At 45.9% G+C, this 143,657-nt stretch overlaps 3 protein-coding genes across 5 annotated transcripts in view; 1 reads left to right on the forward strand and 2 right to left on the reverse strand.

Annotated features, from left to right (window-relative positions):
* Positions 1-16,233: 16,233 nt before the first annotated feature.
* Positions 16,234-41,202, forward strand: MOB1A (MOB kinase activator 1A). 3 transcript variants are annotated; one of them, XM_074195156.1, is made up of 6 exons: positions 16,234-16,344; positions 19,268-19,434; positions 31,241-31,334; positions 32,876-33,009; positions 35,030-35,193; positions 36,518-41,202. In XM_074195156.1, exons 1-6 carry the CDS (start codon positions 16,331-16,333, stop codon positions 36,593-36,595), a joined length of 651 nt encoding a protein of 216 aa, XP_074051257.1. In that variant the 5' UTR covers positions 16,234-16,330; the 3' UTR covers positions 36,596-41,202. The 3 variants fall into 3 exon arrangements, with proteins under 3 accessions (XP_074051257.1, XP_074051259.1, XP_074051255.1); XM_074195158.1 differs by lacking the exon at positions 16,234-16,344 and adding an exon at positions 17,220-17,497; XM_074195154.1 differs by lacking the exon at positions 16,234-16,344 and adding an exon at positions 17,531-17,627.
* Positions 41,203-52,478: 11,276 nt separating this feature from the next.
* On the reverse strand, positions 52,479-60,963 carry BOLA3 (bolA family member 3). The gene is made up of 4 exons (XM_074195161.1): positions 60,882-60,963; positions 57,501-57,624; positions 53,947-54,035; positions 52,479-52,743 (listed from the first exon to the last, which is right to left on the reverse strand). The coding sequence occupies exons 1-4, from the start codon at positions 60,939-60,941 to the stop codon at positions 52,678-52,680; spliced, it is 339 nt and encodes a 112-aa protein (XP_074051262.1). The 5' UTR covers positions 60,942-60,963; the 3' UTR covers positions 52,479-52,677.
* Positions 60,964-104,781: 43,818 nt separating this feature from the next.
* The window catches only part of TET3 (tet methylcytosine dioxygenase 3), a 119,938-nt gene continuing 81,062 nt past the window's right edge, over positions 104,782-143,657 (reverse strand). Inside the window, exons 3-10 of the mRNA XM_074195165.1 lie at positions 132,601-132,691; positions 119,878-119,971; positions 115,679-115,887; positions 114,839-114,989; positions 113,037-113,126; positions 111,190-111,327; positions 108,822-109,161; positions 104,782-108,219 (exon numbers count right to left, since the gene is read on the reverse strand). Coding sequence (XP_074051266.1) covers positions 106,403-108,219; positions 108,822-109,161; positions 111,190-111,327; positions 113,037-113,126; positions 114,839-114,989; positions 115,679-115,887; positions 119,878-119,971; positions 132,601-132,691 — 2,930 coding nt within the window. The 3' untranslated portion in view covers positions 104,782-106,402. The remainder of the gene's footprint in view (positions 108,220-108,821; positions 109,162-111,189; positions 111,328-113,036; positions 113,127-114,838; positions 114,990-115,678; positions 115,888-119,877; positions 119,972-132,600; positions 132,692-143,657) is intronic.

Below are 143,657 nucleotides of genomic sequence, written 5' to 3' on the forward strand. Positions count from 1 at the left end.
GCAGTGGATAGATCATCAGCCCTAAAGACAGGAGTACCTGGGTTCAAATCCAGCCTCAGACACTTAATAATTGCCTAGCTGTGTGGCCTACGGCAAGTCACTTAACCCTGTTTGCCTTGCAAAAACCTAAAAAGAAGAAGAAGAAGAGGCCTGTCTCTTTACTTTGTGGCTGCCTCCCAAGAATCAGGGGGTCTTCACACAAACTAACTTGCAGTTGAAACCTCTCTGTGCATTGTCAACCCTATTAGACTGGGAGCTTCTTGGGGGGCTCCTCTATTAGATAGGGAGCTTCTTGGGAAGACTGCCTGTGGAACTTTTCTCTGAGTTTCCTAAGCACAGTCCAGAGTTCTGCACCCAGGAATAAAGGCTTTATTCACCCATTCCTTCCTTCACCAACTCTCTACTTCTTTCATTGTCTTTGATCTTCTCAAACCAGGCAGAAAGATGACAAGGCAAGTTCATAATCAACAAGTGGCAGAGCGAGTCACACAAAATAAAACGGACAACTTTGATTATAACAAAATTATAAAGCTTTTTTGAAAATAGTATTTTTTCTCCAATTACATATAAAGATGATTTCTGAGATTTATTTTTATAAGATTTTGAGTTCTCTTCCTTTTTTCTCCCTACCCCCCGTTTCTCCCTTCTCCCCAAGAGAGAAAGCAATCTGATGTATGTGTAATCATGGAAATATATTTCCACATTAGTCATGTTGAAAAAGAAGAAACAAAACAAAAGGAAAAAAGCCACAAAACAAAACAAAAGTGAAAATAGGCTTTGATCTGCATTCAAACTCCATAGATCTTTCTCTGGATGTGGATGGCATCACGAGTCTTTCAGATTGTCTTTGATCATTGTACTGTTGAGAAGAGCTAAGTCTATCATAGTTGATCATCGGACAATGTTGCTGTTAATGTGGACAATGTTCAGATTCAGCTCATTTCACTTGGCATCAGTTCAAAGAAGTCTTTTCCGGAATTCAGGAGCAGGAAACTCACCTTCTCATATTTCTTATAGAAAATTACTCCATTACATTTATATACCACAATTTGTTCAGCCATCACCCAATATGTGGATATCTCCTTGTTTTCCAATTCTTTGCCACCATACAAAGAGCTGTTAAAGATATTTTTGTACATGGAGATCCCTTTTCCTTTTTATTTTTTTTATCTCTTTAGGATACAGACCTAGTAATGGTATAAAATTATGAAGTTTTACCCAAAGAAATCTAATGTATTTAAAGTTGGGGATGTGAGGGAAATCTTTACAAGTTTTTCTGAAAAAGCTCTCATATTGAAGATAGTTAAGGAACAGATGCAAACTTACAAAGAAATCATTAGTAAAAGGGAATAAACATGTTTGACTAAAGAGGAAAATAGATTAATTCTCTGGAACTATGCCCAAAGAGCAATAAAATTGATCATACCCTTTGATGCAAAAATACCAATATCCAAAAGAAATCATAAAAAATGGGAGAAGTCCCACAAGTTCAAAAATATTTATAGTGGCTCTTTTTGTGGTGGCAAAGAAGTGGAAAGTGAAAGTATGCCCATCAACTGGGGCAAGACTGAACAAGTTATGGAATATAAATGTTATAGACTACTATTGTTCTAAAGGAAACCATAAATGGTCAGACTTTAGAGAATAATGGAATGAATTACACAAACTGATGCTGAATGAAGACAGCAGAACCAAGAGAACATTGTACACATTAACAACATCATCGTGAGATGATCAATTATGATGGATGCAGCTCCTCTCTGCAGTCTGGAGATCAAGGACCACCAGGAGACATGTTTTGGAAATGCCATCCAAATCCGGGGGGGGGGGGGACAAAACAAACAAAAAACTCCACAGAATCTGATTGGATACTATGTTCACTTTTTAAAACTTCTATTATGCTTTTCCTTCCTATCCCATGATTTTCTTTCTTTTTCCTCAGTCCTAATTCCTCATATACAAAATGACTAAAATGTAAAATCTCAAAAATACATATACAATTTACCAGTTTACCACCGAGAGGAAGGGGGTGGGAATGGAGGATAGTAGAAAAATGTGTAACTATAAATATGCAAGTTAATGAATGTTGGAAAACTTCCTTAACATGTATTTGGAAAGATATGCAAAGGCAATTTACAGATGAGGAGGTCAAAGCAATCCATAGCCATATGAAAAATTGCTCTAAATCATTAATTATTAGAGAAATGCAAATCAAAGCTTCTCTGAGGTACCACCTCACACCTCTCAGACTGGCCAATATGACCAGAAAGGAGAATGATCAGTGTTGGAAGGGTTGTGGGAAATCTGGGACACTATTACACTGTTAGTGGAGCTGTGAACTCATCCAACCTTTCTGGAGAGAAATTTGGAACTATGCCCAAAGGGCAACAAAAATGTGCAGACCCTTTGATTCAGCAATACCACTACTGGGTCTGTACCCTGAAGAGATGATGAAAAAAGGGTAAAAACATCACTGGTACAAAAATATTCATAGAAGCCTTGTTTGTGGTGGCAAAGAATTGGAAATCAAGTAAATGTCCTTCAATTGGGGAATGGCTTAGCAAACTGTGGTATATGTATGTCATGGAATGCTATTGTTCTATTAGAAACCAGGAGGGATGGGAATTCAGGGAAGCCTGGAGGGATTTGCATGAACTGATGCTGAGTGGGATAAGCAGAACCAGAAAAACACTGTACACCCTAACAACAACATGGGGGTGATGTTCAACCTTGATGGACTCACTCATTCTATCAGTGCAACAGTCAGGGACAATTTTGGGCTCTCTGCAATGGAGAATGCCATCTGTGTCCAGATAAAGTGCCGGTGGAGTTTGAACAAATGTCAAGGACTATTCCTTTTAATTTAGGAAAAAAAAAACCCAGATATCTTATTGCCAGATCTTGTTATCTCTTATACTTTTTGTTTCTTCCTTAAAGATATGATTTCTCTGTCATCACACTCAATTTGGATCAATGTACAACATGGAAACAAAGTAAAGACTGACAGACTGCCTACTGGGGAGGGGGTGAAGGGAGGGAAGCAAGATTGGGGGGGGGGGGGGAATTGTAAAACTCAAATAAAATATTTAAAATAAATAAATAAAATAAAAAACATGTAATTGGAAAAATAAAATATCAATTAAAAATTTAAATTAAATAAAAATTTTTAAAAAACAATTCATCAGCAATGTAAAGTCCCAGAATCATAAATGTCTGAGGAAACATCCTCAGAGGTTATCTATGGTTGAATCCCTTGTTTTAATAACTAAGAAAGGGAATTTTATTGAAATCAAGTGACTTGTCCAAGGAAGGATACATGGGTAGGAAGGGGCAAAGATGGACCTCGATTCCTACAGGCTAAATTTAAGTTTCTTCCCACCCTACCATTTTACAAAATAGGCTGCATAGATCTGGAAAAGAATATGAAAAAGATATGGAGGTCATAGTAGACTATAAGCTCAAATTGAGGAAAAAGTACTACAAGGCACCCCAAAAAGCATACTGGATTTGGGGGTCCATGAAATAAATGTTAGTATCCATAAGATGGGAAGTCACAGACTTGTTGTTTTCTGCCCAAAAGAAAAGTATGGTCAGGTCTGGGGGATGGGAGGGAGGCATATTTATGAAGGTGACAAGGTAGAGTGAAGGCTGCTTACAAAATGGAGTTGGTTTGGTGAGGGAACTGAGAGAACTCGTCAGATTCTATTTCATAAACACCAATTCTATCTTGTGTTGCCACATTTTTTTCTCCTCCATCTTGTTTTCCTACAAATCATTTATGGGAAACCAGATGGCATATAAGCCTTCTATTGTTTCATAAATGCAAGTGGATGCATTTTTAACTGACATCTCTCAAATTTGGGAAAAGAAAACCTACTCTCTCCCCTCCCACCTGGTCTAAAATTCATTGTTTTGCCCTCCCAACTTGAAAAACTACTCATCTTTACTCTAATTAGAAATCAGATTAACTAATTTTGTTTCCTAGTTTGCATCCTGTTAACTATTTTCTTTTAATTAATTGGTCTTATATATTTTTTTAGGTTTATATATTTTTTTAGGTTTTTGCAAGGCAGTGGGGTTAAGTGGCTTGCCCAAGGCCACACAGTTAGGTCATTATTAAGTATCTGAGGCCGGATTTGAACTCAGGCATTCCTGACTCCAGGGCCAGTGCTCTATCCACTGCGCCAACCAGCCGCCCCATTTTATTTTTTTAATACATAACAAACTCTGTCCCACTCTTCATTGATGGTCTTTAGATTGACTGGGAAGTCCATTGATTCATTAATCATACCTGTTTTGCTAAGAAATTACATATCTTGGATTTTGTTTCGCAATTATTAATTATCCGCCATAAAAGTCAGCAATAACACATCCAACACCAAGAGAAGGAAGCCAGAATCAAGAAGGGATGGGAGATAATGCCATAGAAGAATTGGCTGAGTGAAGGGTTCCAACTCTAGGTCTTTATCCAGATGCAGTGTGAGAGGAGGCCCCCACTGAGATAGTCCCAGGTTTGTGCTGCCATGGAAGCCACTGGAAATGGCAGCAACCACTGAGAGATGGGAGTGCCCAGATTGGAGCACCCCAGGTCCAGGGTTCCAAGGTCCCTACATGCCCCAGATTGTTCCAGATTGTTCATCTAGATGCCTAGATGTCTTAGATTAAAGGGTCCTGATGATCCAGGAGGTAGAGGTTAGTACAGGGAACCAGGTGTTCCAGGTTGAAGGTCATCTCACCCAAAAATACAGAAAATGTAGAGCCTTACACTGGCACAAAACTCCAATTCAGGACCCAAAGAGAAAAGTACACCAGAAGATACAGATTCAAAGAATTACAATAGCTCCACAGACACCCCAAAATCCACTCTAACAGGAGAGAACAGCTTCATAATAAATTACAAGCAAAGATAGAAGGGGAAAAAGTGAATTTTTCACAAGGACAACATGAATACTCAGAAGAAAGGAAGAGATAAAAATGAAATAAAAGCTCTGGATGAAATACTTGAAAGAATAACTTAGAATAGAAAATGGCAAACCTCACCCAAGTACCAACTCACTGAAAATTAGAGTTGACTAAGTACACATCAATGATTCCAGTAGCATAGGGTCTGGCACATAACAAGAACTTAATGTATACTGCTTACCAACCTGCCATGTGACCCCCCCAAAAAAAATTAGAACAAAATTAAAAGATTAAGAAAAAACAGAAGAAAATATAAGGTATCTGATAAACATACACACACACACACACACACACACACACAGAGCCTGGGAAAAAAAAAGATCAAGAAGAAATAATTTAAAAATATTCTGAATCCCTGAAAGTCATTAAAGAAAAAAAGCCTGGGGGCAACCATGTCGGGTGGAAGATAGAGCATGGGCCCTGGGGTCAGGAGGACCCAAGTTCAAATCCAGCCTCAGATACTTAATAATAACCGAGCTGTGTGACCTTGGGCAAGTAACTTAACCCCATTGCCTTAAATAAGTAAAATTTAAAAAAACATGGACATTCTAGTTTAGGAAATCAGAAATAAATACTGCACAAATCAATTAGAATCAGGGGCAAAGGAAATATAGAAAGAATCTACCAATCACTTCTAGGGACAAAAAAAGAGCCCCAAAGTCCCAGAAAGATCATAGTCATTATTCAGAGCTTTCACATCAAAGGGGAAAATACCATTAATAGCCAGAAAGAAAAAGTTCCAGAAACCAAGAGCCATATTTAGGATCACTTGTAAAGGTTCAGGTCATGGGATATCATCTTTCAAAAGGCAAAAGACCTAGAATCATCACCAAGAATAACTTCCCAAAGTGAAGTATAATCCTATAGAGGGAAATGAATTTTTAATAGAAGAAATTCCAATTATGCTAGATAAAAGTACATGGGCTGAGTAGGAACTTTGAGATGTAAATAGAAGACTCAAGGGAAATCTAGAAAGCAAAATCTATTTAGCAGTTGGAAAGGGCTATTCCTGAAGGACTAACATGACAAAGTGAGTATGACTAGGCTTCCAAAGAAGCCTTGGGGCATTTGGAGGCTGCATGTGGAGAGAGAGAGTGACTTGAGATGTGTGAAAACAGAATTGGTGTACAAGTTTCTCCCCTTTGTAGGGCCAGACACTCTTCAACAGACTTGTGGAGAGCCTCTGGAAGAAGCAGATGTGTAAAGGAAGCTAACTCCTCCCTTCCATGTGGAAGATGGGGAGTCTCCCATAGTTGAGCTGAGATTTGTTAGTTTTCATCTAAAAGATTCTTTCATTCCCATGCTTCTCACTCCCCTTGTCATTCTTTGCATCTATTCAAAAACTCCAGTGGCTTGTTGACATATATAGCAATCACTTAGATGTTTCAGTCAAACTGAACCTCCAGGATCAAAAACCAAATCTTCTGGTTCTGAGAGCCCTTCATAACCCAACCTCTTCCTACCTTTCCAGACTCCTTATATCACATACTCTGTGAAGGGTCCTAAGTTAAACAACCCTTCAGATCCAGAAGAAAAGGTTAAAAGGGAAAAAAAGAAAAGAACTGGGGAAAGAGGGGTGGAAGGGGTGGTGCCTATCCATTGGGGAACAACTGAACACACTGAAATATAGGAAAGTAATAAAGTGCAAAAAGGCCAAAAGAGATGATTTCAGAGAGTTCTGGGGAGTAGGAGTAAGGCAAGGAAATTGAGAAGAATTATTTATACAAGAACAAAAACATTTTAAAGTAAAGCAATTTTGAAAGACACAAGAATGCTGACCAAGATAATAACCATGTCTCCAGAGAGCTGCTAATGAAGCAATAGACCATTTCCTGAGCAGAGGTGAGGAGTATAAGGTGATACAAGTAATATGAAAAAGATTTAGGGTTATATATACAGTTCTCTTCTGTGGTCTCCTTTGTACATGGAACCCGTTGGGGGAGGTGTTGATAAATTCAGAATTTTTAAAAATATTGAATGCCAATATGGAACTATGCCCCAAAAGCAATAAAATCAATTATACCCTTTGACCCAGCAATACCAATACCAGGCCTATATTCAGAAGAAATCAAAAAGAATGGGAAAAGCCCCACATGTTCCAAAATATTCATAGCAACTCCTTTTGTTGTGGCAAAGAATTGGAAATTGTGGGGATGCCCATCCATTGGGGAATGACTGATCAAGTTATGTATGATATATGAATGTTATGAACTACTATTGTTCTATAAGAAACCATAGAAGCATGGAAAGAATTACAGGAATTGATACTGAATAATGGGAACAGAACCCAGAGAACATTGTCCACATTAACAACAACATTGTGAGATGATCAGTCATGATGGACGCAGCTCCTCTCAGCAGGTCAGAGAACCAGGACAACCCTAGATCTGTTATGGATCATGTCATTCCTATCCAGACGAAGAAAAACAAAACAAAACAAAAAATCCTACAGAATCTGAAGGAACATTACATTGACTTTTTAAAATTTCTCTTATGCTTTCCTTTCCTCTCTCATGGTTTTCCTTCTTTTCCCTCAGATCTAATTCCTCATACAGAAAATGAGGAATCTGTATACATGTTAATCACAAATGCATATGTACAATGGTCATCAGACTGTTCACCAATGAATACTAGAGTCTCTAGCAATGGCACACAAGATTTTAAGTTTGGAAGGAGCCAGGAGAACATAGATTGCCTGCTCTGGGTGGCAACTTAGAAACACAGAGTGTCAACTCTGGGTAGACATTTAGAAATTAGAACAAAAGACTTGGAGGGCTGGAAGGCTTTAAAACTTAAAACTTGGGTGTCAAATGGGGGAGGGGTCTGAGAACTTAGAACTTGGGGTGTCAGAGCTGGGGGAGGGGCCTGAGAACGTAGACTCTGCGATGTCAGAGCTTAAAATGGTATTAAGACAAATCCTGTCCAATCTGGAGGGGACTCGAGAGCTGGGCCAGTCCAACCTCCTCAGTTCAACTCTGTATAAAATTATTGTGGAAAAGAGTAATGACAGACAGCCAAAGTCAAGTAAACTGACTTATTTCCTCCTGTCCTTCACAGGCTTCCTTCAGACCAGAGCATCATATTCTGGCTTGCCCCCATGGGCCTAGGCAAGGAGAGCACTAGAAGGATTTAAAACAAGCTGCCAATCTCCAGGAAAGACCTCCCTTTACTGCCAATCTCCCAGGAGTCATTCGAGGCCTTACACAATCTGGTCCCAATCGCCTCAGGACCTACTAAGATGGCATCTCTGCCCTTCTGAACTTTGCCTCAAGCCCCTTGTTGCCCTCATTTCTCCAGGGCCCTAAACCGGGGTAACCCACCATGACGTGGCCTAACCCTAAATGCAGAAGAGCAAAGAACAATAGGGTTAGAGTCAAGATTCTTGGATTCGAATTCAGAGCCTGTCTCTTACAACTTTGAGACCCTAGGGAAGTCACTGAGCCTCAGTGCAGGACCCAGGTTGACCCATGCTTAAGCACTTGGATGTTTGTTAAATGACTGAATGACACCTTAAGTGGTAATTTTCAGGAAGGTGCTTTGCAAAATTTAAACAATTACAGACAAGGAAACCACTGAACAGAGTCCATGCTGGTCCTGGAAACTTTCTCTTCCCACCTCTCCTGCCCCCCATTATGGTCAAATGTGCTTGTCCTATGAGGCTATGGCTGCTGACTCACCTCATTTTGGAGGGTTTGGACAGACTTGAGATTTCCTATGTGTAAAGGACTCCCTTTACCAATATAGGTCAACACCTTCTCAGCAACTTTTCAACTTAGAGTTGGGGGTGGGAGTGGGGTGCAGGATGGGCAGAGGAATCAAGGGATTTGCTCAGGGACCCCTGTCTGAGGCAGGATCCAGCTCATTCAGCCTCCAAGACCAACTCTCCACCTTCTAGGCCACAATGCCTCTAGGAAATACAGGGGATCCTCAAAATCTTAGTAGAGTTTTAAACTATAGGTCAAGTCCTTGGGATACCCCAAATAGCAGAGCAACCCAGAGGATGAATGTGCTATTCTTTTTTTCTTTTTCTTTTTTAGGTTTTTGCAAGGCAAATGGGGTTAAGTGGCTTGCCCAAGACCACACTGCTAGGTCATTATTAAGTGTCTGAGATCAGATTTGAACCCAGGTACTCCTGACTCCAAGGCCAGTGCTTTATCCACTATACCACCTAGCCGCCCCTTGAATGTGCTATTCTTGAAAGGTACCATTAACATTTGTCTTCAGAAGATAGACTAGCCTCACCCAAGCAATGACTCTAGATTCTGGGTGAGGAGGGACATTGCTTTGAAGCAGTCAATTCTTTCTAGTGTGCCTCAAATCAAACCACTTCCTCTTCACTTTGCCAACTCATAGGGCAGTTGCTTACTCCTCAGGGGTCCCTGGTTTTTACAGAGTTGCTTAATTTCAAAAAAAGAGAACTATCCCCAACGATACTTCATCAACATTGTGAAGGCCAAGAGCTCTTTTTCTGTGGAATGGTCTGAAATGAGAGGTCTGAGGTGAAGACAGCCTGGGGAGGAGAGAGGGTTGGAGTGCTCCCATCCCATTCCTCAAAGGTAGCCTGTCCAATCCAAACATTTATGAGGAGTTGTCCCTGTGGCAGACATTGTAGTAGGTACAAAGAATAAAATGAAAACAGACTCTGTCCCCAATGAGCTTACGTTCCACTGCACAAGTCAGAGACAGAAGCCCCAAATGCTTCAATTCAAGAGTATTGCAGACCTCAATGCTGAACCAGAGATCAGAAGATCCAAGATGTCGGGAAGAAGGAGAATTTTGAGGTCCTCCAGTTCCATGCTCATTTATACTCAATGAGATTGACTGACTCAGTCAGGATAGAAACTCCTTAAGTGTATGGATTATTTCCTTCATTATCTTTGTACCTCCCAATTCCTAGTATATGGTGAGCATTTAATAAAATCTCAGATGAGTTAAATTTGAACCCAGGGCTTCAGATTCCAAGTCTCTAGCTCTTTCCGCTGATCAACCATCAACTTCAAGTGAACGGTACCCCAAACTGATGGAACCTAAAGGACAAGTTATTGGTAGGCTACCAGTAGCATTTCCATCAAACTGCCGGTGGCTCTGGTTCATAGGGGTTACAGAGGGGCCACTAGCAACTACAGTTTCTAAACCAGAAAAAAATGACCAAATTAAGAGCAGATCACTGAGCAGAAAGAACCCTGCCCTAGGACCTGGGGAATCAACCAAGGAGTGGAAGAGTTCTGTAATGACTGTAGGAGTCCAGCAGAGGGCAGCCAGTTCTTGGCCAACCAGCTTCGCCATGAGCCAGTCTAGTGTAGACCGCAAGTTTGGGGCCAAAGCCAAGGGCAGTTCAGTTTACTGGTGACTGCAGGAAATATGAGGAGTGATGTCAGCTGTCTGATGCAAGTCTGAGATGATTCACAAAGTCATTGTCGCAAATGGAATAAAAATAAGGCTGCTAATTCATCAATCTAAACCACTAGAAGATTTTTACAGTGGATCCAACCACCCTTGGAGGACGTGAGAGAGACATTATGGTGCCCACTTCACAGAGGAAGAAATTGAGGCCACAGCCAGGAGCATCGCAGCTCAGATTCAATTCTAAAGAGTCATCATACACTTATTAACCATTTATTATGTCTGAGAGTGTACAGGAGATATAAAAAGAGGCAAAAGACTGTCCCTGCCCTCAAAAATCTCCCCATCTGACTTCAATTCTACTGAACCAAAGTCAGGAATCTGGCCCAAGGCATCATCCTGCCTTCCTTAGAGTGATGGAGGAAGAGAAAGGGGTCTGAGATGAAGAGGGAAAGATGAAAAACTTGGAGCCAGGGGCAGCTAGGTGGCACAGTAGATAGAGCACCAGCTCTGGAGTCAGGAGGAACTGAGTTCAAATCCAGCCTCAGACTTGTAATGATTGCCTGTGTGACCTTGGGCAAGTCACTTAACCCCATTGCCTGAAATAAAATTTAAAAAAAACAAATTAAAAAAAAAACATGGAGCTAATGGTAAACTGGCCAGAATCTTGGTAAGAGGGTTGTTAGTTTTGTTTGGATCCTGGTCCCTTTTGTAAGACAGTCTAGTGGACCCCCCTCTCAGAGGGACAATTGGAAATGCATCAAATAAAATATATAGGATTATGAAGGAAACTAATGATCTTGAAATAATTTCCAATAATTCCTCATGGATCCTTAAAATACAGTGGGTCTGATGCCAGACTTGGAGTCAGGAATACTTGGGTTCGAATCCTCCTTCTGAAATTTACTATCTGTCCAATATAGTGGGCAGGAGATACAAAAAGAGGCAAAAGACTGTCTCTGCCCTCAAAAATTTCACCATCTAACCTCAGTTCTACTGAAGCAAAGTGATGAATCTCACCCCCTCCTCCAAACCTCAGTCTCCTCCCATGTAAAAAAGAAGTTGGCCAGAACCACGGATGTTTCTTGGGTGTTTTCTCCGTGATCTCTGATTCTCACAACAGCATGACAAGGCCAGCATCAGAGAAGGGATTGGAAACTTGGGGGGCCATCAACCCCTTGGGCCCCTTGTGAAGACTGGAGTTGGATGGACCCCTTAAATACATGGAATACACAGGATTACGAAGGAAAGTGATTATATAGAAATGCAGTGACCAAACTATGATGGACATCCATCATAATTTAGACATTCTAAAAGACTTGTGATGGAAAATACCATCCACATGCAGAGAAGGAATTCTAGAGTTTAAATGAAAAGGAAAGCTTCTTCTCTTCAATTTTTAAAAGTTGTCCTATATTATGTCATTTTTTTCTCTCTCTAATGTTTTTTCTTCCATTTGGATTTGATTCTTCTTTCATAGCATGAAAGGTCCCTTCCACCCCTAGAGTCGCTCAGGTATCTAGGAAGGCAAAGCTGATGGAGTCTTTTTCTGAACCTGGTGGGGAGAAAGGGCCAGGTAAATCTGTCTTGGGGGTCTAGCGCTGGGGGTTGTTTGGGGTCCCTTGTCAACTGATGCCCTCAGCTGTTGTTGAAGGACAGGGCTCAGCCCTTCTTTAGCAGCTGCTAGCTGGGGCAACCTAATTAAAGAAATGGCTTGTGAACAAAAGAAAATGGAGCCCTTCTTTCTGACCCCCAGTACCTCTTTATTTTGAATAAATGGGGTTTTTTTTGCAAGGTAATGGGTTTAAGTGATTTGCCCAAGGTCACACAGCTAGGTAATTATTAAATGTCAGAGGTCAAATTTGAACTCCGGTGCTCCTGACTCCAGGGATGGTGCTCTACACACTGTAATACTTAGCTACCCCTGGGTTTCTTATTCTTGCAACACCCTTTCCAGTCCCCTTCCTCCTAATGCCCATGTGGCCTTAAGGTTAAAATCAAGTGCCACTAAAACTAGGCATAGATTCACATCTTACACCCTATACCAAAATAAGGTCAAAATGGGTACAGGAGTTAGACATAAAGAGTGATACCACAGATAAATTAATAGACCAAAAAAAAAACCCCTCTATCTATCTGATCTATGGAAAAGGGATAAATTTAAGACCAAACAAGAATTAGAGCACACTCTAAACTGCAAAATGAATTATTTTGACAACATCAAATTTAAAAGTTTTTGCAAAAATAGGATAGCAGAAAGCTGGGAAACAATCTTCACAACTAGGAGTTCTGATAAAGATCTCATTTTTAAAATATATAGAGAATTGCATCAAATTTTTAAGGGCACAAGTCATTCCCCAGTTGATAAATGGTCAAAGGATATGACCAGACAGTTTTCAAATGAAGAAATTAAACCTATATATATAATCATATGAAAAAATGTTTCAAATCATTATTGATTAGAGAAATGCAAATTAAAATAACAGTGAGGTATCATCTCACACCTCCCAGATTGGCCAAGATGAAAAAAAAGGAAGATGATCAATGCTGGAGAGATTGTGGGAGGATTGGGACAGTGATGCATTGCTGGTGGAGTTGTAAATGGATCCAACCATTCTGGAGAGCCACATGGAACTATGCCCAAAGAATGATAAAACTGTTCATTCCCTTTGACTCAGCAATTCCAATTCTAGGATTATATCCAGAAGAAAATGTAAAAAGTGAGAAAAGTCTGACATGTTCCAAAATATTCATAGCTGCTCTTTTTGAAGTGGCAAAGAACTGGAAATTGAGGGGACACCCATCAATTGGGGAATAGTTAAACAAGGTATGGTACATGAGTACTATGGAATACCATTGTTCTATAAGAAACCATAAATGGTCGGACTCTAGAGAAGCATGGGATGACTTATGGGATCTGATGCCGAGCAAAGGGAGTGGAACCAAGAGAACAATGGACACATCAACAACACTGTGAGATGATCAACCTTGATGGAAGCAGCTCCTCTCAGCAGTCCAGAGAGCTAGAACGACTGTATTTGACAGATTTGGGGCAATGTTATCCCCAACCAGAGGAAGAAAAACCAAACCAAACCAAAGACACAGAAAAAAAAAAAAACAGCCATACCGAATCTGATGAACACTTTATAAAAATTATCTCTTATTTATCTCTTTCCCTTAATCCTAATTCCTCATGCCAAAAATGACTAATTTGTAAATATGTTTAATAAAACATGTGTGTAAAATGCTAATCTGACTATTCCCTGCTGAGGGGAGGGGGTGAGATGGGATAATGGAAGGAAATTTTGTAACTTGGAAATATGCAGGTACAAATGGCTGAAAATAAATAAATGAACAAATTTTTTTTAAAAAGAAAAAAAATCAAGTGCCACTGGCTTCAAGAAGTCTTCCTGTGCCTTTCTGCTCCCTGAACCTCATTTAATATTTGGTTTATGCATCTAAGAAACTACTTTCAATACATTATAGTTTTGCAATCTGAAATCAGAAACTGCTACTCTTAATAATAAACAGTCATTTAAATCTTGCCTGAGACATTTATTATTAGCTGTGTGACCCTGGGCAAGTCACTTAACCTTTATCTACCTCAGTTTCCTTTCCTGTAAAACAGTGATAATATTAGTACTTGTATCCGAGTGGTTGAGGATCAAATTGAATATTTATAAGCCTTAAAATGCTCTATATAAATATGATGATGATTAAACATTACTATTGTTGTTATTCTTAGTTCTGAACCTCTTGAGCTTTATCTGCACCTGTAAATATCTCAGGGTTCTTGGTGAGGATCAGGTGAGGCAATATTTGTAAAGTCCTTTTTCAACCTGAAAGTGCTATAAAATGTCGATCATTGTTGATGGGGATGATGATGATGAAGATGATGATGATGCGTCCTAATGCTCTAGGATCAGAGACCCAGAGATGTAAAAGGAGTTAGAGGACCTAAGACAACATCTAGTCCAAAACTCTCATTTCACAGGTGGGGAAATTGAGGTCCAAAGGGGAAGTGACTTTCTCAAAGTCTCACAGTCTAAGAGGCAAAATTGGAATTTGAACCCCGTCTTCTGACCACAAATGCGGGGCTGTTTCACTGCTTTTCATAGTGTGGAAGCTCCATGAGGGCAGACACCCAGGAGCAGGGCTAGAAGCTTTGATGGACATTTCCATACCTGCCTCAGGGCTTTCCACATTGCTCCACTTAAAAAAAATAAAATTGTCCCTATCAGCCAAGCAAGAAAGGGGCTTGGAAAGCTCTCCGGCAGATCAGAATGTGAATACTATGAATACATGAATACTATGGAATACTAGTGTTCTATATGAGACCACAAATGGTTGGACTCTAGAGATGTATGGAAAGATTGATGGGATCTGATGCTGAGTAGAGGGAGTAGAGCCAAGGGACCAATGTACACATCAACAACACTATGAGATGAACAACCTTGATGGAAAATCCCCTAGCCCTGGGGTTTTAAACCAAAGCAACACCTGGAAGTAAAAGAAGAAAGTTTTTTTAAGTTAGCAGCCAGGAAATGACAAAGAAACCACAGTCTGACTAAGGGTGGGGGTGGGAAGGGGGAGGGACTTCCTGTCTTAGATTTTTTTTTTTAGGTTTTTGCAAGGCAGTGGGGTGAAGTGGCTTGCCCAAGGCCACACAGCTAGGTCGTTATTCAGTGTCTGAGACTGGATTTGAACCCAGGTCCTCCTGACTCCAAGGCCGGTGCTTTATGTACTACGCCACCTAGCCGCCCCTTCCTCTAGATTATTGATCATAAAAATGGGTGAATCCCCAAAAGGGCAAGCCCCTGCGCAGTGGAATTTAAAGCAGGGTCCGTGATTCCTGCGGCAAGGTCCAACCCAAAAAGCATGCATGTATTACTAGGTGAAATGGGGTTTAGATGAACATCATGGAAGGCCCGAAGAGCACGAGAGGTGTGTCTTTTACTTCTCTGCAAGGCAGTGGGGGTGAAGTGACTTGCCCAGGTCACACAGCTGGGTCGTGATCACGCGTCTGAGGCCGGATTGGAACCCAGGTCCTCCGGGCTCCGGGGCTGGTGCCGCGCGCAGCGCGCCCGGCCCGCCCTGGGACACCAGCGTGGCCCTCCGAGGGCTCCGCAAAGGCCGCCTGCTGGCGGGGCCAGGACGGGAGTCACCTCGTGCACGCTCCAAAGGGATAAAAGCAAACAAAAGTAACAAATTCATTCTAAACATTTTAAAAATAAATCCAAAATCTTCCGAGAAGCGACGGCAGAACCTGCCGCTGTGTCCACGCGGAAACAAACGGAACACGGCCAGAACGGAAAAAGCGGCGCCCGCAGCCCCTGCCCCGGCCCAGAGGGGCGGCAGCGCCGGGTGGCGCCCCGGCCACGGCCGCGGCCACCGCCACGGCCACCGCCACGGCCACGGCTACGGCCCACGGCCACGGCTACGGCCGGCTCTTCTACAATCGCTTTCCTCACTCGCGGCGATGGGCCCGCGCGAGCTGCCCCCCCCCCCCGGCGCGGCTGGCTGACCCGGGCCCCCCCGGCACGCGGCACGGCGCCTCCAAAAGCCTTGGGGGGCTGCCGGGGGCGGGGCCGCGGCTGGGACCGGCCCAGGCCCCGCCCATCCGCGGCCCCCCCCGGGGGCCCCCCCCCCCCCGGCCCCGGGGCCTTTGGGCCTTAAGGAAAGAGTGGGGGGGGGCGGGTCCGGGACCCCCCGAGAGCCCCTCCCCGGCCGGAGGGCTGTGCCCGGAAGCGACCCCAGCAGGGCGGAGGGCGGAGGCCGGGCCCTCCCCTCCCCTCCCCCTCCCCGGGCCCTGGCGGGGGGCGGCCGCGGGCGCTGATTGGCCTCTCCGGGGCGGGGGCGGGGCTTCCGGGCCGGCCTCCTTCCGGCCGGGGTGGGGGCGGCGCCTCCTCTCGCGAGAGCCGCGCAGTTCCGCATCGGGCGCGGGGCTGCGGCGGCTCCGGCTCGCGGCCTCCCTCGTCCCCTGCCCCCCCCCCCCGCCGCGGGGCCCCCCCCGGCCCGGGCCGAGATGAGCTTCCTCTTGTGAGTGCGGGGCTGCGGGGGGCCGGGGGGTCAGGGGGTGGGGGGCTCCGGGGGGCCGGGCAGCCGGGGGTGGGGGGCTGCGGGGGGCCGGGGGGTCAGGGGGTGGGGGGCTCCGGGGGGCCGCGGGGGCCGGGGGTGGGGGGCTGGGGGGGGCGGGAGCCCGGGCCGAGAGGAGCTTCCTCTTGTGAGTGCGGGGCTGCGGGGGGCTGCGGGTCAGGGGGTGGGGGGCTCCGGGGGGCCTGCGGGGGCCGAACCCCGAGAGAAGGGGGCTGCGGGGAGCTAGGGGCCAGGCCGGGCCCCCGCGCCCCGGGCTGCCGGCGCCTCACGGCCCGCGGCCCGCCGTGCTTGACCCCGGGGGGCGGAGGCAGCGGCCCCCCGGGGCCCCCCGGGAGTTTCCTTCCGGTCCCCCCCCGGCCCCGGGCCCTCCGAACCCGTGCACGAGCCCCGCGCATGCCCGGCCCCCCTCGGCCGCGGGGTGCTGACCTTCGGCCTGTGGGCTCGGGGCCGGGCCGCCCCCCTCGCCTCGCCTGGCACGGCCTGGCACAGCAGGGCGCCCCGGCCCCGGGCTTCCTCGTGTGACGGGAGGGGCCCCGAGGTTTTCCGCCCGGAGCCGGGGCCCTTGCGGCTGCGGAGACCGAGGCCCGGGCCGCACAGCCCCGCGTCCACGCCCCGCGGCCGGCCGGCCATTCCGAGGCCCGGGGGAGGGCCGGGTCGTCCCTGGCCACAGCTGCTTGTTCGGGGCTCCCCACCGGGCCGGGCCTGCCTGCCCGCCCCGCGCCCGGCCCTCCCTGCCCGCCCCGCGCCCCGCTCCGGCCCGGCCCTCCTCGGGTCGGGCTCCAGGCGGCCCGCCCTCCCCCCTCACTTATCCGAGTCTCTCCAGCCCCTGCCCCCCAACACAAAAGCCGACCCTTGATGCCCCTCCTGGTTCTCTCTGCCGCCTTTCTTCCTGGTGCTTGTGCGGACCCCCCAACCGGGGCTCTAAGGGGAGAAGTCAGGAGGATGGGGCCTCCCGCTTAGCCCCAAGCTAAATGACGATTTCATCTCGATGAGGAAGTTGGGCCCCACCGCCCAGCCCTTGAAAGTTTGCGGCTCTTCACGGACATCTCCTTTTGCCTTGTAACGACCCTGGGAGGGAGACACTCATGAGGAACAGGTGAAGGATTGTGATCAGGGTCACCCAGGTAGTTTGTGTCTGAGGCAGGAGTGGAACTCGGCTCCAGCACTATGCACGGCACCACTGAGCTGTCAGTGGAGTTGGAGAAGACCGTAGTCGGACTCAGCAGGTATCGATTAAGCTCCTGCTGTATAGGAGACACCGAGGATGCAGGATCCAAATGATGCCATCCCTGCCCTCGGGAAGCTTGTACTTTCCATCCTAGTGACTGCACAGGAAATACAAGGTCCTAGATGGCCCGTGGTTGGCTCCTTTCTCCTTGGGGGAGCACTCCCTCACATCTGATGTTCAGGGAGGTTGTAGAATGGAAGCTCCTTGAGGGCAGAGGCCATCTTCATTTTTCCTCTGTATCCTCTAGTGTCTGGCATGCAGCCAACACTGGGTTTGTGGGCTGAATTAGGACAACGTCCCTCCTCCTCTCCCCAAGTCCCTCCCCCCCATGCTTTCCATGCAGAAGAGGCTCTCCTCTTTTCTGAATTCTCCAGAAGTTACTGCTTCCTTTCATCAATCAAAAGTCATTTATTGTTTAATTTCTAACTTATTTAATTTACTTTTGAAATTGCAAACTAGAAAATCACCAACAAATACTGAAGTTGTCTTACAAAAAGATCAGAAAATGGAGGTGGGCTGGGATACTGCCATCCTGCTATATGTAGCTTGTTCATTTTAATATTCATTACATCAAAAGTGCTAGGAACAGCATTACTTATGTCTCTGTCTAAATCTAACCCTGTGGCCTTCTCTGTAGTTTTTAAATGTTTCACTTCCTCTCTTGATTTTTTTTTAAATAGCACAGTTACTGCTCATTCTCCTCCCCCCCACCCCATAAAAGTCCCTTTCCTTGAACAAGATCTAGCCAAGCAAACTGCATTTACATATGGGATTACCAGAAAAGTGCAAAAAACCACAGGTAGGGAAGGAAGAAAGCATAAGAGAGAACCATCATCTCAGAGGATCTGCATTTAAATCCTACTTCCACACTTTGGGTTAGTCACAACCTTTTGGTGCCTCAGCTTCCTTCTTTGTAAAAAGAGGATTGGACTAAATGGACACAGATGTCCCTTTGAGCTCTAAATCTGTAATCCTGGGGTGTTTGGAATTCTTTTTCATTATCATTGTAACAACAATAATGATAACTAGCACTTATTTTGCAGTTTAAGCTTTGCAGAGGATTTTACCAATATTATCCCCCTGTGTGACCTTGGGCATGTCACTTAATCCCATTGTCTTAAATAAATAAAAAACTATCATTCCCCTTTGAGCTTCACCCCAACCCTGAGATGTAGGAAGGAAGAGACAAATATTTTGTTTTTTGAAGCAAATGAGGTTAAATGACCTGTCCAGGGTCACCCAGCTAGTAAAGTATCTGAGGTTGGATTTGAAGTCAGCCTCCTGATTCCAGGGCTGGTATTCTATCTACTGTGCCACCTAGACAAGTATTTATTGAATGTTTATTTTGTGCTAAGCAATGAGTATAACATCAATGCTATTATTATTCCTATTTTACAGATGAAGAAACTGAGGTAGGTGAGGTAAAATGACTATACCAGGGTTACCAGCTACTTAGCATCTGAAGCTGAATTTGAACTTGGGTCTTCCTGACTCCAGGACAAGAGTTCTTTATGTCCTGGTAGAGGTTAGGCTAGGTGGGTCTTGGCTTCCCATCCAGCTCCATGAGTATGGGTAAAGTACTATCTGGATGCCAGCCTACAAAGGCATTTACCATATATCCCCTTTCTCCTCCTACAGTAGTAGCCGGTCCTCCAAGACCTTCAAGCCCAAGAAGAACATCCCAGAAGGCTCCCATCAGTATGAGCTCCTTAAGCATGCAGAAGCCACTCTGGGAAGTGGGAATCTACGGCAGGCTGTCATGCTGCCCGAAGGCGAGGACCTCAATGAGTGGATCGCCGTTAACAGTAAGTCCTTGCTCTCTGTGGGGACCTTAGGGAAAGGGCCTTTGGTGTTGGGGGTTGCCCTTTGTTTTTAAAGTACAAAGCCCAGTGAGCCTAGACCCATGGGTAGAGATGAAGTTGGCCAGAGGTGGGGCAGAGGTGAAAGGACCATGGATGTCACCAGAGGTGAAAGGGTCTATGGATGCTGCCAGAGATGGAATGACCATGGATGCCCCCAGAGGTGAAAGGACCGTGGTTGCCGCCAGAGGTGGAATGGACCGTGGATGCTGCTAAAGGTGGACTAGATCAGAGATGGGTCAGAGGGGAATAAACAAACCTTGGAACCACATTGGATGGGGGCGGGGGGGGTAGAGAGAGGGAGGAACCTAGGATGACTCTGAGATTGGGAACCTCAGGAAATGGAAGGAACTTCCACAGTAATAGGAAAGACTGGGGCCAGGGAAGGGTTTAGAAGGAAAGATAAGGACTTCTGTTTTTGGACTCGAGTTCCTGATATTTATTGGAAATTAGAGCTGTTTGAAAGGCAGCTAGAGATGAGCCTCTGGAAATTAGCACAGAGTTTGGGCAGGACTGATAGATTTGACAGTTTTCAGCTTAGAGATGATCATTTAATCCAGCGCTGTTCAATCTTACTTTTTAAAGTTTTTACTGAAACAATAGACAACATATTTTGAGTTGCCATTTTAGTGAGAGCTCAGCGGTAGCTCGGCTTCTTTTGCTAAAGCATCTAATAAACTCACAAGGGGCTGGCCCTATTTTGGACAGCCCTCATGTGGTTGAATGAGATCACCAAGAAGTATATTGGGAAGAGAAGTGGGTTCAAGACAGAACCCTAAAGGACACCTAAGATTTGAAGTCATGATCTAGAGGAAGGTCCAACAAAGGAGACAGAGAACAGTGGTCAGAGAGGGAGGAGGAGAAGGGGGAGGGAGAGAAAAGAAGGTAGCAAGGAGGAGTAAGGCTGCAGAGAGATCATAAAGAAATAAGTGAAAAGGCTTAATGTTTGCCAAGAACTGTGCTCAGAGTTTAGGATAGAAAAGGTGAGACAGTATGTGTGCTCATAAGCTCCCACTCTCATTAAACGAGATGGCATGTAAAAGAGAGTACATCTTCAGGCTCATGGAAGGACCTGGAAAACCTAAGGGGGCAGTCATGGAGTAGGCATGGCAAGGCCCAGGATCATGAGCAGATCAGATGACAATGTCTGGGGCCAAGAGTCTAGAGGAGCAGGGTTGAGAGTCAAGCCCGGTAAACCTCAACACACAAAGTGGGATCATATCAGTGACTTGCTGCCATGGTATTCACCTCAAAAAACCTGGATGGGTTCTGGATATCCAGGAGCAAGGGCACAAAGGAACACTCCTTAGTGGTGGTCTGCCCCCTCCCAGATCTGTGTGCGGAATGAGAGAAGACCATTGGTTCGGCAGTCAACAAGAATCCATTTTCAGTTGAATGATGAGAGTGCAGAAGCTTGAGGAGCAGAGGTAGCAAATCTAGGCCGGCCTCTCCACAGGAGGACTATGTAAAAAGGAAGACTTACTAACAGACCAAAGCTAGCAGGGATGGTTGGATCAAGTGAAAACCTTGGACAGATCGGGGCTGAAGAATGAATTCATTGGCAACTGGGAAGGAGTCAGCAGGCAAGAGATGAAGATGAATGCCCTCTTGGGGATGATAGGAAGGCAGCCTGCTGGGGAAGATGGGAGATGGGAGGGAGGAGGTCCGGAGGGCATGTGGGGTTAGTCTTGACAAGGAGGAGTCTTTGGGAAGACTCCTGATTGATGGGAGGGGAAGGGAGAGCTGGCCTTTGGAGCAGTGACCTTCACTTTGGGGCCAAGATTGGGGACAGGTATTCATCTGAGTCTCTGGCAGTAGAGGAGCATGAGAGAACCTAGCAGTATCAAGGGCCTGTCAGAGATGAGATGACAGGAACTTGCTGTAGACTCACCAGTGTGGTTCCCCCAGTTCTGTTCAGCAACATGAATCCTTACATCATGCTCAGCTCTGGCTCCTTGAGGTATTTAGAATGAAAGAGAAGATTTTGCAGGAATTTCCAGGTCTGTCGATGGAAGAACCGGGCAGCAGCTGGGCCCTGTCTTCTGACCTGTCCGTACCTAGATGGGGGAGAGGACAGCAGAAGCTCAGGCTCAGTCAGCCTCCAGACAGAATCCAGAATCCAGAACTCCATAAATGTTGTCATCATTTTCTCTAGGGGAAAAATGATCCATTTTTGAACCATCACCCTTCACAGGTGCTTTTTAATTAATTCAATTCAATAAGAATTTAATTTTCTGCTCATCACAAGAGATGAAAATGAAGCAAGGCCTGCCCTCAAGGAGTTTTTCTCCAGCCTCATCCTTCTTCAGACCCTCTGCAGTCTTCAACACCAACCATCCCCGCTTTCATAGCACGGCTTCTCCCAACTCTCCAGACCTCATGATGCTCCTCTTCCCCTCTATGGTCCAACCGTACTGACCTACTGTCTTTGCTGCCATCTCCTATTGCCAGGCCTTAGCAGGCCATGCCCTTTGGGCCAAGATTCATTCTGCCCCTTAGGATGCCCCGGGTCAAGCACCCCTTCTGTTAGATGCCTGGCCCAGGCCCCTGAGATGTTGATGCATTACTTGAAAGGCTGTCTGAGCTTGTAGGGGTGTGTGTGTGTGTGTGTGTGTGTGTGTGTGTGTGTATACATACATGTATGTGTATTACACCCATGTGTGTGTTGTGAGCTCCTATAGGTGGGCTTGTATGTGTGCCCCGGTGTGCATACAGAAGTCCAACAGACAGCAAACATGGGCTCTCCTCGCGGTGTGTGGGCCTGGCCTGTCGACAGCCCTGGCTATCACAAAGCTGTTGGTCACTCACTTGCCCGCAGGAGGAGTTCCTTTGAGCTCTTGCCTCTGCTTCTCTGGTCCCCTCCAAGTCTGTTGTTTCTAGGTGAAGTTCCTACACACACACACACACACACACACACACACACACACACATTTCTACAGACATTCCCATATGTTGTCCGCTGAAGCCCTTTGCTGTCCTGGTTGTGATCCTTGGGATACTCTCCAGGGGTATCATGCTGCTAGGAAAAAAGCTCTGGATGCTTTCTACCCCACGTCTCCTACCGGCCTTGGGCAGATTCCCATCTCCCTCCTGGGCTTCAGTTTCCTTTGCTGTAGAATGAGGAGGGGGACCATTGGAGTTGCTGTCCTCTTCCAGTTCCAGGGAACAATGGCATGTCCCCTTAGGGTGAGCTGAGATTACGAGAAAGTTCTGGAAAGTCTTTCTTGGGCTTGTGTGAGTTACCGGGAAGCGGGTATCCCATGATGTCTGACTCACCCTGGCCAGAGATGTCTGTGATGAGCCGATTATTTTTTCCGTTGTGAGTGGGGCCGTGGCCTGGGCACCAGGAAGAACTGGGTTTGTATCACAAACTTGGTGACCCCCTCCCCATCCAACTGTCGTCGCCCCTGTCCAGGTTACTTTCTTCCTTCCACATCTTGACCCCTTGGAACCAGTTCAACTCTGTACGATCCTCCTTGTGAACCCCACTTGTCCCTTTCTCCTTTTGCAATTGAGCTTTGCCAGCTCCCCACCTTCAACCTGGACTGCTCCTAGTCTTTGCCACCTCTAAAAACTGAGAATATACCAAAACTGTGGCCTGGCTCCCCTCCCCTTCCTGGTTCTTTGGCCCAAGCGAGCCCTCCCATGGCAGGGCACATTTTTCTGCATCTCCTTCATTGACTCAGCATCCCCTCTCCACAGGGGCTCCCAACACCCCTTCTCATCCCTCCTCAGTTTCCCTTCCCCCTCTTGCTCACATGAAGTGACCCTTCCCCTGCCAAAGTTGGGCCCGGTCACCTCCACCAGCCTGGGCCCTCCCTCCTCCCGAACTCTCCCTGCTTCTCACACCATCCTGAAGCACCATCACTTGTCCTTTATGTCATCTCATGGGGCCTCTGCATCCTTGCCTCTCGCTCCCGTCTTTACCGTCCAGTCTGGCTTCGGACTTCATTCATCCAGAACTGCTCTCTCCAGATCTCTTCAGTTCCCAAGCTAGAGGCCTCGTCTCTGTGGCCCAGAGACTACCAGTCACTCTCTCCTCCTCTAGGTTTTCAGGACACTGGCTCTCTCTGATTTCCTTCTGCCTCCCTTACTGAATCCTCCTCAGGATCACACCTTCTAACCCCAGAAGACCCTCAGGGCTCCAGCCAGGCCCTCTCTGCTCCTAGTCTTCTCTTGGGGATCTCATCTGCTCCCATGGATTAAATGACCCTCTTCTATGCTGGTGATTCTCACATATGCCATCCTTGCCCCAAATTCTCTGCTGAGATGGTCCAGTCTCCCATCTCCACTTGTCTTTCAGTCGTCTCCAACTGGAGGGTCAGTAGATATTTGAAATTCAACATGTCCAAAGGATTCATTATCCTTTTCTCTAAACCCTTCCTTCGTGAAGAAGAACCAGAGGTCAGGGAGGTGATGTCATGACAAGCACATGAATTGGATTGGAGTGGGGCTAGGGCGGGGGGACTGTGCTAAATCCCCAGCTTCACTTTCTCCTCCGGAGCCATCTAGGTCCAGTGGCCAGAGATGGATCAGGAAGACTAAAGGTGGCCCTGGATGCAAGGCAGTCAGGGTGAAGTGGCTCGCCCAAGTAAGAGTCACATGTCTGAGGTCAGATTTGAACTCGGGTCTTCCTGACTCCAGGCAGGTGCTCCCTAGCTTCCCCTTCCCTGTTCCTGTCAAGGGAAACACCTCTCTCCCTTCCCCCAATCTCAGAGTCTCCCTGGGAGCTCCCCTCACACCTGGACAAGAATCTCTAGAAACTAAATTATTGTTATTAAATCATTACACATGTCATATCAGTATAAAAACTAACTCTTGACACTCCCATCCCTTCTCACCTAGACCACTGCAGTAGCTGCTGGGGCGTCTGCCTGCCTGGGGTCTCCTCCCACTCCTCATCCTCCACTCAGCCACCAAAAGGCTTTTCCTGAGGCTCAGCTCTGACCACGTGCCCCTCCTATTCAGTAGACGCCAGTAATTGCCTGTTCTCCTGAGGATCTTTAGTTTGGCCTTCTAGACCCTTCCTTGTCTGCCCCCTCCCTCCTTGACCCATACCCGCCTCAGCTCTGGGTGTCAGGCACTTGCCCTACTGGTGTCTCTGGCACTTTCCAAGGCCAGCTTGAGCCGTGTCCTGCCACAGCTTCTTCTGTGGTGTCCCCGGCCCCTCCCGTGTGCATCCTGTACCATAGTTGTTGGCCTGTTTTCTCCCCCACTGGGTCCTGCCTTTCACCTTAGTCTCAGTCCTTATTCTTAGCACAGTCTGGTGCACAGCAGGCAGTTAGTGCTTATTGACCAGTTGTAGGACAAGTCCAGGTTTTGTTGGTGCCCAGATTGAACCCGAAGGCTTTGTTTGGATGGCACCCCGCTCTCCAGTATAGTGACATGCTCCCTCTTTAGCGTATGGTCTCTGGGGAAAGAGGCTGTGACTGGGAGGCTTCCCCCAATTTGTGGGAAGAGATGGAATCTGTGGAGGAGAGGAGGAGAATGGGAGGGAGAGATTCCTTAAGGAACTGAGGAGGGGGGTTGGGACTCAAGGGGTTGACTCAGCCTTGGCGAGGAGAGAAGACCTAGTTCCGCTGAGATGAACCGAGGAATTGAGTGGATCCCTCACAGCTCAAAGCCCTTGGGGATGGTGGCCTGTAAGGGCCGAGCTGACCTGACCCAAAGGAATAGCTACCTTCATCTCTAGAGCATCTGTCTCCTAGTTGGCCCATGGCGGGCTGGCTCCTGGTTTTTGCTGGAAGAAGCCGTGTGGTTTGGAGGAATGGAATGCTGGGCTGCACCATTAGGGTGTGAGCTTTGCCTCTCTGGTTCATGAAAGGTTGTTTGAAGGATTTGTGGCCTGGAGTGAGCTCCTTCCCCTCCCCTGGCCACAAGAGCCAAGGGGCTTGGGAGGACCCCCACCTGGACCAGACTCTGCTCTGACTTTGTGAACCCAGAAATGGTTTTCTTCCCAACCTCACTGTGGGGCCTGTGGGTCTGGGCTTCCATTGGTGGGACCGCCCCCCCCCCCCCCCGGTGACACAGGGGCCTCAGCCCTAAGCAGGCAGGACCCAGATTGAGTAACTCTTCTTTATGACTCGTTTTTGACCAGAGGTCTTTGTTTAATCTTTTTTTTTTTACTCATTTCCTTGAACCAGCTCTCAGCTCATCAGTCCAAGCATCTATTGGGCGGTCACCAGGCAGGCACTGGGCTGCTTGTGGGGGGAGACAAAGAAAGGGAGATGACATTCTTCCCTTTTTGAGGTGCTTACGTTCTGATGGGGTGACACCATGTCCATGGCTGGATCCATCCAGGACATCCTGAGTACATGGGAGGCCCCAGAGCAGGGGAAAAGCAAGGTCCCCCAGCAGAAGACATGGAGAACCTGACTGGGACATAGATGACCTCATCATTTTCCCCAGCTCTACAAGATATTGAGCATTTTCTTTAATTGTGTAAAAACCTGAAATCTCTGGGGTCCATGAGCCCCCCCCCCCCCAGGCTGCCCAGGGGTGAAGGAGTGACTGATGGTAATGAGCTGGTTCTTGATGTTTGGCCTCTGTTGGCCTCCCTGCCACTCCTACCCCTCCATGTGGGGCTAGACTAAAGTTACCTCCTTCCCTCCCACATGCAGGCTCCTGGCCAGAAAGGCCATCAAAGGACTTCCAGTAAGATCCCCTCCTTTTACAGTTAAGGAAACTGAGGCCCTGGAGGGGCAGCGGGAATGGAACAAGCCGCAGGGCTGCCTTTCTTTTAGGCCTCAACATGGTTTCTGACCCATGTGCTTAAACACAAGCTTGTGATTGTTTAGGACCAGTGGCGGCTCCTCCTCAGCAGCCCATGGTGCAGGGAGAGAAGCCAGTCACCGTGGTCAGCCTTTGGCTGTGCACCCCTAGGCTCACCTTGCTTTGAGGAGGAATTCATACCCCAGCCCCCAGATAGGTGCCAATGTATGATGTGAATTTTTAATTAAATTTTAATTTGTTTTCCAATTATAAACAATAGTAGATTATACCTATCATTTTTTGTAAGGTTTTGAATTTTACACATTTTCCCCCTCCCCCGCCCCCACAGAAGGCAGTTTGTCAATATTGTTTCATGCTGCACATGGCTCAAAATTGAAGGTGGTGAGAGAAATCATCTCCTTGAAGAGAAAATAAGATATTCGAGCAAAATTATGTCGTGTATAAGACACTTTTTCCTAATTTGAAGGTAATAGTCTTTGATCTTTGTTCAAACTCCACAGTTTTTCTCTGGATACAGATGGTATTCTGCATCACAGACAGCCCCAAATTGTCCCTGGTTGTTGCACTGATGGAATGAGCAAGTCCATCAAGGTTGATCATCACCCCCATGTTGCTGTTAGGGTGTACAGTGTTTTTCTGGTTCTGCTCTTCTTGATCAACATTAGTTCATGCAAATCCCTCCAGGCTTCCCTGAATTCCCATCCCTCCTTGTTTCTAATAGAACAATAGTGTTCCATGACACACATGTATAATGTGGATGATTTTTGTGGTTTGAAGGACATTTGGAGCAGGGGTCTAAAGGCCCAGGTCAGAGACACAGAGCTGGCAGGGCCCTTGGAAAGCATGTATTCCAGCTGCCCCCTTCTCCAGAGGACGAGGTCCAGAGAGGTCAGGCGAGTTTCTAAAGTCCCCCTAGTAAAGAACAGTCAGGACTTGAAGCCAGGGCCTAAGACCCCAAGCGAACACTTGCAGAGTCCGACCCTGGCATCAGGCCCAGGCTCCTTCCTGGTTTTCTCCACTTTTCCTGGTTTAAAAGTCTCTTAAAGGTTGTGAACTTGGCAGCTCAGAGGTGCCTTGGGTGGAGCACTGGAACCAGTGGTGCTAGCCCTGGAGTCAGCAGGACCTGAGCTTAAATGCAGCCTCAAACACTTCCTAGCTGTGTGACCTTAGGCCAGTCACTTCACCCTGGCTGCACTGTACCTAGAAACACCTCCAGTCATCTCGATCCACATCTGGCCACTGGACCTAGGTGGCTCAGAGAGACAGAGAGGCTGGTGACTTAGTACCCCCCAATCTAATTCATGTGTTTGTCATGACATCACCTCCCTGATGTTGGGGTCTTCTAGAGCAAAGGGGGGGGGGAAGAAACCAAAACGGACCTGAAACCAGGAAGACCCAAGTTCAGATCCAGCCTCAAGGACCCTGAGCAAGTCCGGGATTTCTCTGGTCTGCCTCAGTTTCCTCATGAGTAAAATGGCATACTTACTAATAACCCCTAAGTCTCAGGGTTGTTGCTTGCTAACATTTGCAAAATGCTTTGCACATTGGAAACTCTCCATCGATGCCAGCAGCTCTTCTAATTAATATCCTCCCTTTATTACTGCATTCCCCTCTGACCTCAGAGCTGGTACCATTAGACAGATCCTTCACATCCTTGAGCCCCCACTGTGATGGGCAGTGTCCTGATCTCTGGATCAGCCCCACCAACCTCCAGAGCCACCCTGGCTGGAGCTGCCTCAGAGCCTCCACGGCCCTTACCCTCATGGTGACCTGGTCAGCTCTCTGAACACACAAGCTGCAGAGGAGGTGCAATCTGCCTCAGAGGGGAGCATTCCCTCATCCAGGAGTTGTGCTGCCAGGGGTGCTCACTAGGCTTCGCTGGTCACTGGTGTCAGGGGCTTTAGGCAGATTCAGTTTCTTCCCCTTGAAATAGTTTATTTGCATCTGCAGAATTTCCTTCCAGAAAGATCCTGTTCCTCCTGGGCTGTCTTGGCTTCTCATCCCAGGGCCATGAGCCCCCACTTCTCCTTTCTCTGAACTCTGAAATCTTGGGGTGCATTCTCCTAAGCCCAGCCTTCCTCAGTGGGGGGCGCCCATTCTGATTCTTTCTGGTTCCTCCTCCGGGGGAGTGGGGGGCAGGGCAGCCCTCTCTCCATATCATCTGCCTTTTGAAGAAGGCCAAGGTCATTAAAGTTAGCCAGGAACTCGCCTTGCTTTTCTAGTTAATCTGGCCTTGGACCCCGAGCTGCCCTCTTCTGTCCATGTGATTTGTGATAGATGATGGGGTCAGTGGGGGGGGTGTCTTTTTTTTCTTAATAAATTTTCTTGATATCTTTAATTTTTACATTTAAGTACCCTCCCCTCTCCCTTCTAGAATTCTACTGCTCGTAACAAATAATATATATTTTTAGAGAAAAAGCGGAAGAGGAAAAAACCAACAAAACCACAGGACACATCAAACAAGTATGACATGAGGCCCTCCCATCCAAGGGTGGGGGAGGGGTCACACGTGGGTTTTACCACTTTTGATGTGGGGGTGGGGGGTGAGAGTCTGATCTTCACAGTACAGTGGTCTTTTTTTTTTTTTTTTTCTTCTGTCAGTATTCCCCTCCATGCTTTGGGTCTGGCCTTTCCCCATGTACCGGGTCACCCTGCCTCTTCATCTCCTCCTCCCCAGATGCATCTCTTTGGCTCATCCTGTGTTGCAAACCTGAGCCCTGAGCCCTCCTGTCTGGAGGGTACCCCGGAACCAGGCAGTAGCTGTAAATGAAGACCTTGGACGGTCCTTGAAACCCAGATTGGGGTGGGGAGAGGAAGGGATGGAGACCCTGATCACGGCCACTTCCTGTCCTGCCTCTCTTGACTCCTGGGACCACAGCCCCCTCTTCACATGTCATCATTTCTCAGCTGGGGGGGCCTTTGACTGGGGAGGCGGGGATCTCTCTGGACCATATTTCCCTGTGACACTTAGACCCTTCCTTGGGTACAGCTGAGTCTGGCCCTCTCAACAGGGTGTCTTTGGGCCCAGATGCTTCCTTTCTAAACTTTCCCATCTTTGGAGGGTCACTCAGGGCCACCCAGGCCCAGGGGTTCTTGCCCAGAACTTCTAATCCCAGATGCTGTTTTCTAGGTTCCTTCTAAGGGTCATGTTGGTTCTCATTCCCTTGGGTGGGGGGAGAGCCTGCAAACAACTGGATTGAAGCAAAATAAGAGACTGTAAAGGGAAAGACATGCCAGAGGGAAGGGGCTTGCACGAGGGGAGAGGGAAGGCTTCCTGCAGAAGGGAGGGTTTGAGCTGAATCTTGTAGGAAGCCAAGAGGGGGATCCTTCCAGGCCTGGAAGACAGGGCAAAGGCCTGGATGTGGGAGATGGGACTGATTGAGAAACAGCATGCCCGGGTCCTGGGGTCCCAGTGTAGTGCGGAGAGCAGTAGAGCCTAGGAGGCCAGGAAGGCGCTTGATGGCTTGCTTCTCTATTAGAAGCTACAGGGGGACGGGAGGCCTCTGACCATCCAGTAGACAGCAGCTGCCTGGCTGTTGCTAAGCAGGGGCTCACCAAGCCCTGCCATTTGCCTCCTTGATCCTCCCTGGAGAGCCCCTCCGGAGGCCCAACAGCTGCCTCCTTTCAGGGCAGAGCCTCATGCCTCACTCGTCCTTGGCGCTTCCTCCCCCTCCCGATTGCCCCCTCCTTCTTTGTGGGAGACACGTAAGCAATCAAAAGCATAACCTTCCTGGGTCCTGGCCCACTTGACCCCTTCTTTCCCTGAGAGGAGGGAGTTTATAGGAACGTGGGTCACCTGTAGTGATTGAAGGTACCTCAAAGGAATCCCTGGGTTACAGATGCAGAAACAGAGGTACAGAGGAGAATCTGATGCCATGTTTGCCACCTGGCTGCTAAGGGAATCACACTTTAGGGATGATAAGAGAGGGCATGCTTGGCATGGAGCACAGCCTGGGCAAAGACCTAGGCCAGAGATGGAACCATCAATTTGGCCAAAATATTGAGTGTGTGAGGAATGTAGGATGAAACAGCTCTGGGGAAGGCTTTGAAGCAAAGTCTGGGCTTTGTATTTTATCCCAGAGGCACAGAAAGTTCTGGAGCCCAATCAAGGAAGGCACTGCTAGCTACTGGTGTGTGACCCTGGGCAAGCCCCTTCCCCTCAGCCTCCTTCTGAGAGAATAGCCTTTGATTTTGCTCTTACATTTCTCTCCCTCAATGTTATTTCCATTTAAAATGTTCATTTTAATTGTGACATGTAGAAGTGCCATGGCCTATTGGAGAGACCGACTGGGGGCCAGGCCTCCTGGGCCTCTGTGTTCCCTCTGCCTGTCATTGAGGGCTGGGGTTTTGTTTGTTTTGGTGGTAATCACATCCTGTGGGCTCAGACCTCCTGGGGAGAGGAGCCTTCCCTTTTCTTCCCTTAAGTACCTCCTCCTTCCTCAGGGCTATGCTTTGTGCTTGGATCCTGAGGGACCAGGAGCCCCCCTGAGTCATTACCCCTACCCCCCAAGGATTTGTAAATGTACAGAAGACCATGAATGTCTAGTTGGATTGGGCCTGGAGCCTCTCTGAGACCAACAGATAAGGAAGCTGTGGCATGGAGTGCTTGGGAGACACCCTTACAGAATGTGAACTCTCAGATCAGCAAAGTCCTGGCACACATTAGGTGCTTTATGAACTCCTGTTGATGAAAGCCTGAGAGGTGACCCGGGTCTTACAGGAACAACGATCCATCCTGCTTCCTGCCATTATGGAGAAGCTTCTAGTTTGGTCCTTAGCATGGCCTTTGGATGGACAGTCTGTCTCAGACACATATCACCTGGAGGCCCCCTCAGGAGACACAGGCCTTCCTCGTCCACTCTGCCAAGTGACCTGCCCCTGGCAGTATTGCTCCTCTTGGACAGATGAGGAAACTGAGGCCTCCAAATGATTAAATGAGTTGTCCCAGGTCACACAGAGTAATGGTTAATCATGGAAGCATAGCCACTGTTTCATGCAGGACTTTATTCTTTCTTCACAGCTGTGGATTTCTTTAACCAGATCAATATGCTCTATGGGACCATCACCGAATTTTGCACAGAGGCCAGCTGCCCAGTGATGTCTGCAGGCCCTAGGTAAGAGGCGCTCATAGGCCCTGTCTTATAGTCTTCACAGCGGTGTTGGATTGAATTTGGACCAGACCTAGGAAGTCTAATGGGGAGGAGGGAGCAGGGACTGAATTCTAGACACAGAACCACCTGGGCAAAGACATGGTGTTGGCAGTTGGAGTGTCTTGTGGGAGCAACAGCAAGAAGGCCGGGAAGCCGGACCTTCCTAGAGGATTAAAGCAAAAGGCTATAGGGTGAGACTGGAGAGCAGAAGGGGCTGGGACTCGGAGTGCCAGATGTAGAAGCCTGAAGTGGATCCTGGAATTCTCAGAGACACGGGCAGAACTCCACGGGGGGAGACCCCCAACCCCCCAAGTGAAGTGGTCCGGGAGTGGGGAGGGAGAGCTGAGCAGCGACGGGTAGAGACGGGCAGGGGGGAACTGACTGGAGATGGGCAGGGGGGAAATTGGCGGGGGGGGGGGCTTGGATGGGGGTAGCGAGAAAGATGGAGAGCACAGGACGACTTCAAGGTCACACCCCTGGGCCCCTTAGAGGGTGGCAATGCCCTTGGGACAATAGGAAAGGGAGGAGGAGGGGGATGATGAGTCAGCTTCGGGCTCCCTGCAGGCCGGGCAGGCTGGGATTCTGCTCCAACAGCCCTGGAGGCTGTTTGTCCATGGGACATGTCTTCCTCTTTCACATCTCTTTGGTGCTGGTTTCCTGCGTGTTTTCCTCAGAGAGGCAGCTTGGGGAGAAAACAGGAGTAACTTGTTAATAAATTGCCTCATTGAGTCAGCTAGCAACACTTTATTCCCTGTATTTTATTTATCCTTCATATGCAAGAGGTGATATACCTGTGGGAGTTTTGCCATGGATGTGTGATCCAAGATGAATAACCTGCACATGGCCACATTTTTTAAAAAGCTTCTGTATGTAAAAGTGTTGTCTAAAGAGTAGTCCCCACAGAGCACTATCCTGGGAGTTCGGAGAACCTGAGCTCCACACACTTTGCCGTTGGATGATCCAGCATCTGGAAAAGAAGAGTGTCTTCTTCACAGGGTGGTTGTGACAATGAATGAGGGCACTGCGTGTAAAGCCAAGTCTTCATTCTATATCTCCCCATGTGCACATAGGTTGCCTTCCCCCGCTAGATGGGGAGCCCCTCAAGAGCCGTCTCGGCACCTAGCGCATAGTAGGGGCTTCATAAACGTTTGCTGACTGAATGCTGGACATGAGGTTCTGTGACTTTTAAGGACTCTGTGTCTGCAGAGGGATTGTACATTGTTTCTTAGACTACTCTAATGTCTGGGTCCCAAAGTCCTCTGCAGATGGCTCTAGAGTAAGGAGACTTGTTGGAGGAAGGGAACTGGAACAGTTCCAGGGGCTCTTCCCACCCCAATCTGACCTGGAACCCAGCTGGGCCCTGCATACTTCTGCTTCTAAACACAGCTCCAACAGCAGCTGGCCTGTAGTCTAGTGGATAATTCTTAAATGTTGGATCAGGTTCAATCGAGTTCACTGGGGAGGGAGCCTCTTACTGCCTTCTCATCAAGGCGTCTCTCCTGCAGATATGAATACCACTGGGCTGACGGCACCAACATCAAGAAGCCAGTGAAATGTTCTGCTCCTAAGTACATTGACTACTTGATGACCTGGGTGCAGGACCAGCTGGATGATGAGACGCTCTTCCCATCTAAGATTGGTGAGTGAGAGGCCCCTGCCGAGTCAGTGTTGGGGGAGGACCACTGAGAAATGGCTCCACCTGGTAAATGAAGGTGACACTGGGACATTGGCCTCTCCACAGATGGATCCTGAAAGCCACAGGAATTTTTTTCCCTTTAACATGATTTTTCATTTCCCATTGTCATTTGCCATGGATGCTCAACCAATATGTTTATAGCTCTGGCTCTGTGGGGGAAATACAGAGGAGAGGATGGTCCCTCCCTGAAGAGGCAGCATAGGGTCTTGGGAGGGGAAGGAGCCCTGACCTTGATTCATGGCTCCAAGATCTTAGACAAGGCAGGCCTCAGTTTCCTCATCTGTAAAATAAAAGGGGTTCAGATCCTAGAGGTCCTTCTGTGGGCCCAGTGGAATTCCCCTCCCTCTTCATCTTGACCCATGCCCCTTAGGAAGCTCCTCCTATACTTGCTCCTATTTCATTGACCTCAGTCACCTTCTCTAACTTGGCTCATTAATAAATGCTTGTTGAGTGACTTATTGATCAAAGACCACACGGGGACTTTCCCATAGGAGACCCTTAAGATGGGCTTGCTGAGGGGCCAGCTAGGAGACGCATTGGATAGAGCACCAACCCTGAAATCAGGAAGACTTGAATTCAAATCTGGCCTCAGACACTTAATAATTACCTAGCTGTGTGACCTTGGGCAAGCCACTTAACCCCATTGCCTTGCAAAAAAACAAACAAATAAAATAGCAAAAACAAAAAAAAAGAAGGGCTTGCTGCCTTCATTATTGGTCTGGAGTCACTGTATAGAACCTAGGAGTTCTCAGCAAGTAATAAATGAGTGAATGAACAAATTGGTGAAACAGTGACAGACAGACAGACAGACATTCCGTTCCCTCTGTTGGTTCAGCTCAGCCTATGGAAGTCACTGTGAAAGCTGCCAGCTTTATTCTGTCCTGAAAGTTCACCTGGTAGGAACTCCCAGGGACCCCCAGCTACACACCACGAATCTGAGACCTGTAAAGTAACTCCCTGTCTCCAAAACACTGCCATCTCTTGTTTTCAACGGATCACGTTCTTTAAAAAAAAAAAATAAGTTTTGTTGCTGGGTTTTCTTTTTAAAAATATAAGTTTTTCTTTCACTTTCATTCACTTTTCATTCTTTTGCTCCTCTTCTCCTGAAAAGCAAACCTTTCCTTGTAACAAAGAATAAAAAGAAAAAGAAAAAAAGTCAGTTCAGATATGGGTGGTCTGAAAGCATATGCAGACCCTTACTCTGACTCTTGCCAGGAGTGGAGAATAAGCTACATACCCTTGTCTCTTCTTGAAGGCCACACCCGATCATTAGGATGGCCTGGAGCACTGGGGACAGGCTGTCCACATCGCTGCCCCACCCCCAGCACCCCTCCCCAGCAGAATCACCCATCCTTGTGTGGACAGTTAATAGAATTGATCTGGGGGTACCTCTGGCTTAGTGATGAAAAGGAAACACTTGATAAGTGTTTGTTGTCTGGACCTGAAATAGACAAATTTTAGAGGGGTCCCCTCGGGCCCCCTCACCTGCCCCTCTGCTTCCCCATCAGCCTCTCTTGGTATCCCCCAAGCCCTTAGGGAAAACAAGCTCAGCATCTGTGGGCAGGCAGCAGGGCTCCTACTGCAAAAGGCTCCTTTACACAGAAAGAACTGCCATGACCTTGTCCACTGTCACTTAGACGGAGGCTTGACTGGCTGACCAACTAACATATTAGTTGACTGACTTACTGACTGATTTGTTGACTTACTGGCCAGATAGACTGGCTGCTACCTTACCGGTTGATCGGCTGACCCGCTAACAGACTGAACAGTAGAATAGCCATAAGCTGACTGGCTGACCGACTGACCCGCTGGCTGGCTGACCAATAGAACAGCCATAAGCTGACTGGCAGACTGATGGACGACTGATAGCTGACTGGCTGACCTGCTGGTTGACTGACTGATAGCCCGACTGCTAGCTGACGAACTGACTGCCTGGCTAAGGTGTGTTTCTGGCCCCCCCCAGGGGTCCCGTTCCCCAAGAACTTCATGTCGGTGGCCAAGACCATTCTGAAGCGGCTGTTCCGGGTCTACGCGCATATCTACTACCAGCACTTTGACGCGGTGATGCAGCTCCAGGAGGAGGCGCACCTCAACACCTCCTTCAAGCACTTCATCTTTTTTGTGCAGGTGAGTCAGCCCCCCATGCGATTGGGCAGGGACTGCAGACTTCCTCTTCACTCTCTAGGCCTCACTTTCTCCTTCTAGCCTCATAGCAAGGATCCCAGGAGTATTGCTTGTCCTGTAAAGATGAAACTCCCTGGGTTTATAATGTTTGAAGTGAACACCCATTTGGAAAAGGGATTTGAACCCAAGCCTTTCTCTCTACTTCCAAGTCAGGACTTTACCTCCCCCCAACTGCTTCCACCAGGCTTTGGATTTGGAAAGTCCATTTGACCAAGGCACTAATGGACCCTTTTTACACCCAGACAAGGGATAGGACTCAGACTGTGGTTGTATTTATGTAAGAACTCACAAATGAGGAAACATCCTCCATCAGTGTAGGCATCCACCTTCTCTGAAATCTTTTCTGTCTAGAGGTTTAATGATCCTTTCACCCAAGGTGTAGTAATATGTATCAGAGGCAAGAATTGATCCTGTCTTCCTGGCTCCAAGGGACATACTACCTGGGCCTTAAGCTGGGGTCTATGAACTTGAAAAAAATATATTTTGAATGCACCATTCAGGACCCTTGATTCCTTGACCTGAAAGGGGTTGGCCCATGGTGGGGGGGGGGGGTCCCCTGGGCTCCATCCCTACTGCCCCCAGAGGGTCTCAGTGAGCAGGCCTTGTCCAGGCATCATTGGTGTGTGAGAATGTTAGAACCAAGTTCATGGTCATGAGGCCTCTGCTCCTTGGGGCCTTTGGTCCTCCAGGCTCCCTGGAACCCTTGAGAAGGGTCTGTTGCTGTTATTAGTCCCGACTCTGAGGAGAGAATGGCTAGAGAAGCCCCAAGCTCCATCCCACTTCTGACCCCATCTGGTCCAGGGCCAGCCATGGACCTCTTGGGATTCTCAGCCTTGACTTAGATGATCTTGGAGCCTAGAGCTCTGGGAGACAGGTGCTGTGGTTAGCCCTTACTCAGAAGGGTCAGAGGCAGCATTCAAATTCAGGTCTTCCTGACTCTAGGCCCCATGCTGTTTGTATTGTGGCTCTTCTGAGTGCATTGGTGGAGGGAAGTTCCCTCTGCCAGAGACCTCCCCCATCCAGGGCTAACATGTTTGTTCACAAATGCTCTTAAGATGAAAACAAAGAGATTGATGCTTGACTGATTTAGTGTCTCTCCCTCCCTCCCCCCCTTCCCTTCTCATCCTCTCTCCCTCTTTCCCCTCCTCTCTTCTCCCCTTTCTTCCTTTCCCCCTCTTTCCTTTCTCTTCCTCTCTCCCCTCTTGTTTCTCTCTTCCGCTCCTCTTCCCCTCTGACCTCTCTCCTCCCTATCTTTTCTACCCTCCAGGAATTCAATCTGATTGACCGACGTGAACTGGCTCCTCTTCAGGAGCTGATTGAAAAGCTTGGCTCCAAGGACAGATAGATGGCCTCAGAAGGATGATTCCCCCCCCACCTGACGCAGCCCCCGATCACACCCCTGATCTAAGGGGTCACTTCCTCTTGTTCAGCTAAGGTGCCTCAGTGGGATCAGCACCTCTTTGTCTTTCTTGGAGCCAGACTGGCCAAAGCCTTTGCACCCTCTACTTTGGGGCACCCCTAGACCCTTCCCGCTCCTTTCAGGGGTGGGGGGGCATCCTGGCCATTCGTCTTCATTATTTCTTCTAAGTCACCTGCAGTCTACTAATTGGTTGGGTTGTTCCTTGTTCCCTGGTGGGAGGGAGGAGGAGGGCAATGACTGCAGTGTCCTTCACAGATTTTTCTTAAGCAGAAATTCCAGTTCCTTGTTTGCCATCCCCCTCCTATTGCTTTTGTATTTGAAATGCTGAGTGGGGATGCCCTCCCATCCTCAGGAGACTCGTAGCTCGAGCCACTCGAACGGCCCAGCGACTTGTAGTCTCTCTTATAAGTTTTAGAAAGGAAGATGGTTTGATGGTTCTACTAGATCTTTTCTCCAAGTGTGGTGCCAACCTGGTTGGGGAGGGGGGTGGGTTCGGAGATAAGAAAAAAAGATGGATGTCTCTATTTTTGGAGCAGTTAAGGTGATGACTCCTCTAGCAGTCCAGCCTCGATCCTAGGGCCCAGCCCCTGTCAGCAGCCAAAGGCATAACATAAGGGCACCTAGATTTGGGGCATTGATTCCCTCAAGGGAGGGAGCATGGTGCTTTTCTTTCCTTTAAATGACTCCTTATAGGATTTCTAAATAGAGACTTTAGAGTGTGAAAGGGCTAGCTTCCAGTTGGCTGATGCTTTGGGGGCTTTTGTGTTCTAGAAAGATGAGGGGGGGTGCAAGGGAAGAGGTTCATTTGGTTTTTGTAGAGCAGCAGGGTCTGTGAGCTCCAAGCCACCCTCGTATTTTTGTTTTTTAATGTTCCACAACATTTGAAATGCTGGATGGGGAGAGAAGTCCTCACGCTGAGTTCTGTTTGGTTCAGGTCAACTTGATTCTGTTGTGTGTTGTTTTCTTCCATGCACTTTGAATGAACCTTAACTGCCTTAAGGCCATTAGCAAAGGTGGAAAGGTCCTGTAGGCGACGGAGAAAGCCATGTGAGGCTGGTGGGAGGAGGACAAGGCCCCTGGACAAAGGCATTGGACCCTATGGGAAAAGCCCTTTCCTTTTGTGCTGAGTGTAGTTTTCTATCAGGATAGTCTGGGCAAAATGTCTTTTCTCTTTGGAGAGAACCAACTCTGGTTGGTTCCCAGGTAGTCTTGGGCAAGTGGTCTTCATATTTTTAGGCCTGTTGCTTTCTCCTTAAAATGAGATTTCATACTGGCAGGGAAGGGATTGAGGACTGGATTTTATGAAGATACCACCTGAGACAGTGACTGACTGTGTGACCTTGGGCACATCATCTAGCATCACTTGGTCTCAGCTATCTTCATCTGTAATTTGTGGGGATGGGGTATCCCTTCCAGCTCATGCTGTATGATTGCTGATCCTGGCCTTCCTTGGAACCTTTTTATCCCTAAGCACATTGAAACGCTGAAAGGGCATCCCCCCAGCAGGCAGGCCCAGGGTTTGAAGAGCCATCATGATGACGTCCACCAAAAAAGAAGAGAAGTAGCAGCTAATCATAAGTTTATTTGGGTTCCCCCCCATTTGTATCACTTAGTGGAACCAATCCTGGACCTGAGTACAGTTAAAGAAAATGTTAAGACTTAACAGTAAAGCCATCTATCCTTGACCAGACCCCAGTGGGAAGGTCCACAATCCAGCAGGGAGGTCCAGGCCCTCCACATCAATCCCCAATGTGTCTTGCCAAAGAGGATCCACCCAATGGTGCAGACGCCTCCCCCTGGTTTTTTTTCACATTTCCCATGTCACCAGTACACCTGTGTCCCACCTGTGAGCTTTCACGATGGCTCCCCTCCATGGTCAGGCCTTCCTCACATCCATCTCGCCATTGCTCACTCCCCTCTTGGATTCTCCTTCGACCCTGGGACTGTGTTAACCAGATGAGAAAAGCCTAAATGTGAACTTTAAGAACACATTTTATCCCCTCAGGACAGAGACACCAGGGGATCTAGTTCAGCTTATTTTTCTTCTTATAATCCTCCTGCCCTTCCCGTGGCCATCATTGCAGGTGACTGGAGGGAGCAGATTTCATTTCTTTTGCAATAATCAGACCAGACCAGCAGAGTCATCTCCCTTGGAGCTTCACAGTGGGGGATCAGAGTTGTCCAGTCGGGTTCCATTTTTAACCCTGTGCTGCTTAGCTTAAAGACTGTTTCTTCAGCTTTGTGAGGGAGGAGTATATGTCCCTGCTGCTGGCTTGGCTTCTAAGCTTTTCTAGTTTTATATAGAAAATATATAGGAAGCCCCAACTCCCAGTAATGCTCAGCCTTGAGTCATTAGCACACAGTGGAAGCAGTCCTCTGGATCAGAGGTCCAGAAGGAACCCTTGACCTGATCTATCCCTGCTCAGTCCAGTGATACTCTCTCCTTTGCAGAGAAGAAAAGACAGGCACAGAGAGGAGCAGGGATTTGCCTGAGGCCACACAACCCAAGGGTCTGATCACTAGGTCCCATTCTCTACCAGGCGCTTATCCTCAGTCCTGAGATTTCAAGCTGGAAAGGGCAGTATCGGGGTGGTTCACCCGGCTGGGGTTGGTGAACTTGGTGTTTTTATTGGTTTTAGTCGCTTTTTTTTTCAGTAAAATTGGTTGCCTTTGTAATCCTATTATTTTATTTTATACATTTAGATTTGTGTTTTAGAGAAGGGGTCCTCAGGTTTCAGACAAAAACCATAGGGATTTTGACAGAAGAGAACATTAAAAACCCCATTATTTGAAAGTTGGGGTCAATCCCAGACCAACCTGTAAGGGTATGGGTAAGGCAGTGTAGGTGTGCTAATACTGGGCAGTGAAGGAAAAGGGAGCCTGGTGCCTCTGGCCATGGAGGTCAGTGTGAAAGAGGTGCCCTCTTTACCACCCTTCTCCATCTCAGTGGCACTCTCTCCCAGACTAGAGTCCTCCTGAGTTTCTTTTCTCCTCTTTCTCTCTCCCAAACACACACACCCCCCCTTCTATGTCATAGTGAGATCCCTTCCCCATCCACCTCCCTGTCAAAACTCCCTTTAGGACTATTGACCTTGGGGCTAGGAGGCTGGTTTAATCATAGTTCTTGCGTATGGGAAAAGTGCAGCAAGGAAAGTGGAGGCAAGTAGGGGCAGTAGGGGCAGTTCTGGGAATGCTTAGAGACAGATGAACTTGTCTGTCTAGGAGTTGTTGAAACTGCTCCTTCCTTTTCAGATATCAGACTCCAGGAGCTAACAATAGCTTTCTCAGAGGAAGAGTGGTCATCTGGCCAGCCCTTCTTGTGTGGATCATTTCTAATGTTGCATTTATTAGTTAGGACTTGCCAACATCTCACAAACTCTGTGGATTTGAAAAATCTCTCTGAAAAGCCCCTGGGAGCTTGTAAAATTATGCCATTAAAATATATGTCATGTCCCTTGTGATTGGAACCCTAAAACAGCATTGTAACTCAAACTAGTGACCTTACAGACATTCTCTTGACTGGTAGGAGACCACCTATGGAAGGTGCTTGGAGACAGTGAACAAGGTCCCCTTGGTGGAGAGACTGTAGGAACCAATAAAACCAGATGACCTCCAATGTCCCTTACTCCTAGAATATTTTGGGTACCTATTTTAACTCCCTTTTTCCTTCCTTCCTTGATGCAGGCTTATTCTAGGTACTGGACAGGTCCTAGATTTCCAAAGATAAAAGGAGCAGAGCACTTCCAGACCACTAATAAAAGAGTTGGAAGGGCCTGATCCTTCCTCCAACTTTCTCTGCAATAGGAATGGCTTGAATCAAATGGCCTCAAGCTCTGTCCTTGACCATCAAGCTCATTTTACATGAGCAGGAGCCAAGGTCACAATGACCATGTGAGCTCCCTAGCCATCTTCTCTGCTGCCCTGTCCAATGGATGGGTTTGCTTTTAGCATTCTAACAGGCAAAGTAGGTCATATTTTGCCTGTCTTCCTTTGTCTTTATCAGGGCAACTTCTGGGGAGAAGGATATGAATTAGAAGAAGAGAAGCTGCCGTAGAATGAGATCTGCCTCAACCTTATTTTGATTTTCAGTTTCTTTTCCAGAAAATTCTGTATTCACTAAGTGGTGTGTTTTAGAGTTAATTAGACTGAAGACTTCGTACTTGAAACCCAATGGGGTCTTTTCTATTAATACCAAATTCTATTCCTAGAGAGAGTACTCTGTGAAGGAAAACTGTTTGTGACCAGTAGGATATGAGGGTGAGACCAGTGCGCCAAGTTGCCAGGCTGTCTCTTCAACCAGGGCTGGTCAAATCCTCAGCCCATTCTATCAGTCTTAGACAAACTGCTGCCTTCGAAAGTAGTCTCAGTTAACCTTGGTTAGGACCCAGAAAGTTTTTATAATGTTTTTTACATCAATTCCCAAAGCTTTAGTGACTTTTTTCCCTCAGTAAGTTTCCTCAACTTTTTAAAAGAGTGTTTTGTATCAACTTTTGTAACTTTATTTTCACTAGAATAAAGCATGTGGAAAACAACCAATGACTCAATCTGATTTCTGGGTGTGTTGGAAAACGGTAGATTTCTGAACGCTACAAATGACAATATTGAGGGTAAGCTTGATTTCTCTTTGGTTGGACACCATCTTGCCCTGGGGCCACAAGAGCTGTAGCGGCCAACAGACCTCCCAGCTAGAACACCTTCAAGTGTGGGTTCAACAACCCCTGCCACTGGCTGCAGAGGATCGGCTAGAACACCAGTTATTCAGCCCTATGAAGCTGTATTCTCATTGCATCGCTAGAGGGAGCGGAGCCCACACACGGAACTGTGGCCTCAGCATGGCTAACAAATAACCAGCAGAGATGTCTGCCCAGTTGATGAAATGGCTGAGTTGATGCATCCTGAATGAACAAACTGTATTTGAGTGACTTGTTACTACAGGAGAACAACATGCGAGGCCTCGCCTATCCTCTTAAGATCAAAGCCACTCGACCCGTGGGAAGTTTCCTCTTACCACAACCAGCCCTATCATTCCTTGGCAGTGTTTGACATCCTTTGAGGGCTTTCCTCCTCTCACAACCTAATTGGTTTATGTTGGGAATGAGGTCACTGAGGAGTCTGACTACTGCAGGAAGAGAAAGGTGTTAGCTGGGATCCCAGGCAGAGAGATTTATTTTGTGATCAGTCAGGATGTGAGAGAGAAGGTCCAAAGCTTCTGGTGAAAGGGGTGAAGAATACTGGGGGGGGGGGGGGGATGAGTAGAAAGAAATGGGAGCCAGAACTTGTTCCCTTTGGTACTCAGGACTGGTTGACGGATAAAGAGACACAAGAAAAGCTTAAAATGAGTTTTGAGTCACAAATGTGGAAGCAATAGCAGAGCGCATGATTGAGAGGGTACAGATTCAAATCCTATTTCTGCCACTTAGTAAAAGTGGGATTTGGGGAAGTCACTTTATCCTCCTAAGGCTCAATTTCTTCATCTGTAAAGTAAAAGGGGTTGGACTAGTTGACCTCTGAAATTCTCTTCTTGATCTGAATGCTCACTCCTGTGGTCATGTAAGTAAAAAGCCCTAGGGGCGGCTAGGTGGCGCAGTGGATAAAGCACCGGCCCTGGAGTCAGGAGGACCTGCGTTCAAATCCGCTCTCAGACCCTTAATAATGACCTAGCTCTGTGGCCTTGGGCAAGCCACTTAACCCCATTTACCTTGCAAAAAAAAAACCTGAAAAAAAAAGTACCTGAGTTCAAATCCGCTCTCAGACACTTAATAATGACCTAGCTGTGTGGCCTCGGGCAAGTCACTTCACCCCATTGCCTTACAAAAAAAAAAAACCTTAAAAAAAAGCCCTAACAATTCAGCCTCATGTAGCAAGTGGCACTCAGGCTAAGATTAAAATGGGTCTGGGGATCCCAAGAGATGGAAATGTGTTCTGCAAGAGAACATTTGAAGCACACTGTACAGGTGAGGGGGGAGGGGAGAAAACGATTCCTGACAAAAAAAAGTTTTCAGAAAAATGGTCATGGAGTGCCTCGAGCTTCTGTTGGAGACCCTGGGGCTGGGATTGATAAAGAGTCTGGTTGACTGCTTTTTGGATCAGGAGTGCATTGGATTCAGTGGTTTCTGAGGATTCTTCCCATCCTGGGATTTCTCTGATGAGGTGCAATGACATAATGAATGGGACACTGGTCTTAAAGTCTGGAAGACTTGAGTCCATATTCCACTTCAGATACTTACTAGCTGGGCAAGTCACTGCCTCTGTCTGTCTTAATTTCTCCATCTGCAAAATGAGGATTCCGGCCATGACGTTTGGCTTTAAAATCTATGATCCAATGACCCTAGGGATGGATATCAAGATACGTTCTTTCCATAGTTCTTTCTATCTTGTCTCACCATTTGAACATGAGCTCCGGAAGAGGCAGAATGTGTTTTTTGCCCTCAGTGCTCGGCCTGGTGCTTTGCATGGAGTAAGCCCTTAATAATTGCTTCTAGACAGATTGAGATAAAGAGGATAGGATAGAAGTGAATTGGTTCACCAAGAGGTTAAAATGGGGAAGGAAGACGCTAGCCATTGAAGGGGTGATGACTTGGAGAATCTCAGCAAGGAGAGAGAACAGGATCAGGGGTTGAGGTAGAAAAAAGTGTGATGATAAAAGACTGTGATCAGACAAAAACGTTGTAGTCCATGAACACAAAGTGAAACGCTTGTGGGCAGTAACAAGTTAGGGGATATGACCCCCGCTGGGTGTGCTGGGATGGGCTGGAGAAATAGGCAATGGAAATGAGTGAGTAGAGGACATGGGAATCTTGGGAGTTTGAGGGAATGGTGGCATGTGTTGACATCCTTTAGTATAAGATCAAGGGTTGGAGGGGAAAGATTTTGAGTTAGATACTGGAGTCATTGATGAAGGAAGGAAGGTAGCTTGGATACTGAAGCTGCTCTCTCCTGGTTCGTCTACCTTTCAGGCCACTTCACTTCCTTTTCTGGATTTTCAGCTAGAGCCTGCCTGAAAACTATGGCTCTATCCTGGTATCTCTTCTCCCTCCATATTATCTCATTTGATGATCTCATCAGTTCCCATGGGTTTAATTATCTCTATATTGATGCATCTCAAATCAATTTATCAAACCCAAACCTCTCTTCTGATCTCCAGTCACATCACCAACTATCTTTTGGACACCTTGAACTAAATGTCCCATAGACATCTTAAAATCACCATGTCTAACATAGAACTCTTCCCCCAAATCTATTCCTCTTCCCAATTTCCCTATTACTGTCCCAGGCACTACCATCTTCCCATTCATCTGGGTTCACAATCCCAGTGTCATCTTTGACTCTGGGAGTCTCTATACCCTTATCTAATCCCAATTCACACCATCTTTTACAAAGGTCCCCTGCTGTCCCCTCACACAGTGGCCACCCTGGTACAAGCCCTCATCCCCTATCACTTGGGCTATTGCCATAGTTGATCTCTCTACATAGTCCCCCTACTCTAATCCATCCTCCACTTGGTAGTCAGATTTATCTTTCTAAAGTTCAATAAGTCTGACCATGTTCCCTCATTGAGCTTTAGTGACTCCTGCTAAATATTGTCCAGTCATGAAAACTTGGGGAAAATTGTGGCCAAATTTGATTGTCCATAGAAATTCATCTGTATTGTATGCCAGCTTCATGACATCATGTTTACATGAGTTCTGGATAATGAATGATATTCTTGCACTTTCTCAATCACAATGGAATGCTTTTTAGCATGAAATTTTCAGCCATGGTATCAGAGGACAAAAAAATGACATCAAGATCAGCTTCTGAACTGATGGCAAATGATTTAACTTGAAAAAACTATAATCCAAGACTACAGTGGAGGGAGAGTTGGTGTATGGCTTTTTATTCACAGATGAGTGTGCATTCAGTGCATTCTCTGAGGCCGAAATACAAAAATATGAATTGATTCTCTGCTGTTTGTGCTGATTTTGACCTGATAACACCAAGAAAATAGGGTTCTCTACCAGCCAGCACCACATCATCCATATGTGGAACCATGGATTACAGAAAATCAAAAAATGTTGAATGCTATGGATATGTTCACTTAACTTGGCAGTATACTTTCCAGAGATAGACACCTAAATGATGAGATTGATATATCCATTGCCAGAATTGGCTCAGTGTTTAGGAGACTTTAAAAGAAAATATTTAAGAGAAGTATTAGACTGTCTATCAAACTGAAGGTCTACAGAGCCATTGTTTTAATCTCATTACTATGTGCCTGTGAAACCCGAACAGTTTACCAGTGCCATGCCAGTTGCATTTGAATTGTTTTAGGAGGATTCTGTAGATCACCTGGCAAGATAAGGTACCAGACACTGAGGTCATTTCTTGAGTTGAACTCTGTGGCAGAAAGTACAACTGGAATGGGTTGTCCATGTTGTTGGAATACCAAAGGTATGTTTGCCTGAAAGACTATTTTACAGAGAATTCACACAGGCACTTACAGAGATCAAAGAAGTGATTCAAGGACACTCTCAAGGTCTCTCTGAAGGACTCGAAATGATTGTAAGATATAGGAAATGCTGAAAAGGATCACCCAGGATGGTATGTTTTTATCAAAGAAGACCTTATGCTCTGTGAGTGAAATAAAATTTTGGTAGCTCAAAAGAAATGTGAGATGTGCAAATGTAGAGAATCCACCCCAAGGCAGGGCCTTCCAAGCACATAGCGGTCTGATCATCACAGTCAGACACACCAAACCTGGACACCAACATGGTGATGTCCTTTTTGATCCTCTTCAACAACAAACCAACTAACCAATAACCATCCAGTCATTGAAGCCAGGATCAGATGGAAAGTCCTCTGACTTTTAAAGTCCTCCAGGTGGGCTCCTTCCCATCTTACAGTCCTTCTTATATCATATTCTCTTCAGGCTGTTCGATGATCAGTGATGCTGGTCTTAGTCTGTTTGGAAGATGGAGGGTTCCATTCTCCATTCTATAAGGACCCCCAGGCCAGCCACCTCATCCTTTCCCACCAGGCCACCTTCATCTGGACTTGTCCATCCATCACTCCTTCCTTTCAGTTTCATTTTAAGTATCTTCCCTATTAGAATATAAGATTCTTGAGGGACAGCTGGTGCAGTGGATAGGGCATTGATCTTGCAATCAGGAAGACAGGAGTTTGAATTCAGTCTCTGACACTAACTGTGTGACCTTGGGCAAGTCACTTAATCCTGACTGCCTCACATTCAGGGCATCTCCAGTCATCTTGATTCATGTCTGGTCACTGGACCCAGATTCTGGAGGCGAAAGTGAGGCTGGTGACTTAGCACCCCTCACTCAAATCCAATTCATGTGCTTGTCATGGCATCACCTCCCTGATGTCATGGTCATTTTTGAAAAGGAAGGTCAAACATCATTCGTAAGATTCTTGAAGACTGGGACGTTTTTTAATAGTATTTTTTTTTCCAATTACAAGTAGTTTTAAAAATTCATTCTTTACAAGATTTTGAGTTCCAGATTTTCTCTGTCTCTCTCCCCTCCCCAAGACAACAAGCACTCTGATACAGGTCAAACCTGTGAAATGATGTTGAAATTATTTCCATATTAGACACAGGGAAGAAGAAACAACAAAAAGGAAAAACCACAAGGAAAGAAAACAAGAAAAGTGAAAATAATATGCTTCGATCTGCATTCAGACTGCATAGTTCTTTCCTGGATGTGGATTGCAGTTTCCATCAGGAGCCCTTGGAATTGTCCTGGATCATTATAGTGCTGAGAAAAGCTAAATCCTTCACAGTTGATCATCACACAATGTTGCTGTTATTGTCTTCTCCTGGTTCTGCTCACTTAGCACCATGAGACTTTCCAGACTCTTCTGAAATCTAAAGCTGGGACTTCTGGCTTGTATTGTGTTTCCAGTTTTAGCATGACACCTAGTACATAAGTAAGTGCTTAATAAATGCCTATTGAGTGGCTGAGGTATAGCCCAACTGTCTCTTCGCTAACTGTACCCTGTCTTGGAACCCCCCCACCCCTAAACTCCACCTCCTGCTTCTAGACTTCTTTCAAGTCCAAGCTAAATCTGCTTCTCTCTTGGCTCCCTCATTGCTGGTGCCTTCTCTCTGAGATAACCTCCCGTTAACACTTGCCTATATCAGCTATGTATGTTGTCTCTCCAATGAGAATGGGAGCTCCTTGGGATCAAGGACCACACTTTTGCCTTCCACTTAGGGTCATACCTAGAACACAGTAAGCACTTAGTAAATTCTGGATGAGTGACCAACAGAATCTCAGATTTGGCAGAGACCCCCAAGGTCAACTAGTCCAAGCCATACTCCAAATGATTCTGTTTACATCTCCCCTGATAAATGATAATGGAGCTCTTTGCAGAGGTACAGGGAAGGGAAACCCATCACCTTCCAAGGCATTCCATCCTCCTTGGGACCACCTCCAAACGCAAGTTTGTCCTACTGAAATCTGATTCTCAGCCACCCCCATCCAAAACTCCCCCCTCAGAGCCAGGCAGTCCAAGGCTTTAACTTCCCCACAAAAATAGCCTTTCAAAGGCCACTACAGTAAACAAACAAACCAAAAAAGTCTGAGCTAGATGGAATCATCCTAAAACATTATCTCCTCCTGTATAATTGTGCCCATTTCTCTGAAGTCCTCCTCCCCTGGCATGACTTCCAGAGTCTGCTGCTTTGTGTTACCTCCCTTAAGAAAAGTTAAAAAACATGTGATCATGGTCATGAGATTTTTACCAGGTTGTAGATGAATGTGACAGGTTATATATGTGACACTCAAATCAAATCAACAATCATTTAGAAATTAAATGTATTTATTAAGTTCAGAAGTCAAGTGTGTGAAGAGAATAATAAACAATAAACCTTGAAAGAGAGGTTGGAATCAAACTGAGAATTTAGGAAGAGAGAAGAGTTTGAAGGGATGGTGAGTTCTTTTTTTTTAATTATATAAATATTTTGTTTTCCAATTATATACAACAGTAGGTTTTTGCAAGGCAAATGGGGTTAAGTGGCTTGCCCAAGGCCACACAGCTAGGTCATTATTAAGTGTCTGAGACTGGATTTGAACCCATATACAACAGTAGTTTATACCAATCTTTTTTTTTGGAAGACTTTGAATTTTGCAATCCCCCCCACTTCCCTCCCCCCTCCCCTCAACAGAAGGCATATCATTATATGATATGCATAGATCCAAATGTTGTAATGCATAAAACAACTTTTTAAAAATTGAAGACAATAATCTTTGGTCTTTGTTTAAATTCCATAGTTACTGCTCTGGATACAGATGGTTTTCTCCATCACAGATCCCCTAATATTGTTCCTGATCATTGCACTAGTGGAGTGAACATGGCCATCAAGGTTGATCATCACCCCATGTTGCTATTAAGGTGTCCAGTGTTCTTCTGGTTCTGCTCATCTCGCTCAGCATCAATTCATGCAAGTCTTTCCAGGCTTCTCTGAAATCCCATCGCTCCTGATTCCTAATTGAACATTTGTGTTCCATCACATACATATACCACAATTTGTTTAGCCATTCCTCTACTGATGGAAGGATGGTGAGTTCTGATTTGGACATGTGGATCTTGAGATGAATATGGTACAACTCACTGGAGCTGTTCAACAGTCTCTTGTTAGTGATACTGCATGGGAAGGGCAAGGGGAGGAGTCGGTGAGGGAAATGTAGACCAAAATGAGAGGGTGGAGGGTCGACTGTGGCCACTGTGTAACTGTTCTCCTGGTTATGTGGTAGAGCATTCCAAGCTAGCAGCAGTCTGATCAACCACAGTTGGACATATTTTGAGTGTGGGGGACAACAACCAACCCTCCATCGGGTCATTCAAATAATTGTCATTTCTCATGTTACAAGAATATTGCATCACGTCCCTACGATCATTTCTTTAGCCGGTTTGCACTGGCTGGAATCTTCACTCATCTCCCCCAGCTGCCTGTTCCCAGACTACCTTGTATTTGACCACTTTGTTCTTGTCATCTGTATTCTGAATGCTCTTTTGATCTCCCCCACCAGAATCTGAGCTCTTGGGTAGCAATTGTCACAGTGGACAGAGCACTGGCCCTGGAGTCAGGAGGACCCGAGTTTACACGCAGCCTCAGACACAGAATGTAAGTACTGCTACTGCTGTGTCAAAGGTTAAGTCTAGTTTTGTGGCTTACATTGTCTTGTTCCAAACTGTTTTTCAGAATAGTGAAACATTCATAATTCTACTCATTGAACATAAGTGTGCCCATCTTTTCATCCCCCCTCCATCAATGTCCATTCTTGTCTTCTTTCATCTTTGCCAAATTGATAGATTGGGGCAGTTAAATAGAGCAGTGGGACTGGATTCAGGAAGACGAGTTGGAAGTTGGTTTCAGATACTTACTAGATTTGTGATCTTGGGCAAGTCCCTTAATGTGTTTGCCTCAGTTTCTTCAACTGTAAAATGTGGGTTAAATACCATCTACCCTGAGGAGTTGTTGCGAGGATCAAATGAGATATTTGTTAGCATGGTTGGCACACAGTAGGCACTTAATAAATGCTCATTCTCTCCCCCTCCTTTTAAGGACTGATGCAGAGTAAAGAGCAGAACCAGAGCACCATAGAGCCTGAGCTCTTGTTGAGTTCTTTCAGTCATATCTGCCTCTTCATGACTTCATTTAGGGCTTTCTCAGCAAAGATACTGGATTATTCTTACCATTCCTTCTTTAGTATATTAAACATTAAAAAAAAAGAATGTTAATCAGACAATATGGAAAATTCTAAGAAGCAAATAGAGGACATCAGAAGTCATCAATTGCTCAGCACATACAATTTTGTTCAGTCATTTGAATAGTGTCTGACCCATCATGACTCCATTTGAGGTTTCCTTGGCAGAGCATGGGAGTGGTTTGGCATCACTTTCTCCAGCTCATTTGAGAGATAAAGGAACTGAGGCAAGCAGGGTTAAGGGATTTGCCCAGGGTCACATAGTTAGTAAGTATCTGAGGCTGGATTTGAACTCAGGGAGATGAGTCTTCCTTATTCAGGCTGGGGGGCTCTCCACTACAATGCCCCTTAGCTGTTCCAAGCTTGTCCATAAGAATTACTCAGAATTTGTTTTCTTCTCGGTTTCCTCTTAATTTACATTATTGTAGCCGTTGTGTTTTATTACCTCTCAGGCTCTTCTCACCTTCTTCCTCAGTTTACACACAAGCATTTCCATATAATATAAATGGAAATGACACTAAAAGACATCTGAGTTCCTATGGAAGACATTGATCTGTCTTTTTACTAGAAAACTAATGAAGCATATCTTTCTGTGGCTGGTACAGAAGTCTTGGAAGTCAGGTGCCAAATGTGGCATACATCTTCAGTCATGGGGCTGTTTGTTGGGCTCAAAAGATTTTCTTTGTCATGTGAGAAGATTTTATGAAAGGAATGCTAGAGAAAGTTGAGCTAAGAAATAACCCGAAAAACCTTCAACAAAAAGTAGTCATGTCCTTATTAGCGAAAGGTCATCTACACTCAATGAAGCATGTGCTTGAGGCAAGACAAGGACATGAGAAAGGATTTCTTTCCAGACGTTTTCTGATTCCTCTAGCTTGTTAGCACCTCTCCCTTATCCCCCTAAATCTCTTTTATACACGTGTACAAATTATATAACATGTATATGTGTAGACATACATAACACACATGTGTCATACATTTGTCTGGGTTTACATTGTACTCTCCCAGTCAAATATAAACTTGTCTCCAGCACCTATTTTATATAGTGCTTGCATTGGAAAAAATAGCATTTATTTAACCCTCTTCCATGGCAGACACTATGAGAAGTCCTGGAGACACAAAGAGGTAAAAAGCAGCCCCCACCCTCAAGGAGGTCAATCTACTGAGAGAGACAATGTATAGATTATTAGATACCAAGATATAGACAGAGGAGCGGGGAGGGAATCCCAGAGGAAACACATTGTGGGGGCTCCATAAATGTCTGTGGGTTAGGGTTGATTAATTTTACCTACTAAAAGAGATAGTGTTACCAGAACCAGTGGTGGCTCCTTGAAGAGACGGAATACTCATTAATGAGACCCAGGCCACTGGGACCATTTGAGCTGGATGGGGCCAGAAAACTTTAAGAGGAAGATGTGGGTTTTGAGTTGGTTTTCTGATGCCAAGCCCAGATGTATCCCACCATCCCTTCCTGCCCTTGCAACTTCCAGAAACCATCAGGACCCATGAGCCATTTGGACCTCTCAGGTGCCAGGCTTGAATGGATGTGGCCATTATCTTGACTGAACCCATGTGCAGTCTTGGAAACACGGTGGATCTCAAGATTTCTTTGTAACATCTGCCCCCTCCCCTGGGTTCTAAGTTAGCCTTCAACAAAGATCTCTGAAGATCTGCTCACTACTAGTGCTGCCCTCAATCTCTAGAATCCTCTTTCTACACAGCGCTGCTCCATGGTTGCCTCCTACATTTGTTCTTTCCTCATCTCTGTAATGACCAGTGCTCCCACCTCCTCTTAGCCTCTATTTTCTGAACTCTTACTGAGCAGTAGACACCAGAAGAACCTAAGTTCTTGGGGATGTTGCCATCTTTTCCTTTGGCAGCACCATTCCTTGTACCTTAAAGGCATGCAATAAATACATGGTAAAATGATTACAGAGGCAGCTGGAAGGGACCCCGAAACCTAGTCCTCCTGCCTGCCTCATTTTAGAGATTCAGAAACCAACACCTGATGGTCACTTTTTCAGTTCAGACCAACTGACCTCTGACATCCCCAACAGCATAATATATAGCTAGTCCCCACTGCCAACACTCCCTGACTGTGTGATTGGGCCAATGATTTGCTCTCTAAGCTTCAGTTTGCTCATCTGTAATATGGAAGTAGCGGCATCTGCGTTGGGTACAGAACAATGACTATAAGACCTGATATTTCTACAGCATTTTTAAGGTCTTAAAGTATTTTATACATATTTTCTCATTTGATAATCATCAACAAGTATTTATTAAGCACCTACTGTATGTAGGTGCTGAAAATACAAAGATAGCTGGGGAGAAAGAAAAAAGAATATCCTTGGTGGGGGAGGAAGGCAATAGCAGCTGGAGGAAAAAGCAAGGGATACTAAAAGACGAGTGAGGGAAGAAGGCACCCCTGCATGAGGGACAGTCAGGGCAAAGCCACTTAGGTGGGAGATGGAATACTGTGCATGAAGACTATGAAGAAGGCTCATCTGGCAGCACTGCAGTATGTGCTTGAGAAGCCTGGAAAGGACATGAAATGACAAATAGAAATTTCAATTGGGTCCAAGAGGGTCCCAGAGGTAATAATCACAACCACCTCGAAAGTGGGTGTCATCAGCATCATTCTCTCCATTTTACAATGAAATGGGCTTCAGAGAAGTTAAGGGACCTGCCCACAGACACACCACTAAGTATCACAGGCAGAATTCTTGATGTCAAGACCAGGCTAGCCCCACAATAGCCCCATCACCTCCTTCAGAGGATTGCAGGTCAGAGCAAATGAACAAGATGCCCAAGGGCAAGCATCAGGTGACTCTTGATTGCCATTCAAGTCAATGTTTTATTAAATAAGCTTAAATTAGTTCCCCCCCCCCCCAGGCAATTAGGTGGCCACCTAAAAGTAGCTAGGATGCAGCCTTCCCTTGGGTATTAACATGATGATGCCAAGAGTCCGACAAACAAATTGGTTCTGATCTGTGGTACCAGTGTGTGTGACCCTGGAAGGGATGGAAACCTCCAAGCCAGCAGAAGGTGGAAAACTGCCTGGCTTCCAGAGAGAGCCAATGACTTTGGGCAGAAAAAGAAGGTTTCCAAGGTTATGGAGTCTTTTGCCTTTAATGAATATCTTAACAGCCCAAAGGCTTCTTGACCATGAGAACTCAGAGAGATGGCTGGGAAACCACAAGAGACATTCGAGGGAAAATACTCTGGGGAGAACAGCCTCCGTGGCCTCCTAGGATACAGATCCAGCAGTGTCAGCAGCAGGGCCCCACTCCAGGCTCAGCTTCAGTGCTTTGGAACCGAAGTGAATATTCTCAGTCCGTGCATCTCTTTAATCTCTTCTTTTAGTGCCTAAACCAACAAAAGAGCAGTCTCAGTTTTTTGGTAGCAACAGTTAACAAAGGAGCCTCAAAGACAGGACAGGATTTCCTCGGAAACAATCTGTCCATGCAGGATGAAGGACGACCTTCATTGTACGTGTGACCCTGGGAACTGGGATGGCACATCTTGGGTGATTTTGTGATGATGATGATGATGATGATGATGATGATGGTATTTGTCCTTATTCTACAAGACCATAGCATCAGGAAGGTGATGCCATGACAAGCAAGTAAATTGGATTGGAGTGCGGGGTGGGGGCTGTGCTAAGTCCACAGCCACACTTTTTCCTCCAGAGTCATCTAGATCAAGTGATCAGATATGATTCAGGATGACTGGAGATGGCCCTGGATGTAAGGCAATCTGGGTAAAGTGACTTGCCCAAGGTCACACAGCTTCAACTTTTTGAAGTTTCAAATATTTGAAGCCAAATTTAACTCAGGTCCTCCTGACTCCAGGGGTGGTGTTCTATCAGAAGCATCACCTAACTCATGTGATTTTGGAGGTTAGGGATTAGGGCCTGGGGCCAACACACAAGGCCCTGATCAGGACCAGTCAGAACAGACTGTCAGAGCTAGATGATTGTCAGGTCCAACTCATACCTGAAAAAGAATCCCACAGGAGGAAGCTGGGATACAGAGGAAAAGAGCAGGAAGCAGAGGACTTGGGAAAATTGCTTCACCTCCCTGAGGGTGCATGGTGGGAGCCATTGGAAGGAGATGATGAGAAGACGGTGAAGAAGCAGAAAGACACACAGCCAAGCTCTCTCCTCCACCTCCATAAAGCCTGGTCAGACCTCAAATGTCTGACACAGTGCTCAAATGGAGCACTGTGTTCAATTCTGAGGACCCCAAAAGTAAGATGGAGAAAGTGCAGAGCAGCATATGAGGTCAGGGAAGGCCGTGAGTCTCTGCTAGAGGATGAGTGATGGAAGGAAATGGAGGAGAGAAGGCTTGGGGGTGGGAAAGACGGGACATGATGCTGTCTTCAAGTATTACTAGGGCCTTAGTTTGATGATAGAAGGAAGATCACGTAAGCTCTTAGACCTCAGTTTGCTCATGTGTAAAATGGGGATGAGAATCCTCGAATACCAACTTCACTGTTTGGTTATGGGGTATGAGTTTCGAGAGGTCTCATGTGGGGCAGAGATGTGACCTGGTTGTTATTTCCACTAACCTTGTTAACCATCTGATGTTGTTGTACAGTTCGCTTGTCTTTGAATTCTTCTGACTCTATATGGATTTCATACATGGCCCCACAGCCACCTAAAAACAAAACATTTGATGATATAAATTAAAAGATCACCAAAGCGAGCTGAACTTTGAGGAACCAATAAAGGAAATGAAAACAGATAAAGAAATGTGTTTTCTTCCCCATTGAAAAAAGGTGTGGGGGTGGGGTGGGGCTAGGTGGTGCAGTGGACAGAGCATCGGAGTCAGGAGGACATGAGTTCAAATGCAGCCTCAGATACTTAATTATCTAGTTGTGTGACCTTGGGCAAGTCACTTAACCCCACTGCCTTGCAAAAAAACAAAACAAAAATGGCTATTGGCTCAGAGCTCTGCCTCAGTTTATTTCTTAAAAAAAAAAGGTGGGAGCCTACTGGTACAGAATGTTGTGTACCCTCCCTGATGTGGTCACAGTATCAGACATTTTGCTTGTTTTTCTTTGCCATAAGGAGAAGACAGTTTCTCCTCTCCCCCAGAAACATCTATGATCTAAAGACAAAAAGTATCAATAAAATGTATATTAAAAGATGTCAAAGATCAGTTTTTCAGGCCAGAGGAACTGGAATTTCTTATCCACCTACCACAGTTTAGGGGCAGGTCCCATATGGCAGCAGTGGATTACCTTCAATGGCCAGGAGATGGTTTCTGAACTAATTTCTTTTTATAGGCACAAACCCATTGGCAAGAAGCAATGTCATCTGTGGTCAGGACAGATGAGAGTAAATTCTGGAAGCCGGAGAGACACTAAGTGGGATGCTTTTGTGGCCATGGGTGAGGGGTGAGGGCTTCAGAAGAAGAGTCAGGTTCGAATTCTAATTATCCACTTAGATGATAAAGGATAGGGTTTTTTGGGGGGGTTTTTTTGGCAAAGCAATGGGGTTAAATGATTTGCCCAAAGTCACACAGCTAGGCAATTATTAAGTGTCTGAGGCTGGATTTGAACTCAGGTCCTCCTGACTCCAGGGTCAGTGTGCCACCTAGGTGCCCCAAGATGGAATTTTTTTTTAAATGACAGCTTCAGATTTCTGGAACATAGCTTAAAAAACAGAAATGACAGGCTCCCGGCCAGGGATGGAGGACAGCTGTCAGGGATCAGTCAGAAAGTCGCTCTCTCCAGAACTGAAAAGGAAGGGTGAGAGGAGAAACTGCATCAACAAGCATTAGAAGGGCTAACAGATGTGTGCCAGGTGGAGGTCTTAGACATGGGGGTTACAAGACCACGAAATGGGAATGGAGGGGCCACTCTACAGAAACTGAGGCCGGCCTGTGCCAGGTCACATGGCTCGTAAGGGTCTGAAGTGGGATTGATCCTGAGGTTCATCCATTAAGCCAAAGATTGTAGAGAGGAGCTATTGACACAGAAAGAACAAGCTAGGCCAGTGGGGAGGAGGCCCTCTCTGTGGGGTCATGGACCTGTAGCCTGAGGGCCTCGGCTGGGATCCTCCCTCCCTACTGGGGACATGTTCCTCTGGGACATGGAGCAAGTCACTCAATGTCTCTCTGTGCCTCGATTTCCCCATCTGTGAAATGAGGGAGGTGACCTCAATGACCTCTCCAAGGTCATTTTGTTGCCCCGATTCATCCCTGCTTATCTAGCTGGTAAGAGGCAGCATTTGAACCCAGGTCTTCCTGGCTCGAAGTCCAGAATTCTCAATTTTATCACAGTGCCTCTCGTTTTTGTTTATTTAATGTACTTTAAATTTTCTCACTCTTGATGGTTCCTAAAGTGAAATGTGTTTTGCAAGTCTTGCCGGACTGGTAAATAGCTTTGCAACTGCTCTTGGCCGGACTGCAAGGGTGGAGCAGAGCAGAGACTTGTGGGGGTATGGGAAGGGGGGTCCGGACGCTATCTGACAGGCACTGAGGCCAGGCTCCTGGGCGCGGCTGCTGGAGACAGCCGATAGCCACACACACACACACACACACAGACACACACGACACAGATACACACACACGACACACACACACGACACAGACACACACACGACAGACACACACAACACAACACACACAACACAGACACACACAAACACACACACGACACAGACACAGACACACACACACACACACACACACACACACACACACACAGTGCTCATAGTCTAAATTTTCATGTAGGAACTCAAAGAGTCTCAAGATACAAAGGATCCTGAATTCTTAAATTCCACCGTGCCATTTGGGGGAACCAGCAGCGACCTCCCTGGGCTAGCCCAATGGAAGAAGGCCTTAGCTAGGGCCTTCCCAGTTGTTGGGGCTCTGCACCCCTCGTCTCCCACCCTACAAAATCATGTGGTATTTCCTTTTTGGTGGAATGTGGTGTCCCTGAGGGCAAGTTTGGGGCTCAGCACAGCAAAAATCACAGACCTAAAGCTGGAATGGACCTTGAAAGTTTCTGGCCCCAAACTCTCATTTTGAAGAAAAGGAAACTGAGGCCAAGGGAAGGGATGCAGCCCGCTCAGGTGTTCTCCCAGCCTCCCCCAGCCTACCTCCTGGGTCTGCTGCGGACTCCCCGTAAGAAGACCCTGGCAGGTGACTCTGGGCCGCCACCCTGCTCTGGCCACTAGCCTCAGGTTCTCTACATTAGTAAATAGAGGGATGGGGGGGGTGAGGGGCAGGAAACAGGACATGTGACTTCACCGGCGGCACGAACTCCCTGTGGACAAACTCCCTCTACTAACTCAGAGCGCCACCTGTTCGGCAAGTTAAAGTCTGACCACTTCCTGGGGAGGAGGCCAGCCCTGGACAGTCCAGGAGGACCTGAGTTCAAGTCTAGTCTCAGACACTTACTGACTTGGTGACCCTAGGCAAGTCACTTCACCCTGTTTGCCTCAGTTTCCTCATCTGTAAAATGAACTGGGCAAAGAAATGATAAAGTACTCCAGTATCTCTGCCAAAGAAAACCCCCAATGGTCCCAGACGCTGCTTGGGTGATGACTGAACAATAACATCGCCTGTGGTCCCAAGAGGTTAAGTGGTCTGCCCAGAGACATGCGGCCAGTATGTGTCAGTGGGACTTGAACCCAGGTCTCTGTGGCTCCGTGCCTTGACTCCCGGAGGCAGAGGGGATCCTCCAGCCCGCTGCTAGAGCAGCCAGTGAAGGAGGAATCGGGCTGGAATAAGAACTCTTCCAAGTCCTTCTCCAAAACCACCCCATTTAAAAGCTGGGGATTCTAAAACTTCACGAGCTAAAATGAGTATTGCTGAGGAGGGACTTGAACCCAGGTCTCTGCTGACCCTAAGTCCTCCACGCACTGGAGCCAGTCTCTTGTCCAACCACTGGGGCTGCAAGAACGGATCAGTGGCTCCTCTGTAAAATGGGCTCCTTGGGATTCCCCAGGATTGTCTTAAGGAAGCCAAGGAATGGGAATGTGTGCTGTTATTCCTGCCTTCGAGCAACTGGTGGCTCAGGCCAAAGCTCCCGGGGGGTTGTGAAATAGAAAAAGCAGAGCTGTCGGACCCCCTGGTCCGGCTGGCTCCCCTGGCCGCGTGAGAGTGGGGTACCTGAAATGTCTGTCACCTTGATGGTCGAGGCCCGAGGAAACTTCTCCTTTAGGACGTTCCTCACTTTGAGCTCCCCTGACGTCTGGGAGGCCAATGTCCTCTGGGCGCATCGGAGAAGAGGGACCTGTCCATTGAGAAAGAGTGAGATGAGATCTCGGGGTGGTGACGCGGGTAGTGATGAGGCCTCTGACCCCTGTCCCTGGGCTCAAAGAGTTACAGCTTCAGAGCTGGCAGGGAGCTTTTCAATCAGATCATGTTTATTGAGCACCTACTGTATACCAGGAGACCAAGCCCCCGTTTTGTAGGGCAGGAGACTAGATCAGACCGTAACCATCACAGGCAAGATCCACGTCTAGCTCCACGACTCCAAAGGAGGGTCCTTTCCACCATACCCCCCCCACCCCGCAAGAACAGGTGGCCACCCAAGTCGTCTAGAATCAAGTGTGAACACCCTGTCCCAGATGGCAGGGGCTGGCCTTGGAGTGAGGAAGACTGGGTTCACATCCTGCCTCTGGGCAAGCCCCAGGAGCCCCCGAGGTTTTGCCCATTGAGCTGCATCAGCAACTGAGCTTCTAGACTAACCCCATCCCAGGATCCAACAACCTCAACTGCAGAGGACGGGGTCCCCTGGGGACCTGGGGGTTTGTACTGGAAATAACCCCCAACTCCAGAAGCTCAGAGGGGAATTAGTGAGCGTGTCCTGAAGGTTCCAGGGAGATGGGCATCTCCCTACCCACATATCCATCCGTTAAATGGCATCAATCGGGATAGAGAAGGGACGGTTGGATGCTGCAAGGGGCCTGGCAAGCATCTGATCTAACCTTAACATTTTATACTAAAGGAGGCTATGCCAAAGAGAGAGAGAGAGACAGAGACAGAGAAAGACAGAGAAAGAGAGAGATCCTGGGCACTTGTACCCCCCTCTGCCTCAGTTTCTTTAAATGTAAAATGAAAATAAGGTCAAGAGTTATGCTTTCCTGTCACTTAATATGATATGTGTAATGAATTTAATAATAAACATTCTGTTTCTAGAGCTCCCTTTCACAGGTAGACTGGGAAATGGTGAAAACAAAGCAGTCATTTGGATTCATCCTGATGAACCCTGTCCTGAGCTGTGCCTGCCTCAGTTAAGTGAAGTGAAATGGGCTAAACTGTGCTGCATCCCCAAAACTACCCAAATCACTCCAGCCGTCCCCACAGGCCCCCTCTTAGGTGCTCACCAGTGGTGTCACCGCTGTGTTGTCTAACATGGTGGGCTTGCCCTGGGACGGTCTGCATGCCCTCTGACCCACCTGCCCACTTAGGCTCACGGATAGGACCCCTGGCTGCCCAATGGCTGGGCAGAGGGAGCTCCCATTGAGAGAAGTCCCAGCACCAGCAAATCGGATTCTTGCAGCCATTGATAAAGCTCCAGTCGATTAACCAACCTGCATTGCTCCGGGCTGCTCTGTCCTGGCTCAGGAAAAACTCAGGGAGCATTGTGGGAAGGATGAAATGAGATCATATTTGCACATCCAAACTGCTCCCTCAGAAGTTTAAAATTAAATTTTATTTTGTTTTCAGATTCTGGCACCTTCAGCACCTTCAGCACCTTCTGGTAGGTCCTCACTAAAAGTTCACTGAAGCGGTTTTTAACCTCAAAGTTCTATAGGGATGTGCATCGTTACTGTTGGCTATTATTGTTATGGTTACTGTTATTACTGTTGTTACACAAGAAAACAAGGGCAGTAAAGCCGAGTCCTCTAAACCCAAGTGAAATGCTGTGTCCCCTGCAGTCTGCTCTTCAAAAGGTCTGCTTGGGGGCAGCGAGGCGGTGCCCCTGGAATCAGGAGGACCAGAGTTCAAGTCTGGCCTCAGACGCTGAATAATCACCCAGCTGTGTGGCCTTGGGCGAGCCACTCAACCCCACTGCCTTGTAAAAACCTAAAAAATCTATTGGGAGGGAAGAAATGCACAGGCAGGTGCACGCACACACACAGCTACGGTCACAGGCACACACATCCCATGATGAAGAAGCAGAATTTGGCCCTCTGAGATTTGGAAAATGGTTTCTGTATACGAACAACCCTGTGGCCTAAGGGCTGTTACGATGATGATTCCCATTTTACAGATGAGAAAACTGAGGCCGAGAGAAGTTCACGTCCGTGGCAGGATTTGAACTCCAGCCCTCCTGACTAAGGACTGTGCTAAGTCCCCAGCCCCACTTTCTCCTCCAAAACTACCTGCACCCAGTGGCCAGAGAGGAACCAGAATGACTGCAGGTGACCCTGGATGCCAGGGGGCAGGGCTGGGACGCGTCCAAGGTCCCGCGGCTAGTCCGTGGCCAGTGCGTCAGGGGCCAGCGCCTCGGGGGCCAGCGCCTCAGTGGACAGCGCCTCAGTGGTCAGCGCCTCAGGGGCCAGCGCCTCGGTGGTCAGCGCCTCAGTGGTCAGCGCCTCGGGGGCCAGCGCCTCGGGGGCCAGCGCCTCGGGGGCCAGCGCCTCAGGGGCCAGCGCCTCGGGGGCCAGCGCCTCAGTGGTCAGCGCCTCGGGGGCCAGCGCCTCAGTGATCAGCGCCTCAGTGATCAGCGCCTCAGGGGCCAGCGCCTCAGGGGCCAGCGCCTCAGGGGCCTGCGCCTCAATGGTCAGCGCCTCAATGGTCAGCGCCTCCAGGCACTCGCACCGCCCTCCTGAGTCCAAGGCGGCCTCGGTCCACTGCCCCGCCAGAAGCAAGGTGTGGGGAGGGGGAGAAAGGCCGCGTGGAGGAGCCGGCCTGTGCGGACACAGCCGTGGGTGCGGGTGGCCGGGGCGCCCGGGTGGGGAGCCTCCCCGGGGGGCCGCCGGACAGCCCGGGCCCCTCCCCCATCCTCGGGGCAGAGCCCCCCGCCCCCCAGGACGCAGCGCCCCCGGCCCCCCCGCCCCCCAGGACGCAGCGCCCCCGGCCCCTGCCCCCCCCCCCGCCCCGGCCAGGTGGCCGCCGGACAGGCCGGACAGCCCGGGCCCCGCGGCTGCCCAGGGAGCCCCCAAACACCGCCGAGGCAACTCCGCCAAGTCAGCCTTCGTTTTGGGGGTCCGAGGGCCCCTGCAAGGGGCGTGGGGCGGGGGCGCGGGGAGGACCCCGCCCCCTCCCCTCTCCCCCTCCGCCCCCTGGGCCCGGGCACGTCACCCGCCTGCTTCCTCGCCCAGCAAACGGGGGGCCGCGTTGGTGCCGCGTGGGCAGAGGTGGCACGGTGGCACCGAGGGCGCTGCCCGCTCTCCGGGGGAGGGGCGGCGCAGCTTCCTGGCGGAGCCGCCGCGACCCAGGGCAGGACTTGGGGAGCGGAACCCCGAGTCGCTGCGCCCCACGACGGCCGGGCTCGGCCCCTCGCCCAACAGCCCCCGGCCCGCGCCCCCCGGCGCTCACCTCAGCCAGCCTCGTGCGCAGCAGCCGCGCCCCGGCGGCCAGAGGGCCCGGGGCCGCCATGACGGCGCGGGGGCGGGGCGAGGCGGGGCGAGGGAGGGGCGGGGCGAGGGGCGGGGCGAGGGGCGGGGCGAGGGGCGGGGCGGGGCGAGGCGGCGGCCAGAGGGCCCGGGGCCGCCATGACGGCGCGGGGGCGGGGCGGGGCGAGGGGCGGGGCGAGGCGAGGGAGGGGCGGGGCGAGGCGGCCAGAGGGCCCGGGGCCGCCATGACGGCGCGGGGGCGGGGCGAGGCGAGGGAGGGGGCGGGGCGAGGCGAGGGAGGGGCGGGGCGAGGCGGCGGCCAGAGGGCCCGGGGCCGCCATGACGGCGCGGGGGCGGGGCGGGGCGAGGGAGGGGCGGGGCGAGGGGCGGGGCGAGGGAGGGGGCGGGGCGAGGCGGCGGCCAGAGGGCCCGGGGCCGCCATGACGGCGCGGGGGCGGGGCGATGTGGGGGCGGGGCGAGGGGCGGGGCGAGGGGCGAGGAGGGGCGGGGCGAGGCGGCCAGAGGGCCCGGGGCCGCCATGACGGCGCGGGGGCGGGGCGGGGCGAGGGAGGGGGCGGAGCGAGGAGGGGGCGGGGCGGGGCGCGGGAGGGCCCGGGGCCGCCATGACGGCGCGGGGGCGGGGCGATGTGGGGGCGGGGCGAGGGGCGGGGCGAGGCGGCGGCCAGAGGGCCCGGGGCCGCCATGACGGCGCGGGGAGGTGGGGGCGGGGCGAGGGAGGGGCGGCGGCGAGGTGGGGCGGGGCGAGGCGAGGCGGAGCTTCCGGGAGCCTCCGCCCCGCCCCGGCCCGCCCCCGCCCGTGTCAATTTCCCCTCGGATCCTCGGAGTTCTGCGTCAGTTTCCGGCCGGCCCCGCCCTGGGCTGCGGCACGTGACCGCGCTGGGCGCGGGGCTGCGGGGGTGACCGAGTGAGGGGCCCCGGTACGGGGGGGGGGGGGGGGGCCGGGCTCGGGGGCGCCCCGGGGCAGGGCCCGTCTCCCGTTCTGGTCCCTGGAGCCCCGAGGTGGAGGCCGACTCGCACCCCGGCCCCGGCCCCGGCCTGAGCTCTGAAGTCCCGGGACCGGCTCGGGCCGGACAGCGGGGGAGCCTCACGGAGAAGCCCCCCGCACAGAGACCCGGGGGCGCGGGCCTGCCGGGGCGGGGGCGCGGGCCTGCCGGGGCGGGGGTGCGGGCCTGCCGGGGCGGGGGCGCGGGCCTGCCGGGGCGGGGGCGCGGGTCTGCCGGGGCCGGGGGCGCGGGTCTGCCGGGGCGGGGGCGCGGGCCTGCCGGGGCCGGGGGCGCGGGTCTGCCGGGGCCGGGGGCGCGGGCCTGCCGGGGCGGGGGCGCGGGTCTGCCGGGGCCGGGGGCGCGGGCCTGCCGGGGCGGGGGGCGCGGGCCTTGTGCCTCGGCGGGGCAGGCCGGGCGCTCACTTGCCCTCAGCAGGCCAGAAGAGGCCTCCGCACCCCCTTAGGGTCCGCAGGAAAGGCGACGTTTGGGGAGTGGCCCTGCCTTGGACAGCTTGACCCTGGGGAGGGGGGGTCTCATTGGAGATCCTGGTCCTGGTGAGGAGGGTCAAGGTCAGTGTGGGAGGCAGCTTAAGATGACTGAAAACACGGCCAAGGTCAAAGGCAAGAGGAAAGAACACAGAATTTTTAAAAACCCAACAAAAAATAAAAACGAGAATAAAAAATAAAAAACAGTCACGAGGAAGTGTTTAAACAATACAGAAGTTACAAGGATTGATGCCCAATAAATAAGATGACAGGATTTTATTTTATTTGGGGGATAATATTTATTGTTTTGTCCTGTTGCAAGGCAGTGGAGTTAAGTGGCTTGCCCAGGGCCGCCCAGCTACGTCATGATTAAGTGTCTGAGGTCACATTTGAGCTCAGGTCCTCCTGACTCCAGGGCCGGAGCTCTATCCATTGGGCCACCTAGCCGCCCCCCACATAGAGGATTCTTAAAAAAAGCTAGCTGTTGGCCACATGTCCTGAGTGCACCATCTACTCCGAAGCTTTCCTCCGGTTCTGACCTCCGGTTCTGGTCCTTTTAGCTTTGAGGCTTTGCTTCCTGGGTTCTGGAGCTCTCGCCACTCTGAAACTAGGCGCTCTGCCACAAGCACAGTCTTCACTTTGTGTCCAGGCAGCCAGGAGGCACAGTGACTGGAACACCAGGGCTGACATTGGGAAGATTTGAGTTCAAATGGGGCCTCAGCTGTGTGACCCTGAGCAAGTCACTACACCCTGTTTGCCTCAGTGTCCTCTCTCAAATGAGCTGAAAAAGAAAGACGCAAATTGCTCCAGTATATCTGCCAGAAAAACCCAAACGAGCCCAAAAGGGGTCGTGAAGACTTGGACCAGACTAAAATCAAAGCAGCTTTCATGTTCTAAAGCTGCGGTTCTAGGTTCCTTCTAAGCTCTGACACTCAACATTCTGAAGTCTAAAGCACATTTCGTGGGCTAATACTGTCCATTCTAAGGGCTAGATGGTGCACTGGGCAGAGCCCTGGCCTTGAAGTCTGGAGGACCAGAGTTTGAATTCAGACGCTTGATACTCACTAGCTGTGACCTTGGGCAAGTCACTTCACCCTCATTGACTCACATCCGATCATCCTGATTCATCTCTGGCCACTGTGTTCAGATAGTTCTGCAGGAGAAAGAGAGGCTGGTGACTTAGCATAACCCCCCCAATCCAATTCAGGTGCTTGTCATGGCATCAGCTCCCTGATGTCATGGTCCTCTGGGAATGAAGGACAAACACTATTATTATCTCCACTCTAGGTTCTAAAACACTTTCCCACCCTAACATTCTTTGAGTCCTCTTCACACCTGGACACTACTGTGAGCTACATAAACCGTCATCCCTCCATCGCTGGCCACCCAGGCCAGAGCCATCACTGCCAATGTCGCCCTAACAGGGTAGCAGGATTCCCAGGGTTCATGACGTCCAAAATGTAACCGTTTTACACTTTCAGGATCTCAGAGATCCCCTCCACTTCGGGGCTTAATTAGACTGTAGTCACGTGGAATCCGCAGATAGCCATCACTGCTTGGATATCTAAGCCAGCTGTGGAACAAATCATGCCTTTCTACAACTTAACAATATTTTTTTTTAGGATTTTGCAAGGCAAACGGGGTTAAGGGGCTTGCCCAAGGCCACGCAGCTAGGTCATTATTAAGTGTCTGAGGTCGAATTTGAACTCAGGTCCTCCTGACTCCAGGGCCGGTGCTCTATCCACTGCGCCACCTAGCTGCCCCTACAACTTATAATATTAGCGTTGTCCAGAGTTCTAGGCTGTTACGGGGCTCACCCACACTACAAGCATATGGCATTCAGTGAGAGGGCTTGAACCTTGGCCTTCCTGGCTTCCAGGCTAGCTCTCTGCCCACAGCTGTCCTGTCACAAATCAGTTCTGAGGCTCAGATGAGCTTGTGTGTTTCAAGCACTTGGAAAATATTAAAGAGGGATATAATATGTCAGGTTTTTATCATTGTTCATAATAATAATAGCCAGAAGTTACGTAATACTTTAAGTTTGTATACATGTCCCCACAACAGACCTAGAAAGTAGGTGATGTTATTATCTCCATTTTACAGATGAGAAAACTGAGGTAGAGATAGGTGAAGTGATTTGTGTGAAGTGGGTTCTGAGCTCTAATGCCCTATGCCACCAGCACGCTGAAGCTGATTCCCCACTTATAGATCCATACTTCACAATTATACAGAATAATTCTGTCAAAATGAAAGGACCCATTTGTATAACCATCTTTATAGCAGCTCTTTTTGCAATGAGGAAAATTCAAACTGATGGTATAGCCATGACTGAGAAAGTTATGAGAGGTATATAGAGATATAAGCAATGGAACGCTATTGTTCTATAATGATGAAGAGGGTATCAGGAGATGGAGCCAAGATGGCAGAGACATGCTGAGACCCTGAACCCTCCCAACATTCCCCTCCAAACAATTTTTTTTGTTTTTTTGCAAGACAATAGGGTTAAGTGGCTTGGCTAAGGCCACACAGCTAGGTAATTATTAAGTGTCTGAGGTCAAATTTGAACTCAGGTCCTCCCGACTCCGGCTTCAGTGCTCCATCCACTATGGTGCCTAACAACCCCACCCCAAACAACTTTAAAATAACAAGTCCACAAAAAGAAAAAAAATACAAAATATTAGTGAAGGAAATATTTCCTTAAAAACTAGAACTGGGAGGCCACTAGGTGGCGCAGTGGATAGAGCACTGGCCCTAGAGTCAGGAAGACCTGAGTTCAAAATAGACCTCAGACACTTAATAATTACCTCACTGTATGACTTTTGACAAATCACTTAACCCCATTGCCTTGCAAACAAACAAAATAAAACATTAAGATTGGGTTTTTGTGGTGCAAAGAATTGGAATGGGGATACCTCTCAACTGGGAACTGGCTGAATAAGTTCTAGTATATAAATGTGTTGGGATACTATTATTCTGTAAGAAATCATGGGCAGGTGGATTTCAGAATAACCTGGAAAGGCCTATATGAACTGGTGCTGAGTGTGCAATGATCATAACCAGGAGAAGATTGTTCTCATTAACGGCATAGAGATGATCCACTCTTTGATACACATGACTTTTCTCAGTAATGCAATGATCAAAGGCAGTTATTTTTTTTTTTTTAGGTTTTTGCAAGGCAAGCAGGGTTAAGTGGCTTGCCCAAGGCCACACAGCTAGGTAATTATTAAGTGTCTGAGACCGGATTTGAACCCAGGTACTCCTGACTCCAGGGCCAGTGCTTTATCCACTGCGCCACCTAGCCGCCCCAACCGATCAAAGACAGTTATAAAAGACTAGTGATGAAAAATGCCATCCACATCCAGAGAAAGAATTTGGAATCTAAATGCTGAATGAAATCCATACTATTTTTTCTTTTAAATGTTTTGGGGTTTTTTTCTTTCTTCTGGTTTTCCCTTTTGTTCTGATTCTTCTTTCACAATATGATTAATAAAGAGATATGTTTGACATGATTATACACGCACAACTTATGTCAGATTGTGAGGAGGGGATAGGGAGAAGAGAAAGGGAAAAAATTGGAATTCAAGATCTTACCAAAAATGAATGCTAAAACTATCTTTACATGAATTAGAAAAAATTATATACAAAATAATTAGAATTGGGAAAATGGAAGCTAATGATTCCATGAAACTTCATGAAATAAGAAAAAAAAAGGAGAAAATGTGTAATATCTTACTGCAAAAATAGCTGACCTGGAAGATAGATCAAAGGGAGATTATTTAAGTTATTAGATTACCTGAAAGCCAAAAAAAAGAGCAAAGACATTATATTTCTTTTTTGGCAAGGCAATGGGGTTAAGTGACTTGCCCAGGGTCACACAGCTAGGTAATTATCAAGTGTCTGAGTCCATATTTCAACTCAGGACCTCCTGACTCCAAGGCTGGTGCTCTATTCACTGCACCACCTAGCTAATCCTGGACATTATATTTCAAAAAATTATTAAGGAAAATTGCCCTGATATCTTAAATCCAATGGTAAAACAGAAATGGAGAAAATCTACTGGTCGTCTTCTGAAAGAGATCACAAAATAAAAGCTTCCAGGAAAATAGTCAAATTCCAGCACTCCCAAGTCAAAGAGAAAATATTGCAAGCATCCAGAAAAAAAAATGATTCATTTGCTGTGGAGCCACAGTCAGGATCACATAAGACTTAGTAATTTCCATATTGAAGCAGAGGGCTTGGAATATAATGTTCCAGATGGTAGAGGAGCCAGGATTACAATCAGTAATCACTATTTAGCAAAATTGAATACGGACATTTAATGAGATAGAGCATTTCTGATCATTCTTTTTTTTAATTTTTTATTCTCATTTTGTACAAATGTTTTTTTACATTAATAAAATATTCTTGTTTACAAGTAAACAAAATACCCCTCGCCCCCCATGCATATAGATAGACTTGCTTGGGCGAAAAAAGTAAAGGGGAGAGAAAAAAATTAAAATTAAAAAAATAATAGTAATAATTGTAGGTATGGCCAGGTGGTACAATGGACGAAGCACCAGCCCTGGAGCCATGAGCACCCGAGTCCACATCCAGCCTCGTAAACCCAGTAATCACGCAGCCATGTGACATGCAAGCCACCCGATCCCCACTGCCCTGCAAAAACCAAAAAAAAGAATAGAAAAAGACCCAAAATAAAATAAAATAGTAATAATAGTAGGGGTGGCTGGGTGGCAGACAGAGCATTGGCCCTTGAGCCAAGAGCACCTGGGTCCAAATCCGGCCCCAGACACCCAAAGATCACCCTGCTATGTGGCCCCAGGCAGGCCACCCAGCCCCACTTGCCCTGCACCCTCCCCCAAATAATAATAACAAAAAATGTGCTTGAGTCTTTGTTCCAACACCAACAACTCTGTCAGGGGTGGATCGCATTCTTTATGATAAGTTCATTGCAAAAATTACTTCCATATTTTTCCACCATTGCCATTGCTGATCACAACTCCCTCCTTTCTTATTTCTCCACTACCATGTACTCTATTTTCTCTCTCCTTTCACTCTGACTCTGCTGTAGGGTCATTGACTGGCTCAGCAGACAGATCCCTGGTCCTGGGGCCAAGAAGCCCTGAGCCCCCATACCACCCCTTAGGCCCAAAATCCACCTGGCCCTGTGGTCCTGGGCAGGCCATCCAATCCCAGCCCCTTGCAAGAAGTAAAAAAGAAAATGTGTTATATCTGACCACTCTCCCCCAATGGTCCATCCTCTTCTCCTTTATTCACATCCCCACCCCTTCCCCCTGCTCCCCCCTCCTTCTTACTCCAGATGTCTATACCCCATTGAGTATATTTGCTGTTTCCTCTCCTAGCCATCTCTGATGAGAGCAAAGGTTCCCTCATTCGCCCTTGTCTCCCCCCTTCCATATCATTGCAATAGCTCATTGTAATAAAAAAAAAATCTTATGTGAAATATCTTAGACTATTCCCCCTCTCCTTTTTCTTTCTCCCATTCCATTTCCCTTTTTTTCTATTGACTCCATTTTTACACCATATTTTATCTTCGAATTCAGCTTTCTCCTGTGCTTCAACTGTAAAAACTCTCTCTACCTGCTCTGTTAACTGAGAAGGTTCATATGAGTATTATCAGCATCATTTTTCTATGCAGGAATACATGCAGTTCAGCCTCATTAAGTCCCTCATATTTCCCCCCTCTCCTCCAATCTCTATGCTTCACCTGAGTCCTGTATCTGAAGATCAAATCTTCTGTTCAGCTCTGGCCATTCCAACAGGAACATTTGAAATTCCCCTGGTTCATTGAAAGTCCATCTTTTTCCCTGGAAGAGGACATTCAGCCTTGCTAGGTAGTTCATTCTTGGCTGCATTCTAAGTTCTTTTGCCTTCTGGTATATTATATTCCAAGCCCTATGAGCTTCCAATGTAGTTGCTGCTAAGTCCTGTGTGATCCTGACTGCAGCTCCACGATATTTGAACTGTGTCCTTCTGGCTGCTTGTAATATTTTCTCTTTGACTTGGGAGTTCTGGAACTTGGCTATAATATTCCTGGGGGTTGGTTTTTTGGGATCTCTTTCTCGGGGGGATCGGTGGATTCTCTCCATTTCTATTTTGCCCTCTGCTTCTAGAACATCAGGGCAATTTTCCTGTAGTAATTCTTTGAAAATGATGTCAAGGCTCTTTTCCTGATCATGACTTTCAGGTATTCCAATAATTTTCAAATTATCTTTCCTAAGTCTGTTTTCCATATCGGTTGTTTTTTTCAATGAGATATTTCACATTTTCTTCTAATTTTTCATTTTTTTGTTTTGAAGTATTGATTCCTGATTTCTGGTAAATTCATCAAACTCCCTGAATTCTATTCTTTGTCTGAAGGATTTGTTCTCCTCAGAGAGTTTTCTTATCTCTTTTTCCATCTGGCCAATTTTGCTTTTTAAAGCATTCTTCTCCTCAGTAACTTTTTGAACTGTTTTATCCATTTGGCATAAGCTGTTTTTTAGCATGCTATTTTCTTCAGCATTTTTTTGGATTTCCTTGACTAAGCTGCTGACTTCATTTTCATGTTTTTCCTGCAGCTCTCTCCTTTCTTTTCCCAGTTTTTCTTCCAACTCCCTCATTTGATTTTCAAAGTCTTTTTTGAGCTCTGTCATAGCCTGAGCCCAATTTCTGTTTTTCTTGGAGTCTTTAGATGCAGGAGCTTGTGCTTCCTCATCTTGAGACTGAGTATTTTGATCCTTCTTGGGCTCATTTGCAAAATATTTCTCAATAGTCTTCCTTTTGTTTCTCTGCTTGCTCATTTTCCTAGCCTGGGCCTGGTTTTGGGGTGCTTCCTGAGCTTTTGGGACACTCCCACAAGGGTCTCAGTGTGTGAGGCTCTGTCCTCCCTCCTGGTCTGTGAATGACCATAAGCGCCCCCCCTCTGTTACGGGGCTGAGGTGGGGGGGGCCCTGCTGTTCTGTGGGGTGGGCCTAGACTGTGATCAGGATCTGAATGTGGTCAGAGCCCCAGAGTCCTGTTCCAGGGGCAGAGCATGGAGCTCACAGTTTCTCTTCACTCCCCTCCCTCAGCTCAATGGGCTCATGCCCTGGAGGCTCCAGCTTACCGGCTCCACCTGCTTCTGTTTCCAGTTCTGGGCTGCAGAAAGACCAAGCTGCTCCCTGCGTGCCCGAGGGCTGGGCTCCATGTGCTGGCTCTGGCAGAGGTCCCCCACTGTTCCCCCACTTTGTGCCTGGTGCTCCTTGGGGTGCAGCTCAGGAGACTCCCCCGCTTCTGTGAGCTGAGACTCCCAGTGCCCTGGGGCTGCCTCTGGGAGGCTGAAGTTCTTTCTCTCTGGTGGGCCACCCCTCTGGCGGTCACCCCTCTGACCCCGGGGAGCAGAGCCTTTCTGCTCTTTTCCAGGTTACCTTGAGTAGGAGAACTGCCTCACTGGGTCCCTTTGTGTGTTCTGTCTCTTGAAAGTTTAGTTAGAGTCCTTAGCTGATGAGTTTTATCAGAGAGTGCCTAAGACTCGATCCCTTCTTGTCTCCATCTTGGCTCCATTTCTGATCATTCTTGATGAATTATTGTCAGAGCAAAATAGAAAATTTGATATTCAAACAGAAGACTCAAGAAAAACATAAAAAGTATACATGAAAGAGTAATCATAAATGACTCAATGGCATTAAATTGTTTGCAATCCTTATATAGAAAGACAATATATGTTAGTCCTAAGAACTTCACTATTATTAGGGGAGTTAGGAGTCTGCATAGACAGAGGGCATGGGGGTGAATTAATTATGTTGGGATCATCTCCAAAAGAAGAATGTAAGGGTGACAAAGAGGGATGCACTGGGGGAAGGGAGAAGGGAAGGTAGATTGGGGGAAATTTTTCTCATATAAAGGCAGTGTGCTAGGGAGAGTTTTTATAATGGAAAGGAAAATGGGGTAGGGAATGTTTAAGCCTTGCTCTCATCAGAATCGGTTCAAAGAGAGAAGAAAATACACACACACACACACACACACACACACACACACACACACACACACACTCTGCATTGGCTATGGAAATCTATCATACCCAATTGGAGAGAAGGGATTAAGAGATGTGGGGTAGGGAGAGGGGGAGGAATGATAAAAGGGAGGGCAGATTAAGGAGATCAGAAGCAAAACAGATTTTTGAGGAGGAACAGGAGAGAGAGAGAGAGAGAGAGAGAGAGATTAAACAGGAAAATATGATGGAGGGGAAAAAACTGTAGATATAATGGAATGAGTTATTCCACAGAAATGAAAGCAGATAGAATCAATAGAAATCAGATTCCAAAAATAAGTTATGTATAAGAAACATACTTGGGACTAAAAAACACACAGAGCTGAAATGAAAGACTGGAGCAGAGTCTATTTTTCTACAGCTGAAGTAAAAAGCACCAGGGAAGCAATCATGATCTCAGACAAAGCAAAAGCAAAAACTGACCTGTTGAAAGAGATAATCAGAGAAACATGTTGCTAAAAGGTACCATGGACAATGAAGCAATATCAAAAGCATTTACAGCAAATTGAGAAGTCTTACCAAACAGAATGGGGGTCAAATTTATCAAAATATGAGCCATTCCATAAATGGTCAAAGGATAAGAACAGGCACTTTCCAGAAGAAATCAAAACTATTTATAGTCTAAATCATTGCTGATAAGGGAAAGACAAATTAAAACAACTCTGAGGTACCATCTCAAAATTACAGAAATGACAAATGCTGGAGGAGATGAGAAAAATAGCAACATTAATGAACTGTTTGTTCTGTGGAAGAATCTGGAACCATGCTTCAAGGGCTTAAAAAATTGTGTATATACCCTTTGATACAACAATACCCTACTAGGTCTATATCCCAAAGAGTTTAAAGAGGAAGGAATAGGATTTATATGTACAAAAATATTTGTAGCAGTTATTTTTATGGTGGAAAAAAACTGGAAATTGAAGAGATGCCCATCCATTGGAGAATGGCTGAACAAATTGTGGTACCTGTTTGTGATGGAATACCATGTGTTATAAGAAATAACAAGAGCTTGGTTTCAGAAAATATGACAAGACCTCTGTGAAGCAAACCAATCTCCCAATCTCCCATCACTGAGAGATTATTGTGCACAGTAATAGCAATGTTGTAATGATCATCAGTTGTGAAAGACAATTCCAAAGAACTCATGATGAGAAATGCGATCCACCTCCAGAGAGAGAACTGATGGACTCCACATGCACACTGAAGAATAATTTTCTCAAATTTTTGTGCTATATAACTAACATGAAAATGATTTACATGATTTCATATGTATAGTCGATATATGTATTGCCTTCTCAGTGGGTTGGGTAGTGATTGAGAAGGAAAGAGTGAATCTGGAACTCAAAATTTAAAAAGTAAAGAATGTGAAGGGGGCAGCTAGGTGGCGCAGTGGATAAAGCACCGGCCCTGGAGTCAGGAGTACCTGGGTTCAAATCCGACCTCAGACACTTAATAATGACCTAGCTGTGTGGCCTTGGGCAAGCCACTTACCCCATTTGCCTTGCAAAAACCTAAAAAAAAAAATGTGAAAAATAATTGACAAAGAAAAAGAAATGATGAAGGAGATATGTTAACAAAACCTGGGAAGACTTATATGAATGGTTGCAAAGTGAAGTAAGCAGAATCAGAAGAACATTTGTAAAGTAAATTTATATTATTATGCTTATCAACTTTAAAATACTAAAATTAATTTAATCTAAGATTAACTTTTGAAAATCTAATCAATCCCAAAGAAGGTATGGTTGAAAAAATACTATCTACCTCTAAATAGAGAGTTGATGTCCTCTGAAGGCAAATTTAAGTATATTTTCTTTTTTCTTTGGTTTTTTTGAGCAAGAATTTGTTTTGCACAGATATACATATTTGCAATTTGTTATTGTTTTGGGTTTCTTTTTACCTGGATGGGAAGAAAGAAGGAGGGAGAAAATTCAGAATTGAAAATAAAATGCAATTAAAAATAAAAACAAATGCTTTCTTGATTTGGAAAAAAAAATGAAGACAACTCAAGGATCTGACATCCCTTATATCTGATATAAGGAGCTTATACAAATTTATAAGACCAAAACTCTTCTCTAATAGATGAAGCAGACAATAGCAACATATAGTCCTCCAAAAAAGAATCATAAGCTATCAAGATAATATGAAAGATAATCACTAATTATAAAAAAGTGAAACTCAAAATAAATCTTAAATGTCACCTCACACTCAGCCAATTGGTAAAGATGATACAAAGTGGAACTATAAGAGAAATTATAGAAAGACAGACAAGCACTATGGTGAAACTGTGACTTGGGTCCAGCCATTCTGCAAAGCAATACTCCAAGAAAGTTACTAAAATGTGCAGACCCTGAGGATCCATATTTTTTTTTAAGTTGTTTTTTTTTTTATTGCAAGGCAATAGGGTTAAGTGGCTTGCCCAAGGCCACACAGCTAGGTCATTATTAAGTGTCTGAGGTCAGATTTGAACTCAGATTCTCCTGATTCCAGGGCCGGTGCTCTATCCACTACACCACCTAGCTGCCCAGATCCATATTTTGGTAGTAGCAAAGAAATGGAAATGAGGAAGGTGCCAGAACAAGAATTTCTTGGAATATCAAGGTGCTGTAAAGAGAACATGAGAGGTGGCTCGGTGGCACAGTGGATAGAGCACCAGCCCTGGAATCAGGAGGACCTGAGTTGAAATCTGACCTCAGACACTTAATAATGACCTAGCTGTGTGGGCTTGGGCAAGTTACTTAACCCCATTGCCTTGCAAAAAAACCACACACACACACACACACACACACAAGAAAAAGAAAACATGAAGGTGAACAATGCAAAGTAAAGTCCGCAGAACAAGGAAACTTCACACGGATGTAATATGACAATATAAATGGACATTACAATGACGAAGAGAAACTAAGAGCTGTGTAGTTACAATGAACAAATTTGACAGGAAAAAAGAAGAGAAAATGCACTTCCCTCCTCCACAGTCCTTTTTGTCCTGTTTGGCTGCTTTCTTCCCTCTCACATTTTTTTTCTTTGTTACAAGAAACAGTCCCCTGGGCTGTGGTTGTGCGAATAGTTATTACTGATCATGATAACACTGATCTTTGGTTTTCAAAGATGAGGGTGATGTCTCTTGCAGGGGCAGCTAGGTGGCGCAGTGGATAGAGCACCGGCCCTGGAGTCAGGAGGACCTGAGTTCAAATGCGACCTCAGACACTTAATAATTACTTAGCTTTGTGACCCTGGTCAAGTCCCTTAACCCCATTGCCTTGCAAAAACCAAAAAAATAAAAAATAAAAAATAATCGAGGCAGAGCTGCAGAAAGTCATCTCCCCCACTCTCTCTTCCAAAATAATTGAAGACCAAGCCTCAAATGATTCACAGAACCGGCTTTAGTTGCCTTCATGGTTATTGTAAAAACTTGTTCCCAACCATCCATTCCACCAGGGGAGTCTTCACATGCTTGGGTAGACACCCCCTTAACTCACCAATGGAGTTGAGGCTTGCCGGTTACTCGCAATCTGGTTTACCGTGTCTGCGTAGACAGTTTTTACAGAGGTGTGGCTCCTGAGCGTATCACAGCTTCTTGGAGTCACAGTTAGGTGATAGGTGGATACAAAGGGTAGATGAACAGCCCTGAAAAGGATGTGAGCCTTCAGCCCAGAGGTGCTAGTCCTTTCTGAACACCCCATGCACCCCAGCAATCTGGCTAGAGGCAAAGGAAAGGATGATACATTCATAAATGATGATGATATAGAAACAAACTGTATCAACAAATTTAATTTTAAACCAGAGAACTAAAATGAAAAAATTAACATCGCAATCATTGTCTGAGCGACTTTTATTCCCAAAGATGTATGAGATTCCTCAGGGACTTAGAGTCCTGATTCTGAGACCAGGCCTGTTGACCTGTTGGTCCCAGTCAATCCCAAGAATGGGGAGGAGTGATAGTACTCTTTCTCCCTCCCTCCTTAAACCTTCTTTCCTTTGTCTCTCCCTCATTGTTTCTCTGTATCTGCAGTTTCTGTATCTCTCTATCTGTCTCTCTTTTTCTTATTACTATCTTTCTGCTTCTCTTTGTGTCTCTCTCATTCTTACTGTCTCAACTCTCTTTGTCCATCTTTCCTTGTCTCCTTCCTTTCTTCCAACCCTCACTCCCTCTCTTTGTCCATTTTTCCTTTTTCCTTTCTTCCAACCCTCCCTCCTTCTCCATTTTCTTGATGAGTCTCTATAATACTCTCCAATTGCTTTTCCCTAGAGTAAAAGGAAAGCTCCAAAAAGAAAACCTCTTAGTCTTTTACTGACGTCCTACCTTTTTGCTCTCTTCTTCCATGCCTCCCCTCAGAATCATCCCCACCTAAGGTTAGGGCTGTCTGGCCCGAAGGAGGGAAGCTGTGTATATTCACTTTGTGGGTATCGTGGAGGAGAGTGGTACAAAGATTTAGCTTTACACTGACCACACAATAAGCAAAATATTTGTTCGTGCAATTATAAACCTCTATTGTTTAGTTAGACTTTGTCTTTTATAAACCACACAGATTAGTATTCACATGGTCGTAACACAAACATTCTAGCCTCATCCCTCTTCCTTTCTGAACTTTGTCCTCTGGAAAATTTCAGACTTTCTTGGTTTTTCCCTTATTTTTATCATAACCAATACTTCTTAGGTTTATGATTTCATCAGTGTGGGAGCCAGGCTCTTTGTAAACTCAGAGATAACTTTGTAGGGGGTCATGGAGAGTTGCATGGGCTAAAACAGGGAGGGAGTAGGCTTTCCCTCTCTGGACATCTATGGACAAAGGCTGGTCATGACAGTCATAACCAGCAAAGCATTTTCCATATCTTATCTCTGTTGATCCTCACCACTGACTACTCAATTGCAGAGCTTTCCCTCTGAGATTTATTTCTAATTCAGCCTTTCTATAGCTTATTTTACATAGTTGTTGCCAGGTTGTCTGTCCCATTAAGCTATGAACCCCTTTTGAGCAGGGGCCGACTTTGCTCTTTTTGCATCCCCCAGCATTTAGAAGAGTGTCTGAACATTGCACATGTCCAATGAGTGTTTTCCAAGAATAATGTTTATAAAACACATCCAGGGGAGGCTAGGTGGCACAGTGGATAGAGCACCACCCTGGAGTCAGGAGGACCTGAGTTCAAAATCTGGCCTCAGACACTTCATAATTACCTAGCTGTGTGGCCTTGGGCAAGCCATTTAACCCCATTTACCTTGTAAAAACCTAAAATAAATAAATACAAAATAAAAATACAAAACACATCCATAGTGCTTAGCACACAGTAGGTGCTTTATTCATGCTTATTTCTCTTAATGTTTAATGACTTTCATCTACCAGAGGGATAGATGGGGATTGTGTGTTCCAGGCTGTCTTTAGCCCCCTGGGCAAACTGGGCTTCTGCTCCAGACCTAGGTTCAGGAGGCCCCCGACTTTGGAGGAATGACTAAGATAAAAATGAAATATGGAGAATAAAACAAAATATTTATGAACAACCTGAAAATCCAAGTGATGTGCCTAAAACATAAGACTATCTGAATACAACTAAATGAAGTCTGGAAATTGTCCTAAATTAGAAGGAATAGTTGTGGATTCTGATAGCCCCAGATGCCCCTCCATGACAAAGAGTTCAAGAAAATGTTCACATTCAACTCTAGCATTCTTTTTGCACCCACCCCCCATTTTCATCACTATTGCTCTTTTGTAGATTTAACATTGGCTATTTTAGGGTGGGGTGCTGTGTACATTTATGTATAGTGTCAACTGGATATATTGTCACAGATGATAACTATAAGAAATATGTATTAATCTAAGCCAGAACTGAATATGTTAGAAGATACCGCTTTATAAGAGCAATGGGGCATGGTGACTGATGCTAGAGGTTGGCAGTCAGAGAGAGTCAAAAATCTGTAGTGTGAACAATATTGAGAGTAATATTCTGACCTGAAGAAACTACTGAAACACTGTTGCTGAATTTAAGGATTTTCTTTTGACAACTGAAAGATACATCAGATTTTTATATTATAGTTTGAGAATATTAATCTTTAAACATTAATATTAGAAATATATTGTTTATACCCTGAAGTCAGCTACATGATGACGTAGAGTGCCAGGTTTAAAGTCAGGCAGACTCATCTTTCTGAATTCAACTCTGGCCTCAGACACTATTTGTGTGACCCTGAGTAAGTCACTGAACTTTGCCTGAGTTTCTTCATCTTTAAAATGAGCTGGAGAAGGAAATGGTAAACAGCTCTAGGATTTTTGCCAAGAAAACCCCAAATGGAGTCACACGGAGTTGGACATGACTGAAATGACTGAACAAAACTCTAGTACATTTTGATGTTCTGCTTGCTTCTTAGAATTTTCTTTTCTTGGCTTTTGCCAGGCAATGGGGGTTAAGTGATTTGCCCAAGGTCACACAGCTAAGTATTAAGGGTCTGAGGCCAGATGGGCCAGTGCTTTATTCACCTGGCTACCCCTTCTTAGAATTTCCAACATATTCTGATAAAAAAAATTCTGGGTGTTTGACCTAAATCCCATTTTTAACCTTAAAGTTTTATTTTTTCCCCTCAATTTCATGTAAACAAAAATTTTTAACATTCAGCTCTTAAAATTTTGAGGCAAATTCTCTCACTTGCTTCCCTCCCTGCTCTTTGAGAAGGCAAGTAATTTGATGTAGATTATATAAGTGCAATCATGCAAAACAGTTCCCCATTAGCCATGTTACAGAAGAAAACAGAAACCAAAAAACAAAAATAAAGTTAAAAAAAATACTGCAATCTGCATCCAAACTCCATTGGTTCTTTCTCTGGAGGCAGATCACATTTTTCATTATGAGTCCTTTGGGACTGATTTGGAACATTGTATTGCTGAGAACAGCTGAGTTATTCACATACATACAATGTGGCTGCTATTGTATGCCATGTTCTCCTGAATCTGCTCATTTTTATATCAGTTCATGGCTTTTCATTTAAATTCTTAATTCATGTGATTTCTTCAAAATTGTTTGAAAAAATATATCATAATCCTTCACAGTATTACAATCACTGTCAGTGATTTGGCATCACAGTATTCTATAATTTAGTCTATAATTTAGTATTACAATCACAGTGATGATGAAGGTCTCCAGACCTTTGTAAAATTTTTTCTTTTTCTTTGATTTCATCAGGGTTCATCATGGCAGGAGCAAAGGTACTGATGATGGTGGCATGCAAGTGGCACTTTCATTGTCATGAGCTCACTCCTTTTGGTGGGCATTCAAGTTTGTTGACTAGATTAGTTTTTATTTTTATCTTTTTAGGTTTTTGCAAGGCAATGGTGTTAAGTGGCTTGCCCAAGGCCACACAGCTAGGTAATTAGTAAGTGTCTGAGGCTGGATTTGAACTCAGGTCCTCCTGACTCCAGGGCCAGTGCTCTATCCACTGTGCCACCTAGCCGCCCCTAGATTAGTTTTGATTATAAATCTTACCCCAGGTTCACTCTGATCACTCCAGAAAAACCTGTCTCCAGCTCCATCTTCAGTGAGCTGACCTTCACTGGCCAGCCTTATTTGACTCAGGGCTACTCTTTGGATGCTACACTTGCTGAGTTCTTTTGCAACAAGAACTGTTCAGCTTTCAGCTTTATTGGATTTTGGGTTATCTCTAAGTGTGCCTGCATTCTGCATACTGATGGTGAGTGGAATCATCTTTGTAAAAATTTTTGTACCTTTTGGGGGGTATTTTGACTGCAGGGTGGGATCACCACCTATCACAGTAATCAGGTCACAGTTGGGTAAGCAGTGTTGGAGTACCTTTTTAGCTCTTTCCTCACACTAGGTGGTAAGCAGTGTGATCCTTAAAAGGCAGCTCAGACCCCAGGAGGCTGCCAAATCCCATTGCTGTGCCCATAAGGCAAGGGTGTGACTTCAGCTCCCATTGTATTCACACCTGCTGCTTCATTACTTATCTGTCTACACAAGACTGAGATCCATAAAAATGGTAAAATGATATGGGTGAGGATGGCTTTTGACTCATGCACAAGTTGGATTTAAATAAGGCAGAATTGAATGAAGTTGTCAACCTCCCTCTCTCTTCCAGAGTCATTGGGATTCAGTGGTAGGACAGAGTCAATTTGATGACTTGAGATGGCAGAGGAAGACCTTGGCATCTTCTATGTCTCACCAAGCTCCAAGCTCCACAACACCTACTTCAGCTGCCCTCATGGCAGTTAGAACAAATTGTTCTCAACCACCCAATCTGTCAGGGGAAATCTTCATATGCTTGGAGTAGAAACCTCCCTAATTCACCCACATTTGAATCCTCTTAGTCATTCTCAACCTCACTGAGCCAAACTTAGTCTGCCAAACAGCTGGTCAATGAATAGCAAAGGTGGAAAGCAGCCCTTATAACAGAGGCACCAGTCTTCCTTGACCTCCCTATGCCCACAAAATTTTATTGTGTTTAGATAAGTGGACAATAGTGTAGATGATAAGAAGGTCATGAGATGGTAGGTGGTCATTTCTAACTCCACCCTTGCCATATCTGGTAGTCTGTACCTCCTCTGGCATTATGGTCACCCAGAATCCCAAGCTTTTCCTCTTGTTGGCACAATCGGTTCATCATTTTGGCTTATAACCTTGGGAGTGGATGAGGTGAGTTTAATTTTTAATTATCATTGATCGCACATGATTCTTGGAATTATAAAGTCAAAGGCCAATAATAGTCATCAAATTTAGGCAATCATTTCAGCTCAAATTATTTTGCTTCTTATAAAAAAAGTGAAATTGGAAGTTAATTATTACAAAATTCCATCAATAAATTAGGATACCTCAAATGCGCACATGAATTTTGTCATATAATTTTTAATCAAATTATTTATGTAGATGGGGCCCCCAAACACACTAGAGATGACCCTGACTTATTTATGGAGGAGGGCCTTGCCTGAATAAGAAGGGCCACCTCTTCATGAGAGACCCAGATGAAGGAAGAGAAAGTTGGGAGAGGTGTTTGAGTGATGTGAAATGAGGAGGTTTAAAAATAGTCTATGACCTGCCTCAAAAAATTTTTTTAAATATGAGGCAAGATTCTTGACTAAGGGGATAGAAGTAGGGGAAGGAGCCAAGTAAGGCTTGGGGAATGATTAAAAAGTTTTGGAAACGTGCTGTGATAAGATAGTGAATCGATTGGGGAGGCATAAGAAAAAGGATTGCGTTCTAAGGGCCCACTTTAGATTAAGTAACATAAATTTGTAGTGGATGCAGTCAACATACTCTCATGTTTTTCTCCAGTTTTGTTCAGTAGTTTGGAAGTAGGAGTGAAGACAACAGATAATGGTAGTTTGGAGTTTGGCAAGACATGATTGGAGAAAGGAAACAGAATCTAGAATAGAGGATAGTGTCCAGTTGAACTGGTTCACCAAAAAGTTAAGATAGGGAAGGAAAGAGAGTATAGCCAGTGTAGGAACAATGACCAGGAAAATAATTAAGAGTTGGGCAGCTAGGTGGCACAGTGGATAGAGCACTGGTCCTGGAGTCAGGAGGACCTGAGTTCAAATCCAGCCTCAGATACCTAATAATTGCCTGGCTGTGCGACCTTGGGTAAATCACTTCACCCCATTGCCTTAAATAATTAAAAATATAAAAAAAAAAGAATTAAGGGTTACTGTGATCATGGTGAAGAGGAAGAACAGGATTAAGGGATCAATGAGGCAGGGGAAAAAGGAAAGTTACGATCAGATAAAGAAATATGGAGGTGGAAGCCTCATGGGTGATGACAAGATCAAAAGTATGGCCATTTCTGTGGGTAACTGAGGTGGGGTGGAGGAGTACATCATGGGAATGAGTAGATTGTAGAACTGAGAGATTAGGCCATTGGAGAGAATATTAATATGTATATTGAAGTGATCAGTATGATGACTATATCAAGTTATGAATGTGTATGTTAATACTGCTATGAAGTCTCCTAATAGGAAGACAGGAGTTGGAGTGGAAACAAAGGCTGTGAGCCAAGCACTGACCTCATTGAGGAAAGAAAGAGAACACAGTAGAAGGGGTGGATGAATCTGGAGTGGGATACTGGGGCAGGGTTGAGGGGGAGCAATATGGACATAAAGAACCATGCAGTTACAAATGGGGAATGGGGTGTGATCATTGACAGCCAGGCATAGGAATTACCAAGATGGGGAACATTTTAGGGACTGGGTGTATATTAATATTGAGAAATGAATCCAGGCAGAGTATGAGTGACTGAAGAGAGATCTGTTGAGGGGGCAGATAATCAGACTATTCAAAACCCTGCTTCCAGCAAATAGGAGCAGGTGCTGCTGTGGGGGTCCTATGAGGCCCAGGAGGGCCACTGGTTAAAGGTGCAACTGGGAAAGTCTAGTCAGCAATCAAAGTTCAAGATGGGTCAGATCTGGGAAAAGTCTCCAGAGAACTGGTCTTTGGAGCAAAGAGGCAAAGACTTTATGCCTCCATTACAGAACCAACACAGGACTTTCTAGGAAATCTAAGGTCAAATTTGAACTCAGGTCCATCCTGACTCCAGGGCCAGTGCTCTATCCACTGCATCACCCAGCTGCCCCTCAGTTGAAGTTTTGAAAGCCATTAGGCTCCTCTCATATGGCAAACCAATTGGTGCTGATTCTGTTCTGCATTGAGATTTAACAAAAATAATAATAATGATAATAATAATGTTTGTACTTCATTCTCAAAGAAGACCATAACATCAGGGAGGTGATGCCATGACAAGCCCATGAATTGGATTTGAGTGAGGCGGAGACCTGTGCTAAGTCACCAGCCTCGCTTTCTCCTTCAGAGTTATCTGAGTCCAGGTGGTCAGATAGGAATCAGAATGTCTGGAGATGGTCCTGGATGCAAGACAATCAGGGCTAAGTAACTGGCCCAAGGTCACACAGCTAGTAAGTATCAGAGGCTGGATTCAAACTCTATCCTCCTGATTCCAAGGCCAGTGCTCTATCCACTGTACCATCTATAAGGCAAGGGAATCCATTACTTATTCAAAAGCTGACTGAATTTTTACAGGTTAAATGGCAAGAGGAGGTTATCCTCCAGGAGTTCAAGGATGTCTCCATTCTCTGGAAAAGAAAGGGAAATAGCCTGTCCTGTAACCATCACAGAGTTGCTTCTTAATCATTACAGCAAAAGTCTTACCAGAGTACTCCTTCACCTGTAAGATAATCATCTACCCAAGAACCAGTGTGGTTTCAGGAAGGACCAAGGAATAATTGATATGGTTGTTGCCTCTAGGAGCAGAACAGAGGCCTGTAAACAAAGTTCATTATGTAATCAAAGCCTTTGATGCTGTTAGTCAGGAGGGTTTGTAGAAGATCATGGTGAAATTTGTTTGCCAGAAAAGTTCATTAGTATTCTTGACCAGTTTCACAACAGAATGCATGCACAGGTTCTGGTTTATGAATAATGCTCTCCTACTTTCCTGTTCACCAGTCTCATGGAGCAGGGCTGTGTGCTTGCTCCCATGCTCTTTAACATATTTTAGCATGATATTGTTGAACACCTTCAACGAAAACAAAAACACCATAAAGGTCAACTATTTCACTGGTGGTAAATTATGTAACTTGAAAAGGCTACAAGCCAAGACTAAAGTGGAGAAAGAGTTGGTGTGTGACTTTTTGTTCAGAGATGACCGTGCACTTAACGTAGCTTCTAAGGCTGAGATGCAACAGAGTATGGATTGATTCTCTGCTGCTTGTGATAATTTTGGCCTGATAATTAACACCAAGAAAACAAAGGTTCTCCACCACTCAGCACTATACCATTCATACCAAAAAATGGAAAAATTTTGAATGCAGTTGTGAGGAATGTAGGGTGTTGTTGCTCTTCACAAGGTGGAGGGGGGTCCCTAGGGAATCCATTACAAAGGGGGAATGGCCCAGCCAATCACAAAACTGGGAGAGTTTTTCTAATCCCATTCCAGAGATGACAAACCCAAGATTAGATGAAACTAGTCCTCAGCCATCGGAGTGACCTAGAGATCTTGACCTAATGCAACTGAGCTTGCCTAATTAGGTAATTTAATATAATCCCACATAACCCCCTGTGAGGATTGGAGTTCATTAGTATATCATGCATCATATGATGGGGGGGAGGAGAATCATTAGGGACATGTCATGAGATGAGCAGACCTCTTAGATTGTAACTCAAACTCTGAAAGCCTATGAAAATCCAAGAGGGAGGGGGAAGAGTTTCTGAAGACTATAAATTACCTGATGTTCAAATGCTACCTCAAACTTCACACTAGGTGAGATACCCATAATCTGCAGGATTCGTGAATAATGGGTCTACATCTTTCTTCTATGGGTCTACATTTTTCTCCATTCATTTATGACACTGTGGATAACTTCATGTACCTTATCCTTTATAGGGATATATATATATATATATATATATGTATGTATTCATAACAAGGTTGATAGCCACATTGCCAGAGCTAGCTCAGTGTTTGGGAGACTCCAGAGGAATGTGTCTTAGACTGACTACCAAACGGAAGCTCTACAGAGCCATTGGGCTGATCTCATTGTTGTAAACCTGGACAATATACCAATGCCAAGTCGGGAAATGGAATTGCTTCCATTTGAATAGTCTTAGGAAGTTTCTGCAGAGAGAGTAACTCTAATGGTCTGGCCATGCTGTTGGAATGCCAAAGGTATTTTTGCCTAAAAAGATCATTTTACAGAGAACTCACATAAGGCAAGCATTTACACAGAGGTTAGAAGATGTAATATAAGGACACATTCAAGAGCTTTGGAATTGCTTGTGAGAAATGGGAGGACTGCCCAGCATTGTGGGCTTCCATCAAAGAAGGTGTAGTGGGGCAGCTAGGTGGCACAGTGGATAGAGCACCAGCCCTGGAGTCAGGAGGACCTGAGTTCAAATCCGACCTCAGACACTTAATAATGACCTAGCTGTGGGACCTTGGGCAAGTCACTTAACCCCAATGCCATGCAAAAAAAAAAAAAAAGTTAAAAAGTTAAAAAAAATTTGTAGTGTTCTAGGAACAAAGCAGAATTGTTATAGCTCAAAAGAAAAGTGGGATGTACAAATTTAGAGACATCCCGCTCCAAATATCCATGTGGACTACTTAGGCCCTCTCTTTGGTAGAGCCCTCTAAGCTCCTATGGCTCATACACAGTCATACACACACATGCACACTGTATAAAGTGGTAGTTGGGTCTTCTTGAAATATGAAGGACACCCCCCACACACACACACACATGCATGCATTTGACATGGACCTTGTGGGAATTTGTTTGGCTTAATTAGGAATGTTTAATTAATTAGGAAAAACAAGAGTTTTGTTTTTCTTGCCTTCTCAGTAGGAGATGGGAAAGAGAAGACAGATTTTCATTTAAAAAATTCAATTAAAAAGTGGAAAAGATATTAATAAAAATTTACTTTAAAAGTAAAAATGCTCCAGGGCAATAACATTTAGTTCTAGTTGCAAAAAAAAAAAAAAAAATGGTTTCTGGCCTCCCTCGAGGTCTTTCAAGAACTCTGTCGCCGAGAAAACTCTTCCATTTCCAGCTTTCACAACTTTATTTGGGGATGATTCATTTCCAGAATGAGCCAAATCTTTCCATGAAGAAACCACAGCTAATAAACTCCACCTTTGTTTCCTGCTCCACAAAATAAGACTGGGCAGTCAAAGCTGGAAGAGATCTAGGGAATCATCTAATTCAAACCTTGTGCAACAGAAGTGAAAATGCCTGGATGATGCCCATTCACAGGATTGTTGCGGGAAAATATGCAGTTAAGTCTAGAAGTCCAAAAATGTCAACTATTATTTGGATCCTGCCTTCTTTCAGTTGCAAGTCTCTTCCTCAGTTCAATTAAACAAAATATTTACTCAGCTCTTGCCATGAAGCATATCAAGCATTACTAACTTAAAGATTGTTATGCTGGACTGTAACTAAGAGAAACTGGACTGCAGGCTGCCCTGGATTCAAGTCCAGCCTTAAGTACATTCTGCCATAGGAGACAAGTTACTCAAACTCTCAAGGCCCCAGATATTTTGGAAGGCTGTAGGTTGCTCCCTGGATGCTGATCAACATGGAGAAGAAAAATTTTCTCACCCCTCCCCCAAAATTCCTGTGTCCCTGGAATCTCAGGTCTGGTCCATTCCTGCTCCCACCCAAACAATGAACCAGTATCAGACTCATCACTACAGAAAGAAAAACTCCAAAAGACAAAAAAAGCAGTTGCTGCCCTGGGAAGATTATATCAAAGATAAGAGAATGAGAGAGAGAGAGAGAGAGAGAGAGAGAGAGAGAGAGAGAGAGAGAGAGAGAGAGAGAGAGAGAAGAGCGGAAGGGAAAAATAACAGAACCTTGCACAGAAATATGGTTAAAATTTACTAGCTGGATTGCATTGCTTTCCTAAGAGTAGGAGGGGTCACTTAAACTGAAGAGGATATGGATAGTAGATACAGATAGAAATGGAAGCGATTTATTGGAGTAATTCTCCATTCAGGACTTCATTCTTGGCCATCCTGCTTTGCAGGATATAAGAAAATGTTAGATATTTTTATCTGTTGCTTTAGACCAGGTGAGTCCAACTGTACTCTTGAGTGATCTGGCATGTGTCGTATTTGTGAATGGGTACTGACTTCTGTATGTGGTCTTGGAGTGGCTCTTGCTGGGCACTGTGCCTCAGAGGAACTGAAAGTCTGGACAGCTCTGCTTTAGACTATAATTGAATTGTCTGGAAGGAAGACACTTCAATTAAGAGGGTTTGGGAAGGCTTTCTGTGGAAGATGAGATTTTAGTTGAGATTTGGGAAGCCAGTAGATAAAAATGAGAAAAGAGAATATTGAGGGTATTGGGGACAGCCAGAGAGAATGCCCAAAGCTTAGAAATGGAGCATCGCTTTCATGAAACAGCAAGGACCCCGATATCACTGGAAAGTAAAGTATGTGTGTGTGGGGGGGTATAAGGTGTAAGAAGTTTGAAAAGGTGGCAGTGGGGCTAAATTATGAAGAGTTTTGAATGTCAGAGGATTTTATATTTGATCCTAAAAGTCACAGGAAATTATTGGGAATTATTTTAGGGCATATGAGTGGGTATGTGTGTATGTGTATGTGTGTGTATGAGTGTGTAAGTGTGTGACACATGATAAAACCTGCACTTTGGGAAACTCACTTTGTCCTGGCTGATTGAAGTATAGACTAGAGTGGGGTGAGACTTATGGCAAGAAGCCCAACCAGTAGTCTATTGCAATAGTCCAGATGGGAAGCATGATAGCACTATCAGAGTGGAGAAGGGAATACCTTCAAGAAATATTACGAAGGTGAATTCAACAGGCCTCAGAAACAGATTGGATATAGGGATGAGATACTAAGGAGTCAAGTTGCAAGTTTTAGGGACGGGGAAGATGATGGTGTCCTAAATGGGGAAGTTTGGAAGTGGGGAATAGTTAAAAGAAAAGCTATTGAATTCAGTTTTGAACACGCAGGTTGAAATTTAAGGTTTCCAGTCTCAGATGTCTGAAAGGCAATTGGAGATGTGAAATGGGAGGTCAGTGGACAGATGGATTTAATGGAGGTTGATGAGATCACTAAATGAAATAATAGAGAAGAAAAAGAGATGTTCTAGGACAGATCTTATGGGACACTCATGGTTAATGGGCACGTCCTAGATGAGTATCCAGGATTCAGGAGGACCGGTCATATAGGTACAAGAAGAATTAGAAGAGATTGGTGTCCCAAAAACCCGTAGAGAAAAGAGTATCAAGGAGGATCGACAGTGTTAAAGGCTACAGAAAGGTCAAAGAGAATGAGGATTGAGATTCAGATTGGCAATCTGAAGATTGCCAAATTGGAGGTCATTTAGAGAGAGCAGTTTGGTTGAATGAATGATGAGATCAGAAGTCAGATTGCAGGGGCGGGGAAGAAGAGAGTTAGAGGAGAGGAAGCAGAAATTAGGAGAGATGACCTTCTTAAGGAGTTTTGCCACAAAGGGCAGAAGAATAAATAATAGCAAGGAAGGAAGGATCAAGGAAGGCATTTTTGAGGATGGGAAATTTTTGTAGGCAATAGATAAAGAGCCAGAATTCAAGAAGAGACTGAAGATAAGGAATAACAAGGGTTAAGCTGTTGGAGGAGATAGAAATGGAATGGGATCCCTTGTGCAGGTCGAAGGGTTACCCTTGGCCGGGAGGAAGGCAACCTCTTCATGGGAGATAGGGGCAGATGATAGATTATCTGAGTGATATGAGACTGGGGAAAAGGGGAGAAGATGGAGCTCAGTAAATATTCTCAATTTTCTTCCTGTAATATGTGAGGCAAGTGGGGTGGCTAGGTGGTGCAGTGGACAGAGCACCGGCCCTGGAGTCTGGAGTACCTGAGTTCAAATCCAGCCTCAGACAATAATGACCTAGCTGTGTGACCTTGGGCAAGTCCCTTAACCCCATTTTCCTTGCAAAAACCTAAAAAAACATATGAGGCAAGGTTCTCAGATGGGAGGATGGAGGAGAGGGAGATGTGAGAGATTTGAGAAGGGATGAAAAGGTAGGAAAGAGCCTCTGGGGAGAATAGATTTTGCTAGCAAGTACAGAAGAATTGTTGAGCAGCAGTGAGGTCCCAGTTGTAGTCCAACACAAATTTGTAACAGGTCCAGGTAGAATGGCTGCCTGGTTTTCTCCATTTTTCATTCAGCAGCACATGAGTAGGAACAAAGGCAGAAGATGTTGGAAGAGACCCCCAAACTGAGATTTGGCAGAGCCTAATCAGTAATAATAATATAAAAGATCTAGGGACTCAAGACAAGAAATAGGTACAGGGTTAGGTTGGTTCAACAGAGGATCAAGACAGCCAAAAGAGGAGAGAGAAGCTAGCGCAAAGATGATGTCCTGGCAAAGAACTGAAGGACTGAGAAATGGGAGGTCATGATGGGTATGAAGAGTAGGGATGGCAGTGGGAAAGGCGGTGATTATGGTCAGATAAAGGAATTTCAGAGCTGGCGCAGCTGTGGGTAATGACAAGATCAAAGGTATGAACATAGTTGTGTGTGGTTGAGATGGGGAAGAGGAATAAGTCACAGGAGGTGAACAGATTAAAAAATGGAAAGGTTAGAGTGTTTGAGGTAATATATCATGAGAAAATCCTCTAGACAGGAGTAGGGGACGCGAGAACGTGAGTCATCTTTGACGGACTTATTGAAGAAGGAAGGGAAATGTCCTAGTATAGGTCTATAGACATCAGTCACCAGGGTTTTGATTGGATGAACAATGTATAATGGTCCTCAAAGGAGAAGAGGTTCCTGAATGATAGAGATAGGGAGAGCAAGGAGTATTCCAACTTCCCTGTTTCAACCAATGAGTCAAAGGGAAGGATTGAAATTACAGTTGGTACTGAAATAATAAGCAAGGTGGCTGTGTCACCAAGGGGAGACAGGTCTCAGTTGCCAGAAGATGAAGAAATGGGAGAAGAAGAGTTCTGATAAAGGCAAGTTTCTTGCTTATGGAGCAAACATTACAAAGGGCACAGGAGGAATGGATGGATTGAGATTTGGGGGGTGGGAAGGTTAAAGGGGACAGGAATAAAGAACAGGGAGGTCAGGCATGGGGTTTGGACGATGTTCTAAAGGGCTTCAGAAACAGTGGGATGTGAAGAGCATAACCAGGTGGAAGTACGTTGATCATTAAGTGCGTCTTCCAAGAGCCTGGAGATCAATAGGACACAGGTGGGTGGAACACAAGATGGAAGGCACAGGGTTACATGGAAAGCCCCAGTTTTTCCTCTCTCCTTCCTTCTGAATGCAAAAGGTTGTGTCTTACCTCTCCAGAGATCTGCAGGGATAATAGAAGTCCTTATGAGGGAAGATGGACATCAGGTCTTGGGATACCTTTCCTCTTTTACTGTGCAGCAGAAGATGGAAAGGTTAACTCTGGAGATCTATTGGGGTCCCTGGGGTCTCTACTCTCTAGGAACGGTGCTTAATTCGAGGTAGGACTCCAAAAGGGACGCTTCATGGGAGGGAGCTCATATGATAGAATCTGGGAGTCCTCCTTCCTTTATATTTTCAAACATCTACCTCAAAGACCTAATGGATATTCTCTATCCAGGACATTTGGTCTTGAATATTCTACCAGGCAGAGATCACTAGAGGAAAAAATGAGTTATTCTTTCTCTTTTGTTTTGGATTGTAATTGAACTACTAGTTTTGAGATGTTTCTCCTTCTAAGTGGCAGTGCCTTTGAGACAGCTTTTGCTTGTCTAGATATACATTTACTGATATCATTTGTATTATCTAACTTCTTTAGTTCTCCTGGAGAACACTCATAGATTGGCTAATGTTTGCTTTTTCTTTTCTTGATTTTAAGCTGACCTAGACTGCTTGCCTTGTGGCAATAGATAACTTTTGTAAGATTCTTATCAACTCTCGCCTGATACAGGATAAGCTTTTCCTTCTAATCTAGAGACTTAAATAATTAGCCTCAAGTGCTTAGTCTTTTTAGGAGCCTCTGAGTTTGTTTTGCATTTAAATTAACCTACTTTTTCCTCATGAGAGGCAAGTAGGGAACTCATTTGGATGGCTTTGCATTGGCAGGAATCCTGGGAGGATTTTCAGGTGTTCTCTGGTACCCAAGATGTCTATGTGGTCCTTCAGTGAGATCATCATATGCATAAAAGGGAACTATTTTGGCATGCCCAATATGGAAAGTGACACCTGGAGATGCATCATCCAGACCTCTACTTGCTAAATGGAAGAATAAATAAATTTTTACCAGAAAAATATGGCTTCACACCTAAAGATGAAGTTACTTCCAGTTGACTTCAAATCCATAATTCCTGTAGGGAAATTCCTGGATTTTATGGAAATGCTGAAAGAATCAGACTTTCCCCTCTGAGACTGGAAATTTTATTTTCTTTTCCTTTGGGTTGCAAAGGCCTTTATGAGATAGGAAGTAACCTCTAGTGATTTTATAAAAAGGTAATTGTTTTGGTTAAGTTATACTGCTATGTATTTTCAGGGGGCAATTGGGACTAAGTGACTTGCTCAGGATCATAGCACTTGTGAATGTCTGGGGTTGGATTTGAACTCAGGTCAGGAGGACCTGACTTTAGGGCCAATGATCTATACACTGTGCTGCCTAGCTGCCCCTATCATTATTTATTTTGAAAGAGAAGTGGTAACCAATGAGAACTGGGTAAAATGATAAGTTGTATTGGCATGTATCGGGCAGTTAGGTTGCTCAGTGGATAGAGAAGTCAAGATTTATGTGGCCTCAGAGACTTAATAGCTGTGTGGTCTTGGGCAAATCACTTAACCCTGTCTGCCTCCTTTTCCTTTTCAGTACAATGAGTTGGAGAAGGAAATGGCCAACCACTCCAGTATTTTTGCCAAGAAAATCCCAAATGGGATCATGGAGAGTTGGACACAGATAAAAATGAATAAAAATCATCACGTATCGGGAAGTAGTGGAAGAAATGTTCATTTCCTGATGTGAACTGTACTACATTGATTTTTCTGTGATTCTTTGGAATGGGTAGGCCAGAGCCAGTTGGCAGGAGCTAATTGTTAAATGTTCATTGTGAAAAATGAAATGAAAATGAAAATGAAAACCTCAGAATTCAGCATTGGATAGAAAATGGGGATTGCTTTATGATTTTGATGATTGCATAAATTTAGAAACTGTTAAGTATGTGGATGACATTGAAAAGGGGATGTACAGACATTTTCCATGTCCACCTATCACCTTTTGTTAAACATTACTAGCACACATCTATGTGGCCCTCTAAACAATGCTTGAACTTTCAAGAAGTGCAATAGAAGGCTTGGGAAAATGAAGATATAACCAGAGTGGAGTGCTGGTGACTGTATAAAAATAAAAAAATAAAAACAATAATTAATAATTATAATGATAATGATAATTTAACTGGTAATTACAGAGTATTAAAATACTTTATATTCATAATCTCTTTGAGCCTTCAAATCTTGACAGCCCTGGAAAAGGATAGTGACCTTTTTCATGTCAATAGAATATATTCAGAATTTGGGACTCTGAATTTTGCCAAAATCACACCAAGTAATAAATGTTTAACTAGGGGGAAGGCATTCCAGGCTCCCCAACTCAGTTAACCAGTGGGGAGACTGATGATAGTTCTCCTTATGAGGTGTGAGCTTTTTTGATTGGTTCAAGGAGGGAATAATCCAACAAAATAGCCGCACTTTGGAGGACCATAATTAGCTGGATGAATGTTAGCAGTGTGTCATTCAAGTAATAAACTAGACCAAGTGAAGAAATCCAAATGCAGGCTCCTAAAATGGAATTGCTCCTGGGAGAGGGAGAAGCAAGAAAAAGTTTCTCTCTTTCTCCTTCCCATAACCAGCTATATTTAACCTTTTGATGTGCCTCAATACCATTATATTATCAATTTAGGCTCACTTTGCCCCTAGAGTCTGCATACATTTGTGAGAGTGTGCCCCAGGCTTTGTAGGGAAATGCATTATGCCATTTGTTTTTCCTATACCTTTACAGTAAATCTCTGTATTTAAAAAGTTAAATGATCAACTGACTGATTGTTAATAGAAAGGACAATGACGGGTATCCCCATGGTTAATGGGTACTAGACAGCCAGTCCCTGACAGTCACAGCTAGAAGACGTAACCAACCTCCTTCTGGGGATCCAACCTACCAATGTGAGTGGTGGATGGGAAGTCGTGCCCAGAGGACTGTGCTGCCTTAAGAGATAGAGGAAGAGTGGGAGAGCACTCCAGACCCTGAGTGAAGCCTGTCTGAAGGCAGAGGCAGGAGATGTAATATGGAGCTTGGGTTGCACCTTGCCTTGGACAGTCTGTAATGTAATCAGTGATGGTGATAATAATAGTGAGAACTTACTAAATTCCTACTGTGTGTCAACCACTTGCAAAGCACTTTAAAAACATCTTATTTGGGGGTGGCTAGATGGTGCAGTGGATAGAGCACTGGCCCTGGAGTCAGGAGGACCTGAGTTCAAATCCGGCTTCAGATACTTAATAATGACCTAGCTGTGTGGCCTTGGGCAAGCCACTTAACCCCATTTGCCTTGCAAAAACCTAAAAAAAACCCATCTTATTTGATCTTCACAACAATTGTGGAAGGTAGATATTATTATTATTATTATTATTGTCCTCATTTTACAGTTGAGGCGACAGAGGCCACAAAAAAGATTAAGTGATCTGCCCGGGGCTGTTGTTTGTAGGCCTTTGTTTTTGAAGAAGACCAATGATATCATTAGGGTGGTGAGACTTACAGGTGAATTAGATATTGAAGTTCCGTAGCAGAACAAAATTAGGAGGGATGGCAGTGGCCTGGGATGCAGTGGATGACCTTGGCCCCTTCAAAGTCTTACCAAATTCTAAGGGCTCCACAATACCTGCTTCATGGCCATAGGCACAAATTGTTCTCATCCCCCCTGTTCTGTGGAAGGGATGGGGGAGAGAAGAGTCCTCAAATAATTGGGGTAGAGACACCCCCCCCCAACTCACAGATGGGTTTGAGGACAATCTGTTACTCTCTACCTGGTTTAGCAGCTCTGCCAAGATGGTGTGCTATAGTTTCTTGGAATCACAGATGATCCCACATCAAGGAATGTCAGAGACTACATGTGAATTCAAATCTTCCTGACTCCAAACCTTGCACTCTACCATTGAACCACCTAGTTGCCTCTCTAAAATAGTGAAAGGGAGAAAGGTGTTTTAGGAGGTGGGAGTTTGTAACTAGGGTCAGATTTATGTCTGGAAGGATGGAATAATTAGCTCAATTTTTTTCCTTCCTTTGGGAGTCTCCTAGAAACTGCCAGCAAATTCACCTCACAGGTTGTAAACACTTGAAGGTGTGAAAAACTGGGGAGAGGTTTGAGGAGCTTATTCTTTAGAAAACGGACATCTATCTATTCAGTTATTCCATGAATGGATAATGCTTTGGATTTCATACATACATGCTCATGAAAAAACATATTTTCTGTCTCTGATTTCCCTTTTTGTCAGGTTCGAAGAATGTTGCAAGAAATATATCTTTTTTTAAGCATAGTATTTTGCAAAATCTCTCTTGATATTCTAGTGTGAATCATTTGGTAATTCCTTCAGGTGAATTGACAATGACTCGGTAATGATGCTATAAGAATGGAAATATGGCAGAGTAAAGAGCCTATTAGACTCAGAGGCAGCAGATCTGAATCCCAGTTCTTCCATTTCCTTCATGTGTCCCCTGGAGCAGCAACAGTCAGTGATTACCACCTCTAGTCACCTGAAGTAGGGGAAGGGGAGAAAAAACAAGAAAAGTCTCCAATGGGAAACTAAATAAACATGTCACCTGAAATTTTGAACAAATATTTAGAAAAGGTACATTGATCAGATTTATGAATGGGGATCAAGGTCTCTAAACAGGCTAGATGAGGCAGCTTTGATGGAGTGGAGGAGACTTCAATGAGGGATGAGGAGACCTGAGTTCTAATGCTACTTCTATTGTCGTATAGTATGAGATTCCAATTCTCTCTCAAGTCCCTCTCTCAGCTTCAGTTTCTGGTCCTGTACAATGAGTTGGAGTGACTAGATTCTGTGCCAGCTTCTGACATTCTGATTCCAATTTTGAGTCCTGTATTTAGAATGGGGAGAATCTTACTCCAGGAAATAATTTGAAATGTAAAGAAAGTCTCAAATCTGCTCATATCCTTAGACAAAGAAGACTCACTCTTGGCTATATATATATATATTCCAAGATGGTCAAAGACAATACTTTTGGTGGTACATAGAATGGGTGCCCATTCGTTGGAGAATGGCTGAACAAACTATAATCTGTGAAGGTAAAAGAATATCACTGTGTTGTAAGAAATGGATAAAATAAGTCATCAACATTGGAGATAGGTAGAAGTTACTGTAGTGGAAAAGCCACTGGATTTGGAGTCAGAAGACTTGGGTTAGAATCCTGGAGCTGCCTCCTCAACAATACAGAAGACACGTGAGATGGATAAGTTTAGAGAAGCCACTATTTGTGCCAATCCTGTGGTAGAGCATTCCGGACTTGTGTTGGTCTGGTCAGTCACTGTCAGACAACCCAGTAACTTGTCTCTAACGTGGTGATATTGTTTTGATCTTCTTTTATAGGAAATGACAAGAATCAACCAACAGTGAACAAAAACAATTCTAAAAGATGGAAATGGGATGGACGCTGCCCATGCACAGAGAGAGTCTGAATGCAGACCAAGGCACTCTTTTCATTTTTTTACAATTGGTGTTTTTCTCTCTCCTGGTTTTTTCCCCTCTTTTGTTTTGATTCTTCTTTCACAACATGACTAATATGGAAATGTTAAATATGATTGTAATTATATAACTTATATCAGATATAGAACCTCTATCAGCAATATCAGATTGCTGTCATGGGAAGGGGGACGGAAAGGGAGGGAGGCAGAAAAAAATGTGGAACTTAAAATCTTACAAAAAAATCAATGTTGAAAACTAGCTTTACATGGAATTGGAAAAGAAATATAATTTTAAAAAAGAAAAAAAACCTGGAGCTGCTATTAACTAGTTATATGCTGTATATTAGCAAGAAAAACAAGCAGAGATAGAATTCCATTTGAAATTATTGTAGGTAGTGTTAAAAAACTTGGGACTATGACTATCAAGCTATGTGTAAAATTATATTAACATAATGACAAAATGCTCTATACAAATAAATATTTAAATAATTAAAGGAATATTAATTGCTCATGGGTAGGCTAAGGCATTATAATAAAAATTATAACAACTACTTAAATTAATTTATTCTATCTCATTCCTATGAAACTACCAAAAAATTGTTTTATAAAGCTAGAAAAAATGATAAAATTCATCTGCAGGAACTATTCAAGCATATGAGATAAATTATACATAGAGAACCATTTAAATCTCAGTACATGTCAAGCCTGTCCTAGGGCCTGGGGATTCAAAGGAAAGTGAAAGTGCCCACAAAGAGTCCATGATCTGGCAGGGGAGGGGAAAAGGGATAACATGCAAATAACTATCCACAAAGAAACTACATACAGGATAAACGAAAAGTGATCAACAACTGCAAGACAGAATTAAGATGAGTTGAGGGGGCAGTTAGGTGGCGCAGTGGATAGAGCACCGGCCCTGGAGTCAGGAGGACCTGAGTTCAAATCTGGCCTCAGACACGTAATAGTTACCTATGTGACCTTGGGCAAGTCACTTAACCCCATTGCCTTGTAAAAACTTAAAAAAAAAAGATGAGTTGAGAAATGTTTCCCGGAGAGGGTGGGATTTTTAGCTGGGACTTGAAAGAACTGCTTAGGTAAACTAAGGATGGAAGAGCATTCCAAGCATGAAGAATAGTCAGTGAAAATGTCCAGATCAAATGTCAGATGATGAGTTTATTGTTCCAAAAACAGCATGGAAGCTAATATTACTGGAGCAAAGATCATTGATGCAGTGGAGAATGGCAGGGTTTGATATAAGAAAACTAAAAAAGTCTATATGGGGGGTGGTGTATATAGATAATTTATAAAGGACTTTGAATGCCAGAGCATTTTATATTTTATTTTGAAAGGGACAGGGAGCCATTGGAGACTATTGAGTGGTGGGGGTGGCTGGGGAAGGTGGTGTGGTTTCGGAAAATAATTTTGACAGCAGAGTTGAAAATGAACTAGGGGAGGGTGGGACTTGTGATAGGGAGATTGACCAGCAGCCTATCACAATAGCCTTGAATTGAGGTGTTGAGGGCCTGCATTACGGTATTGGTAACGTCAGAGGAGAGAACAAAGCTTTATGGGAGAGACACTAAGAAGATAAAATCAATAAGCCTTGATAAGAGATTGAATTGTTGTGGGGGGAGGGGGGAGGCAATATGTTGATGTGGGTGAGACTGAGGCATCAAGGATGTCACCTAGATTACAAACTGGAAGGATGATGGTACCCTTGACAATAATAGAAAATAATAGAAAACTTTGGAAAGGGAAGCATTTGGGGGGAAAGACAAATTTTCTTTTGGACATGTTGAATTTAAGGTATCTACAGAACATCCAGTTTGAGATGTTTAGTAGGCAATTGGAGATATGAGAGGTTAGGACTGGATAAGCAGATACGAGAGTCATGAGAAAAGAGATGATAAAGGAATCCATGGGACCTGATTAGATCACAATGAGAAAAAAATATAGAAGGAGAAGAGACAAGATCCCAAAATACAGCTCATGGGACACTCATGGTTAGTAGGCATGACCTAGATGAGGAACCAGCAAAAGAAACTGAGAATTCACATAGGTTGGGGAAACTGGAAAATAGTTTGGCAAAAATTAGGCAAGGACCAACATCTCAGCCCATGTATAGGACAATCTCCAAATGGGCAGATGATTTAAACAGAGAGTGGTATCATAAACAATTTAGAGGAACTTAGAAGAAATTGCCTATCAGATCTATGGACAGGGGAAGAGTTCATGACCAAATGAGAGAGTAAAGTTCATAAGGGACTATTTTGATTACATAAAATTTTTTAAAATGCACAAACAAAAGAAATAAAATGAAAATTAGAAGAGAAGCAAGAAATTTGGGGAAATTTTGCAGGAAGTTTCTCCAATAAAGGTCTAATTTCTAATATATATAAAGATGTGACACAAACCTATGAGAAGAAAAGTCATTCCCCGATTGATAAATGGTCAAAGGACATGATTAGGCAGTGTTTTTTTTTTTTTTGCAAGGCAAATGGAGTTAAGTGGCTTGCCCAAGGCTACACAGCTAGGTAATTATTAAGTGTCTGAGACCAGATTTGAACCCAGGTACTCCTGACTCCAAGGCCAGTGCTTTATCCACTATGCCACCTAGCCGCCCAATTAGGCAGTTTTAAAAGGAAGAAATTCAAGCTACAATAGCCTTGGGAAAAAAATGCTCTTAATCACTAAAGAGCAAAATGTACATTTTAACTCCAATGAGGAATCATCTTAATCTCATCACCAAAGTTGACAACAAAAGAAAAATGATAAATGCTAAAGGGGCTATGAGAAAACAAATACATTAAACACTGTTGATATAACTATGAGCTTTTCAAGCCATTCTGTAAAGCAATTTGAAACGGTGCCTAAAAAGCTTTTTAATGGAATAGCCTTTGATTCAGGGCTACCAACTGCTAGGTCCATATCTCAAAGAACTCAAAGAAAGAGGAAAAGGACCCACAAGTACAAAAGTATTTATACTAGTTTCTTATGTGGTGGCAAACTGGAGGGAAATTGGAAGGGTTATAGATTGGGGAATGGCTGAAGGAGTTGTGGAATGTGAATGTGATGAAATATTATTATGATACAAGAAATAATGAATGAGATGTTTTCAGAAAAACCTGGGAAGACTAATAGGATCTGATGCAAAATAAAATGAACAGAACTAGGTAAGCAGAACCAAAAACCAACTTTATACAATAATCTTGCTACTGTAAGGAAAAACAACTTTGAAAGACTTAGTCATTCTGATTCACACAATGACCAACCACAAATTCCAGAGAGCTCGTGATAAAACATGCTGTCCACCTCCAGAGAGAGAGAACATATGGACCTAGAGAGCAGATTGAGAAATATTTTTTGACATTTTGTTTTGCTCTACATGTTTTTAATGGGTTGTTTTTCTTGTTTTTGTCAATGAGGGATGCAGAGAAGTAGAAGAAAATTTGGAAGTAAAAATAAAATTGAAAACCTATTACTTTGGGCAAGTCTTTTTTGCCTCCACTGAATCTGTTTTTTTCCTGTAAAGAGAAAGGATTGAACTAGACCTCTAAAAGCCCTTCCAGCTCAAGCTCTGAGGCAATGTATTAATGAATGAAGAGCACAATGTTCTCCACCATGATCTTCACGAAAGGGAATTCAGACTCTAAAGAAATCTAATAACCAATCTCGATCTCAGAGAGCAAACCTAAAACCCACCTATCACCTTTTGACAGGGAGGTGGGGCACTACCTTTTCATGATTCACTGGATAGGTTGGGTGGGTTTTTTTGCTTAATTTTCTTTGTAATAAAGAAAGGTTTAACCTTTATGGGAACAGAGCTGGTGGTGGCAGTGCTATATTCAGAAATAATTATGACAAAGACATCAATATGATTTATTAAAAGAAAAAACACTTACCCAAGTACAAGATGGAGGCAGATCTGTTTGCCCAGCTTAGCTGTCCTTCATGTGAAAAAGTCTTCTGGCGATTTTAATGCCCCAATATCATTCTAAAATTGGATTTTTTTTTTATTAATCCCTTTGGTTTTTCCATCACCTATATTTTTCCAAATATGCCTAGCAAAGAATTTCTGGATCAAAAGGATCTGGATGTTTTGATCCCTTTATTTGTGTAATTCCAAATGGCTTTTTCAAATGGTTGCACTAATTCAGAGCTCCACCACCAATACATTGATCAGTGCACCCATACCTTGATATGAGTTACGTAAAGCTTCCCATTACTGCAAGCTCTCCATTTCGTGCTCTACATATACAGGTGCAATTTGGTCTTCAAGATCTCAAAGATTTCCTTTCAGTTCTGAAATGTCTTTCAAGTCTGTGTGCTGAAGTTGTAAGGACTAGAACATCCTCGAGTTTACTCTTCTTTGGGAAGGGGTGAGGAACTGATGGGAAAAAACCTGCTGTTATGGAGAGCTTTGACTATACTTACCTGGGGCTAAGGGAAGTGAGGTCTCCTTTTTCCTTTTCTCCTCTCTTCTTTCCTAAATCCTGATTCACAAACACCCCTTCCTGTTCTGTTTAGGTGACAGGTAAGTCTTTGAAACAAAAATAGCTAAACTTTGGCATGGGGACTCTTCCCCAGAATTATCAGTGTTGAGCCCCCTGCTTCTTTCTCTCTCCCTGCCCCCCACTGCAACAACCCAGCTAAACCAAAGATGGTACTCAAGTTAAAAGGAATTCCCCAAGGGTCACAGATCCTGAGAGTGACCAGCAGGGGTGCTGTGGGTGAGAGTTCCCCACTGAGCTAAGATAGCAAGGGAAAAGGAGGAGACAAAGGAAGGCAGAAAAGGCATGGGAAGACTGGAGAGGTGGAGCTAAGAATCCTTGAGAAATGAGAATAAACAGCCCCTACCTGTCAGTATCGTGGAGGATCAAAAAAGACATTTGTAAAAAGTATGAAGCACAGGGACAATGAGGTGGTACAATGGATGGAGCACTGGCCCAGGAGTTGGGAGGATTTGAGTTCAAATCTGACCTCATATACATAAAATTTACTGATTACCTGACCTTAGCTGTGTGGACAAGTCACCTAATATCTTTGCCTTGCAAAAATAAACAAAAATATACTTGTAAAAAGTACTTAGTACTTATTCCTTTGGTTTCCTCTAATAGGAGGTCTCCAAATATCTGAAAGGCTGTGAGGTGAACAAGGGACAGGTTTGGCCTTCCTTGACTCTAGAAGCCAAAGCATGGAAAGAGGGAAGAGCTCTTGTGGAAAGAGTAACTCTTTATCAAGGATGTGATACTGATTGACTCCCTGCCCTGCCATGTAACCTTGGTCATTACCCAATGTCTTTGGGCTTCAATTTTCTGATAATAAAATGAAGGAATTGGATTGAATGCCCTTATAGGTCTAGGCTTACTATCCCATGATGTTGGAATAACGGGTGGAAATTAAAGAGGCATATTTCAGCTAGATGAGGCAAACTCTCCTGATTGAAGTTGTCCATGAGCTGCCTCTAGGAAATAGTCTCATTAGTACAAGTCACTGTGTGGATACTGGGTGATCAGACTGTCATTAGAGATGTTGTAATTGTCAGTTGGGCTTCATGACTTCTGAAGTCCCTCTGCCTGAGATTGTATAAGAAGGGAGATGAGAAAAAGGGGGAACACAAGGGGACCCTTCCTTGACTAGTTCTTTCCTTCCCTTCCCTCCCCTCCCCATGGTTATACAGGATAGTGAAGTTGGTGGATGGATGTCAGTTGAGTCCTGGCTTCCTCTGCTTCATTGATCTGTCCCATAGCTGAATACCAATCAGCTCTGTGACAAAGACCTTTGGGTGGATTTCCATAAATTCTGTGATGACAGTTATATTCAACATAGAATGAAAAATCATTTCTTATTTGCTTGTCCTATGTGGAACATGGATTGGACATGTTCAATTTGGCTCCAGAGAATGGAACAAGAGGATGTGATGTAGAGACCTATCTCAGTGAGCTAGCAGGAAACACTTCCTAATGATGGTAGCTGTCCCAAAGTGGTCTGCCTGGGGAGGTGGCAGCTTTCCCCTCCTTTGAGTTCTTCTAGCTAAGGTCATGTCTAAGTAAGGGGGTAGAAATCCTTTTGTGAATGGGTTTTACTAGCTTGATGTTGAGGGCCCTCTTCAAATGTTAGGTGAGGTTGTCTAACATAGGTACAGCATCATTTGTCTTTCCTAGACCCTGGCAAGAAGCCATAAAAACACACAGAATTTGAGTGCAAAAAATAAATATAAAATTTATTAAAACACCCACAATATTTTAAAGATATCAGGAGTAATACAGTTCACAAACCAGCTGTTTGTGTAAATCATAATAAAATACAAATCAAAAAAAAGATTCATACTTGCAATATTTAGGCACCTGAAAAATAAATTTACTGAAACACTGGGGGGGGGGGGAGGGAAGGAGAAGGCTTTAATGGAAGGGGAGGTAGGTAGGAGAGAACAAGGTCAGGTAGAGGAATTAACCAAAAAGGGAGGGGAAGGAAAAATATTAACCAAAAAAGATAAAAATTATACAAAATAAAATTATCAGCATAAATTTACTGTACTAATAATATCTACAGTTTAATAATACACATCCTATTGCCTTGAGACATTGCAAACTCTACCATTCATCAACCAACCCCAGATAAACTTCATTTCAAGTAACCACGGTCACAGAGTCTAGACAGAATCTTCAAGTATGGTTGGGAAGTTCACCTCCGTCAGAAGCCAGGTAACCAAACAGGAATTCAAAGAGAGAGAAAATGAAATTCACCAACAAGCTACAGCTCAAGACCACTCTACCGCATCAATCTGCCACAGTCCAACCTGGTCTCATTTCTTTTTTAAGTCTTGAAAAAGAAATGGCATTAGCACCTCTCATCCCCCAGTAGGGGAGAAAAATAGAGGCAAAAAAAAAATAAATTTGAAAGCAGAAACCAACGAAATAGTATTTCTTTCCTTTTCTTTAATATTTAGATTTCCATGTGAAGAATGGTGAGTTATCCCTGAATGATGCTAGAATGAGAAAAAAATGGCCAAAAAAAATTAAAACCACTATTTAAAAGTATCCCTGATATTAGAAGAGAAAGAAGTGAGAAAGTGGGGCCAAATTGTTCCCAGATTCTGAGGCAAAGAGCATTGAAAAACCTGGGGTTTCTGTTGGACAATCTTTACTTAAGGGGCAAGAAATGCCTGTTGTTTGGACTTTACTGTTCCTTCTACTTGTGGAAACTCTTGGCTGCGGGGTGGAAGGGAAGAAGAACCTAAAATCTGGGGGCCCGGAGTCTTCACTATCTTTGCTACCACCTAGCTAACCCCCTTTAGGCTCCCCACCTGTAAATCAAAAATCCATTTCCCTTTTCAATTTGTGCAGTGATTAGTTTCCTCCAAAAAAATAACCTGTTTTTTTTCTTTTTTTGGTGGGGGGTGTCCCAGAATGATGCTGAGGTGGCTGTTGATTCCAAATGAGTGGGACTGGTCTCAAGGTTCCATTGGAAATGGCTGAAAATGACCAGTCAAGAAATCTCATTGGAAGTCTGGGAGCCAGGAGGAAATCATTGGGAGACAAATAGGACTCCTGCTCCTAAGTTAGGTGTTTGGGAATAATGCAGCAAAGGCCCCTCCCTCCCACACTCTCCCCAAAGGAGTACAGTGTCAAATGAACAGAATGCATTTCCTAGTCCGGAGCCACTTTCTGATTCCAGCCACCTCCATCATCACGATAGTCTAGCTTGTGAGGTATGTTTCTTAGGTATCGTGATGATAACGGGGCCAATGCAAAGCCTCGCTTTCGGGTCGGTTTCAAAATGTCAACTCCCTAGAACCCAAGAGAAAATCAAAGTAGCACCAACATATGACAAAGGAGTTGAAAAGCAGCCAGAACCGCCATCCTCTCTCTTCCTAAATGCTGACCTAAAGGAGACACCATGATTAGCCAAAGTGGACCACTTAGCACACTTGAGGGTAGGCACCAACTTCAATGTAAAATGTTATTTTTAGGTAGAAGAAGCAACCATGGGCCCAAAGGAGCAGAGTGGGGTATTGGGTGTGGGGGTGGGTGTGTGGGGGGGAGTTGGGAAGAACGACTCAATATTTCCTCCTTTTCAACTATGAACTGAGCACCTAGAAGGAAAGGAAGGTGCTCCATTTGGTTTACACCTTCCTCATGCAAACACTCCCCCCTCCCCACCAGGCCTCCCTGAGAAATTTACCTTTGCAAGTGGGAGGGTTGGCAGATAAAGAGAAAGGTGCTAAGAATAACTGCTGAGCTCAAGGGAGATAAGGAAGGGTTCTCTAACCTTTCTCTTCCCCAAATTAGCACTTTTCACCTTCTCTTGTAACTAGCCTGTGGGATGGCTGCTTTAGAAGCCCAGGGACTTCAAGTTGGCCAACCCTTCCTGCTCTAAGTGTGTTTCCTTCAACAGCAAAGAAAGTGAGGGCAGAGCTTGGCTCCCACTTCACAATGAAGGGAGGGAAACAGCAGTTGGAAACTATTCAGTCCAGATTCATTGCCAAAGCAGAGGTCCCAGAAGATAGCACCACAAGGAAAAGAAAGCCAACGGACAGGGAGGCCCCCCTCATTTTTGTTTGGTATGTGGTTTGATATAGGTTACATAGCACCTCAGCAAAACCGGATAGGGAGACAATTATGTTAAAACACCATAGCACCATTTTATTTAGAATATTTCAATTCATAAAAATATGCTTCCTAGTCCATAGAGCATACTTCAGTAATAAAAGGGAAGAGATATTGGTTGAGGCACATCAGGGATCTATATGTGTGTATTATGTGACTGTGTGTATTTAGTTTTCCTTCTGCAATGCCTTAGTTTGAGGTTGTGATGGTGATGAACTTGAAAAAGAAAATGTGCTGGATGAATTTCTCTCAATGAATTGTGTTGACCCTCCTCTAATCTCTGCACACCCTCCTCTGCTTGGTATCAAATATGCAGTGCAATTAAGATTTGGTCCTTGGGGGGGGATCTTCCAGTTCTGGGGTTCTCTGATCCCATAAACATACAGGAATGGCCACAAAGAGGGCCCATTTGATGGTGGGGGAACATCTCTGTTCATCCCCATCACTGTAGTTTTAGGAAGAAGGCAAAGCAGGAGAGGGGGGGAATGAGAATCTAGGAACCTTGGATTCTGCAGAAAGGGAAAAAAAAGGCAATGAAAAACAAACCCCATGAAACAGCGGAATTCAAATGTCCAATGATCAGACAGTGGTTCAAGGCTCTAGCACCAATGATATAACCTGCTGCAAACAGTGATTCCTCTCCACATCACCCTCCCGCCCCAAACCCTTAGCACAGTTTTGGGCAAGTCTTTCCTTCGACAGTCGAACCTCAACTCTGCATTGAGGACAGACAGCATTTGGAGACAAAACAAAAGGGCAAGATCCCAGGATAAAAAATGCCAAGGAATCTTGGGTCACGATAATAGATGAATTTGAGCAAAACTGGGTCATGCTGTTAAGGTTCTTTAGATGCAATGGCTTTCATTTTTCTTTCTCATGATCAAGATGTCTGTTAATCATCTTCAGAACTTACAAAAAATGATGGCGCCAGTAAAAAATAAAAAAAAATTGATTTTTTTCTCTTTAAGAAACCTTCAGCAGCAAGGGTGGGGTAAATAGCTGTGCATAGTTTTTTTTTTTCTTTTTAATATAAGTCTAAAGCATGCTAATTTTTAATGACTGAGATTTGAGGTAGGTTATATATGTAGTGTGTAAAAAACAGCACGGTTCTTGCAAAAGTACTATTGTTTCCATCAAAACACCTTTTTCTCTGGGATGGAGCCATCCAATGGAGGCTGCCCCTTTTTCTCTTTCCCAAACAGCCTGTGTTCTAGTCTAAAAGTTAAGAAAGCAAAGGTTGGTTAGGCTGGGGGAGGGGGGGCTGGGATAGAAGAGACACATGCAATTAAGTTAGCTGGATTAACTTCTCCTTTCGACAGCCACCGTTCCCTTGATGATTCTGCCATCGGGTTGGGGAGACCAAAGGAGAAGCATCATCAGGAAGATTAAGTCCTATCTGCCATTTCTGGAATCCCCTGGGTCATCCTTCCCACCCACCTTCCAAACCCATGCCAGCAACCACCCCACCCAGCTGGGATGTCTAAAGGGCAAACGGAAGGTCCCGTTCTCCAAGCGTTCCTTAAAAATCGTCAACTCGCTCTCAGAGAGATTTGAAAATGAAGTTTCAAGGCACCCCTGCGTCTGTCTACCTAAGTCCAGAGTTGAATGAGACCTGCATTAAGACTACTTAAGATGCAACCAAGCAAGAGAACATCCCAAAGGGCTGCTCTGCCCTGACGTGTTCCTCAAAATTCCAAAATTAGCATGCTCAGCCTTGGCCAATCCTTTAAAGGCTTTTGTCTCGTTGCACCGGGAAGTGCCCAGGATTTCCTATAATCTGAGTCTGGCACCATCCTCCATCCTGATAGGCTCTTGGGTATTGATTTCAAAAGCACTCATTCTTAGCCTGTAAAAAGAATTCTTACGGATTATGGTTTCTTTAAAAAAAAAAGGGTGGACAAAAAGCACGTTAAATACACAGCTACTATTTACAGGTCTCCCATTATCATCTGTTAAAACATACTGCTTTTGTTTTCAAGTTGCTAGTTAAATCTAGGTGAAAGTGCTTTTAAAAAATCTTTCACTATTTACAGTTAAAATCAGACCCCCGCCAATGCTCCCTCGGCCTGCCGGCCTGCCTGCTGTCACACAGAGCTTCTCTGCCAGTGCTCCAGGAACATTTCAGTAAACAAAGGATTGGATTCAGTTCTCAGCTCAGGGAAAGGCACCTAGACGTGCGGGAGGGGAGTGGACTGGGGCTGGCGCATCCACCTGGTTTGGTCTGGGTTGGGATCAGCCGGTCAGCCCCTGCCGGTGGCGGCCCGGCTGTCAGCCGGGGCTCGGGTTGGGTCACCCATGGGGAAGGGCCGACGGAGGGAGGCCATGGAGGCAGCCAGGTGGTGGGGAGCCGGGTGGCCGCCCCCCTGAGCCGGGGTGGATGTGGGGTGCCAGGTGAGGTCCCCCGAGTCTGGTAAGTTACAGGCTAGCTGACCCCAGGCTGACCCCGCGCTGACCCCGTGCTGACCCCAGGCTGACCCCGGGCTGACCCCAGGCTGACCCCGGGCTGACCCCCAGCTGACCCCCAGGCTGACCCCCAGGCTGACCCCCCAGGCTGACCCCAGGTCCCAACCACTCTCTGCAGGCTCTCAGACAAAGTTGCAAAAAAAGTAAGCACCGATTGTTTCAAATGAACAATTGAAATTCTGGTTTCGATGAGCTGTTTGAATGCACCAGTTTTAAAAGGGAAAACTGAAGGATTGGGTTATTTTTCTTCTTTCACTGGGGGGAGGGGGAAGGAAAGGAGAGGAAGGAGAGAGGGAGGGGGCAGGGCGAGGGGGAGAGGGAGATGGCACCAGCTGGAAAAGAAACCTCAAAGTAGCAACCAGTTGAATTTGCATCTGTAAGGAATGACCCTTTCCCACCTCGGGCTCCCCCCACCCCCAAGCCAGAGGGGTGGGGGTGGGGGCAGGTGGCTCAAGGATGCCTTGCACCATGGTCCAATGTAAAAATCCAGGAAATGAGGATCTCCAAGTTGCTTTTTTTTTTGTTATCCCGGTTTGCCCAGCTCTCTCGGCCTGGAGAGTCAAAAGCAAAATCCTAGACAGCACCAGACTTTGCGACAGTGATATACACAGAGCAACTATTCACAGTTTGGGTTTGCCTTTTTCTTGATAGATACAGTAGCCCTTTTTCCGTGTTAGCATAGATCAGGAGGGAAGGGGGTTCTTCGCGGTTGGATTTGCTTAAAACTTCTGGGAAGAGATTCCTTCGGCCCCCAAGTCTCTTGCCAGATAGCGGCAGCCTCGGCGGGCTGCAGCGGCCGTTGGGAGGAAGCATCCTTTCCTCCACCGCTGCTACCTGGTGACCAAGGACGAAACATAACGGACAAAGAAGATTCAGTGTGGAGACTAGCAGGCCCGAAAGGCGTCTGCTTCCGGCCTGGGTTCCGAAGAGGCCGAGCCTGGCATCTCGGGGGGCTCGGCTGGCTGGGTATGGCGGGGTTGCCGCCAAGTGGAGGGGCAGGGGGCAGAGGGAGCCTGGCGGGGCGCCCTGCCCTGCCCGAGAGCAACGGGCCGTCCTGGATGGGCTGGCATCTGCCAGAAGGAAGGGAGGCGGTGCTTGAAGCTCTGCGCTTGGTTTGAGAGACCCAGACAAGTGGTGGGGCGGCTCTGGAGCGGTCCAGGTGTGGTTAGGGGAGCAGGTGGTGTGAGCACTCCTCTCCCAGCCAAGACCTCCCAACGGGAACAGAAGCTGTCTGGAATTCGGGCTTTTCTTGCCGGCTAGGTTATTGTCATCATTGTTCCTCTTTTTTAAAAAAAAATCCAATAAATACACATTTTAAATGGCAATTAAAAACCACTCCTTTGTGAAAGGATGCTATAAACTCTTCTTCCATTCTTGTCATATACAAGGACAGATTCTTAAAAATAAAACTGAAGTCCCCGACCAAGGGAAAAAACCCAATGTGGAGATATAAATACTAAGATTACTGAAAAACATCCACCAGCCACAGGCTCTTCCTCAAAGTGCCAGGGGAGGAGAGGAAAGAAGGGGGAGCTCCGGGGAGGTTGGCGCCAGAGCAGAATTCTTTAGGCATATATGGGGGTGTGGTAGCTCCATATACATATAGAAGGAATTCTGCCCAGCCTGGCTCTCCAGCCCAGGTGGCGAGGGAAAAGCACCACAACGATGGCCCTGGGCTTCGGTGCCATGGACGCTGAGGTAAGATGGCTCCCCGATGGCGTTAGATCCAGCGGCTGTAGGGCCCGGTCACCTTTGTGTAGGCGTAGGACGAGACGGTGACCACCGAATCTGTGGTGATGGCGGACACGTGGCGGGTGGGGATGGGGTTTTTCTTCTCCTCCTGTTGGGGTTCCGGAGCAGCCGTGCCCCCCCACTTGCGTTTCTTCCCATAGGGTTTGACTTCGGGATGACTCAGGCCCAGCCTTGCCGCCTCCTCCCTGGCGCGAGCCCTCTCGGCCAGCTGCTTCATCTTTGCCTCCCAGAGGGCCAGGCCGTGGTTGGGCTGGTTGAGATTCTTGTGCTGGTAGAACACCAGTGAGATGCGGGTGGGGTGATATCGGTTGGGCTTCTTCAGGGGGGTGGTGGCGTGCAGCTCCCGCCGAGCACACTCGATAAGGATGGAGCCGTGAGTGGGGGCCACGGCCACACCGCCTATGTTTTCGTCTAGGAAGTTGTGTTCGCTGTCGGACCACAATTCATCTTCCTCCTCCACGTTGCCCACATTGCCGCCACCGCTACCGCCGCCCCCAACCTCCTCTTCCTTCAGAGCCCCCTTGTCTGAGGGCCCCTCGGCAGGTAGCTCGCCTAGGTTCAAGGAGTCCCACAGCTTCTCCTCGGCCTTCAGGGTCCCAGAACCTAAGGACATGCCAAAGGAAGGCCAGGCTTTCTCGGGAAGACCAGGCCCCGCAGGGGTTGGAGTCCTGCCCTCGTCCCCTTTCCCAGGCCCCCAGAGCTTTTCAGGGAAGCTGGAACCTCCTTTGAGAGCGGGGCTGAAGTCTGGGCCCACCCCCCATGGCTTCTCAGCCAGGCTGGGTCCATTTAAGGTGGAAGTACTGTCCCGGAACTTGCATGGGCTCCAAGCCTTGCTCAGCAGGCCGGCTCCATTGGGAGGCCCCAGTGGTGGCTGCTGGGGGGGCTGCCCCCCTTCCGGGGGGAACAGGCCCCACTGGCTGTCTGAGAGACGGGATGCTGGCAGGCAGCTAGCACCAAAAGAGCCCAGCTTGTCGGGAAGGACCGAACTCTCTCCCGGTGTGAACATGCCCCAGGTCCCTGGAACACCATTAGTCCTCTTGGGAGAAGCGCTCTGGCTGCCGGGGTGGCCGCCGCCCCACAGGGGCTCCTTGGTCCCATTCTGGGAGGCCTCAGGGACAGGAGGCTTGCCCAGGTTCCCAGGGACCCCAGGGAGGGGCTCAGCCTGGGGGAGGCGCTCACCCGGTTCCTGTTTGATGACTTGACCAAAGCAGGGGCCGCTCTGTGCAAAGGGGGAGGGGTCGGTGGCTGCGGGGCGAGTCCGGTGGCCTTTGGGGAGCAGGTACTCCTTGGGGCCCGGATAGGCAGGCTGGTGGTGAGACGTATGGTGACCGTCGCTGCTGACGGCCTGGCCCGGCAGCTCAGCAAACTCAGGGCCACCATACGCCTGGGTCAGACTGCTCTGCAAGGCTTGGAGATCAGGCTTCTTCTCAAAAACCCCGATGGGACTCCCCCAGCCTCCGGGACCTCGCCCGTTGGCACCGTAGTTGAGGAACTGCGAGGGGAAGACAGAGCTGCTGGGAGAGAAGCCGTAGTAGCCAAAGGATGGAATTGCAAACTTGGAGTGGAAGCCATTGATGGGACTCAGGTTGGGTTGTGCATAGTAGGAATGGCAAGAGTAGACGCTGTTCACGCTGTAGGGGTCCGAGGGCCGGCAGCTCCCCAGAACCGAGTAGCTTTCCACCACCGAGTTGCCATTGTACTTGAAGGAGTTGTAGTGATTGGAGGGTTCCACCTTGATGGAAGGCTGCAGAGCTTGCTGGGATAGCCCATTCTTCAAAGAGAGACCTGGGGAATGAAGGAGGCGAAGTGCAGTGAGAAGCAGAAAGGGGCAGAGGAAGCGGACCTCCAGGGCTCTCCCCGGCCCAGCTAAGTTTGCCTCCCAGACACCAACCCCCTGATCAGAAGGTCATCCCCAAAGAGAGGAGGAAGAAGAGGTGGAATTCTCTGTGAGAAGACAAGGAAGAGTGCCAGGCCAGGCCAGTCCAGACCAGGCTTCTTCTGCCCCTCGACCCAGAGGTGCTGACCATCCAGCAGCTGCCAACAGACTCCCCATCCCCACCCCAGGCAGGTAATGAAACAGGGCCCAGGGCTCTGCAAAAACAGAGACAGGACGATACTTGGACTGAGAGAATTTTTGTTTTTAGGTATAAGGACTATAACTGGGATCTAATTGGTATAGAGAAGCCTAGTTCACGTCAGAGGCAGGACTCACACCCAGGTCTTTCCCCTCCCAGACCCTCATTTCCCAATCCACTTACTCACTCCTCTCCACTGATACCCGGGTGATGTCATCAGAAGGCTCCATAAAGAAGTCCCTGGTGACTGAGGGACAGAGGCCTCCATTGTCCCCTCTCCTCCCCCCCACTCCTGGTCAGGCGCAATCTCACCTGGATCAGACTGGAGCAGCTCAGGGATGTCTAGCGTCTCTTGTTTGATCTTCTCTGGAGTGAGCAGCTTCTCCTTCTGGAGCTTCTTCTTCTCAGCCGCCGCCTTCCGAGCTTCCAACTGTCTCTGGCGGCAAGACTTGGCAGGCTCAGGGAGTCGACGCACCTCGCGGGGGAAGGCAGTTAGCACCTGGATGGCCCCACTCGCCATCTTTGCCCTCTGGTTCTCCTCGCTGCCAAACTCATCTGTGTTAGAGATCTTGTAGAGGGGGAGGACATGCAGCTGCTCATCCTCTGGGATTTGGCCTACACAGCGATTATCCTCCTTGGTCAGTGTGCAGACCTGCGGGGGGGGCCGGGACAGGAGGGGGGGGGTTGTCACTGGGGGGCCGGGGGGTGGTTGAGAACATCTCTGACATGCAGACAATGCCTTCTCTCCTCCCCCAAAGACATTCTGTATTCAAAGGCCAGAACGCTCTAGATCTGAGTTCAAATTCCACCCCTGAAACTTCCCAGCTGTGTGACCTTGGGTGAGTCCCTTAGCCTAGTTCAGTTAAATTTCTTCATCTGAAAAATGGGAATTGTAGCAGCACCTGCCTCTCTGGGTTATTGTGAGGGGCAAATGAGACAATGCATAGAAAAGGACTTCGCAAACTTTAAAGATCCATAAGAATGTCAGTCACCTTCATTCCTATCTCCCATCATCATTATCATCATCATCATCTTCATCATCATCCCTATCTACCACCACCCCCTCCACCATCATCCTCATCATTGCCCCTCTCTCTCTCTCCTCACAGCAACCCTAGTTGAGTGAAATGAGAAAGGCTATGTTGGGAGAATGTGTTTCCCCAATAGGAATGGTATCAAATACTGAGCTGTGGGGGCAGCTAGGTGGCACAATGGATAGTCAGGAGTACTTGAGTTCAAATCTGGCCTCAAACACAATAATTACCTAGCTGTGTGACCTTGGGCAAGCCACTTAAAAAAATACTAAGCTGAGGCAAGAAACTACTCTCTGGATCTGGGACCTCTTGGGTTTTCTCTACCCTCAGGGAGCCTCCCTTCCTGCCTAACCTCCTCTTTTCCTGGCTCCTGGGCTCCTCCTAGAGTCTGTACTCCATAACAAGCCTCTTCCCCCATAACTCTGGGGGGGGAGGACAATTGGATCCCCAGGCATCCCATTAGGCATGGGGGGGCAACTGGGCTTCCCAAAGGCATCTGAGAACTGCCAAGCTCTGCTCAATTTTATCATGTTATAGAAAATTCTTCTCTGCAAAGGAAAGCCAGGTCTCTATACAGCTGGATATGGCAAAACCTGTCCCCAGAGAGCCCCACGTGCCCACATCCTCAGATACACATGTCCTTGTGTACAGTGATACACATGGGCACACTGATACAGATATGAAAACAGACATGCATGTTCATACCTATGTAGGAATATTAAAAAATGTATGGTTTTTATCAAAACTAAAGGCTAACTAGAGAGATGGATGGATGGATAGATGGACGGACTGAGAGAAAAATGGATGAAAGGATGGATAGGTAAGAGAGCGCTTCCAACAATTATTCTTAGCATGATTTACCCTGGACAAGTCATTTAACCTCTCTCAGCCTAGTTTCCTCAGTTGCAAAATTAGAGTAAAGCCACCACCTCCCTCCCAGGGGTCTTGGAGATTAAACGAGAAGTTTGTAAGGCACTTTGAGACTTTCAAGTTTTATAGAAATGTAACTCTTGGAAGCTGTTATTATTTAGACAAGTATTTAAATGGTTCTGTCAGTTCTGGGAATTCCTGGAAAGGACCACCACCTCCCTGCCTGGGGCAGGGCAGAGAGGAGTCCAGAGGGTTCTGGATATAGCAGGGTGACTTGCTCAGGGTCACACAAAGGACCTGAACCCAGCTCTTCCTGACTCTTGGGTCAGCTTCACAGTGCTTAACTCACATGGCCTTGCAGAAAATACGGATGCTCTTAAGAGCAATTTTTCCAAATGAGTATATAAAAAGACCAGTCCAGGCTGTCCCAAAGGTCTTGGTGCAATTTTAATAAAGTCACCAGTGGGACAGCCTGGACTTCTGGGAAAGGGCTTTTTATTTTTTCATTTAGTCAATTCTTCAGCACCTCACTGCTCCCCTTTCCTTCACCAGAGAGAAAAGCATGGTCTAGACATGGCTCATTTTCTTGATAAGCAGGAAGCTTAGAGATGAGGGGAAACTTGTGCCTGGAGACAGACAATACCCCACCCAAGAGGGGGTGGGGTGGGGCAGCCGGGGCCTGCTAGGACACCTCACCAAAGAGAGAGGAGGGCAACCTATGCCCACCACCTCTGCAGAGCAGGAAGACAAGTGGGGCAGATGGGGGCAGGTCTTACCACAGTACAGCCATTGTACAGGTTGTGCTGATCCTTGTGGGCGTGAGCACAGAAGTCCATGCAGGCTGTGACCCCCGAGAAAGGCCGGCCTGGCTTCAGGCCTAAGCGACAGTCTATTGCTTCTTCTTCGTTGTTCACCTGTGAGAAGGGAGCAAGGATTAGCTCAAGGGATCTGATCACTCTCCCCTGAGGCTACTTCCTGGGACCCCAGGGACATGCACTAGAGAGGAGAGGGAGGGACAGACCCCTAGACTCCAGAGAATCTGGAGAAACCTTTGGGAAACTGAAAAGGGAAGGGATGCTCCAAGTCCCACAAACTCAAAGTTAACTTTCAAACCAACAACTGGTTGCCACTAGGTGGCAGAGTGGATAAACAGAACAAAGACTGGAGGTAGGAAGAATGCAGTTCACATTTTGCAGCAGATACTCAATAATGATGTGACCTTGGACAGATCCCTTGACCCTCTCAACCTTAGTTTTCTCACCTGTAAAATGGGATAAGGACAGGACCTATCTTACAGGGAGGCTGTGAGCAACAAATGGAAAATATGTAGCATTTTGCAATCTTAAAAACAATATAAATGATAGCTATTATGTTTTCTATAAGCGACATATCAAAGACTATTTATCAGTTGCCTACTATGTGCCAGCTAAGGGCTGGGAAAATGTATAAGTTTCATTCTTCCAACAACCTTGCAAAGTAGTTGCCATTACTATCCTCATTTTGCAGCTGAGGAAACTGAAGCAGAGGTTAAGTGACTTGCCCCAAATAAGATAAGAGAATGCAGAGTGTGTCCTAAGGAGCATTTGAAGGTATTGGAGATCTTTAGCCAGGTGGGTGGTAGGGGAGGAAGGCAAGCCAGCTTCATCTTTCTAAAGAATTAATAGCCAGAGAAGAATTCAAGAGATCCTCTAATCCGACTCCATTTTAGAGATGAAAAACTATGGCCAAAGCAAGGAAGTGACTTTCTCAAGGTCATATAAGTGGACAGTGGCAAGATTGGGTTCTGAACTCAGGTCTTCTGATCCCTAGCCCAGGGCCTCTTCCATAAGTAGAGATATATGGAAGTCAGATTTTCAGAACTTTAATGCTGGGAGGTCAATGCAAAGCAGAGTATGGAAGTTTGGGGGTGGGAAGAGGGAGGGGTGGTAGCTTAGGCCTGACAAATGGGGAAACAATCTCCCAATGAGAGCTGCCCCAAATGGCCCATACCCCTCTCTGAGATGGGGGTGGATGCATTCTTTTTTTCAGGTAAGGGTTGGACTTTGGGGTATTCTCAATATACCAAAGTATAGCTACCTGGGGGGCAGCTAAGTGGCATAATGAACAGAGCAAGGGCCCTGGAGTCAGGAGGACCTGTTCAAATCCAGTCTCAGACATTTAATAATTATCTAGTTTTGTGACCTTGGGCAAGTCACTTAACTCCATTGCATTGCAAAAAACAACAGCAAAACCAAAGTATGGACATCCGAACACCAGCAATAAACAAAAGGAAGGTGACTTGGTACAGTGGGGATGGATATGATAGCTTGGGACCAAGTCTCAGTCCTGTTGCTACCATCTCCTCTCTGAAGCTCGGAGCCATCTCATTTGCAAAATAAAGAGGTTGGACTCAATAACTAAGAGTCCTTCCAGCTCAAAATCTATACTTTTCCGCTTTTATAATTAACTGCTGTCTCCCAATGCCCTCCATTCTTGTTCAGAGAGATTAAGTGTAGGGTTCAAAGAGGCCCCGGGGGATGGATGACAGAGACCCAAACTGGTCCTGAGTCAGCCAAGGCCATCCAGACTGTTGTCAAAGCCTTCAGAGATGTTAAAGGGGAGGAGGAGCAGGTAGGGCTGTTACCTGATTTTGATAGGCCTGGGGAGCAAGCTTCTTGTACAGGGGGGCGACTTGAGTGGCCAGGTTCTGAAAGTGTTTCCGAAGATTATCCTCCTGTGGAAGGGAAGAATGAAGAGGTTACGGCCAAGTAGGAAGGAGCCATTTGGAAAATAATGCTGAGGGGGCTACCCTGGGAGGCTTGTGAGGGCCTTGCTGTCATCTAGAGAGAGGGAGAGGAGGGGAGAACAATAATGGGGTTGTCAATCCAGCCATCTGCGCTATAGCTTCAAGCATGGTGGACCACGGCTCTATAGGTTCAGCTGAGGATGCCATTTCCATTGAGGAAGGGCTGGGCTCCTTCGTAATGGACTTGTAGATCCATTGAACCAATGGTCATCAAATTATGCTACAGAAGCTGGGGAGAAGGAAGTAAGAGAGTTGAAGATTTCCATTTCACAGGTGGGGAAACTGGAAGCACAAAGAGGTAAACAACTGGTCAAGTTTCTCCCAGCTCTAGAAAGAGATTTTGATTTCTAAGCTCCCCATCTTACTAAATCACATTGCTTCTCCTTCTTCAGGACTTTTCTCAGTTGAGCTTAGAATATACCACCTATTCTGTATCTTCCACATGTGAGCTGTAGCAACTGGGGCCAAGGGAAAGGTGGGGAGAGAACAACCAACTTCATAAACATACAGGATGTCCCAAAAGTCTTAGTGCAGTGGTGACCTTGAAACTGAAGGTTGCCATAACACTTTTGGGACATGTAGTAGTAATTAGGTGGTGGGGGACAGAGCAGATAGAGCCCTGGCCTTGGGATCCAGGAGATCCCAGTGTGATAGCTACTGCTGGCATGCACTTGTGTGACCACGATCAAATCCCAACCTCCTTGATGTTTCAGTTTGCTCATCTGAAAAAATGAGGATTAATAATTGTATCTGACTCATGGAGATGGGAGGAACAGAGGAGATTTAAAGCCCTTTGTATTATATGAACATCCAATATGATGTTATCCCCATGTCATAGACAACAAAATGGTGGATTGTGGTTTGGCCAACTGTGCCAGCCAATCCAGGACAGAATTGTCCACGGAATGTCAACTTCTATCCTGGGTAAGTGGGCCAGGTTTCCCCACAGAGAGTATCAGAGACCCACATTCTCTTTATCCCTAATTTTTTAAAATTTTTATTATTATTTTTATTACTCATTTTATTTTATTTATTTATTATTGCTCATGAGCATTAGTTAGGTGGAGATCCATCAAGGGATGACATAGAGAAGCACATGGAAGAAAGGGCCAAATTGCAGAAAGGGGAACCTGCAATGACCTCAAGGGAGGGAAAGGGAAAGACCCAAGTGGTCCAATTCTGACTTAAGAGGAGTACAGGGAGAATCCAGGACCTCTCTAGGGCCCAAGACCATGCAGTTCAAGCCTGCAGTCATGAAGTCACTCCCATAATAGACTTGATGATGTCTTCCCTCTGTTCTTGAAGAAGACCATGACATCAGGGAGGTGATGCCAGGACAAGCAAGTGAATTGGATATAAATGTGGAGGGTTGAACAAAGTCCCCAATGTCATTTTCTCCTCTGGAGCCATCTGGGTCCAATGGCCAGATATGCATCAGGATCACTAAAGATGGCCCAGGAAGCAAGGCACTCAAGAAGTGACTTGCCCAAGGTCCCACAGCTAATCAGTATCGATTGTCTGAAGTCACATTTGAACTCGGGGTCCTCTGTCTCCAGTGCACCACCCAGTTGCCCCCAAATAGTTCATGTCCAGATAGGTCCAGCATCCCACAATTGAGGGACCAGAGGAGAGCCGCCCACCTCTTCAGGATTGTCCCCTGCCAGGCGAAACTTTCGAGGATACTTGCTCCGGGCATATTTGCAGCCGTTGAAATACATACTCCAAGAGCACCCAAAGGAGAAGGAGGCACCACAGGTGGATGGGTCTTTCCCCTGACACGCGCAGGTTCGGCTGCAACACAAATCACAAGTTACAGCTGCCACCCTAAATCTGCCCAGCTTGGATGCCACTCCCTTCTTGTGGCCCTAGGACCCCCCTCAGATTCTTGTTGTTCCCTGTCCCCTCTCACCTTTAGAATGGAAACTCCTTGAGGGCAGCCCCCTGGCAAGTAGCTGGCCATTGCTTGCTGAATTGAATCTGTATAGACAACCCCACACAATCTCCAGGGCATGACTGCCCTTGTCCCCTGAAGCAGCTTTCCTAGATCCCTCAGTTTCCTCCCTAGACTCTGTATGGTGCAGAGCCGGACCCTGGTGGCCATTGATTCTGCCAAACCTCAATCATCTTACCAAAGAGGAAACTGACTGTCAGAGAGGCCCAAGGTCAGCCCATGAGCCAATTAGAGGAGACAACATTATCATCAGCATTTTCTAGCTAAAGAACCTGAGAAGTTGGGGTTCCAGGGCTGGCAAGGGGCAGCCCTCAAAGTAGCCATGTAACCCCTTTTCAAGGACCTTTGCCCCGGCAGCCCAGGTTTCTGCTACCAGACTGGGGCAGAGAAGTTCAGGATCCCCCCAGTAGCTCCTGTCAGCTCATCCTGAGGTGGCTATGCCCTTCTCCATCACAGTGCCCTACCATCAGCCAAGGATTAATTTGCTTTCCCTCCCCCTTCCCTCCCCAATGGTTCTGGGCCAACTCACTCATCATTGAGGCCACATCTCCGGGTGGTGGGATTCCCATAGTATCTCAGTGTTTCTGTCAGCTCCCGGTACAAGGTGTCCCCCAGTTCTGGGCCAATGCCTTCCCAGACCATGATGAGGATGATGATGACGGCCTGTTCACAACGGTGTCCTGAGCGATGGCGAACCAAACACAGCAGCTTCTCTTCCTCAGTGTAGCGCCGGTATACCTACAGCATGGACACAGGGACCAGACTGTGGCTGGGTCTGCCTAGCCAGAGACCCAAGTCAGCCCCTCAGACAGCCCCTGATGGTGAGGACCAGGGAGCCCAAGATGTGGTGGCAGCAGAGGACTGAAAGTGGGAAGTGCCTTCTGAATCATCATTCTAGAACTGAGGCCCGGGGAAGGGAACACTTGCTCAAAGTTATCCACTCAATCTTCCAACCAGAAGAGACTTTCATTCAGCAGAGAATCTCAGTGGAAGGAGCACTGACCCTGCTCCCAGTGGGCTCAGCTCTCACCTCAGATGAGTAGCGGCCCTGACCTTGGGCAGATCATTTCTTTTGCCTAAGCCTCAGTTTCTTCATCTGTAAAATGAGGGATCAGACTCAATGATTTCAGAGCCACTGTCCCCAGGAGTACCGAACTCCCTAAGTCTTAATTTCCTCAGTTTGAAAATGAGGGGATTGAACCCAATGATCTAGCAGGCCTAGATCTGTGATCCTTGCTTTCTCTGGGACCATCTGGCTAGCCTGCCTCCGAGTCCAGCCTGGACTTCCAGGTCTAACCTGTACCTCTAGGTCTAGTCTGCATGGCCAGTTCACCTCCATATTCAGCCCGTATCTCTGGGTCTAGCTTGCACGTCCAGTTCCAGCCCACACTTCGGTCTAGCCTGCACCTCTCCAAACACCTGCCCCCTCCCCCACATTGTCCCTGACATGTCCAACCTCTCTAGAAAGAACAAGTTTCAACAGTCAGGAAATGATGAAATCCTACATGGAGAGCTAGAAGAATATGAGGTCATCACATCCAACAGCCCAATTTTGCAAAGGAAGAAACGAAGGAAGAGGGGACAGTGACTGATCCATTCACACAAGTGGCAAACTCATATTCAGAGGCAGGATTCAAACCCAAGGATTCTGGTCTCTTTCTGAATCAGACCGGGTGACCAAGCTTTGACTCAGAGGACACATGACGTTGGACCAGTCAACTACACGCTCCCAATTTATAGATCAGCAAATGGGGACAAGAGGAGGGAAGGAGTAGAGTGAGGGACCTGAACCATTGTCCTTGTAGAGGAGGTACCACTCCCCTCACTTAGTTCATAGGATTATAGATTTGGAACTCAAAGGAACCCTCAAGGTTATCTACTCCATCTTACAAATGAAGAAACCGAGTCCCCTAGAGGTTAAGTGCCCTGCCCTAGACCACAATACTCAGATGCTGAAACCAGTACTTCTTCCCTTGTTCTAATGTCTAATGAATAAAAAGAACTGGGCAACCAAGAAGTGCAAGGGTTTATTTTTCTCATGATAGAGCTTCCACAGTTCAGGGGCGGGAGCTAGCATCAGCCCTCAATTGTGTAGGACCTGGGCCTTCTTCCCTTGTACCTGTAGGCTGGGTCTTAGAGCCTACCAAAGAGTTACCCTTCAAACCTCTGCCCAGTGCTCCCCACAACTGCCCAGAGATGCGTGTGGACAGAAATCCATCCATGTTCCCAGGAAGGGTCTGTCAACATGGGGTCAGATCCCCAGGGTAGAAAGCCAAGGACAGCCTAACAGCAATAGGGATAGAGAGCTCCCAGGAGGCCCTGCCTCTCTTTGGGGCCCTCCCAAGCACAAAGGCCTATATGGCAAGGGTCTTCCAACTACCCCAAGGGAGCCTGTCCTACAGTGTGGGAATACATTAGTTCATTCCTTCCCTTCCTTCCTCCCCTCCCCCCTCTGGCCTCCTTCCTTCCCCAAGGGAGGGGCCAAACCCCAAGACACAGAATACCAAGGATTCTTTCCATCACTCATGAAACCTTAGGTGGCACCTCCCTGTCTACCAATGAGCCTCAGACCATGTCCTGCCAGCTGAGGTCCTCCACAGGGACACACACTGACCTACCTCAGCAATCCGATCTCATCCCATCCAGGGGGGTCTGCAGGAACTCTACCTCCCCCAAAGACTAGACCAGTAGCTATTTCCCCATAGACTCTTGTGTTCCCTGCTGCCTCGAGACATTCAGTCTGGTGCTACCATGGCCCTGAAAGAGACCTAACGCTCCTCCCTCTCCCCATTTCAAATTTCTTTTTTTGGCAAACGCAAGGGTTACATTATGGAATTTCCAGCGAGAGATCCCTTTCCCCCGACCTCTCTGCACCATCTGCCTCGACCACCTAGGGAGCACTTCTCTTGTAACAAAGAAACACTCTTCAACAAAACCAACTGACACAGTAGCTACATTTGCCCTTGTCGGCGACACTTTGTAGTTACAGTTGCTCCTGACCCTTCTCTAAGCCAACAGAATGACACCACCCTCGGCTTCATTTCCTTTCCCTTCATCCACATCTAGAACTGTAGTCACTCTGGTAGACTTGGACAATGCTATCGTAGCTCTAATTCCTCTCCATTTGTCCACGATCCTATCTGTTCCCATGGCTCTAATTCCTCTCCATTTGTCCGTGATCCTATCCACCCCCATAGCTCTACTTTCTCTCTGTGTACCCGTGATCCTATCCGCTCCCATAGCTCTAATTCCTCTCCATGTCTCTGTCATCCTATCCACTCCCATCATCTCCAGAACACTGCAAGCCCACCTACCCCTCACCAGACTTTGATCTCACCTTGTTACTGGTTCCATCTCTACTGCCTTTCCACAGGTCCCAAATCCCTCCACTCTTTCACCCTCCCCTCCTCATCCTCTATTTTTTCCTTCCTTTGTCAGCCAAATTCCTCAAAAATATTTCTCCTTTTTTTCCTGTTATTTCCTTGTGGGTCCATCACTCAACTGGAACTGTTCCTGCAAAGTTACTGGTGACTATTTTCATCACTTAGTCTGACCACTTCTCAACGCTCACCTTTCCTGGCTCCAGCCTTTTACACCTCTAACATCCTCCCTTGGAGCTTCCACAAAATGGGTCTCCTGATCCTGTGACCACCTACCACATGGTCCCCAAATGAAATGCTTCTCTCCAGGCAGCTGGTGCTATAATGGTTAGAGCACTGGACCTGAGATCATGAAGACTTGAGTTCCTATTTGGTCTTAGACACTTACTGTGTGACCTTGAACAAGTCACTCAACTTGTTTGACCCCAGTTTTCTCAACTGTAAAATGGAATAAGAATAGCAGCTCTCTCCCAGAGTTGTTGTTGAGATGGAAGGACATTATACTTGGTACATATTGGTGCTCTAGAAACACTTTTTCTTCAAGCCCAGGGATGATCACCAGGAAGCTTGCCCTGTGCTACCCAACCAAAAGTCATCCTTCCATCTTTCATCTGCTAGGATGACACCATTCAAGATCATTGAATCCAATCACCTGACTGAACCTCTGAGGAAACTGAGGCCTGGGGCTGTAAGGGGCCTGCCCAGTGAATGACCAAGTTGGAATTTGAACAGGTTTCTGGAGTCAGAGACAGTAGTCCTACATGCTAATTTGTTCCCTTCGTATTTGCTCAGGAACCTCATTCACCCCTAGCTTGCTGCAAGCTCCAAGAGAGGTGAGAGATTCTCCCAAAATTTCCTGCCCTGATACCCGCTCCTCCAGCCACTCCAAACTTCAGTCCCAGCACCTTCCCCCAGGTCACTTCTTCCTCACTGCATTATGGATACTACTACCACACCCACTGCAGAGCAGGGCCCATGGGCGATGCCATGTGACTGGTCTAAAGAATTCTTGTCAGACCCTGATTACCAAGGCCCATCTCCAAGCCTTAGAGCTGCCTACTTATACTTGATATTCAATAAATATGATGGATCAATGGATCAATCCCTCTGTCCAATCAGCTAAGAAGTTTTTATTCAATTGGCACTTAGTGAGTCAGTCAACAAATCCAGGCTAGAGCTGAGAAATGAGAGCTCCCTAGCCCTTGTCCGTGTGGCAACAAGAGAAGCAATGAGAAACCTGAGCCTGGGGCCATCCCGGGACACAGGCTGCATTTGCAAGGGTGAACCAAGGCCAAGCAGGCTGAGCTGCAGGCTGGCCCAACCCAGCTGGTGCAGCAGAAACACTTACCCACTTGGCGATGGGACAGCCCCGAGAGCTCTTCCCTTCCTTGCCGGTGTAAACAACCTTTTCAATTCGGATCGCCTTCCCCTTCTCTCCATAGCTAGGGACAGAAAGACACCATTAGTTCTGCAGATAGGGTGTAGTGGGGTGGGATTGGAGCTACAACACAGTGGGCTGGGAGGAGGGACACGCTCCCATGGGAGCAGAAAGGTAGGGCTTTGTTATCTGATACTAAGAAAGAAGTGTCATTATATGGTAACTACCCACGACCACGTTTGTGACACTATACCTCGTGTCCCCTCCTCGCCTTTCTGCCCCCAGGAAAGGGAATGGCTACATTTCCTCTTCTCTAAGAAAGGTTTTCACTAACTCTTAGATGACACAAACCAATCAGCCCTAGAATTCTCTCTAGTTGGATTATAAGGCACCCCTGATTCCAGAAGACACCCCCACATAAGAGAACTCTTAAAAGGAAAAAAGATCTAGATAGATATGAAAAATCAAATCAGTTGTAAGTGGGGAAAAAAAGACCTCTCTGAAAGGAAAGAAAGAAGACTTAGTTATAAACTGAACCCAAACACTTAGGAGTCTCACATGAAGAAGAGGGATGGGGGCGTGGCTAGGTGGCACAGTGGATAAAGCACCAGCCCTGGAGTCAGGAGTCCCTGGGTTCAAATCCGGCCTTAGACACGTAATAATTACCTAGTTGTGTGGCCTTGGGCAAGCCACTTAACCCTGTTTGCTTTGCAAAAACTTAAAAAAAAAAGAAGAGGGACAGCTTGGTGGCACAGTGGACAGAGCACCAGCCCTGGAGTCATGAGGACCTGAGTTCAAATGTGACCTCAGACACTTAATAATAATTGCTTAGCTATGTGACCTTGGGCAAGTCACTCTTAACCCCATTGCCTTAAATAAATAAAAAAATCAATTTAAAAAAAGAAGAGGGATGAACTTGGACAATGATTTCATCAGGCCTTCCCCTCCCCCATCTGAGATGAGCCCCTTCTTTGGCATGCATCATCTTACACAACTGTCCAAGACACTGAAAAGTCTGAGAGGCAACTGTTGAACCCAGGTCTTTCTGGTCTCAGTCCATTAGTCTCCATTGCCTTTCAGTGCAGAAACTGATGCTTAAGGTTAAATGACTTACCCCAAGTCACACAGCCAGTAAATGTCTGAGGTGCTTTTAAAGTCAGGTGCTGACTCAACATTTAGCTCTCTGTTCACTGCAACATCGAGTTGTCTTATAATAATTAGAAGACAAATTTGTAGAGAGCTTTAAGATCTTTAAGATTTATTATCTTACTCAACCCTCGCAACCAACCAGCTAGGTGGCACAATCCTGCCTCATACATGCACGAGCCCTGGAACATTTAATTAGTATTTAATCTCTCTTTACCTCAGTTTCCTCATATAAAGAATAAGAAAGTTGGATCCAATAGCCTCTAAGGTTCCTTCTGGCGCTAGTATATGACCTGGTGACCTGCTCTCAACAGTCAGAGTAACTACCTTTCCTACATTCCTCCTGCTTTTCTGCCCCCAAGCCTAGCTGTCCCTCACCTACCTCTCTACTCCGATAGCATGGGTCACTTTCCTTTGGGCCAATTTGGAGAACCCTCCCAAGGTGACCTGAACCTCCAGCCAAACTCTCATTGAAAGTGCCAGGTCGCTGCTTAGAGAAATGTAGAGAAGAGCAACTTGGACATACTCTCTTATACTTTTCTGATTGGCTAATGTGACAGAAAAGGAAAATGACAAATGCTGGAAGGAAGGTGGAAAAACAAGAATGCTGATGCACCATTGGTGGAATTGTGAACTCACCCAGTCATTCTGATGAACCCTTTGGAATGACGCCCAAAGGGTTGCCATACTCTGCCCACTCATTGACCTGGCCAAACCACTGATAGGACTATATCCCAAAGAGAACAAAGAGGAAAAGATTTCTCTGTACAAAAATATTTATAGCAGCTTTATTTATTTTTTCTGGAGACAAAGAATTGAAAAAAAGGGGGGCTACCCATCTATTGGGAAATGATTGAACAAGCTATGGGACATGATTGGGATGGACTATTATTGTGCTCTAAGAAATGATGAGGGGAATGGTTTCAGAAAACCTTGGAAACACTCATTTGAATACATGCAAAGGACAATGAGCAGAACCTGGAGAACAATGTCCATGACAAGAGCACTCTTGGAAGGATGACCAACTGTGAAAGACGGAGCTACTCTGATCCAGACAATTCTGAAGGACCTCTGAAGATAAACGTTATCCATCTCCAGAGACAGAACTAATGATGTGGGGTTCAGATGAAGGAGACTTTTAACACTATTCAAATTGTGTGTGTGTGTGTGTGTGTGTGTGTGTGTTCTCTTTCACATCATGGCTAATATGGAAATGTTTTACAAGACTTCCTATGTCTAATTGTTACATTGTTTGCTTCCTCAAGGGGTGGAGAAGGGACAGAGGGGAGAGAATGTGGAATTCAAAACTTTAGAAAATGACTGCTCATTTTTTTGTATGTAACTGGGAAATATTTAATGAAATAAATAAAAATATATTTCAAAATAAAACATTAGTGCCTCTCTGTCCTTTGGAAGGCCTCCATGTTGGAAAGCTTATGGGATGCCTGTTTTCCCTTTAAGATAGGCTTCCTTTGCATTAAGCTAAGCCAGTAACTTTGGCCAGTCTGATCCTAGTCCATAGAGTTGGCTGGAGCCATCAAATTCATGGGGGCCCATTGAGTTGAGGGTTGGCCTTAGACTTGCTTAGTGAGAGCATCCCCAAATCTCACTGGGAGGGGAGAAGCAGGGAAGGTCCAGGGTTTAATAGCAATTCCTTGCCATTAATGATGACAACAAGCTTCCTTTAAATTTTAACAGCTGTTCTGAACCACCTGAACAGAATAATCACAGAAAAGCACCATTATCCAAAAATACAAATTAACTCAGAGGAAGGTGACTGATCCGTGTCTGCTCATCTGTACAAAAAAATATCCTATATACCATGGTGGGAGGCAATGAGGTCATAGATCTATTTTGCCAAGCATGCTCCCACATAAGATGTCTCAAATATGGCACAGCAGATAGAACACCATCCTAGAGCTGGGAGGACCTGAGTTCAAATGTGACCTTGGACACTGGACACTTACTAGCTGTGTGACCTTGGACAAGTCATTTAAGTCTGATTGCCTCACATCCAGGACCATCTCCAGTCATCCTGATTCATATCTGGCTATTGAACCCAGATGGATTCTGAGCAGAAAGTGAGGCTGGCGACTTAGCACAATACCCAATACCCAATACCCTTACTCATCCAATTCACTTGATGCCATGGCATCACCTCTCTGATGTCATGCTCTTCTTTGAGAGCAAAGGCCAAACAGCAACAATAATGTCTCACACCCCACAACTACATTTGTTTAGGGAATCCATGAACCCTACCATGACTACCCAAAATCAAGAGAACAAAATGCATACATGAAAGCTCTGCCCTCCAAGAAGATGCCCCCTGCTTTGACCAAAAATATTATCTGACATTTCTCTAATGCATTGTTCATTTGGACCTCACAGTCACTCTAGGAGCTAGACACAAAATTCTTATCCCACTTTGCAGATGATGAAATGGATCCCATGGAAGTGTGGTGACTTGTCCAGGGTCACCCAGCTAGTTAGAGCTATTGCCAGAATTCAGAGTCAGCTCTTCCTGATTCCAGTTCTCTACCCACTATCCTACACGGCCACATAAGAACCCTTGGCGATATGACCAGAGATAATGCTGTTCAGACATCCTCTGTTTAATATTCTCCAGAGACATAGAAAACAGGGTCAACTGGAAATGGATTGCCTAGACTACTAGAGTCTTCCAGATGCTCTTGATTCTACTGGCATTGGTCCAATGAACTCGAGCCCCAGAATTCCACAGGGTCTCTGCAATGAAGCCTGGGGAAACTCAGTCTACAAGGGGAGAAATGAAGATTGTCTACTGTCCAGACAATGAGAGTCATACAAGAGCAGAAATGGTTTGCCTCAAAGTGGTGCAGGTCATTGGTTCATAAGAGACTGAAAAGATCTCAGCAACCCCTGTTTCAGAGAAGAAGCAAGGGGGGGTCCACAGAGGTCAAATCAAGAGCTCAGGGTCACAGAGCTAGCAAGTGCCTTCAGCTGTCTCTTTGATCAGAAGCTCAGAATCTGGGATGTTGTCAAGAGAATTCTTTTTCAGAGATGACTAGAGCCACATGGTCTCGGAGGTCCCTTGTAATTGGGCCGTTCTGTGATCTTATGTCCGTGCCTTGAAGCTGGATGGAATGCAAGCAGCTGTCCACCATGTGGGTCCTGGATTGACACAGCAGGAGCAAAACCCAGAATGCCGTAGAAAGGAACAATTACTTGTGGCTTGGACTTGCACAGTTACCATGGGCTTCCGACTGTTCCTGCCCCCAAATCCACTCTAACAGGACTATTCTTTCAATAAGAAGCAAAACAATTTAGTGAGGAGAGGGCTGGTTCCAGGGGAAGGAAGCTCTGGATTTCCCAAGAATGGGTACCTACTAGCTGTGTGACCCCGGTACAGTCACTTAGCCTGAGCCTCAGTTGTCCCATCTTTAAATAAAGCTAAGTGATGAGGCAAAGAAGATAAGAACTAGTCCTGATGCCAGGAAAAGTTCCTGAAAATTCACTGAGACTCTCAAATCCTTCATTAGAAGGGAGTTATTACTTGGTGCTCCTTATACCCCCACTTTAATGGGGGGAGGGGGGAGAGAGAGATCTTGATGCTATTTACTGATGAATCATGAAAAATCCCACTAAAACTAATGGGTGGGTGACTCTCAAGGCTCTGGAGACATGCCTGGTGGGCATCTGGAGGACCTAAGAGATTACTAATGATGACTCATGGGTAAGACAGTTTAAAGAATATCATCGTGGGATGTGAAGGTTAGAACTAGGCGGTAGGCTGGCCATGGCTGGTGCCCACATAACTACCAGGACTGGGGGCAGGAGCATTGAAGAGCAAGGATAACAGTCACCCAGACTGTAGGAGATATAGGTGGGCTGGACTCTGCCCTGCTTAAGAGCTATCCATGGTATCCCAACCACAGTTCCACCGGAGAAGAGCAATAAGCCAGTCAAAGAATATAAGAAGGGTTTTTTTTTTTCAGAGGGGCCCTCTAATTTCTTTGCCATGAGCCATTCCTGGGTGGAAATCCTCTCCAGTGATCTAAATGTAGCATCGTCGGTCAGTCAGTCCCAGATATCCATCTGCTGGGGGCCCTCAGTTAGTAAGTATGACTCCAGCCCCTCCATGTGAGGGCTTGTGTAGAGAGCTGGGGATACAAAGAGAAGCCAGAACAAACCCCACTTTCAGAGGGGCCCTTCAGAGGGCCCTCAGTGTAATGGGGGAGACCACAAGCAGAGAGCTCCAGGCTCTACAAATCAGCTAGACGGGACAGGAGGGAGCTCATCTCAGAGGAGAGAGCCAGTAGTAGAGGGAGAGAAGCCGGGATGCAAGAAGGGCAGCAGAGTCCATGTGAGGTGGGCAGGGCCCAGGCTGGGCAGCCCACCCAGGCCAGAGTGTTTAGAATCAAGACTGACTCCAAAAGCAGCTCGGTCCACTCCGGTAAGACCCAGAGTCCAAAAGCCAAATACCCAGAATCCCCTTGCCAGCTAACAGACTTGGGCATAAGGACAACCTACGGTCAGTGAAAGCTGCCCCCAAGCTCCCCCCAATTTCTGCCAAATGGCAAACATTTTTCCAAGAAAGGCGCCCAGCATCTGGTTTGATCTGCCTCCAGGACTTTGTGACTCAAGCTAGAAGGGGAATCCCAAGGAATGTGAGGAGGAAGGAGTGGCTTTTCTTTTAGGTGCTCTGAGGGGAGGGCTCAACAGAGGGCCCAGCCCCCGCCCACCAAGGAGAATCTTGGCCATTTTCCGACTTTGCAGTCAGGTGACATTCCCGACATAGCTGGCCTCCGGAAGGAGAAAAGGGAGCAGATCCCCTGTCAGGGGCTCCAAGCCAGCAGAGTTCCCAGGGCCTGCATACCAATCATGACTGAATAAAGGTGTAAACACACACATGGAGGCACATGGAGGCAAGCATGTGGGCACCTAGTAGCTAGCTCCATGCCTTCCCAACCTCACAGCACATAGGACACTTTCAAGAGATGTGGTGTGGCCGGTCCACAGCTTGCTGGGGGATCTCCAAGGCTGAGAGAGATGCTGAGATACCTTCCACAGCATATTTCATGCAGCATACCCCAGGAACAAATCCAAGAGACATTGATCTTGTCCACTGTGGTCCTGAGACAGTTCCACAACTGTCAGCTCTGCAGGATCTACAAGAACTTTGGATCCATTAAAGTAGCCTCTAAGAACACAGGGCCAACTCCTTGATGAAGAGGCCCTGCAAGGTCTCTGACCCTTGAGCTCCAAATACATAAATATCACCCACACAGACACGTGTTCACAACCAAGTCATGGAACATGACAACTCTATCCATGTCAGAGCTAGAAGGCACTTAGAACATGGAAGGGTAATTAGAAGTGATACCAGACCCAGAATACTAAAGCTGGAAGGGACCTCGGAACAGACTGGGCAAACTGGGAGGGACTTTAGAACCCAAATCTTAGTGACTTGTTCTGTCCTTACAAACTATGTAGTCACCTCTTCTTTATTCTACCCTAAAGGGTAATACCTGAGGACGGGAACCCACGAGCATAGATGGATCTTTTGACTTTGGTAGTCAGAGGCAGAATTGGCACTAGGAGCCAGCATGATAGCTACTGGCAACTCCCAGGATGCTCTGGGTTAACTCAGAGCCCATTGTAAACATTTGTATCAGCAGAGGACCTGGCACTATTACCACCCACCAAGTGGCATTTGAAGTTCTTGGCATCTTCTTAAGAAAGAACCTGGGGCAGCTAGTTGCCCAGTGGATAGAGCACTGGTTCTGGAGTCAGGAGACCTGAGTTCAAATCCAGCCTTGACACTTAATACTTACTAGCTGTGTGACCTTGGGTAAGTCACTTAATTCCACTGCCTCACAAAAAACAGTTTTAAAGCAAGAAAAAAAAGAAAGAACCTGTAGGAAAGGTGTGCAAGATGACCCAATCCCCATCATGTATCCAGGTGCAGCAGGGGAGAACAGACCATCCAACGACCCACATGTAAGTGTTACCTCCACAACTTGACTTTTCTGAGCCTGTAATTTGCAGAGGAAGCATCCTAAACTATCTGTCTCAGAGAGTTGGACTATGTTTCTAACAAGACGAGTGAAAATAATATTGGATTTAGAACAATATCTGGATTCATATTCCTGCTCTGTTCCAGGCTATGTGACCAGTGCCAAGTTTATACCTCAGTTTCTTCACATGTAAAGTGGAAACAATACTGCTTAAACTTGGATTGTCCTTGGACGATCACAGATTTAGAGCTGAAGACAACCTCAATGGTTACCCAGGCACATACAGACATGAGCAGAGTCTCAAAAATTAGAAAGTATCTCATTCATCACCTTCACCAACCTAAAACTCAAAAGAATCTCCATGATGGCCTGCCCATTGAATCCTCATCAGGCTTCTGTTAAAATGATGGCATGGGTGGGGTGGCTAAGTGACACAATGGATAGAGCACCAGCCCCGGAGTCAGGAGTACCTGAGTTCAAATCTGGCCTCAGACACTTCATAATTACCTAGCTGTGTGGCCTTGGGCAAGCCACTTAACCCCATTGCCTTGCAAAAAAAAAAATGAGGGCGTGGCTCAACTCGTTGGTGAGCTCTTTTCTGAGATCAAACCCAAATGTGCCTCTTTAGCCCTAGTAACCACTCTTGTTCCTAGTTAAGTCCTTGCTAGCCAGCCAGTCAGGAACTATGGAAGAAACAAAAAAGAAAACAATCTCTACTCCAAAGGAAAGTGGCTCTACCCATTGATGCCAAATAGAAGTGGAAACCCTCATCCACAAGAGGTCTTAAAAAATGTATTGTTCAATTGTGTCTGACTCTTCATGACCCCATTTGGGTTTTACTTGGCAAAGACACTGGAGTGGTTTGCCATTTTCTTCTCCAGTTCATTTTATGGATGTTCAACCTGTTCAGGCTCATATGCTACATCTGAGGCCAGATTCAAACTCATGAAGAATCTTCCTGATCCTAAGCCTAGAGCCCTATTCATTGACCCTCCTAGCTGCCAAACCTAATCACAGCTACTCCCTCTCTCCTTCATTCTCCCCTCAATTCCCTCTTCTATTTATTGTAGAAATCAAACCCAACGGCAAAGAATTGGAAATTAAGTGAATGTCCTTCAATTGGAGAATGGCTTAACAAACTGTCATGGAACACTATTGTTCTATTAGAAACCAAGAGGGATAGGAATTCAGAGAAGCCTGGAGGGATTTGCATGAACTGATGCTGAGTGAGATGAGCAGAACCAGAAGAACATTGTACACCCTAGCAGCAACATGGAGGTGATGATCAACCTTGATGGACTTGCTCATTCCATCAGTACAACACAATCAGGGACAATTTTGGGCTGTCTGCAATAGAAAATACCATCTGCATCCAGAGAAAGAATTGGGGAATTTGAACAAAGACCAAAGACTATTACCTTCAAATTAGGGGGGGAAACCCCATTATCTTATTATGTAATTTTGCTATTCCCTTATATATTATTTTTTTCCTTAAGGATCTGATTTCTCTCATCACATTCAACTGAGATCAATGTCGACCATGGAAACAATGTAAAGACTAACAGACTGCCTTCTGTGGGGGGGGGGAAGCAAGATTGGGGGGAAAATTGTAAAACTCAAAATAAATAAAATCTTTCTAAAAAAAAGAAAGAAATCAAAGCCAAGAGGAAAACAAGTGGGAGTAAGGAAGGGGTGGGTGCAAGAGAAAGAATGATCTCAAGTCAAACAAATGTCCCAATCCCCAATGTTATAAAAAAGGGAGAGAAGAAAATCCAACTGGAGTTCATGGTATTGTCTAAGACTCTATCTTAGCTTACTGGGGAATAGCTCAACAAGTTGTATGAGTGTGATGGAGTGGGAGTTTACCATAAAACAAGTCAACCAAATGAATTCAGAGAATCCTGAGCTGTAGGAACCGATGGAGAGAATAATGGAAGTGAAACAAGAATGATTCAGACCCAAAGAATGACTGAAAAGAAAAGCAATTTGGAAAGATTTACAACCTCTGCTCAGGACTTGGACTGAGTTTCCAAAGCATCAAAGTTGAAGCAACCCACCCACCTCCTGCCACAGGTGATGGATACAAGGGGCCCAAAGGGATGAAAGACACCCATTGTGGGGGCAGGGCCACTTTCCAGATGAGTCTGACTTGGCTTCTCTCCTCTTACCCTCTCTCCTTCCCCCATCTCTATCAGGGAGAAATAGGGAGGCCACAAAAAAAGAGGGTCCACAGAAAAAGGGGAGAGGAGGAAGGGCAGACAAGGGAGAGGGAGGAGACTTTGTGTGTGTGTGTGTGTGTGTGTGTGTGTGTGTGTGTGTGTGTGTGTGTGTTAGAGGAGGAAGGATTAGCCAAGAAGGATTTCCTGGGACAGGAAAGAAGAAACAACTAGCAGACAAGGGACAAACAGACAAAGCAAAGCCTCATCTCCTAACGTCCACATGGCTGAAAACAAAGCCATCTTCCGGCTATTTGAATTTAAAGGGCTGAGCCTGTCTGCTTCTCTGCCCATCTTCCTTACCAGCCCATCTGCTACCATCTTGGCGATTTGGAGTATTGAAGAGCATGGCAAAAGTCCCATTTTCCTCCTTAGAGACCCAAAGCAAGAAGAACCCACTTTCAAGCCCAAGTCACCATCCTGGGCATGGCCCAACAAGACCCAAACAATAGAAACTCCTTGGAGGGCAGAATTTAAAGATTGCTAAGTGCTCAGAATAGACATCATAACCATTCATTCTCACGAAACCTCTAAATTGAGGTAAGTACTATTTTTATCCCCACTTTACAGATAAGGAAATGGAGGCTCCGAGGGGTAAAGTGATAACCACAGAAATAGATAAGACCATTACATACTTTTGAACATATCAGGAACTTTGAAGAGGTTGCAAGGATGGGATAAAAGACTTTTCAATCTCTTTTGATGGTGGGTCATAGGTCCACTAGGGTAGAAAACCTTCAAAATGTAATGAAAGCATGGGAAACCTTACTTGTGCAGTCAGCTTCCCACCAACCATGCCACCAATGGGGGAGGCCCTAACATGTGCTTATTCAACTCCACCCCCTTCCATCAAACCCTTATGACTCACTTATTACATTCCCATGGATCAGCGCCAAGGAGAGTACTAGCTAGCTCTGCAGTTTCCTCATCTGTCACACGAGGAAGTTAGACTAGATGCAAAGTGAATTGAGCAGAACCATAGAAGGTAGGCTGGAGTCAATGTGGTCCATTGGGAATAACATCCAACTGGGAGTCAGGGGACAAGATTCCAATCCTGTCTCTGCCACATACTACCTATGCTCCAACCTTGAATGAATTCACTCCAAGCTACCACTCTTACTCTCTTTGTATTTTTAAATAGAACATTGGAAAAAATGATGACTTAGGACCCATCAGAGACCCAGTTAATAATCACTTCCCTGGGCCTGCCTCAATTTCTTCATTTGTAAAATGGATGGCTTCCAGTAAATGGTATGCAAAATTCCTCCTAGCACCAGATCAATGATCCTGATCCCATCACCTTAGTGCTGAGAGCCCTCTGGAAATGGTTCTCAGGATGCCAAGAGCTGGAAGGGTCTTTCTGAGACCTTTGAGTTCAACCTACTCTGGAATAAGGCCATGCATCCTTTCCAACAGCCTCTGCTTCAAGATGTCCCACCAGAGGGAACCCACCTCACCTCCCAAATGTGGAATTGTTCCAGGTATAAAGAAGGAGATTCCCTTCAATCTGGCTACTTCTCTGTAGCCTCTACCCATGCTCAGTGTTCTGCTTGCTGGGGCCAAGCAGAACAAGACCAATTCCTTTTCCACGTGAAAGTCTTTCAAATCTGTGAGTCAGTTACTGTAGCACATGGCTCTACCCCAACTCAATTCCTCTGCTCCAGATTAAAGGATTGACTCATCCCATCAATCCTCAGATGACCCAAGGACCTCCAGAATACTAAATGCCCTCCCTTGCACCCTCTCAAATTACCAATGACCTTTCTCAGATGAGTTGCCCACTATGATGCAGATGTGTTTTGAATGGACAGACTGCAGAACAGAGTGAAGTTAATTCCCTCCATCTGGATACCACCTCTCTCTAGACACAGCCTACCACCAAAGGAAGTGTTACTCAACAAGACGCTGGGGACCACTTGGCTCTAACCTTGAATGAATTCACTACAAGCTAGAACTCTTTCTCTTTTTGTTTGTTTAAGTAGTACATTAAAAAAGATGATGACTTAGGATCCATCAAAGACCCAGTGAATCATTTCCCAAGCCTAAGACTTATACTGAATACTTGAAAAAAAGTCAGAATTGTAATTTAAAGACAAAGAAATGATCATGCTACCTTCACAGAATCTAAGGTAGAAGGAACTACAGATGTTCTCTTGTTCTCTTGGGACACATGGCCAACAACTCCACTGGATAAGTGGCCAAAGAGCATTAGCCCAGAGACCCTCCCCAGGACTGAAAACAGCTCATTGAGATAGTGTGCCTCCTATGTGCCACATATCGTGTTACAAATATTATCTGATTTTATCCTCATAACCACTTTGGGAAGTAGGAACTATCATCTTTATTTTATAATTAAAGAAACTGAGGCAAAACAGATTAAGTAACTTATCAGGGTCACACAACTAGTAAGTATCTGGAACTGGATTGAAATCCATGCCACTTGGCTATCTAAAATGTCCATATTCATAGCCCAAGTTGTATACATGTAAACTCAAGATCAAAGACAAAAATAAAGGTCCCAAGTCACCAAAATATTCACAGCAGCATGGGGGGGGGGGGGTGTGATAGTAAAGACACCCAGTTTGTGCTGTGTCCTTCACTGCAGAATGGTTGGATCAGTAAAGAAAGGTCACTGAATCCTGAGAAACAATGACAATGAGGAATTCAGAGAATCAGAACTGTGGCAAAATGGAAGGAGGCAGAGCCAGGGGGAGTCAACATAATGACAAAGATGGTCAGGGAAGAGCAAGAAAAGAACACAATGGGCTACAATAACCAATCCTGGTTACAAGGAAATGCAGTGGAGGAACCATCTTCTGCCCTCTCAGGAGCAGTCCAGGTATGAGCTACCTCCATTCCCCAGTTCACTTTGAAGAAAGGCTCACTTGGTCAGAAAAGAGAAAGAATCATGGCGGGGATAGGGGAGGGGAAGAGGGCAAGGTTAGAAGTTTTTCTGATTTCTCCACCACATAATGGTTCTAGGAGCTGAGCTACCCTCAACCACTTGACCAGTCTCATGATTCTCTTTGCAGGCAGTTTCCACTGTTGAGAGATTCTTTCTTGAAATGAGGTCCCAGTAACTGCCAAGAACTTCCCTATACCTGGTTCCTGCTCTGAGATCTCTCCAACATGTGGCTCCCTGGTCTAAGTGAGGACCCACTGAGGGTGGGGTGGGGGGAGGGGGAAGAGAGCAACCTGGGAGACCTGTGGTTGAGAGCTCTTGGGGCCACATTGCTCCACCATCCACAAGAGTCAGTTAGGGTAACAATCTCTAACTGTCCTGAACCTGGATTCCAAGTTACTCCCAGGCTTACATGAAGCCAAGTCCCACTTACCGGTCCTCCATCAGCTCTCGGATGGCTGCCACAGAGGGCCCAGCCCCCAGGTGGGTGTAATATGGACCTTCATCTTTCTCCACTATTTGCTCTAGGTTGAGAGGGAAAGAAAAAAATAAAATTATGTCATCATTTGTCAAATGGTTACCAAGTCCCTGGTATGTACAACACTTGGGAGGGGGAGAGATATGATCTAACCCAGACATGGAGTCCAAGGCTCTGGATTCAAATCTTGGTTCTATCATTGACTTCACACACAACTATCTTGACATCTCTGGGTCTCCTTCATCTTCAAAATCAGGCCACTGAGGCAGATGATCCTAAGGTCATTTCCAGCTCTGACATTTAGTGTTCCTCTAATTTTAACACTCTTACACAGTCACTGTCCCCAAGGAGCTCACAGAACTGACAGTAGTAAGGATTATGATGACACAGCCCAACACTGGAGGTAGAAGCTGTGTGACCCTGGGTAAGTTCTTTAACTTCCCAGTCCTCTGGACTCTGCAACTTCTTGTCTTAGCATTGTCCAGAGGACTGGGAAGTTGCTACCTACCTGCATTGGAGAAGGGACTTTCTTCTCCTGGGAGTTCCCTAGACCAAGCAAATCTTGGGTCTAGTCCCTAGTCTACATCAAAAAAGGAGAAGAGACATTGAAAGCTTGGTAAATTAAGAAAATTTCTTGATATTGATTAGGGACAAAGGTTTCATGGAAGAGGTTTGGTGGGGGCTCCTTTCTGAAGGTGGGAAAGGGGGTGAGTGAGACAAATGCTCTGCCAAAGGCAAAGCAGTGGTTCCGTAGGGGCCCACAAATGTTGGAGATTATCGTGCTTCAGATAAAAGATCAATGTCATTTGTTTTGTATACATTTGACCTCCTCAGCATACAATCCCCCACCCAGAACCAGTCCCTAAACATAGAGTACATGAGACCCGGACTTTCCAAAGAATTCAATGAAAAGAGCTGCCCCTACTGGGTGGATACCAAGCATGTTCGGGTCTCCAAGACTCTTCACATGCCATGTGGGAAAAGTCCTCTAAACAAAGATAACAATGCCAGTCAACAACAAAACTGTTTGAAAATCACAAGGGCTGACTGGGACAGAAACATGCCCTTGATGCCCCCTCCCCAGAATCATCAGATTTAGGGCTCTTCATTCACTCAGTGATCTGGCTAGAGATGAGGGTGTTCCATAGGAAAGTGGAGTCATTGGGATCATAGTTAAATAAACTTGAATGACAGACTAAGTAATCTCATAGAAAATGGGAAAAGATTAAGGATGACCAGACCCACAATCCATTTTCTAAAATGCTGGCCAATTTGGGTGGCCCATTTCATCGGAAACAGAGCACAAATACAGATTGAGACCTCAAAGGGGCAGGGTTAATAACTAAGGAGAATTGTTCTGCTTGAATGAACATATTTGTAGTACGTTTTCTTTTTCTCATTTTCTCAATGAGTGGTTAAGGGCGAGAAGCAAAGATCTCAAAACTAAAAATAAAGTAAAACAGAATTTAAAAAAACAGGGAAGAAAGAAAGTAGACTCATTTTCTACCTTAGAAACTCTGGGACACCTTGCACCCTGCCTCCAATTGAATGACCTAGATCTGCCCTACACTTTCAAAGAATACAGGGTTCTGGATTTGATTATCCTTAACCTTTTCTTGGAAAACTCAAGAAGTATTCCTATTTTCTTGTCTCCCCATTTTCTACTGGATTATTTAGTCCAACATTCAAGGCCATTTACACTGTGGTCTCCCCTGGACATCTTGCTTGTGGAAAACCCTCAAAATGAGCCAGAAACTCTGGTTTCTAAATGGGAGGCAAAGAGTGAGGGAGACAGAAAACCAATCCTAATTCTTCACCCCATTCCTCAAGAAGGCTCAAGTGGGCATTCCTACCATAATTAAAGGTTAACAAAGTCTTTTACCATCATCATGAAATGATGGTATCGCAAGAAGCCAAGAAGGTAGAATCAAAGGTAAGAAACAAGAACTCCCCAGCTGTGGGGTCCAAAAGTCCAACCAGAAAAATTGATGCTAGAACCAGATGATTGTGGCAATCAAGAAAAGACAATGTAACTCACTTGTTGCTTACATTATCACAGTCAAAGAGACAGACAGAGACTGAAAAACAGAGACAGGGAGAACACCTCCAAACTGAAGATTCACAGGAACATGAACCAAAAGCCATGAGAGATCTCAGAGGTCCGTTAGACCTGGAACTAATTTTGAAAATGAGGAACCTGAGACTCTGAGAAATAAACTAACACATCCAAGGTCACTCAGGTAGTAATCACTGGAAAAAGGGAAGCTGATTCAAAAGGCCTTTGCTCCTTCCACTGTGCCACCTCTAAATTCCTTTTGGAATCCCAATCCCAGGAATGCAATCTCATTTAATATTGTTAAACCTGAGAGGTTGATAGAATAGATATTATTGACAACATTTTTTTAGGGTTTTTTTTTTTTTTGCAAGGCAATGGGGTTAAGTGGCTTGCCCACGGCCAGGTAATTATTCAGTGTCTGAGGCCAGATTTGAACTCAGGTACTCCTGACTCCAGGGCCGGTGCTTTATCCACTACGCCACCTAGCGGCCCCCTATTGACAACATTTTAAAAACTTGAGGAAAACGAACCATGAGAGAGAGATGTTAAACTTAATAAGAGCTGGGAGAGAGACCTTACAACATCCAATTATCTTAATTTACAGCTGTGGAAACTGAGGTCAAAAAAGGGCTGGATGGTGAAGAGAATCCTGAAATTAGAGAGAGGAAACTCTGAGTTTGATTCCTGCTGTGGACCTTTATTAGCTGTGTGACCTCAAGCAACCTACTCAACTTCTCTGGACCATGGCTACCTCAGTAGTAAAATGGAGAAAATAGCCCATTCTTCTCCAGGGTGTTGTAAAGACCAAATGAGACTGCACTTCAAGTGCTTTGCATAGTGGCCTGTTGATTTATTATGGGTTATTACTACGGACAAAGGAAAAACATGCCCCAGAGCACTCTTCCTGTTATCCATTATCCTGTGTTTGCATGAGATCGAGACATGCAAAAAGGAAGTACTGACCAGAAATGGGACTGGATGAGTTTTACTAGCAGCAGCGGCCAATGGGGAAAAAACAATAAACCGAAGGATGGGGCCCAAACAGGAGCAAGAGCTGGCCAAGGCAACTGGAAACAAGTCCTTGGGAAGGAAAGCAGGGAATGCTTCTCCTACTCTAACCACTTCCCAAAGGACCAAAGGGTCTACTCTCACCAAGAACAAGGCCTGGGTCAGTTCTTGGCAAGTTGGAAGAGCTGGGACAATCTCTCTTAAGAAGGGCAAATGGATTTAGCGAAGGGAAGGGGCAATGTCAGGCTAAGGAGGTCCATCCATTGGTTTTTGAGGTCCAAGAAAAGAAGGAGTGAAGCAGTCTGGAAGTTGGGGAGCAATTGAAAACTATCATTCCAAGTTTTCCCAATAGAGTGAGAAGAGCCCAGAATCCCTGCATGCCAGAGCTGAGAGACCTTGGAGGGATAGCAGTCAAGTCCAACCTGGACTTGCCTAAGAAGCCCCTTTATTTGACCCTTGACAAAGATCATGGGGCCTTTGCACGATGAGGCAGAGAGGTGGTGTAATGGACAGAGCATCGGGTTTGGAGTCAGAAGACATAAATAAGTCCAGCCATCCACATCCAGAGGTGGAAAAAAGAAAAACCCCATAGAATCTGAAAGGGTACTGGGTTCGCTTTTTTAAACATTCTGTTTTTCCTTCCTGTCCCATGGTTTTCTTTCATTTCCCTTAGTTCTAATTCCTCATGCACAAAACAACAAATACGTAAACATGTTAAACACAACTATATATGTGGAGGGGGTAGCTAGGTGGTATGGTCGATAGAGCACTAACCCTGGAGTCAGGAGGACCTGAGTTCAAATCTAACCTCAGATACTTAATAGTTGCCTAGCTATGTGACCTTGGGCAAGTCACCTAACCTCATTGCCTTAAATAAAAATTAAAATTAAGAAAACAAACAAACAAACGTACAAGTAGAACTTTTACCAGATTGTTCGCCCCTGAGGGGAGGGAGATGGGAAGGAAGGGTGGTAGGAAAATGTATAACTTATAAATATATAAATGGATGAATATTGAAAAACTTGGAATTGGAAAAAATAACATAAGATATCAATCCAGAGGCATAAGTTCAAATTGTCATTCAGAACCCAGGCAAGTGATTTTAACTGCTGTCTCAGTTTCCTCATCTGTAAATGGGAATAATAGCAACTCCCGCCCATGATGTCATGAGGCTCATTTGAAATAACCTTTGCAAGGTACTTAGCACATTGCCTAACACATAGGAAGCAAAACCAAAATGCTATAATCGTCATTAACTAGCGGCCCTTTGGAAGATTTTTCTTATTGTCCAGGCAAAATCTTCTTTTTTGCAACATTTATTCATCCTGTTAATGGGTAACAGGAGGCGAGTTCAGTTGAAGAAGTCAATTAGTCAATCAACAAACGTTCTGTAAATCCCCAACTTTCACCAAGCACTGCCTTAGGAGTTGAGGATATGAAGGGGGACACCGGAAGCAGGCCCTTCCCTCAGAAACTACATTTTAGGAGGGGACACAACAAACACGTGTGCATATGAGCCTATGAATATCTATGCATGTAGAGAAAAAAATAGAACAATCAAACTGGGCCTGAGCAGTGGGGACAATCAGAAAGACAGGAAAGGAGTTCCTTGAGCAGAGTCTTGAAAGAAAACAGAATTCTGAGTGGAAGAGGTGAGGAGAGAGGGGGCATTACCAGTTGAGGACTAGCCAAGATGTAGGGATGACCATCTGCAGAGTGGGAAAGAACATCCCCAAGGATGGGAAAGGAGGATGGGCTCTGAAGTTTGGGAAGGCAGGGGAGGGCCAGGCTATGATAGGGGTTAAATGGCAAACATTTCCTGGCCCATGGCAAATCTTTTCATTTCATTTACACACAGAATTAAAAGCTCCGAGTACAATCTGAAATTTCTGAGGTCAGTTATCCAGGCATCCTCTAAATGGTGTCAAAGCCTCAACTTTAGACTGAAAGCACCCCAGGGCAAACCTGATATTCCTGACCCCTCCCAGCCCTTACATTATTTGCCCTTTCACACAAAGGTAAAAACCCAGCTTTGAGATTGGAACTATCCATTCAGTCAGTAAATATTTCCCAAGCACTGTTTGCCAAAAAGTAGATTAAGCACTGGAGACAGAAAGGTCCAGAAGAAGCTAATTGTCTAATGGGTCTACTTTCCAAGGATGTTACTCAGAAGACTCAACTATACAAACGTGTTCATATCAAAGTGTGCCCCAAACTTTGGAATGTTGTAGGGGAATATGATGGAAATCATAAGAAAAGACAAATATGCAGAATTGAGAGAAAACTGGAAAGTCTTCTGGGATGTGATGCTGGGGGAAACCACAACAAAGCAATGTCAAGAAACTAAACAGAGAGATGCGAAAGAACTAATCGATTTTAGTGGTAGATATTGGGACATTGCCTGCAAAATTCGGACACTGCCTTCTTTCCACGAAATGGATCATCTTTTTCTCCCTGTAATATACATTGGATGTTTGTTTGGAAGTATTTTTCTAAAACAAGATATATTGGCAAAATTAAAAATAAGGAACACAAAGAGACAGTCAACTTAATTTGACCAACATTTAAACATTGATATGATAAAGAGTCATTTTCAGGATTAAGGGCAAGATGGTGAAAAAACTACAGTCCCTGCCATTAGAGTCTTCATTGTTGGCACTCTGAGGCAAATAGGGCTCATTGGCATCTCAGATGGGTTCACTGGGTCATCTCTCTGGTCCAGGATTGTAAGATGAACTTAGAAAAGATTTTTCAAGTGCTGGCCATGTTTTTGGATATTCGGCTATCCAAAAATAAATGCAAAGAATACAACTATCTGAACACATTTGCATATCTGAGTTTCTTAATAACTTCCTTGGATTGTGAGTTCCTTAGGGTCAGGGGTTGTCTTTTGCAAGATTACTAGAATATCAATGGCTAATTTTTTTTAAGTTAACTCAGATGACTGAGATCGAATTCCAGTCCAGGTCCTGTGACTCCAAAGCTATCATTTCTGAATGCTACACCATAGGAATTCTCAATTCTCTCTCTCTTTTTTAAGGTTTTTGCAAGGCAAATGGGGTTAAGTGGCTTGCCGAAGGCCATACAGCTAGGTAATTATTAAGAGTCTGAGGCCGGAGTTGAACTCAGGTCCTCCTGACTCCAGGGCAGGTGCTCTATCCACTGTGCCACCTAGCCTCCCCTGAATTCTCAATTCTTTAACTCCTCAAGTCCAATTTGATACTTGAGCCACTATGTCTCTTTCCTTGACCAGATCTTAAGCAGTCTGAGAAAGAGGACAAGCCCATGGCCAGACAGGAAGTGAATCTGTCTCACACCATCTAGGCCCATTAAGATAAAGTCTTGGTCCTTCCTCCAAATAGATGTGCAAGATTCTAGGTAATGGTAGAAGTTCCCAAGGCCTGGAGCAAGTATAAGCAAGTGGAGAAAATACAACAGAAATTCTTTTCAAGTTGAAATTGTCCCTTACAGATTCACTTATATCTCTGGTATAAGTATGTGTTTGGATAAATTTAATAATTGTTTCCCCACTTTTGGCTACTTCCTGTCCATCTTCGAGGCTTCAGCTTTACCTCCTCCCAACCTCTGAGAGCTCCTATCCTAGGATTCTGGGCTTTGGAGTGGTGAGACCCAATCTGGGCATGGTGCTCTTCAGTCATCTTCAGGTCCTGCTTCCCTCCTCCCAGTTTTGAATTATGGCTCTCAGATTGACATCCCAATCCACACAGTCACCCAAGGAAAGGCAATGGCAATGACTTGGACTCAGTTGACTGAAATACTCTTCCTGCACCAATGGCTCTCCCAGGTGTTTGGTCTTCCTCTGTTAAAGTCTTAACTCCTGGAGGGCAGGGACAAATCTTGCCTGCCTTTATTGGTATCTCCAGAGCTTGGGACACAGTAGGTGCTCAATAAATGCCTTTTCATTCAATCTGGACCAGTGAGTTCCATTGGCATAACTCTCTCTACCCTTGTAGAACAGCAACTCCCAACTATGATTTACCCCAGGCTGGAAGGAAGGAGGGAAGACAGGAAGGAGAGAAGGAGGCAAAGAAGGGAGGAAGGAACAAAGGGAGGAGTAGAGGAAAGAAGGAAGGGAGGAAAGGAGGGAGAGAGGGAGGTGGGAAGGAAGGGAAGAAGGGAAATAGGGAGGAGGGAAGAAAAGAAGGGAGGGAGGGAGGAAGGAAAAAAGGAAGGAAATCAAGAAAGAAGGAAAGGGGGGGAGGGAAGGAAGGGAGGGAAAAAGAAAAGAAGGAAGGAATGAAAATTGATTCAGTACTTTCCACATGTCAGGCACTGTGTTTTGACTCTGGCCCCAGCTCAGTTGGCTTTGAAGGCCGGTGCTTCTCTGTAGGTAGGTGGGGAGGTAGGTGCCTGGATAGGCAGATCCATCGAGTAACTACTCTATTTCTACACTGGGACAATGCCAGAAACAGGAGGCATTTTAGCAAAGTGCATGACTAAGGCTCACCAGATATTCTGATGAGTAAGAAGCAGAGGTGTGGGCTGCATGGTATTCAAGTTGATTCATGGCTGCTTGCATAACCTGACTCCACACAAGGTGATTAATACAGTGCTGTCAACCTGCAGGAAGGCCCCTGGGAGACTCACTGTCTAGAGTCCAATTCTGTTAAAAAGAAAATGATACGGACCCCAAACATTCTCATCAGTTAACTGACGGAAGCCCTTGGTGACACATCCTTGAAATCTGCCATGACCCAAACCTGGGAGGAGAAGCCAATTGGTTAGATGATAAACTTGGGATCCAAACATGCATAGGAGAATGTGATTGGTTGGGACAATCCAGGGATGAAAGGAAGAAGGAAGAAGAGGTGTCTCCCAGCGAAGGGGGCGTTTGATTCAGGCTTTAAAGGAGAGGAAAGATGTCAATAGACCAATGAGAAGTAAGAGAGTATGCCAGGGAAAACTGGAAGCCAAAGCACAAAGTCAAGGAGAGCATGCTGGGAAATGGTCATTTGTCTGGAAGAAACCAAAAAGATAAGACTAGAGAAGTCGGGTGGAAACGGAAGGTGTCGGGACTTAAAAGAAAAGCTAAGGAGCTCATTGGTTATCCTAGGAAAAATAATCAGTAACATGCAAAGGAGATTAACCTGGCAGTAATCAATAGATTGAAGGAAAAGATCACAGAGATGGTACATTATGGTTGGGAATCGAGGATGACTAAGAAAGGAGGCAGCAGGACTGGAAACAACATGACCTGGTGGTAAATAGGGGGACTGGTGTCAATTCTAGGGCTGAGGATATAAGCATCAGAGGCGGAGTGAAGGATGCCACAGACAAGAGGCTAAGATATACTTGTGCTGTATGACCTTGGGCAAGTCACTTAACTCCATTGCCTTGCCAAAAAGAAGAAATACTTGAAAATTGATTGTTGAATGAAGAAAGGCTTTGGTTGGGAGAAGAGGGTTAATGAATTTAATTAGGGACATTTAACTTGAGGTACTAGTGGGAACTGGAAATGGGAATTCACATGGAGTTCCTTTAGGTGATTTCATAATTGAGGCCCTGGATCGTCCTTCAACCTCCCCTGTCTTCACAGGACAGGTGCTTCCTGGGAAGCAGAGCAGGTTTGACTGCTGAACTAAGGACCTCAAAAGGGTAAGTAGTGGTAAGAGGCAAAACTAGACATTAACAAAGGTTGGTTGAAAGAGGCCTGGGGCCTCTTGGGTAACCTTAACCCAGATTACTCAGATCTATGCTGATGTTTCTGGGGAACTGTCATCTCTGCTATTCCCCTGCTATTTCTGGGGCTGCTTGGACCCACTGAATTGTTTTTACAGTAGAAGATCTATCATGAACTGCTTTACACCCCTCCACAGGCCTCCGCCTTCCCCCTGGCATTTCCGGGCTGGTTATGTGGGTTGTTGCTCAAAAGAAAACTCAGGACTAAGAATGTGAAGTGATTTGAGACTCAGTTACAGGGCTGTGGGTGAGTGAAGACAAAGGGTGTGAATCCTTATGACAGAGAAGGTATAAAGCAAGACAAGTTGAGGACCTTGGGGGTTGTCTACATGCAATGGATGGGGGGGGGGGCGGACATGAAACTCTCCTTTCAGCCTTCTCAGATCCACCAGTGAGCAGTGGGGAGAAGCCACTGGATCTGCTCTTTCAGAGGGGCGTGGGTTAATGACCTGACTTCACCCAAGTGGAAGATTCCAAGCAAGAAGGAAAAGAATGCCTTTCAATGGGAAAGAAATGCCTGGTCCTAGGGACTGGAGGGGAACAATGACCAAGTGATAGAAGAGACTTGGATTTGGCAGCAACTGCCCAAGCAAGCCCCCACAAGGGGAAGGCATGAACCAGGGAATGCAAACAACAAGATTTGTATGTATTGGTTTTGCAGGGGGTGGGAGGAACTGGAGAAGAAGAGGAGATCAAGAAAAAAGGAGAAATGAAAAACAAAGCTTCAGCATATATTCCAAAAGGTCCAGGAACAGAGACTCTATTTTCATTGGTATAGGGAATCCCCAGTGAGGAAGCTTCCAGTGCAAGCAGGCATCTTCTCAACCACTTTAGTCTTCAAGTGCTACCTAGGGTGTGAAGAAGTGAGGTGACTTGTCTAAAGTCATCCTGCCAGTTGGATGGAAGGATGGTAGGACTTGAAACTCAAGTGTCTCTGACCCTGAGGCCAACCCCATGGCCTGGAATTCAGTTCAACTACTCACCCACCCCAACTCCCCAGGCAGCAACCAGAGGGAACCATTGCAAGGGGAAAGACCTAAAGCAACAAAACAAAGTTGTGCCCAAGAGGGCACCACCTCCTTCCATAATATTCCCCAATAAGGCCCAAATGCTTAGGTGCCTAGTTTATCAAAGATCCACCCATTAAAAAATCAAAACCACAGACATGAGGGATGGGTAGAGGGAGGTGAGGCAGGGAGAGAAATTTTAACTAAATAACAAACAAGAAATCCAAATAAGATCATAAAGGACAATCTGGAAAACATATAGGAAAAATGGTTGATAAATACAATCAACGATGATCAGATCAGAACAGAAATGATTGTGAAGAAGATATTTCACAGGAAAATGTATGTGATAGAAAATTTTAGAAAAATAAAGAGAAGAAATAATTTGTGCACTCCTAATATCAAAGGAAAACTATATTCTGTCAAAACTCTTGCTAGGGACATGGAGACGCTCCAACCAGGATCAAGTACAGCAGGACTGAGGATCTGCTCTGCCTTTATTAACAAAGCCAGGTTTGGATTCTTAAAAACATTCTTAATGACAAGGCAAGTCACTTAACTTCCATAGTCTCAGTTTCTTCCACTGTGCAATGAGGGAGTTGGAAGCAAGAAACTTTAAGACTCCTTAACTCCAATAACTATAGAATTCACAGGAGGTGGAGAGGCAACATGTGTGGAATTTAAGGACCTCCATGCAAATCCTACTTTTTTTTTGGGGGGGGGGTTGCAAGCCAATGGCATTAAGTGACTTGGCCAAAGTCTCACAGTTAATCCCACTTCTGATATCTATTACCTATTTGACCTTGGGCAAATCACATAACATCCATGACTCTCAGTCCCTGGTCCTTGGTTTCCTCATTTGTACCACTTCTAGATCCCTATTTGACGGAGAATCTACTCTACCATCGCTGGCAAAGAATCATTCCGATTTTATCTGAAGGAAGGTCTCCAACCAATGAAGTGGAAACAATTGCAGAGGCAGCCAAGATCTGGTTGTTAGAAGGTTGTTCTTTAAATGAACATTTCCTCTAAGAATGTGCCCTCCTTGTTATTTTTTTCTGCCCTCAGGATCCTGCAGAACCAGTGGATCTCTCTACCACATGTCAGCCTTTCAGATTCTCAAACTTCTCTTTCTGTCCCTTTCTTTGGCTGCTTTCCAATTTATTCATATCCTCCATCATATATGGTGGCCAGAGTCTAAGGCCACCCTTCAAACATGGCCTAAGTAGGGCAAGAATGTC

The sequence above is a fragment of the Macrotis lagotis genome, chromosome 1 (assembly GCF_037893015.1).
Source record: "Macrotis lagotis isolate mMagLag1 chromosome 1, bilby.v1.9.chrom.fasta, whole genome shotgun sequence".
NCBI lineage: Eukaryota > Metazoa > Chordata > Mammalia > Peramelemorphia > Peramelidae > Macrotis > Macrotis lagotis.

Coding starts and splice junctions, on each gene's coding strand:
- MOB1A (XM_074195154.1), top strand. CDS start 17,569: ATGCACGGCACCACTGAGCTGTCAGTGGAGTTGGAGAAGACCGTAGTC. Junction 19,435..31,240: donor TGAGTGGATCGCCGTTAACA/GTAAGTCCTTGC, acceptor CTTTCTTCACAG/CTGTGGATTTCTTTAACCAG. Junction 35,194..36,517: donor ACTTCATCTTTTTTGTGCAG/GTGAGTCAGCCC, acceptor TCTACCCTCCAG/GAATTCAATCTGATTGACCG.
- BOLA3 (XM_074195161.1), bottom strand. CDS start 60,941: ATGGCGGCCCCGGGCCCTCTGGCCGCCGGGGCGCGGCTGCTGCGCACG. Junction 57,625..60,881: donor TGCGCACGAGGCTGGCTGAG/GTGAGCGCCGGG, acceptor CTCAATGGACAG/GTCCCTCTTCTCCGATGCGC. Junction 54,036..57,500: donor CAAGGTGACAGACATTTCAG/GTACCCCACTCT, acceptor TTTTGTTTTTAG/GTGGCTGTGGGGCCATGTAT.